Source organism: Pan troglodytes, chromosome 17 (assembly GCF_028858775.2).
Source record: "Pan troglodytes isolate AG18354 chromosome 17, NHGRI_mPanTro3-v2.0_pri, whole genome shotgun sequence".
NCBI lineage: Eukaryota > Metazoa > Chordata > Mammalia > Primates > Hominidae > Pan > Pan troglodytes.
This window is the reverse complement of record NC_072415.2, coordinates 11,627,873-11,772,051: the sequence shown is the minus strand read 5'-3', so window position 1 is coordinate 11,772,051 and position 144,179 is coordinate 11,627,873. Positions and strand designations below refer to the sequence as shown.

The 144,179-nt window shown below is 37.7% G+C and overlaps 3 long non-coding RNA genes and 1 pseudogene across 4 annotated transcripts; 2 read left to right on the top strand and 2 right to left on the bottom strand.

Annotated features, from left to right (window-relative positions):
- Positions 1–37,919: 37,919 nt before the first annotated feature.
- LOC134808709 (uncharacterized) lies at positions 37,920–42,323 on the bottom strand. Its single transcript, XR_010152142.1, has 2 exons — positions 41,830–42,323; positions 37,920–38,209 (listed from the first exon to the last, which is right to left on the bottom strand). It is a non-coding gene; the product is annotated as an uncharacterized LOC134808709 (long non-coding RNA).
- Positions 41,875–92,652, top strand: LOC134808708 (uncharacterized). 2 transcript variants are annotated; one of them, XR_010152141.1, is made up of 4 exons: positions 41,875–41,924; positions 82,265–82,355; positions 83,963–84,123; positions 91,704–92,652. It is a non-coding gene; the product is annotated as an uncharacterized LOC134808708 (long non-coding RNA). The 2 variants fall into 2 exon arrangements; XR_010152140.1 differs by having other exon boundaries at positions 83,960–84,123.
- Positions 53,349–101,273, bottom strand: LOC134808707 (uncharacterized). The gene is made up of 4 exons (XR_010152139.1): positions 101,034–101,273; positions 78,127–78,174; positions 56,912–57,054; positions 53,349–53,646 (listed from the first exon to the last, which is right to left on the bottom strand). It is a non-coding gene; the product is annotated as an uncharacterized LOC134808707 (long non-coding RNA).
- A 5,775-nt stretch (positions 101,274–107,048) lies between these two features.
- LOC129138348 (uncharacterized protein C2orf27A-like) lies at positions 107,049–117,135 on the top strand (annotated as a pseudogene).
- The last annotated feature ends 27,044 nt before the right edge of the window (positions 117,136–144,179 follow it).

The window sequence follows — 144,179 nt, the reverse complement described above, 5'->3', positions numbered from 1 at the left end:
TTCTGGGTTATGCATCCTCAAGTTTTGTTTAAACTCTCTGAATAAGTACCTCATTCCATTTTGCCGGGGCAAAGTGAGTGCATGGGGAAAGCAGGCCAAGGGCATTATGTGAATGGGTCACTTCAAAAGGAAAAACATATCTGAAACATGGTAGAAGCACCCCATAACTAACTACTTTTTCATGACTTTGGCCTATTGGACTTAACCATTATAGCAATGATGACTCAAAAACTACACTAAAGCAGTGTTAAGAGGAAAATTGATGGTGCTAAATGCATTCATCAGGGGGACAAAAAGTTCTCAGGTTAATGACCTAACATAGCAACTAGGGGAATTAGAAAAAAAGCAACAGAAAAGACCCAACCCCAAAGCTAGTAGAAGAAAAAAAAAAACTGAAGTCAGAGAACTGAAAAAAAATTGTTATCTAAAAGTCCACACAAAAGATGAAGCCAAGAGTTTTTTTTAATAAACAATACTGATAGATCATTAGCTAGATTAGCAAAGAAAAAGAGAAGATCCAAATACGTATAATCAGAAATTATAAAGATTATATTAAACTTGATCCCATGAAAATACAAAAGATATGCAGAGACTATTATGAGCACCTCTCTGCACACAAATCTAGAGGAAATCAGTAAATTCCTGGAAACACACAATCTCCCAAGATTGAATCAGGAAGAAAGTGAAAACCTGAACGGACCAATAGGAAGTTTGGAAATGGAATTAGTAATAAAAACCTACAAAAAAAATAAAATAAAAGCCCCGTAACAGATGGATTCACAGCTGAGATCTATCAGAGGTGCAAGAGAGAAATGATACCAATCCTACTGAAATGTCTCCAAAAAATCAAGGAGGAGGGGCTTCTACTTAACTCATACTACAAAGCCAGCATTACCCTGTTACCAAATCTGGCATAGAACACGGAAAAAGAAAAGAGAAAACTTTTTGTTTTCTTTGCCCCGGCAAAATGTATTTTCAATACATTTTGAAAATACATTTCAAAATACAAGCAAAAATTGTCAAACTAAATCCAGCAGCACATCAAAAAGTTCATTCACTATGACCAAGTAGGGTTTATTCCTGGGATATAAAGTTGATTCAACATATGCAAATTGATAAATGTGATTCACCACATAAACAGAATCAAAAACAAAAAACATAGGATCATCTCAATAGATACAGAACAAGACATCAATAAAATTCAACATTCCAGCCAGGCACGGTGGCTCACGCCTGTAATCGCAGCACTTTGGGAGGCCGAGATGGGCGGATCATGAGGTCAGGAGATCGAGACCACGATGAAACCCCGTCTCTACTAAAAATACAAAAAATTAGCCGAGCATGGTAGCGGGCGCCTGTAGTCCCAGCTACTCGGGAGGCTGAGGCAGGAGAATGGCGTGAACCCGGGAGGTGGAGCTTGCAGTGAGCTGAGATCTCGCCACTGCGCTCCAGCCTGGGCAACAGAGTGAGACTCCATCTCAAAAATAAATAAATAAATAAATAAATAAATAAATAAATAAAATTCAACGTTCCTTTTATGATAAAAACCCTCAACAGATTAGGCATTGAAGGAACATACCTCAAAATAATAAAAGTATCTATGACAAACCCACAGTCGCCATCAAACTGAACAGCAAAAGCTGGAACCACACCCCTGGAGAACTGAGACACGACACGGATGCCCACTTTTACCACTTCTATTCAGCATAGCACTGAAAGTCCTAGTGAGAGCAAACAGGCAAGAGAAAGAAACAAAAGCCATCCAAACAGGAAAAGAAATTAAACAATCTCTCTTTGCCAATGCTGTGATTCTACACATAGAAAATCCTAAAGTCTCCATCAGAAGGCTCTTTGAACTGACAAGTGAATTCAGTAAAGTTTCAAGAAATAAAAACATTGTAGGAAAATAAGTAGCATTTTTATGAACCAAAATCTTGCAGCTAATAACCAAATCAAGAACACAATCCAATTTACAATAGCCACAAAGAAAATGAAATACCTAGGAATTCATCCAATCAAGGGGGTCAAAGACCACTACAAGGAGAAGTACAAGACACTGTTGAAAGAAATCAGAGATGACACATAAATGGAAAAATATCCATGCTCATGGATTGGAAGAATCAATATTGTTAAAATGGATATACTGCCTAAAGCAATTTACAGATTCAATGTTATTCCTATCAAAATACCAATGTCATTTTTTAAATAATTAGAATGAAACCTATTATAAAATTCATCTGGAACCACAAAAGAGCTTGAATAGCCAAAGCAATCCTAAGCAAAAAGAAAAGCCAGAGGTATCACATTGCCAGACTTCAAACTGTACTATAAGGCTACAGTGATCAAAACAGTGTGGTACTGATACAAAAACAGACACACAGACCAGTGGAAGAGAATACAGCACCTAGAACTAAATTTGCCCACTTACAACTATGTGACCTTTGAAGAAGCTGACAAAAACAAGCAATGGAAAAAAAATCCCTATTCAATAAATTGTGCTGTGGTAATTGGCTAGCCATATACAGAAGATTGAAATTGGACCCCTGCCTCTCAACATAGATGAAAATTAACTCAAGATAGATTAAAGATTTATGAGTAAGACCTAAAACTATAATAATACTAGAAGAAAATCTAAGAAGTACCCTTTTTGATATAGGCTTTGGCAAATGGATGACTGAGTTCCCAAAAGCACTTGCAACAAAAACAAAAATTGACAGGTGGGATCTAATTAAACTAAAGAGCTTCTGCCTACCAAAGGAAACTATCAACAGAGTAATCAGACAACTTAAAGAATGGGAGAAAATATTTGCAAACTATGCTTCTGATAAAGGTCTAATATCCAGCATCTGTAAGGAATTTAAACAAATCTACAAGCAAAAAATCCAAAAAATCCACCTAAAAAATGGGCAAAGGACATGAACAGACATTTCTCAAAAGGTGACGTAACAAGCAGACAAGAAACATTAAAAATTGCTAAACTTCACTAATCATCACATAAATTCAAATGCAAAAACCACAATGAAATATCGTCTCACACCAGTCAGAATGGCAATTATTAAAACTTACAAAAAACAACAGATGTTGAGAAGTCTGTGGAGAAATGGGAACACTTATACATTGTAGGTGGGAATGCAAACTAGTTCAGCCACTGTGGAGAGCAGTTTGGAGATTCTTCAAACAACTTAAAATAGAACTACCATTTGACCCAGCAATCCCACTATTGAGTATATATACCCAAGGGAAAATAACTTATTTTATCTAAGAGACACATGCACCCGTATGTTCATTGCAGCACTATTCACAATACCAAAGCAATAGAATTAACCTAGGTGTCCATCAATAGAGAAATGGGTAAAGAAAATATGGTATGTATACATCACAAAAAACAATGCAGCCATAAAAATGAACAAAGTCATGTTCTTTGTGGCAACATGAATGGAGCTGGAGACCATTATCCTAAGTGACCTAATAGAAGAACAGAAAGCCACATACCACATCTTCTCACTTATAGATGGTAGCTAAACATTGAATACATGTTAAGATAGGAACAATAGACATTGGGGACCACTAGATTGGTGAGGAAAGGTAGGGGTTGTGGGCTGAAGAACTACCTGTTGGGTACTGTGTTTACTGCCTGGGTGGTAGGATCACTGGGACTCCAAGCCTCAGCATCACACAATTACTCATGTAACAGTCTTTCATTAACCTATAATAAAAGTTGGAATTAATTTAAAAAACAAAACAACTACACTGTTTCATTGCTCTAGATTTCTTTTTGTCTCCATTTAATTATGGAGAGACTTGCAGAGACAGAAATGACTGTCACGTGTTCTTATACACACAAAGCCCTAGAAACAGGAGCCACAGCACATCATGCACTGGGGCCATATGGGGAAGTACCAGAGTCAGTGAAGGCAAAAGGAGCAAGACTAAAGCATGAGCCAGAGCCTTTAATATGGTTTTCCTTGGAAGGAATGAGTGAGACAGTGTAAGCAGCTGAGCAGGTTTAAGACTGCGTAGTGTGAGTACTTTTTGTGTAATTTAGTCCCTAGTGTTCCAGCACCTGATTCTGGGGTGACGAAAGCAGAAGGATAATGTCCCAGACCACAGGAGCCATATAATAAGAGTCAAGTGAGGGTGTGGATTCTGGATTGGTTGGTTTGCATATAAATAACATGCTCATAGGCAAGTTGTTTAGTATTTCTAGAAATTAGCTAACCCTAGGAGGAGCACTCTGTCTTGAAACCCATATGGTCTCACGATGTCAAAGCAAAACAAAAACAATAACCATGATTAATACAGCAAGATGGAATAAGCTATATATTGCCTTAAGGAAGAAGTTACTTGGCTCTCTATGGCTGATCGTCATAACCTGAAAGATTTGTTCTCTTGACTTGAGTTGGACAACTGGGGTTTTATTTCTGAAGCATTTTTTAGGAACTACTCATTGTTCTTGTTTTTGTCATAGTAGTCATGATGCTGGCCAATTGCATTCAACTCAGTCTTAACTTCCTTTTTATAGCAGCCCTCTCACCAGATGATTGCCCTTACTACAAAACTGCAAAAAGTTCAAGAACATCTCATAATATGGTTGACAATAGAGACAACTAAACAGTCTCTAAGTCGTGAAGATTTGAATCTCTAAACTTCCCTGAATTGGCTTGGTCAATGCCTCACAAGCTAGTTAGTGACAAAATGGGAGGAGGGGTAGCCAGACCATATATAAGAATAGAGCTCTGACCCACATCTTTGTAGCAACCAGCCTGGGAAGCCAAACCACAGCCTCTGCCTCAACCAGCCCCAAATGAATAGGATTTAGTTAATGATTGCCAGGTTCCCTATTTTTGCCCCCGCTGCCAACTCAGGACCCATCAGAGAAAGTCAAGTATGCTTTCTGACTGATCACATAAGATGCTCCATTTCCCCTTATTTATTTAGTCCATCTTCAGCTTTCCCATACAACCTTAAAGCAGAACATATCCAAAAGCTTTCCTTTTCCAAGTACAAAACTTTCCTATTCCTCAGCCTTTCTTTGAGTCTCTGCAAAACATATATGATGACAGCTGACTTTCTTGTTATAAAAAGTCTGAATAAATATAGATTCTCTCTGTTATTATTAGGTGTTATTTATTTCCACAATCTACAAAAAATCATCAGGCAGGGTACTATTTAAAGATGCAATATTGAAAAATTCCACATAAAATCGGGAAAAAAGAAATAATGTTCATCTCACTACTATTCTTCTACACATTACTGTAAGCACTAACCATTATAAAAAGAAGAAAAATAAAGGGCATAATGATTGAATAGGAAAAACAAAACTGTCTTTACTTGAAAATGAGATGATTATGGAAAAAAAACTAAGGAATACATTTCAAAAGCTACTAGAACCAAATAATATATATATATGAAATTTATAGCAAACAAGGTTAATATATAAAAGTGCATGTTGAGTGTTCCTTATCCAGATATCTGAAATCTGAAATGCTCTAAAAGCTGAAACTTTTTGAGAGCTGACGTGATGCTCAAGGAAATGTTCACTTAAGCATTACAGATTTTGGATTTCTGGATTAGCACTACTGAATTTGTAAGTATAATGTAGATATTCTGAAATCTGAAAATAATTTGAAATCTGAAATACCTCTGGTCCCAAGCATTTTTTAACTCACTATATGTGCTCATTTTTTTAAACAAATACCTATTAAGCAGACACTATGAACAAAAACTGTGCAAACATTGGAAATACATAAGTAAGCAAGGCAGAAGGGCCTCTTGTATTAAAAATAAATGAAGGAGGACACTAGTTAAAGTGGTAAGGACAGATTTCAATCATTTAATAATAATGATTGCAACATGGAACATGGAAAAGAGTGTAGCATGAGTTGAATTCAACTTCAATTTGTATATTGGCAACTGATTGTTTTATTTTATTTTAGATTCTAGGGGTACATCTGAACGTTTGTCACATGGGTATACTGTGTGATGCTGAATATTGAACTTCTAATGATCTCATCGCCCATGTAGTGAACATAAGACCCAACAGACAGTTTTTCAACAGTTGGCCAGCTCCCTCTCTCTTCCCTTTTGGAATCTCCAGTGTTTATGGTTCCCATCTTTGTGTTTTTGGGTACCAAATGTTTACCTCCTACTTATAAGTGAAAACGTGGTATTTAGTTTGCTGTTTTTGCGTTAATTCAACAAGCATTTTGGATAAGCAGTTCTTAACCGGTAAAATGTGTTGTTGCGTACTAATAATGAATCATTAAAACATAATAATAAATTCTATTCACAATAGAATAATCACAAGCATATAATTCTTAGGAATAAAGGCAACAAAATATGCGTAGGACTTTTATCTAGAAGCTAAAAGTATTATAGAGAAATTTTAAGAAAAAATAGAAAACGTAGATCTATACATGTTCTTATTGATATGTTATTTATATTAAGATATCCATTCACCTTATATTGATCTACAAATGTATTTCAACTCTGATGAAAATCACATCAGATTTTACTGCAAAATAAAAATAAACAATGTGATGTCAAGATGTATATACATATGCAGAAATACAAAGGAACATAGGTAATTTAACCAATCTTGGAAAAGAATATAATCGAAGAAGTAACATTAAATTATGTTAAGATTTTTAAAGCTGCATGTTAAAAAATGGAGCATCCATAAATATGTTCATGTTTAACATAGATGATGAACTGATTTTCTATGAAGACAAAGGACAATAGAAAACACATATTTTTACAACAAATCTGAAACAACTAGATAAATTTATGAAAATCAAATTAATTTTTTTATTTCTAACTTTTTCTGTTGCCCAGGCTGGAGTGGTGCAATCATAGCTCACTGCAGCCTCGAACTCCTGGGCTCAAGAAATCCTCCTTCTTCAGTCTCCTAATGCATTGGGGTTACAAATGTGAGTCATCATGCTTAGCCTAACGTCAATGTTTATCCCATATCATTTACAAATTTGTGATGAATCCAATTTGAGATGCTCATAAACATAAATATGAAACATAAATATAAAAACTAATACTATAAAGCATATAAGAGAACAATCTTGCATCTTAGGGAGGCAAAATATTACATCTTTAGGGAGGCAAAAATATTTCAGACAAAACAAACAGAAAATGTAGCCGTAAAGGAAAAAATTATATAAATAGGGCTTCCTCAAAATAAGATTTTCTACTCATCAAAAGAAAGCATTGAAAAAAATTAAAAGGCAGGACACAGAATCAGAGGAATTATTTTTAATACATACAAATGACTTAGAAGATCTTAATAAGTAATACTATTCAGTAATAAAATGTCTAACAGCCTCTCCCCAAATAGGCATGGGTCTTGAATATCTTACAAAGGAAGATATGCAATGTCACATGAACAGGCATTGGACATCATTATTCATTAGGAATATGCAAATATACATGACAATGACAGCCATTGCACATTCACTAGAAATTATTTAAAGAAATTTTAAAATACTGACAATACCAAAAATTATAGATATGTAGCAACTGGAAGTCTTTTTGTTTCTTAAGAGTGTAAAATGGGGCAAACACTCCAGAGAACAGTTAATTATTTTCTTATAAAGTTTAAAATATATTTTTCTTTGACCCAGTAAGTTTTTTCTCTGTTATGTACACAAAAGAAATAATAACTGATGCCACAATAAAGATTTATTCAAAACTTATTAGAACGGTTTTATTCTTAAAACTAAACCTTGAAACAACCCAAACGACCTTCAATAAAGGAATGGATACACGAATTGTATATATTCATACAGTGGACACTACAGTACTCAGAATTAACAACAACAACAACAAATCAGATATTGACGTGTAACAAAATGTCTGGGCCTCTATAAAATATTATATTGAATAAAATAAAAAAGTTGAATATCTATTCTTACTATGTTGAACAAATTAAAAAAAAAATTACATGGCATAAAGTTCCATTTATATGACATTCCAATAGAGGCAAAACTAATCCATGGTTATGAAAATAAGAATGGATTAAAGATTTGATGTGTGAATGAGATTTAAGTGGAAAGGCATGAAGGAATTTTTGAGGTGAGGAAAATGCCTGTAGCTTGAATCGGTATTGATTATATGGGTCTTTGTATTTGTCCAAAGTTATTGAATTGTAAACTTTAGATCTGTGCATTTCACAGTTAAAAAAAATTTACCTCACCAGTGAAACTCTGTCTACCTAAAGTCTGCAGAAAGCATAACTCAAGAATTTAACATAAGGTCCCCTAATCACATGAAGGTAAGAAACAGCCATCTTTTAAACATTTAAAAAGTCAGGGGAATAAAAATCCAGGAGTTTTTTTTTTTTGCAATAACTATTAAACTTATGCCAGTGAAAGAAAATAAAATTAATTTTCACAAAAGTTGATATACATGACTGAGGATTAAATCTATATTGATATTGTTGAGATTAAAATACAACGCAATTTTAATAAACATTTAAAACATGGACATGGTGTCCCTAACAATTTGTTGATAGGGGAGAGGATAATATAAAAATTAATTTTATGAATCCCACATAAGTACTTGTTAAAAACATATGCCTCGTTCTTTTTATTTAGGAATCACTCACAGAAAGCACACATTCTTTGCTTCTGCACTAACTCTGGAATTCAATATTAGAAGGCTCAACTGCCATGAATATAAATCAAATTCATCTGCATCCCCTATATCAGACTAAATGTGTTTGTTTCTCACTATTCTGCTATATTCCTTGTATTAATTTTAATAGAATCAAAACTGAGATATGGAAGAGGATGTTATATATTGAACACCTTTCCTTCCATCTAGCGTACCCAATATTTGCCGCGTAGGCCAGAAATATAATAATTAGAAATGCGTCTTTATTTGGGGTCCTTACTTCATTCACAATTCTAGATAGTCTTCTAGTTATGACAAAGTCTAAGAATTTTATTTTTAAATAAATTATTATCATATTTTTCTGTTACCATTTTTTGGTTGGTTTTCCATGCAGTTTGTGCCTACTTCCAGGAGGAAGACACCTACACACATTTACTCTTCTCTACTTTCTTTGCAAATTTGAATATGAAAAAGAGAGCCAGGAATTGCCAAAAGCTGGTTACTCCAAGACCCTAGGCATTCTGTCAAAATCTAACTTGGATGATCATGTAAAATACTCATCATTTTATTAATATCAGTATGTTCATTCAAATGGTAACAAGATTTTCACTTGGTTTCTAAATCATTGATCTTAAGTGAAAAATATCAAAATAGAGGACTTCACAAATATTATCATTTAGAACATCCTCACTTTAAACAATCTAAAGTTATTTTTAATGTTGAATCAATCATACTCTGACCTTCTCCATAGGAAAGGAAAATGTAAATATCCCAGACAGCAGAGAGCAAACTGTCATAAAAATAAAACTGTACTTTCAAATGGCTGTAGTCCACAGCACAGCTCTAACCCAAATTGTCATTTCAGCTGCTTCACATTATTAGAAAATACTTACCTTCTAGCTTTGAACATGAAAGAAAAGTACTCTTAGTCTATCAGCTTCCCTAACTAGGAGATTCACGTATTTGTTGGGGTCATATAAAGAAACTGATAGTGCAATTTAATAAGGATAATGCAGAGAAGGTTTGGAGATTCTTTGCAAAGCTGTTGATGGGATGAGAAAGAACACAAGAGACTGCAGTAACCTTTGGTTAGAGTGATTTTTATCACCGCTAGTTTGAAAGGGCCAGTGGCAAAACAAGTTTACTAACTTTAGGATAAAGTAGACTCATCAGGAAAAGAGCAACCACCTAAGCTTAAGGGACAAAGCCAATCACCCGTGGGAAGCCAGTGTTAAAAATACTTGATCTTGCTCTCTGCTTTCCTGAGAATACAAATCATTCACTTTAACTCATTGAATTCACTCAGCAGTCAGAAGAAAAGGAAGCCTCTTGTTGGAATTCATACTAAGAAGATCAGAAAGTGTAGTGGAAAAGAGAGGACTAGAACTGCAGTGCAAGTAGAAGTCAGTGTCCAAAAAGAAGTGTATTTGTATTGTTCATTTGACCTCATTTATTTTAGTATGCAAGCGTGTGCTTAAAAATATTTCAGCCTTCTTTTTACTATATATGCAACTCGTCATTATTTATTGAGAGATTATATATCCATCATTACTTCAATGATCTCATTTTTAGCTTTCCTCTTCTTTATTAATGGATGCAGTAACTTCTGGCATTCCCCTGAGAATATTAATTCTACTTATTTGGAAGTACTCTTTTTATTGCTCTCTGCTGTCTTTCTTTTGTATTTTATACATCTTTCATTTGCTTTATGTTATTTTAAATCTTACCCTATGCACTTACAATGATGGCACTTCTCTGAATGACTGTTGATTTTCTTCCTTTCTTTCTTTTTTTCATGTTGTCTACATTTTTTTTCAAGGTGAGTTTCTGCTAGACTGTTATTACTGAGCAATCCTTTGGTGGAGAAGGAGGTTCATGCTGCTACAGGCCACAATTTGCCTCATTTGCAGTCAGATCAGGCTTTTTGTCAGAGAGAGGACATGCCCATTAGGCAATATGTATTCAGATATTTCCAACTGATTGCTGCCTTTTCTTTCTGATTCAAATTCCCATTCTCAATATATTTACCTAATGTATGCCTCCCTTTTGCCTTTTTAAGCAAAACTAAAAAATCAATACCCTTGAAAAAATTGATTAATTTGGCTAACTTAAATTTAAAGTCTTCACTTCTAGCAAAATAGTTTTACTACATGTTTTTTACTATGAGAAAATATGTAAACTATGTATACCAAAGCGAATCTATAAATAATTTAGAAAAATAAAAATATTTCAATAGAAAAGTGGGAAAATGTAAAAATAGGTACTTACTGGAAGAATCAAGAGATTAGTTCTAAAGACCTTAATTATTTATTTAAACTAATTTAATTAAAATTTTAAAAATAATTAAATTTTTCAATAATCAAGTAAAACAAATTAAACAATAGAACCTTTTATTTTGAGATGCAAAAGCATGAATCAAAGACATCTGTAAAGCTTAAATGTATTCAGATTGTAAAGCTAACCCATGTAAACCAAACTAGGCCAGGAATTAGACTATATTAGTGCCCCAGACTCCCCCAAGTGTCCCTTCCTAAAAGAAGCTCCTCTCACCCTAAGTTTTATGTATAATTTTTTTGCTGTGCTTCAAAAAGGTATAGCATGTATGCATCTCTGAACAACATACCTTAGTTTTTTTTGGCCTGCTTTGATAATTACTATGAAATCCTCTTTCTGTATTATTTTGTGCCGCACTCCTTTTGTTCAACATATGTTTATGAGTGACAGCCCTGTTGTTGCAAGCAGTTGTAATTTATTTATTTTCACTGCTCTATAATATTTGATTGTTTATATAGATGAGAATTTTCTATTTTATTCCTTATATACATTTGTGTTATTTTAAAGTTTGGGTGCTTAGGAGCAAAGTCAATATGAAAATACTTGGACATATGCTCTCAGAATTATATGCATAAGTTTATCTACAACATATAACTATCCAAGGAATTTTAGGAGCAAACATATGTGGATACTTATTTAATCACAGACTAACTTTTTTTCAAATCAGTTGTATCAATTTATACTTCTTCCTGTGGTACCTAAGATTTCATAAAATTATACTTTCAATCCATGGGTTTAGCAAAATAATTCAAAGTTTAATAATATCAAACTGACATCTATAATTTAAGACCACTTTAGATGAAAATTTTTGATATCTATTAAATTTTACAATGTGAATAACTTATAAACACAATTTTCCTTAACTCATCATCTGTCTTACGAAATACTAACATATGTGCAATAAAATGCAATAGGATGTCAATTACAGCTTTTTAAAAATAGTCAAAAGCCCATTAAATAGATTAAATGTCCACCAATAGAGAAATGGCTAAGTAAATATGACATATCTAAGAGTTAAAGAAATGATAAAGATTAACATGTGTTGAATCACTAAGATTTCCAATACATATTAAATTGAAAAATAAAAACACATTATTGTGGTTAAAAATACACCAAGTATTAGATTATCAAATCAGACTCACATGCATCGGAGATCTTATGCAAACTTAACTAATAATTTTATGGATAAAAATTATTGTGAGGTACAGGTGGAGCAAGGTAAGGTCAGATAGCACTGTGAGAATCCCTGGGTCCTTTCCTCCTACATCAGATATGCTTTGAACAAGGATAATAGATGATGATTCTGAGTAAGATGTGCGGTCATCTCACTTACACAGAGGAGATATTTAGATCACAAAATATCTCATTTTGTCTTTAGATGGTCCAGGAAACTATGCCCCATCAGTCAAAGAGATTTAGGTTTTATTATAAACAATCCTAGAAAAGAAATCACAGCACATACATTCTTCTAAAAGCATTCTGTAGGTAAGATATTCCTTCCTGGAAACTTCTTAGTTTGTTTGCCAAGAGGTTAGCCAGTTATATGGTTACCAAAAAACCTGCCTTCTTTGTCTCCAGCATGTTTCTTATTAAAGAGAATGAATGAATTGCAGAACTATTGTTTGCACATTTACTTTTAAATGGTTTATCAGTAAAATATGTGAGAATACATTTTTAAAATGAACTTATGTGATTGCTTTGGAAAACGTCTGGAAATACGCAAACCACACTGATAATAATGGCCTTCTGGGGATGAACCAACACACAATAGATTTACTGGTAATCGTTTGATTTTTTCAAAAGTACTACATTCCTGTATAATTTGCATGATTAAAATGTATTTAATATAATTTCCACCCGTGATAATTTTCTTTTGTATAAATAGGACATTGCTCTTGCTATTAGCAGCTATATACTGTAATATTTCTAGTTGAACCACAGGGTTTAGCAGACTTCAGCCCATACACTGAACCTGTCCTATTGCCTGTTTTTGTACAACCTGCAGCTAAGAATGTTTTTATATTTTTTGAATAATACAAAAATATCAACAGAAGAATAATAGTCCGTAACACAAAATTAACAAAATTTAACATTTGTGTCTATGAATAAATTTGATAATATTGTAGCCACAGCCATTTGTTTGCATATTGTCTACTTTCTTGTTACAACAGGGTTTAGCAGTTGTGACAGAGACTTCTACAATGTTCCCAAAGCCTAAAATATTTACTGTCTTACCCTTTATAGAAATAAATACTTTGCTGACACTGTGACTCATAATAATGTTTGCAACTACTTTTTGAATAAGCTCAGAAGTTTACAGACACACACTCCTAAAATATTTGTTATATTGCTCTTTATAGAAATAATTTGCTTATCCCTCTGAATTATAGTGATGTATACAACTGATTTTTGAATAAGTTAAAAAATTTAGCTGGGGCGGTGCCTCACACCTGTAATCCCAGCACTTTGGGAGGCTGAGGCGGGCAGATCACCTGAGGTCAGGAGTTCAAGACCAGCCTGACCAATGTGGAGAAACCCAGTCTCTACTAAAAATACAAAATTAGCTGGGTGTGGTGGTGCATGCCTGTAATCTCAGCTACTCGGGAGGCTGAGGCAGGAGAATCGCTTGAACCTGGGAGGCGGAGGTTACAGTGAGCCGAGATTGCACCATTGCACTCCAGCCTGGGCAACAAGAGTGAAACTCAGTCTCAAAAAAAACAAAAACAAAAATCTTTACACACACACACAAACATGGATTATGGATTGAGTTGCATGTATTTGAATATTAGTTTTGTTATTCTTGCAACTTATTAGGGGGTTTGACAATTTTTCTAAATTACAATTGGGTGAAATTTTTTGCAATTGACAAATTGCTAGATAACATAATCTAGCTCATATTATATGATAACTTTAGATGTTAAATCAGTAATAAGCCTTATGAAGATCTATGTTTCTAGGAAATAATTACTTCAACAAGAAGGGAAAGTAAAGACAGAAGGTAAAACAAAATATAAGACGAAATAAAATAAAGATGGGAATTGAATGCCATAGAAGTGTGGAAGTTGGAGGGAAAGTTTCTAAAATTATTTGGATAAAAAGGAAGCCATATATTTTACTGAATCTTCTAGATGGGTTTTAATTCTGTATCCTTTCATACTCATGTACTATGCCATTTTTTTCAACTTTTCATTCCACTTGTACTTCCTAACTTATGATGAATTTACCTATATAGAGTCCTTTTATCATTTAGACTAAAATTGTATTTATTTGAAGGTAAGAACGGTCATATAATTCTTAGTTGTTTTCAGAATTGAAAACATGGTTGAGGCCAGGCACGGTGTCTCTCATCTGTAATCCTAGCACTTTGAGAGGCCGAGGCGGGGGGACTACGAGATCAGGAGTTCAATACCAGCCTGACCAACATGGAGAAACGCGGTCTTTACTAAAAATACAAAATTAGCTGGGCATGGTAGTGCACACCTGTAATCCCAGCTATTTGGGAGGCTGAGTAAGGAGAATCGCTTGAACCCTGGAGGCAGAGGTTGCAGTGAGCCGAGATCACGCCATTGCACTCCAGCCTGGGCAACAAGAGCAAAACTCATCTCAAAAGAAAAAAAAAAAAAAGAAAACATGGTTGAAAGTCAATATCCATGTGATAAATTGAGTTAGAATGCCAATGAGAGCTTAGCTAATATAAAGGTGATGGAATTCACTATCAAAACTTTTCAGAGACTTAGAAAAATATGGAAAATTAGAGAAAATGTAACAGAATGAGGCTTGAAATCAAGATAATTAAACTGCAAACTTTAAGAAGGCAGGAAAGATATCCTTTACTTAGTTTGTCTTGTCCAACTAATGGTTAGTTGAATGCCATGCACATAACGCATCCCTCTGAGTACTTATTGAATAAATGTAGAATGTCATTCTGGAATAAATTGAGGCAAGAAACTAGAGGGATAGCAGTGTGAAAAGTGAGATTAATTTATTTGGTATAGAGTCAGTAAATTTAAGTGGGCCACTTGAAACAACAAGCTTAAAAGAAAACCAAATAAGCATTTTCAATGCATAGAAATGCAACCATTTTTCTCCTTCTGTACTTTATCCATTCAAACATTGCTTGAAAAAAATATAACTTTCAGTCTTGCTTTTTTATCTCCACCAAACTCAGATAATTTTGGTCGTTGATGACCTTTCTAAGCTAATTCCTATTTTAGAATGCTATGGACGAATGAATCTCAAAACTTCTTTTGACCAATTTATTTTATTCCATTTCCTAAGGAATAGAAACTTTTTACCTCCAACCCAGGGGAGCTATGAAACAAACTCCTCATTTATTTCCAATCTAAACACATTTGATAAAACAGGCAGAGGAATTTTTTATCAGATCCGTATTTTAAATTTTCATGACTGTTGTTCAATTGTTTCCATTCTTCTTCATAAATATGTAGAGGCTTAAAATTCTTTTCTGAAAAATAAACTGCTACTTTAAATGATTTTAACTCATTTTTATAATACCTTTTTTTATTCTCTGATGATCTCTTGCTGTTTTTCTTTCTCTAGAAATGTTCTAAGAATAAATTAGCTGATATACTAAGAAAGGTTCACAAAATGAGTCCTTCACCTATACAGCACCTCTTCTAAATAACAGAGAGATTACAAATCCAATGTATTTGAACTCTGAGTTGTCTATATGTGTAGTGTTAAAAAATGTAGCTGTCAGTTTTAACAGCTTTTCCCCTGAGATTTCAGTGGCTAGCTAATGATCTCTTTTAAGGATTAGGGCAATTTCTAGATAGTGAAATGGCAGGAAAACTTATCAAATACATATTTTTCTATTATAGTATTCTGAGGACTGTAAAGTCTTACTCAATGTATATCACTTTTAATTTTTAGGATACATAGAAATATTTGCTAGTAGAAATAAATGGCAACTGTTTACTTGAAGATGGTTTAGAAAGATGCTTTTCTCTTTTAATTTGAATTGCTACTTTAAATGTCATCACATGTATTTCAGTATTGTCTATGCCAACTTTGTACCTGAAAAACAGTATTATGAATTGGGCATTATATTCCATCTTCATAAATTAAAAAAGAAACATAATAACTAGTGAAGTGGAATGAGGAAGGTGTGGGGAGACACTGAATTTTTCAAAAGTAGTAATAAATTCAAGCATGTAGCTTAATATATCATAACTTAAATGATTTAAATTAGGTATATGTTTATACCAATAAGTTTTAAATTCTTAATTCTAACCTCATCAAGTACCAACAAAGAATGCCCTTCCATATTAATACACTTTGGGAATTAAGATAAAGTATATGTAATTAAATCATCAAACTCCTTTTGTTGTTTAGCAGGTAGTTTGATATAATAAGAGAAATTGTGTTCTCATTATATATTGGTCACAATGAATGAATGTAAAACCTTAATCAGGCTATCTGACTTCTTTTAGTGACATTACCCTTTTTGCAACCAACACATCAAATTAGTAATATTTATCCTACAAAAATAATGTGAAGATAAATGAGATAACATATATAATAGTCACAAATACTTATTGAATAAAGCTGTTTTTATTTATATATTTCTATGTACTTACTAGATATGTTCTTATTAAATATTTTCTTATGGTATTATGTCAAGTCTTTTACTTCTTTTTTTATATTTAGTATATTATAGAACTCATCATCCAATAAAATTGTAATACAATTTTCTTGATTTACTAATCCTAGGTGAAAAATATATATATATATATATATGTTGTCTTCTCTGTTTGAATTATGCTTAGTGGATGGCATTTTCAATAATCTCTCTGATTCTTCCTTTTCCTGTTTAAACTACTCTCATTCTCATTGTGGCCTAGGTTTCTTTCTCCCTAATATTGACTTCAGAAGGCTAAGTTTCTAATATAATAACAATTTGAGTCTTTACCACTTCTCCCTAGAATCGTGATTTAGACTAGGTTATTAGAGTAAACAATATGATTCCAAATTTTTTCTTTTTTTTAATGGGCTAGCATCCAAAAAGCTTAAGAATTCTTGGGGGAAATGACATAATTAAGCTAGATTATTTTAATTTAAATTCAGAATTAAAAATCATTTTCAATAGCTTCTTTGTCTTAATTTAACAAGCTTTTGTTGAACATTGATTATATTTTGAATTCTATTTTTTCTTTTATTTTTAGTTGGCACATAATTATACATATTTATAGGATACAGAGTGATATTTTGATACATGTATATAATATGAAATAATCTAAGAGTAATTAGCATATCTATCACCTTGTACATTTGTCATTTCCTTGTGATGTGAATATTCAGAATTCTGTCTGGTACGTTTTTTAAAAAATTCACTAAATTATTGTTAACTTAATTCACCCTACAGTGCTACAGAACACTAGAGCTATTCCTCCCTTCTAGCTACAACTTTGTTACAAAGTTAACTTTGCTTACCAACCTCTTTCCATCCTCTTCTTATTCCCATCCTTTCCAGCCTCTGATAACTACAATTCTACTTGTTACTTTTATAAGTTCATTTTTAGCTCCCACATATAAGTGAGAACATGTGGTTTTTCTCTCTCTGTGCCTGTCTTATTTCACTTAACGTAATGTCCTCCAGGCTCATCCACGTTGTAACTAATAACATGATTTCAATTCATTACAAAACTTAAAAGGATACTCAACAGTGCCAAACATTCTATTTTAGTTTCCCAATGCATTCACTCCCACAGCATTCATAACAATAACCTTCCACAAAGTTACCACATGTCTTATGCTAAATTGACAAGATCTCCCAATATTAAGTAAATTCTGTCCTTAGCTCTCCCTCTCATTTTAGTATTATCATTCTCATTAATGAATAATTCCCTTTTTGTTAAAAGTTTACATTGACCTACCGTTGTCCTTCAGTTATCAACTTACTTTGTATTCTTTCTTTGAAAGAAATCAGTCAAACAATAGACAGTCTCCTTCAATATTTCCTGTACTGTCTTCAACCCACTTAGCTGAGTACTTTCTTTTTTCTCTACTTACTCACTTTTTCCCGAGTGTTCTCAAGCATTTTCATGGGTTTAAAGGCCAGTTACATGATAGCATCTCAGAATATTTCCAATTTTGGTATCTTCTCTGAGTTAGAGCTTTGCATAGTCATCTACTTACTTAATATCAAATGTGGATTGTTTTATAGACAACTGAAATTCATAATGTTTTAAGTAGAGTTTTGTTATTTTCTCTGCTTCCCAGTTTGTGTGTGTATGTTTGTTTGTTTACTTCAGCTGGTGTTCCCATTGATTTTATCTTATCTAATACACCAAAACCCTATCAGTAGCTCTTTTCTTCAAACTTGCACATATCTTAAATATGTATTTCATTATTTTGAACAAGGTCTCCACCTTCTTGTCCTTTCACTTTAATAGTTTTCTAATTCATTTCCTTATGTTTATTCTTGTCCCAGTAAAAATTATTCTTGGTTTAAGAGGCAGAGATATATATGTATTATAAACACAGGGAAACAAATTAGATATAAACCAATTATTATAAACCAATGTAATAATAATAATATATATTACATTTTTTTCTTTTTTATATTTCTTCTTTTTCTTTTTTATTTTTTGTAATGTAAGCAAGATTCTTTCCCTCCTCTGCCTTAAATCCTTTAGTTACTTGTGGAGTACAATTACAAATCTCCAGGATGCTAAAGCTCTGCTCTGCTGTCTACAACCAAAGGCACCATTCAAGACCCTCACTCCTAATGAGACAGGGCTCTTTCCACTCTTGAAACACAGTTTTTCCCCATGTCAGGGTTTTGCACAAGGTAACATCTTGTCTTTGAAGCTTCATAGTTTGGCTTGTTAATCAAATGGTTCCTTTTCCATATTTAAGTCATCACTTTACATTTCATTTTCTTGGAGAGGTCTTCGCATGACTCCAAGCTATCACCAGTTATGTGCTATCGTAGAACATGGTTTATCCAGAAATAGTGATAACTTTCATCACTATTGATCATTCTTTGGTTTTCTTTACATTTATTTTATATCTTAAACACTGTAATATAAAAGACCTCAGGGATGGACCATGAATTTCATATTTAGCACAATACTTCAGAAGATCCATAGTATCCTTTTTCTTTTTTATTCATTTTATTTTAAAATTTTCATTTTGAACTATTTTAAAGCTTACAAAAATATATTTTAAAAAATCAAGAGTTCCTATATATTCTTCACCCAGCTTCTTGACTGCTAACACCAATCTAAGAGTACAGTTACTCACATTAGGAAATTGATATGGAATTAGTTACTTACCTACATATTTTGTTCATGGTTCCACTAATGTTTTTTAACTAGGATCAAAATCAGGGTCACATATTGCATTTATCTGCTACATTTCTTTTGTTTTCTTTATTTGGGTGCGGTGGCTCATGCCTGTAAGCCCAGCACTTTGGGAGGCCGAGGCGGGCGGATCATGAGGACAGGAGATAGAGACCATCCTGGCTAAAATGGTGAAACTCCGTCTCTACTAAAAATACAAAAAATTAGCTGGCGTGGTGGCGGGCACCTGTAGTCCCAGCTACTTGGGAGGCTGAGGCAGGAAAATGGTGTGAACCCAGGAGGCGGAGCTTGCAGTGAGCAGAGATCACGCCTCTGCACTCCAGCCTTGGCAACAGTGCAAGACTACATCTCAAAAAAAAAAAAAAATGTTAAAAAAGAATATTCAGCTTTCCCTTTTGTCTTTCATGCCCTTGATACTTGTTTTTTGTAGATTATTCTGAAGTTTGATTTTTTTCTAATATTTCTTCATGGTTAAATTCACATAATATATTTTGGCAAGAATGCCACAATGCCGAGGTTGTCCTTCTCAGTGCATCATATCAGGAGGCACATGATATCATCGTGTCCTAATACTGTTGACGTTAACTCTGATCACTTGAATAAGATATTGTCTGCCACATTTCTCCACTTCAAAGTTACCATTTTTAAAATCAGTATTTTGTTGAGAGATACTTGGAGATTATGTAAATATCTTGTTTCTCATAATTGTATCCACTAATTTTAGCAGACTTGTCTGCAACAATTATATGGTATTTGCCAAGAAATGAGAATCTATTTCCACTATTCTTTCTATATTTATTGATTAGAATTCTACTGTATGGAAAAGCTTTCCTTTGTCCCACTTTTCTTATTTTCTTATTTTCTTATTTATCCAATTATTTATTTATATTAGTGTGGATTCATGTGTATTTGGTTTAATTAATCTGAATAATCTATTGCCATCATTATTTATTCCCTTGCTCGATTTATCTCAGTTTGGGTCACTGAGAGCCACTTCTAGTTAGCTCCTATGTTCTTTGGCATGTCTCCATCATTAGTTGAGACTTCCTTATTTTCTTAACAACAACAGATGTCTCAGACCCATTTTGTTCTTTCTGCCCCATGCACCTAGAATCAGGCATTGATCCAAGCAGCTCTGTATCCTTTTAAAGAAGAAAAAAGTGAATCCAAGATTTGAATGCTAGATGTGCTGATTGCTATTAAAATGTTATTGCTTCTAGTCTTAGTGGTTAAAATTAAGAAATATACACACATTCGGCCGGGCGCTGTGGCTCACACCTGTTATCCCAGCACTTTGGGAGGCCGAGATGGGCGGATTATGAGGTCAGAAGATTGAGACCATCCTGGCTAACACGGTGAAACCCCGTCTCTACTAAAAATACAAAAAAATTAGCTGGGCGTGGTGGCAGGTGCCTGTAGTCCCAGCTACTTGGGAGACTGAGGCAGGAGAATGGCATGAATCCAGGAGGCAGAGCTTGCAGTGAGCCGAGATCGGGCCACTGCACTCCAAGCTGGGCGACAGAGAAAGACTCCATCTCAAAAAAAAAAAAAAAATATATATATATATATATATATATACACATTCACACACAAACATGTGCATCTAGGTCTATTTATATATCTACACATTCTTTTCAATTTCTATCTAACGTAGGAAAAAAGTAAACTTAAGTATATATTGATAGTTTTGATTCTGATTGAACACCATAAGTGTTATTCTAGTCTCCACTCCCCTTCATTTCTAAATTCTTTTTCTAAAACGGAATCACTTAGTTTGTTTTAGTTAATATACTTAATATAATCATTTGCTTTTTATTTTTATTTTTTTAAATTTCAACTTTTAGATTTGAGGATATATGTGAGGGTTTGTTACAGAGTATACTGCATGATGCTGAGGTTTGGGGTATGACTGAACCCGTCTTCCAGGTAGTGAGCATAGAACCCAAGAGGTATTTTCTATGGCACTTTACACATTCTAGAAAACTGGTTGTTAATTAGCACAAGCACCTATAATAGTGCCTGATATATTTAATACTCAAAATATATGTTAAATTAAAAACAAATGTATAAATTAATGGTTGACTATCATAATAATTACTCAAAATGTAACATAATTCCAAAGGAGAAAACTTTTTTCTAAAAAGGCTCTCTCAATTGCTCTTTCTGATTTATTATTTTCCCCAAATCTGTAGTTGCTTCATTATTGTTCGGAATTTTGCCTTAGTTGTCAATAAACAAAAAATATGGATCATACCACAGCTCTTCCATTGCTTTCATTTCTTGAGATATATGAATGTATGTGATATCTTTGATGTCCTGTATTTTATCTTTATTGCTTTTTGTTACTTAAGAACATCTAGAAAAGAAGATAAATATTAATCATGTCAGAAATTATCAAAGGTTGATTACAATAAAAATTTCTCTAATGTGATAACCACTCAAAAACTTCCTTCTTCATCAAAACACAGTATTTTTTAAAAAAAATAGAGTGCTTCATTTTTATTTCACAGAAAATAATCAAATGATAGCCAGAATATTATGAACTAGAGTCACATAGGATATTCTAATAATACTTTTTGTGAAAGAAGTATTGAGGAGGTCTTAGGACCAAAGAATATTTGTTTAATAGTGTCAGAATTCATTTTAACACCATAAAAAGGATATGTATTTGTTCAATTTTCACTCACTGCACAAAGAATTAGATAAAAGAAGATTTTCAGTAATAGCATTCATTTTGAGTCTTGCCAATCCTTTCAGTTTTGGTATAACAAAAAGGCTATTAGCTTTTACTCTGTTGTGTTGAATTTTGATGATTTCTGACAGTCTTCACTGAGATGCTCAAAGAGATGAGACTTGCCAGTCGAATAACTTAAGATCTCATTAAATTTACCAGCAACATAAAAGCTATTTCTGCCTCTTAACTTTTTGATGTGTTGCCTTTTTCTAATCCTCTTCTCAGGACCTATTTAAAAGACAATAAAAATTTTGTTTTTGTGTGTTGAAAGATTTCTCCATTATCAAGAGAGTAGTCAGTTCTTAACTTTAGAATGATTGCATATATAGATATGAAAAATAAGGAAACAATTATTAAGAAAACTAATCAAATTTTTTACTAACATTTAGTAATTTTAACAAAATTATTGTGCATTGTATTTTGCAGCATTTATGCAGAGGATATACTAACCTGTTTAAATTTTTAGACACAAATAGTAAAAAATAGAACATCATCATTTTCAGGAGCAAGGAAGTAACCTGTGAAAAAATGAATGCCTTTCTTCAAATAATATGCTAATGAAAGGCTGAGATATTAATGTCTAAATATTATAAAAATTTCATTTTAATATAATGTTTTACTTTATATTTATATTGTATTGTATAACAAAGAAATGCGAGTCTTCTTACACCTGAGAACTTGAACTGGCAATCTACATATTGTTGTTGAAACAATTTTAAATTAAACATACAATGAGAGGGAAAAATAATTCTGTTGCCTCAATTTTAAAAGGAATATTTTGAAGAAATAATTTTCCATATAATAGCTTGTTATGATCTTGCCTTTTAGCCTCCCTGGATAAAGAAATGCATACTTATAATAATTGAAGGAAGACAATTTTCCTCATTTTCTGCAAATTAGAAATATATTAGGCTATTAAATATATAATTCAAAATATACAGAATAAAGGTATTATAGAACCTAAGAATTATATAAAGAATTATATACATAAAGTAATGAACACATATACAAATAGTATAAAAATACTAAAAATAATATTTGCTTATTGATTAATTACTATGGGTATTATATAACTCTTAGTTTCTACATTGCCTTTCTATTCTTAGTTATTATAATAGGTATATTATAATTACTAATACGTATAAACTACTTATAGTTTATATGAATGTGTTATATGTACATGTATATTATAATAACTAATACCTATAAATTATTTACAATTATACATATTATAATAACTAATAAATATAAACTACTTATTGTCAAAACTGTTTTTAACTATTAAAAGATAAAGCACACAGATATGTTTTCTTTACTAGGTATTCCCAGAAGCACTCATAAAACTCGGGGTTTTCATATAGCAGTGATTACAGACTTGCTATTTTTATTATTCCCATTTTATAGATTAAGAGCACAAGACTCATATTAGTGTTATTTAGCCATGTCACAGAGTCAATTCCCAGATATTTTTTCCACTTGTTTTGTCATGAAGAATGAGAAGTAGAATCAGCATCAAGTTTGTGCTAAACAAGTACAATAATAAGAAAGCACAGCAAATGCTGACTAGACTGTAAGAATATTTTTGCTTTTAGGCTACCCAAAAAAGATAAGATATATGAGGTGATCAAAGTGAATAATTATATAAACAAGAGGAATTAGAATATGAATAAGCCAGGAAAAATAGGAATAGGCCAAAAAAACACACACACCCATTTCTTATTTAAACTTAAATGGAGACAAATTCATTCAATCTATATATATTTATTTTACTACCTCAATAGAGATAAATATCTTCTCTAAGAAAAATCCCACTTTACTTAATATGTATCACATTTACCTAATAAGTAACATATTACTAAAACAGAGAGCAACCAGTGTTTTACTCTTTTTTTTTTTTTTTCAGAGATTTTTTGCTCTTGTTGCCCAAGTTGGAGTGCAATGGCATGATCCTGGCTCACTGCAACCTCCACCTCCCAGGTTCAAGCAATTCTCCTGCCTCAGCCTGCCAAGTAGCTGGGCTTACAGGCATGCACCAACATGCCTGGCTAATTTTTGTGTTTTTTTTTTAATAGACACGGGATTTCACCATGTTGGTCAGGCTAGTCTCGAACACCTGACCTCAAGTGATCCACCCGCCTCGGCCTCCCAAAGTGCTGGGATTATAAGCATGAGCCTTTGTGCCTGGCCTCATTTATTTTCATATAAAATATAGGGTCAAGTATGTTGAGATATTAGTTACGCTATATTTTGCTCAGTATTGCCTGAGAGTTGGATTATTTTATCATTGTAGAGAATATTGGTTATGAGAATATTAAATAAAATAAACTGGAGAGACTCTCAGCAGCAAACTATGGTATGTAAGTACATAGGTAAATATGTATCTATCTATCTATTTATCTATCTAATCTAGCCTATCTATCTATCTATCTATCTATCACCTATCTATCCATCTATCTATCTATCTCCTTTTCTTTCATTTATGTCTGGATCTGTACCAAACACCAGGCAGAGGAGTTAGGAGAAGTAACTGAAAAACCCATGGGTGACATCACCAACTAAAACAGGTGACAAATAATCAGCATAAAACCCAGGATACAAGAGTAATTGTCCTAATCATTGGCAGCATAGGGCCAGTACCAGCTGGAGTTAATGGCAAAGATAAAATGAAGATAAAAGGAAGTATTGTAAGATCTTAATATCAACAAACTACAACAAGAAATCATCAATAATGCTCACTCCCAAAAGAAAAATACTTACCCTGAAGAAAAACAATTGGAACAAAATCAAAATTAATCAGAGAATCAGATAATCTGAGACAAGTAAGATAATTTTTAGAAAATAATTTTTAGAAAAAAAATAATTTGAAGGTACATAAAATCAAATAGAAGTGGTACAAACTATAGTAAGAGATATAGAGTATAAAAATAAGAGAAAAAACAGAAATTGAGAGATTAAAAACATCTAAAAATTTTCTAAACATAGAATTTAGGCAAAGAATAGTAATATCCATGTAACGGTTATTTCTAAGAACAAAAATTAAAATAAAAAATAATATTAATTATTTGAGCATGAAGGTAAAAGGATAAGAAATTTATATTGATAATAGACTTCTTGATAGCAACATTTTATACAGGATGATAATCAAGAAATGGTTTAATGATTATGAAACAGATAACACAGTAGCGAGATGAGATTTTATTCATCCAAACTATGAATCATGTCTAAGGAATGTAGAACATCATGAATATTTATGATTTTAAGAAACATTGTTCCTGTGATGGCTTTTTTAGAAATGTCCTACCTACTGACAAGAAGACAAACATCATGTGAAGCTTCTGGATAAGGACTAAATATGTTTAATTTTATAATTACGAACAAGTAATGGGGATTAAAGTGACAAAACATGATGCTATTAAGTGTGTTAAACATGAAGAAATAATGCAACTCAACAACAAACGGAAAAAAGGAGAAGAAAAAGAAAGTAGACGAATCTTAATGACTATCTCAGGAATATCTAACTGCCATTAAAAAAATATGGAATTAAAGTAAATGTTAAGCAAAAAGAGAGAAGAAAGGAAAGAGAGTTTACTAGAATACAGTATTACTACTCATTGAAGAAATCAATAGACAGTATTCAAACACACTAGAGGACTAGTATATTTTATTATAGTATTATTATAAGATAATAATAAGAATAAACATAGAAACATTTATAAATACCAAATGAGTATATCCTGCCCCTCAAATTAAAGTGTAAATACAGGGCAAGATTTTATATAAATTATTTATATAGCAAAAACTTATATAACAGAACTTAACACCAGCATAACAGGTATATCAAAGACACAAATGGGCTTAACTCACCATTAAATGGCATACTTTTAGATTGGCTAATGGAGCAGAATCCAATCCATTCTGTGTGCAAGAAACATATTGAACAAGGCAATTCAGAATGGTTTAATGTAAAAGGAAGAGCAAAGATAGATCTTGTATGATAGCAAGATCCTGAAATAGTTGTCAGAATTTTGCTATGAGACAAGATAGAACTTAAGACAAAATAAATATAACAGGATAAGGAAGGGAAATTTATTCTACAGAAGGATGCATGCTTCATTCTACATTAAAAATAAAATATATATTAATAACATACACAAAATTACAATTTTCATAAAGCAGAAAGAAGTTGAAAGAAGAAATAGACATTAAAACTGGAGATTTTAACATAGCTTATTAATTGGTAAGTCCTTGAAGAATGCAAATAAGCCTCACTTTTAGTAATTAAAAAAAATTAACACAAAGACTGACAAAGACTCTCTTCTTCATCAAACTTTAGTCAGATTTTTTAGCTCTCCTCTCAACTAGATCTTCACCTAGGCCCCTTGCCTAGTCTCCATAGCTCACTTTTAACAAGAATCCTTAAGTCCATATAGAGAGAATCTTGATATCTGAACACCCTGAGCTGCCTTCAGCAGGAATCCTGTTAATTTGGTTTAGCAAGAGTTCCCCTACTTTTGATGTCTCCTCTTAGTAATTTTCCATCCACTGACCCCCTCACACTGCTCTTTTGCTATAAATTTCCATGTGTGCTTGTATTTGGAATTGAGCTCATTTCTCTACTAAAGTCTCTTTTCCTGTGTTGCAATAATTTCTGAATAAAATCTTTCTTTACTGCTTTAATTACCCTCTGGCTCTGATTCTCTTTGACATTACTCTTTGAAGAATCACTTTAGGGGAAAAGAATAAATGCAAGAAGACAAAGGCAGAGACTATTATCCAAATATAGAATGGAGATAGTGATATCATACTGAATGGGCAAAAACTGGAAGCATTCCCTTTGAAAACTGGCACAAGACAGGGATGCCCTCTTTCACCACTCATATTCAACACAGTGTTGGAAGTTCTGGCCAGAGTAATTAGGCAGGGGAAGGAAATAAAGGGTATTCAATTAGGAAAAGAGGAAGTCAAATTGTCCTTGTTTGCAGACGACATGATTGTATATCTAGAAAACTCCATTGTCTCAGCCCCAAATCTCCTTAAGCTGATAAGCAACTTCAGCAAAGTCTCAGGATACAAAATCAATGTACAAAAATCACAAGCATTCTTATACACCAATAACAGACAGACAGAGAGCCAAATCATGAGTGAACTCCCATTCACAATTCCTTCAAAGAAAATAAAATACCTAGGAATCCAACTTACAAGGGATGTGAAGGACCTCTTCAAGGAGAACTACAAACCACTGCTCAATGAAATAAAAGAGGATACAAACAAATGAAGAACATTCCATGCTCATGGGTAGGAAGAATCAATATTGTGAAAATGGCCATACTGCCCAAGGTAATTTATAGATTCAATGCCATCCCCATCAAGCTACCAATGACTTTCTTCACAGAATTGGAAAAAAACTACTTTAAAGTTCGTATGAAACCAAAAAAGAGCCCGCATCGCCAAGTCAATCCTAAGCCAAAAGAACAAAGCTGGAGGCATCATGCTACCTGACTTCAAACTATACTACAAGGCTACAGTAACCAAAACAGCATGGTACTGGTACCAAAACAGACATATAGATCAATGGAACAGAACAGAGCCTTCCGAAATAACGCCACATGTCTACAACTATCTGATCTTTGACAAACCTGAGAAAAACAAGCAATGGGGAAAGGATTCCCTATTTAATAAATGGTGCTGCAAAAACTGGCTAGCCATATGTAGAAAGCTGAAACTGGATCCCTTCCTTACACCTTATACAAAAATCAATTCAAGATGGATTAAGGACTTAAACGTTAGACCTAAAAACATAAAAACCCTAGAAGAAAACCTGGGCATTACCCTTCAGGACATAGGCATGGGCAACGACTTCATGTCTAAAACACCAAAAACAATGGCAACAAAATCCAAAATTGACAAATGGGATCTAATTAAACTAAGGAGCTTCTGCACAGCAAAAGAAACTACCATCAGAGTGAACAGGCAACCTACAGAATGGGAGAAAATTTTCACAACCTACTCGTCTGTCAAAGGGCTAATAACCAGAATCTACAGTGAACTCAAACAAATTTACAAGAAAAAAACAAACGACCCCATCAAAAAGTGGGCAAAGGATATGAACAGACACTTCTCAAAAGAAGACATTTATGCAGCCAAGAAACACATGAAAAGATGCTCACGATCACTGGCCATCAGAGAAATGCAAATCAAAACCACAATGAGATACCATCTCACACCAGTTAGAATGGCAATCATTAAAAAGTCAGGAAACAACAGGTGCTGGAGAGGATGTGGAGAAATAGGAACACTTTTACACTGCTGGTGGGACTGTAAACTAGTTCAACCATTGTGGAAGTCAGTGTGGCAATTCCTCAGGGATCTAGAACTAGAAATACCATTTGACCCAGCCATCCCATTACTGGGTATATACCCAAAGAACTATAAATCATGCTGCTATGAAGACACATGCACACGTATGTTTATTGCGGCACTATTCACAATAGCAAAGACTTGGAACCAACCCAAATGTCCAACAATGATAGACTGGATTAAGAAAATGTGGCACATATACACCATGGAATACTATGCAGCCATAAAAAATGATGAGCTCATGTCCTTTGCAGGGACATGGATGAAATTGGAAATCATCATTCTCAGTAAACTATCACAAGAACAAGAAACCAAACACCACATATTCTCACTCATAGGTGGGAATTGAACAATGAGAACACATGGGCACAGGAAGGGGAACATCACACTCTGGGGACTGTTGTGGGGTGGGGGGAGGGGGAAGGGATAGCTTCAGGAGATACACCTAATGCTAATTGATGAGTTAATGGGTGCAGCACACCAACATGGCACATGTATACATATGTAACTAACCTGCATATTGTGCACATGTACCCTAAGACTTAAAGTATAATAATAATAATAAAAAATATGGAATGGAGATAATGATGATGGTAATGTCTTGGATACTGATTGCAATGGACTGCATGTCTGTTGCCACCCTGTCTCTGAAACTTATAGGTGGAAATCCTAACCCTTAATATGATGGTATTAGGAGGTGGGACTTTCAGGAGGTGGTTACATCATGAGGTTGGAGCCCTTCTAAATGGAAATAGTTCCCCTATATAATAGACCCAAGAGAGTTCTCTCACTCTCTGGCATGTGAGGATACAAGAAGAAAATGGTAGTCTGCAACTTAGAAGAGAGAGATCACTGAAACCTGGTCACTTTGGTACCATGGTCTCAGACTTCTAGCCTTTAGAACTGTGAAAAAAATTGATTTTTGTTTTTTCTAAGCCACCTAGTCTATAGGTCTTTGTGATAGCAGTCAGAATTGACTAAAGCAGTAATAGTAGCAATGGCAATGGAAAGAGTGAATGCATTTGATATATACTTTGAAGAAAGAAATCACAGAACTATCAGTCATGTGGATGTTTGGCATGAGAGAAATGCAAGATGGTAATTAAACAACTTTGTGTCTAAGTCTGTAGGTTGCAGAATAGGCAAAGGTAAAAGTAAAGCTATGGGAGTTACTGACACTTATGAGCCTTTTAAAGGAATTATTTATTTTTATTGTTAAATCACCAAGGAAGGGTTGAAACAGACCATAGAAATTAATGCCAAATAAGCTGAAAAAAAATGTGTTGCAATTAAGTTGGGAATAAAAAGCTGAGGTGGCAAGAAGAAAAGCAAGGTTGGTATATTTTTAAAGAACTCTATAATGAACAATGTTTTGAAGAGGAAGAAATTTTCAACAATTTGAAATGCTGCTGAGACTTTGGGAAATGTGAATGCTGCCCATGTAGAAGTTATTGACAGTCATTGAAACAACACTCCCTTTAGCATTATGTATAAGAAACTAGATTAGAATGAAACAAATGGATTCTTAATTCCAGAATTGTGGAGAAATAGAAAATCTAAAATATTATTGGAAACACAAGAAATGCAACATGAACTATAATAACCATCCATTTCAATAAAATTAGAGGATTTCAGGTTCAGGCCATGATAAAGTAGCACAAACTCACACCCTGAAGTTGGCTATAAAAGCTGGGCAAAATATGTTAGACAACTGTTGGAAGACACCGGAGAACAATCAATGTATACAGAGCTTGAGTGGGATTATTATTAAAAAGAAATAATTATAGACTATAAATTACATTCACTCAGACGTATTTCCTCTAATAACATTTCCCAAATACTGATGTGAAGAAAGAAAGCATACACAGAAAGTGAAATTTTACTGTGTTGAGGTGACAGAGATTAGAGTTCAGAGTATCTAGTGTGTATGGGGCTCGTGAGACAAATTTCCAAGAAGGAGGTAACCACAGAGAGAGAGCCTGAATATCTGCATACAAATGCCCCTTAAGTGTGGCCAGTATCAAAGATATGTATGCACAAGGTGAGACGTCAAGAAGCCTAACAGAAATCAATAAATGGGAGGTTGGAGTGCTGAGTTTAGATTTCAGCTAGTGGTTTAGAGAAGAAAGAGGTTGTGGTTCAAACACTGGTAATTGTAGAGGATGAGATGGGAGTGAGAAACTATATGGCTAAATGTGGTCATTCTTCAGGTTTTAGCTTTTATGCAGGGTGCTATATGCTGGTTGCTTCCAACACTGAAAAAGTTATTATTTAATTACCTACATATAAAAGATGACCATGAATAGGCATAAGATGAAAGTATGTCATTAATCAAAATGATGATTAATTCAATTCTCTATAATTGAGATTCAATTAAAAAGAATATTATTCATCACATTCACAGAGTAAATGAGAAAAATCACATAATTTCAGTAGATGCAGATACGTTAAGATCTGTATCCTAACAGATATTGATACAAAGAAGTATTTGATAAAATTCATCATTAATTTACTGTATATATATATGCTCTTATTAAACTAGGATTTAAAATGCACTTCATTAAGTTGATAAAGTGTATCTTTTGAAATCCTGTAAACAATATCTTATGACATAATAATGTGGGAATGTTAGAAGACTTGCTTTTAAACCTGGGAACAAGAAGAGATTCTCTGTTATTTTCCTATGCTGCTGTAACAAATTGCCACAAAATGGGTAGCTTAAAGCAACACAGACTTTTTCTCTTATAGTTCTGAAGGCCAAAAATTCATAATCAGTATCAGTGGTCTAAAACCAAGGTGTGATCAGCACCCTATTTTTTCCAGAGAACTCAGGGGAGAGTAATTCTAGAAATTATTCCAGAAACGCAGCTTCTAGAACTACATTTCTTGTCTCAAAGGCCCCTTCTTCTATCTTCAAAGATAGCAGCGTATAATTTTCAAATATTTCTCCACTTCCATGATCACGTAACCTAGATTCTATGTCAAATCTCCCTCTCCCTCACTCTTATAAGGACACTTAAGATTGCATTTAGAGCCCACCAAGATAATTCATGATAATCTTCCATCACAAAATTCTTCACTTACTCACATCTGCAAGTCTCTTTGCCATAAAGGTTACATTTACAGGTACTAAGGATTAAGACCTGACATCTCTTGAGGCCATTATTCACCCTAACACAGATGTCCTCTCTTGCTGCTTGTTTTACACATTGTACTTTTCTGAATACTTTTGAGAAAGTTTGCTCTAAAGAAGAAAAAAAAGTAGTTCTATATTTGTGAGACATGTAGACTGAGGAGAATGACTATTTTTCTAATGTGATAAATAAAAGCACATTTATGTGACAATAGCAATAATAGAGAAGATAAATGAAAGTTATGCAGAAGGGAGAAGATTTGACAATAGCAAGCATGAAAGTCCTGCAGGAGAAAAGTTTGGATGGGATACTGAATAAAATTGTAATATTACTTTTTGATACATACGTTCACACCATTTTTTCACAATGCTTCCTAGATTGCTCTGTATTTCTTTCCCATCTATATATATATACGCATATATATATACACATATATACACATATATATATACACACATATATACACACATATATACACATATATATACACATATATACACATATATATACACATATATATATACACATATATATACACACACACATATACACACACATATATATACACACATATATATACACACATATATATACACATACACACATATATATATACATTTTGACTGAAAATGATTGACTAGGATGAAAGAAAATGAGAAAGAAAAACGGAACAAGGAATTCTCAATTATACAAATAGAATATTATAATTAGTAAACCATGAATAAAAGAAGGCATATGGGCTGGGCGCGGTGGTTCACGCTTCTAATCCCAGCACTTTGGGAGGCCGAGGTGGGCGGTTATGAAGTCAGGAGATCGACACCATTCTGGCTAACAGGGTGAAACCCCGTCTCTACTAAAAATAGGAAAAATTAGTCAGGCATGGTGATGGGCACCTGTAGTGCCAGCTAGTCGGGAGGAGGCTGAGGCAGGAGAATGGCGTGAACCCGGGAGGCAGAGCTTGCAGTGAGCTGAGATCATGCCACTGCACTCCAGCCTGGGTGACAGAGCGAGATTCCATCTCAGAAAAAAGAAAAAAAAAAAGGAATACTTGATAAAAAAGGTATCCATATATCAGATAAGAAGATGTAAAATTTATGTGCTATCTACTTCTGGAATTTCCACCATAAGGGAATAATAATGACGTAGGGGTTCACTTAAAGGACAGAACTTGTACTTGGTTACTTATGTACACAATCTCTGCCTTACTTGCTTTTGGTGGATCGTATTGTGTCATTTCAATGTGGCCATTATTGTCTTTTATGAACATATACAATAAAGTAATATACCTTTACATAATGTCTACATCTCTACTGTAATTTAAACTTTAATGGCTCAAAAATGCTAAATTACAAAATAGAGAAAGATGTGTGTTAAATGCAGATTAATATAATTTAAATAATATTATATATGATAAGGGTTTGTAAAACTTAACCATTAAGATGGATAGATGAGAAAGATAGAAACCTAGAATACAATAGTAGCAAATCTAGAAACATAGTAGAGATGACTTCAATAATTCGATTCTATATAAGAGGTCATCAAACTACAAAGCACAGAGCTAATCAGGCCACTGATGCATTTTGGTAAACAAAGTTTTATTAGAATAAAGTGACATCCTTTTATTTTACATATTGTTTACGGCTACTTATGCACTACGACGGCAAATACTGGTACTTGTGACAGAGATCACATGGCACGTACATTCTAAAATACTTAATAGTTGGCCCTTCACGAAAGGTTTTGAGAGCTACTGCTCTAGGAAATCTCAGGTTCAATGTCAGTTATGAATCAGCTTTGCTTAGCATAGCCATCTTTGAAATCCTTTCCAATGACAATAATTGTTACTGCCTCTAGACAGAAGAGTCCAATTATTTTAAGGTTTCATTATTAGGAATGGTTTATTTAATTAAGCCATAGTTGTTACTTCAAGTATAATTAATTAGTGAAGGTATATTGCTTTTATGGGATATAATTAATAGGAAAATAGGTTACTGCTCTGTGGCATAGTTATAATTTAAATGCTGTGGCTTTATAGAATTTAAAGGTAGGGTCTGTTTATTATGAATTATGCCTCCCATCATCTAGCTCATGTGAGGTAGTTCTGGAATAGCACATTATTTATGTTTGCTGATAATTTATTTTAGATATAATGGTTGGTTAGGAAGGAGTTCATGGTGAAGAAGGTAGATGTCACAAAAACATGCCTGAAATGGTGATGGAGAAGACGAATCCGTGTATTTATTCATTTAATAAGTTATGTTGTCATTCAAGCAAATAAAAATAGTCTTTACTCTGAACATTCATATAAAATATCTGTTGTATAATTAATCATGTGCTTCTGAATAAAATAGATGAAAGCATAGTTTGCATTATAAGCATTAATTCATTAAAATTTACCCTGAACATTGTTATTTGGTTTTATTAGCAAGAAATATAGCACTTGGAATGGTTTACTAAATACATATGAAGAACTCTAGATCATAAAGAACCTAAAATACAGAATTTTCAGCATTATTATAATCTATTTAATTACACATTCAGGTTTATTTGTTACTGAAACTTAGTAACTTGATTTTGGGAGTTTTATATCGCTTCTGTGTCTTGTTTGTTTGCACAAGTTTGTTTATGGTGAAGTGCAAAGTATTTTAGTAAAAGGGATTTGAGCCACAGATGACAAATAATTACAGAAACATATAACATAAACTACACTTGGACTTCAAAGCAGGTTTAGATTATATTACTTTGGTTATTATTCTTTGTTTTCAAAAGGGAATGATGGGTTATAGCTTTATGCCCAAATATTTAGGCAAAACACGACAAAAGAAGGGTGAAGAGACCTTTTATCTAATGGACACAGTAGAAGGTAGCACTCATAAAATATACTGTTTTGTGTAATAAGTGAGTGGAATCTTTACACAATTTTTTGCTAGGGTTAATTGTTTAGGAAACTTTTCTAATTGGCAACTACTTCATAGAAAAACTTGATCCAGACCTATATGTGGAACTTCCCTTTATATTAACTTGCTGAAATTATTAAAGTTAAAAGCTTGTTTTTCCAGGTTGATACTCTCAAGACCTACAAAGACCAGCACATTGAAGCAATCAGTTGATTACCGTCATGATGCCTGCGTATGTTTATTTCATGTCAGACACACCTGAGGTCTGTAATTGAATACATAAAGAGTGCAACCATGGAAGAAACAAGGTTGGCTTGTGGTGCTCCTATGGCAGCATCAACACAACTTCAAGTGCACCATGAGCATGAGCACTGCCAAGAAAATATATTGGCTCTCAACTCTCAGAATACTGCCATGTCTAGAACTTTTGGCCTTGCCAACCACTGGGCAGTAAGAGACAGTAACAAATCACAGCAGATACTGTTTCCTTAGAGCAATTAAATTACATCAGAAAAACTAAGCTGAGTGATAACAAAACAATTTCTAAATGTCAGGAGCCTATATCAATTCATTCATAAGTTGCTCATTTCACATGTCCTTGGTGTTGCTTATGATTCTACTCATGGGTCATTGTCACCTTTATACCAGGATCTAGAGGACAAAGCAGCCACTCCAGAACACTGAAAGTTACTGTAGTCAAGGAAAAAAAGAATGTTGTGAGGCACGCTCTGAATTTTTGCCTATAGAAGGAAACAGACACTTTAGTCTACTAACATTTCAATAAGCAAAAGGAAATCACATTCCATAACTGAATTAAACAGGGCAGTGAGCTATATCCTACCATGTGTGTGAAGAAGCCAAAAAATAAGCAATCCTAATGTTTATCACCTTAAATTTATCCATGCATGCTACTGTGGTCACTTTCACTGTAAAAGCAGTCATTGCAGAATCATCACTAGTATCTCAGTATATTAGTCAGGGCAATTAATATCAGTTTCTGAACCAAACTGCAAATATCTGTGACTTAACACAATTTTTTTTCTTCTCATTCATATAATAATTCAGTAGAGGATTAACTTTCTGAAATTCCTTAAACGTTTTCACAGAATCCTCTGCATTTAATATAAAGAGGAGTATGAGAAGCATTGCATGAGGTATCTTATAGCTCAGTCTAAAAGTGGGAAATATAACTTCTACCTACATTTCATTCACCAATGAAATGGTCTCATCCTACCTGCAATTGAGGCTGAAAAATACAGCATTTTCTTGTGGTCCAAAGAAGGAAATAATGTTACCTCACCAATCTCTGTCAAGGTCAGTCCTTCTGATGCCAAAATACCTGCTTTAATCTTCCTCCCATTATAAAACACACCGACTTCTCTCAAAATGAAAAATGCAGAGTTCTTTCAAGGTCTGGCATCCAGCTCAAAATGTAGTATCTCTGGCCACTCATAATTCTCCCAGTGAAGTCCAGATAAGGTCCTCATTTCTCAGTAAAATCTAAACTTAAAAGAATAAATATGTGTCCCGTGTACAAATATGCAACGGTGAAGTGGGAACAAGGTGGCAGCAATAAATACATCTCTATCACCACAGTCATTTGTTCTTGACTATTTGCAAATCATTTCAGGAAGACATGGTGAAACATCCTACACTGTGAGTGGCAGAACCCCATGTGCACTGCAATCTCATTTCCTACCCTCCGGAGGAGTATATAAACTTTTCCTACATAAATAATGGCCACATTTTTGTATCGATACATTGTAAGTTCTAAGATGTGTGTGTTTTTTTAAGAGGAATTAAAATAGAAAAGCATATACCTAAAAGATGTTCCTCTGGATATATCTGCATACATTCTCTACTCTTGTCATTTTAAATAAAAATACAGTGGTCCCTTGATATCCTCAAGAGATTGGGTCCAGGACCCCAGAGGATACCAAAATCAGCACATATTCAAGTAATCCTGTGGAACCAGAGTATACAAAAAGTCAGTCCTCCATATCTGCGGGTTTTTCATCCTGTGGCTACTGTATTTTGATCCACATTTCAATGCAGATGTTGATTTTTTTTAATTAAAAGAATCTCTATATAAGGGGATGCACACAGCTCAAGCTCATGTTGTTCAAGTGTCAACCGTACTAACTTTTTTATTTCTGTCCAATATAATTTAAATAACATAATTCTGTGAACTGCATGTCATTAATTACATATACTAAGAGGTGGCATAACAATGTGTTTAAATTCCAAGAAATGGTGGCTAGCAAATTCAATTCTCATCTCTGCTCTACCACAGACAAGTTCTGAAGTCTTGAGCAAATCATGAGTATCTATCTCTAGCTTACTCATCTTAAGAAGGAGCCAGTGAGTAGCAATTATCTTTCAGTGTTCTTATGAGGAGTAAATAACCTGTACACATCAATGCTCAGAACAGAGATGGCCATGTGGTATCATGTCTGGAGTTGGTTCCTGCCTGTGGGTTTGGTGGGTTCGTGGTCTCGCTGACTTCAAGAATGGAGTCATGGACCTTTCCCATGTTACAGATCTTAAAGATCACGTGGACCCGATAAGTGAGCGGTAGCAAGGTTTATTGTGAAGAGCAAAAGGAGAAAGCTTCCACAGCATGGAAGGTGACACCAGCAGATTGCCGCTGCTGGCTGGGGGTGGGCAGCTTTTATTCACATATTGGCCCCTCCCATGTTCTATTTTTGTCCTATCAGAGTGCCCTTTTTTTCAATTCTCCCTGCAATTGGCTACTTTTAGGATCCTGCTGATTGGTGCATTTTACAGAGCGCTGATTGGTGCATTTTACAGAGCGCTGATTGGTGCATTTCACAATCCTCTTGCTAGCTACAGAGCACTGATTGGTGCATTTTACAATCCTCTTGCTAGACAAAAAAGTTCTCCAAGTCCCCACTCCACCTAGGAAGTCCAGCTGGCTTCACCTCTCAGTATGTTCTGAATAAATTGGGCTATTAAATATGTGATATGAATTAATCAAGCAGAGAAAAAGTTACTAGTGACAGGGAAAAGGAGAAAATATGTATTCAATATTATTTTGTAAACAATTTATAAATATGCTGCACCTATGAGTTTCTTCTCAGTACCTTAGAAACTATAACACCGTGGAAAATTTTGGATAGTTTAGGGAAGTGCATTATTTGGTAATGTGAAAAATAAGATGGTCGTGATAAAGCAACTTGGGAAAAAAGAAATGGCATGAATCTTGAGAACACGTACTTTCTGAGAATTTTCATGTTTAGAAAAGAGCAAGCTAAAAATCTGGAAGCGTATTTGTTCACAGGCAATTTTCAATTGGTCTCATGCATTTCTGTGCATCTTGCAAATGGAAAGGCACTAGCTTCACATTTATTACAGGTTTTCCTTTTTAAAGATCTTTATATAGTGGATAGCCCTGGAAGATCAAGATATTGTTTATTTATGGATGAGAGAACAGATTTGTTTATTTTCAAGTAAAACGAAGATAGTGTTTCCTCCACAGAAAGCATCAGACAGGTGTGCTTACTGCTCATTTATTAAAGATTTAAGTTTCCTTTACTTGGAGTTCTTCATCTGTGACACAAACTGTGTGTAGCATCAACCAGAGCAAAGATGAAGCTCGTGCAACTCTGTGCTGTGCTGCAAATAATGGAAGTCTTTCTGTCTCTGACCAAACACTTATGTGTCTTCTGCCAGCATCCATAAAACTGAAGCAGGCTAACTTGTAAGCTCAGATCCTTCACAGTTCTTGACAATAGTCCCTTAAAACTGTCTGCAGATGCACATCCCTTGGAAAAATTTTGCATCCTTTTAAGAATAATTAATATCCTAGTTAATGACAACTATATGACACTATATGACAACTATATGATCACTTTAAGCTTCTACCCAGATTACTATAACTTTTAGGTAAATAATGTATATGCCACTTTTTCTAAGGTTATCTAGCCATTTTCGATGTAGAAAACAATATTGTGTAAGATAAGCTGTGCATATTTTTCACTTCGTTTTTGTTTTGCAAAACAATTTTATTGGTTTTGTTAATGCCCCAATCATCAGTACTGCTTGGTATAAGAGCCGAGTTTGAAGAATTATCATGTTGCAAATGTATTTTGTTCAGTTATTTCAAATTAGTAGACAGAATTGAGAGGTGGAAAATTTTAGAAAAATCTTGGTTAATCATACTTGGAATTTGGTTATGTAATATCTCTCTTTTGGGGAATACAAAGGTTCATAAACTAGTGATAATCTTCACTCTTGGAACCATTAGATGCTGTCATGATGTTAGCACAGAAGATAAATTTATAATGTTGCAGTGAGGTAAGGAAATAAAACATGTAAGTCTTTGAAAACAACACTATGACAGCCCTTGCAGGCTAAAACTTAGACACCAAAGCATTTTTTGTTACTTTTGGAGAATAAAAGAAGTGTGCCCCTCAATGTCTTGTGGGAGAAAATATATAGTTTGATACACTTGTCAATATCTCTAACTCAAAAATGATGAGTATAAGGAGTGACCCTTATTGTAGTCTTATATTTCTCTCCAACAATTAAGAGAGTTGGTGGGGATGTTTTTTCCATGAGTTCATCCCGGGCCCCAGGAGATTTTCATCTTGTATTCTCTTTATAATCCTGTCTTAGTGTTTCATCCTCATGGCTAAGTTCAGCAATACTTCTGCATTCCAGACAGTAAAATGTGTAAGAAGAGATGTAAAAACAATCGGCTTTGTCTTTATGGAGATTAATTTAAATTTATGCTCATAATATAATTCATATTATATTTGATCAAAATTAATCACTGATAAGAGACTATAGAAGGTAATCTCCTGCTTGTGGTCATATGTACTTAGGATTCTATTACTAAACAAAATGAAAGAATGCATTATATGCACAATTAGTGGTCTCCAGTACAAAGAAATTACCAGGTCATTTCCAATTCTCAATATTAAAAAAAAGTTTATTTCTTACTGCACTATCAAATTGGAAAGGTCAGTACAGGGGCATTCAATAATAGTAAAAATATGAATAACAATCATATGTATAACAACAGAATCATTTAAAAAGATGTATATTTAAAATGTGATTATTGCATTTTATTTCCCCTGGCAGAAAATAATAAACTGGAGAAAAATCACATTTGATTGATGTCTGTTACGTGGATTTTTAAAATTTGTATCAATGAATGCTTTTTAAAGGTAAACTAATTGAGGCCTACCGAAGGTAAATAAATCTTTAGTTATTTTGGTAAATATATTTTACAGTTTCATTCTTTTTCAACTTAAGTTAGATAATAGGTACTATATTCTCTCCTAATGTAAATGTTTATGAGCATTGAAACTCCATCTGGAGAAAATAGAAACACTTTTAATTTAAATGACATTTGAAGAAGGAAATGTATAAATGTATTCAAAACTGTAAGTGAAAATGGGAAGATCCTATTAAAAAAAAAAAAGGACAAACACTTTCCAATGACCTTTCTATAATATTAGCAAATTTATTATGATCTGTTATGAAAGACTGTTTTGCCTTCCTTGTTTCTACTGTCTCAACTCCCTAAGTACTAATTCAATTGAAAAGTAACTTCAGGTATGGGTCCATTTTAATATCCCTCTACAAGATCTGCAGTGCCATTAATTACAATCATATAATCTTAGAGCCAAGGACCCTTAGAGATTATCTAATTCTATTCTATTAATGCATGATGAAATGGGCTTAGCAATCTGTCTAAGGTTACACAAATTCAAAAACACATAGAAAGTTTTCATAATCAAATTAAATTAAAAGTATAAAACAATTAATGTCACTAATTTATGTATAAGAAAATATTAAATATCATTTTATATGAAGTGATTCTGATAATTTTAATGAGTTCATAACAATGCTTCTAAATATTTCAAATTTTTAGTTTATCATCCAAATATGATAATAATATACACTTTTATAAGTGAGTCTTCTACAGTGAAAATTACTAGTTATAGGAAAGATAAAATCATGGATAAATAGGGTTGTATCAAACTCTTAAAATGTACATGTGGAAATTTAAAAATATCCTCTTGCCAAGGGGATGTTGATGTCATTCCATAACAGGATTGACATGTGTAATTAAAACAAACAATAAAAATTAAGAATATATAAATAATATTTTAAATGCTTGAATTTGTTATTTATAATTAATATTGAAATTTATTTAGTGAGATAAAAGGTTAACAAATTATTGAATATAATTATACTACTTTTATAATAAAATGCATCCAAGCTGAAATCTCACTTCTGTTATCAACTGCTTTGATGGTTCTAGACTCATTTCCCTATTTTTGGTGAGTCATAAGATGGATGACGCACATGCTCAATAGCAAGTTATGTTCATGGCTAAGGTTTATCATAGCAAAAACTACAGAGCAAAACCAGTTCTATTCATATTTTTAATGAATAGTAAACTAATGATATCTTGTTATTCCTATGCTTTGTCTATCATACCTACACATAAATATAAGCACTGGTAAGTTCTGGTTCCAAACATAGCTTATATATGAATGCCGTAATCATTCAATATGCATACATTAGCCTTGAATTTTGAAGATTAAAAATTGTTTGTAAAACTATCTAGAAAAAATTTATTATGATTACAGCCACTATTAGGTTTCAAAAGGGTTCATCAGAAATCTCTGAGGTATATAATGGGGAAAGAATATTTTGACTACCACTTTAACAGGTCTGCTATTTAATAATATTAGTTTCTTTTTAATTGATGTTTCATGGACATCCAGAATACTAGCTATAAAATCATATATGCTGCATAATGCAAGCAAAACAAAAGCACCTGTAAATATTACAGAAGACTATACATGTATGTATATCATTGCCATAAAATACCTATATACATATATGTATATACACACATAATTGTTTTCACAACCATGATACTATTACTTACAAAAGCATGCAAATTTAGGGAGATGGCTAAATAAGTTATGGCTTTTTCATAAATTGTAAGCCTATTCATTATAAAATATTATTGAGGATCAACTTTCATTTGTTCCCCAACAAATTATTGGGTATCTACTATGTATATTCTAGGCCCATTTCTAGGGACTGGGGAAAAAATAGTGAAAAAAACATTCAGAATGTCTTGGCTTCACAGAGCTGTTGTTCCAGTGTTGGGAGAAAAACAGTAATTAATACCACAAAGTATCATGTGTTGTATGCCTGATGGTTTAAGTTCTATTCTAAAGAATGTAGCAAAGAAGGGGAATAGAGAGTTCTGGGCACAAGAGGTGCTGGATACTGAACAAGATGGTTGCTGAAAGCCTCACTGAGTGGTATTATCTGAATACAATGAGTGGTTATGAGAGAATGAGCCAAGAGCATAATTGAGAGAACATTCAGGGAGCAGAAATAGCAAATGAGGCCTTGATGTATGAACGCACCCGTGAGGTTCCACTAAGGATGCCAATGTGATACAGCAGAGGACATGAGGTCACACTCCATGGGGAGATGGTCACATAAAGCTTCTTAGAAAATGGTAAGAACTTTTGTTTATTTAATTGGCAGCCATGAAGGGTTTTAAACAGAAAAGCAATCGCCTCTTTAAATAATTAGCAGTAACAGTTTGACTGATCTGTGAAAATAGACCATAGCATAGCAAAAGAGAAAACAGGGAAATTAGTGAGGAAACTATCGTGTAAACTATTGCTGAAGCTGTTCTAAACTATAAACTATGTAAATTATAAATTGAAATTGTTCTATGCAAACAAGATATATTTGAACCCTGTATATTAGAGGCAAAATCCATGATATTGGCAATGTTTTGGCCTGAACTATGGGAGGAACAGAGTTGGAATTACTCACCTGGGTTTAAATTTGGGAGGAGCAAATTTGGGATTAGAGGATAGGAAAGATCAATAGTTTTATTTTTGACAGGCTTAATTTTAAATAGACAATCATATATTTTAAATAAATTATTAATCATAAAATAATGTCAGGCTATATTTTAATACTCACCTATCAATTATAAATAAATAAAATGATAAGAAAATACATAAAAACCGCAATAGTTTTTGTAATTAGACAGTGGAGTTACTTGTGATTTTAATGATGTAGGAATTATTCAGTTTTTAAATAATAAATCTTTATTAATTTTATAATTATCAAAGATGCTATAAAAAGAAATATTTTTTTAATTACTATGCTACTGATGTATTTCCATTACATTGACTAACAAAATTAATACTAGAATTTTCAAAAGTATCCACAGTGGTTACTTTATTTGCACTGTTAATTCAGCTCTTTTTAAGTATGCCTTCTCGTTCCCTAATTGATATAATTCAGAGACTACACTTGGACACAATTTAATGAATAAGCAAATTAGGTCCAGTTATTCCAATATGAAATTCCTTTTAATTATGGGCTAATTTTGGAGATGTAGAATAATTTGAATGTTTAATTTCATGACTCAGTATGACCTACTTCACATTGTTTTATGAGTGGGTGAAAAATATAAGTGCTAGGAAATGTGTACCAGAAATAATTTGTCATCTAATTACATTTCAGAACATTATACCTCCTCAAAGCCTTGTTTCGGCATATATCTCATTTTAAAAATCTATGTTGTATATATGTTTACTTCTTTAAAATTTTAAAAATGTTTGTGGCATTCACATAAAATACAGAAGAGACTAGCAATAAGTGACATACATATACTTCAGGACCTGAAAATTTATATGACTATATTTTTTTCTTTCCTTAAAAAGAATATATTCAAATACATCATGAGAAAAATGTATAGCTTTATAGTTAGGATAAACCTTTAATTCAAGTGCTGTTACTTGAATTAAGGATGCACAAGCCCCGGACTCTACTCCACAAACCCCACCCGCTCTTCTCACCACATAAATAACTAGGGAGAGGGATCTGTCTGAAGGAATCTTTCCCACAACAGCCTTTATTCAAAATGACACACCTGCCACTTTCCTGATGCCTACTCTTGTACTCCAACTGCAGTGTGATTCATTACACACAGTTTGCTTGTATGTTATATGACAGTGATTACATCAAGGATTTGGGTACTAGCTAACTGAATTGATATATTTGAAAGTACTTTATAAAACAGAAAGTGCTGAACAACCATTAAGTATACAGAATGATTTGGCAACAATCATATGTAGTACCATATTTTCTGAAATATCTATTTCTTAAAAAACAAGTTTCATTAAGTGTATTATTTGCTGAATAATCTCTCAAAGGTCATGTTTTCATATAGCTACTATTATTGCATTTTGAAATCAAATATTATTTTCTTTGCCATTTCAGAGGAGCCCTTGGTAATCCAGCCCGCAAGTGCAATTCATGCGCATGGCTCTAAAGAGAAATGGGCAAACAAAAAGAAGATTAACTACACATTCAATAATCATTTATTTATTTTCTTAGAGATATCTACAGTAGCTCTCTCTTATCCTTATTTTAATAAATGCTGACGTACAGAATTAGTGAGATTTTTGGTAATAATATTTTTTTTGAGGCAGAGTCTTGCTTTGCCAACCAGGTTGAAGTGCAGTGGTGCAATCTCCACTCCCTGCAACCTCCACCTCCTGGGTTTAAGCGATTCTCCTGCCTCAGCCTCCTGAGTAGCTGACAAGTGCGCACCACCACGCCCTGGCTAATTGTTTGCATTTTTAGTAGAGATGGAGTTTCACCACGTTGGCCAGGCTGGTCTCACTCCTGACCTCAAGTGATCTGCCTGCCACGGCCTCCCAGAGTGCTGGGATTACAGGCATGAGCCACCGCGCCCACCCAGGTTATAAATTTGTTATTCCTCTTGTGGTTGTTTGGGATGTGTATTTGTGTGTGTGCACATATACATATTATTGAATTTACCACGTTACTCCAAAGGCTTTTCTTTAACTATTTTGCTTGATGTATATTCAACAATGATAGTCTCAAACAAACAAACAGAAAACAGAAACACATCTGATTTTTCACCAATACTGTTTATAGAATGAATCTGTATAGAGTCTGAGGCTATTCTGATGATAAATTGATTATAGGACTAGAAAAAACTATTTTGCCATTTTACAAACTCTCATTATGCACCTTATGTAATAGTGCCAAGTTAATAAATTTGCTTCTATGTTTATAGTCTTCAACGGAAAAAACTTACGAGGTACTATTTTCCAGATGAAAGTGAAAGTGATGACAGATTTTATTTCTTCACTTAAATTATTAAGTATATCTTTATTATACTTAATAAAGTATAATTAAGGTATATCTTAATAAAGGTATTAAGATATACCTTTATTATGTGAGCATAATCGATTTTATTGCAGGGAAGGCCCTTAATTCAGTAAAAAAGACAGGATTGCTTCTTGAATATTAAAACATTTTCATCTTTTCAGTTTTGCTTTTCTTGATTATTTTTCTTTTTACGGAGTAATGTATATCATTTTTTAATTAAATATAATTTAAATAATATTTTACAATAATCTAAAATGCTTCTGAATACTTCGTCAATAACTTTTGGATGTTCAATAACATTAAGAACGATTACATTTTTCAAATATTATTTTTGCATTATTTATATGTTTGCATTTTTACAAGTGTTCTAATCGCATATTGCAAGGCCAAATCAGAATTTTTAAAGACTTTATTTTATTAACATTTAATTATAGCAATAATTAAGAAATAAAATAAAATGACATAAAATTTTAAATCTTATGAATAAATTAAACCTATATATTTAAATTACTTTACAATTTTAGCATTTTTCATAAATATACAGAAATTTCATTTCGTGTGTTGTTATAATTATTACAATATTAAAATTATATAATGGAAAAATAAATTAAGCATCAATTAAGACAGCATACATCTGTTGGCAAAAGAAAGAGAAGGTATATTTGATTTCCTTGATTTTTTCCTCTCAAAATTGAGAAATAGTTTAATTTTATAAATCTATATCCATTTAAATTACTTAAGTCACCATTTTAGCCTAATTTTTTCATTTTCTAGATAGATTACTCTTCTTTTTTTTAAAAAAAAGGTATCATTTATTCTGGTTATGAGTAAAAGACAATTTTAGATGTGCAAATATTTAGATATATAATCACAATTAGTATTTTTACTTCATGAAATCTTTAGGTGCAAACTTTGCTGTTCTAAACTAAAATTTGGATTCCAATTCAAAAGCTAAAGACTATCATAGTGTGATTATCCCAAATGAACTCTTTTACCTAACACTTACTGAAATTTGAAGATAAGTAGTATTGAGATTCTACAAGTCAGTAAGAGGTCTTCTCTCTGTGAACTTTTAGGTTTTAAGGGCACAAGGAATTTAATGGCTACTGGGCTAAAGAAGGTAATAACCACTACTGTGCATATGATTTTAGTCATATAGGCAAAAAGCCTAGGAGTTACATTGTTTGGACAGATGGCATAAGTACAATTAATTGCAATATAAATTGTCAGATTGTTTCAAAAAGCTCTACAATAAATTATTCTTCACCAGAAATATATGAGAGAACACTAGAAACAATAAGTCCTATAGTTATCTTTAAATGCTACCTATTTGATGGTTTTTCTGGTGACATTCCTGTGTTATTTTAATTTGTATTTTCTTTACCACCCATGAATCTTAACAGATTTTTTCTATGAAAGTTCAGCACTTTGATTCATTCTTCGGTGGACTGACTGCCTGTGCCTATCCACTTCCCTGGCTCTCTTGCTTGGTGTGTGCATGTGGCTTAGTTTTAGCAAATAGAATATTTGCTGTCCCTGAGCCTTAGTCTTAAATCCTTATACAAGCACTTTTTCTTGTTATTTTACCTGTTTGTCTGACTTGGGTGATGATTCTTAGAGTAATTTTGGTTGCCAAATGTTAAAGTTAGTAGAACTACTATAAGCCTCTGAGTGGCTAAATGGTAGTTATTTCTGTGACCTGAATACTCTTATGAGATATTCAGAGAGATTGAGAGGGAAGAATTATTTTTGAAGACATGGAATTTTTATTTTCTATTCCCTAGAACAGTTTAGTTTACCCTAAATAGTAACTACCTATTATTTTCCTCTGCTAATTTTTCTTGAGGCTCCTAACTTTATCAGGTGAATTTTAAGATATCTGTGAGGCTGGGCACGGTGGCTCACACCTGTAATCCCAGCACTTTGAGAGGCTGAGGCAGGCGGATCACGAGGCCAGGAGTTCAAGACCAGCCTGGCCAACATGGTGAAACCTCGTCTCTACTAAAAAGAAAAAAATTAGCTAGGTATGGTGGCGCTCGCCTGCAGTTCCAACTACTCAGGAGGTTGAGGCAGGAGAATTGTCTGAACCCGGGAGGCGGAGGTTGCAGTGAGCCGAGATCGTGCCACTGCATACCAGCCTGGGTGACAGGCAAGACTATATCTCAAAATAAATACATACATACATACATACAAACACATATATGTAATGTATAAATATTACCTTTTTGTCATCTATTTAACAAAATATTTGCTCAAATATATACTTCCATCTGACAACTATTTAACATTACTTTTCTAATATTTTTACCTTATTGCTGCTGACTTGATACATTTTTATTCATTCCACTACATCCTTGTTATTTTGGAAGATCTATCCTTTATTTCTTTATTAAGGGGTATCTTCAATTTTTTGACCTCACAATTAGATGCATAATTTTCAAGTACTATTTGAAATAATGATACCTTCTATTGTCTTAGCAAATTAGTCAATTTCTCTACTTACCCCTCCCAATAAGTTGACAAATTCAAAAAACATAAATTTCCCCATTTCTTTTTCACCACTCCCCTCCAAGAAACCTTGGAACCAGTTTGTTCCAAGGTTTGTTCCCACCAAAGTCTAGATTATACAAAAATATTTTAGAATGTTAATGATATATTGTTAGTAAAATTCTTCTATTGAATAGTTTATGATAATTTGTCAACATGAAATGTTAGGCAGACATTGAATACCAACTAGAGCTATTCATATTCTCTTAACGGGATTTCCATTGAGTTATTGATAAAAGATAAAGTGATATAAAGAAAATGTGTATACACCAAGTGCAAAATATTTTATACCCTTTATGTGGCCATGAATATTAAATCATAGTTATGGGAGGAAATTGCCAAATACATATATTAGGCTGTTAAAAACTGTTTTTCTGAGCTCTGGAAACTAATGGATAGGCATAGCAGAAGAGAGCAGAAGCAAGCCAAGAAATCGAGGAAAAGATACTGCTATATAACAAGAAATAAAATAAAAGTACATAATGTAATTCCCTTAGAAAATGAAGTCGGGTGACTGAGAAGATGTGGAGAACCTTTATACCAATTTCCTTTTTCTAATCAGATTTGATTATAAAACATCGAGATAAAATCAATATATGTGTATTATATTCATTTCAATTTAATTTCAAGACCTAATTTTGCTGTCTTAAAGATCATGGATAACTCCATCTTATCTCAGTGTTCAATCTATAATTCATTAAAACAGTTTTCAAAAGAATTTTCAAAATACTTTATTATGATTACAACCATACTTAATCTTAAATTAGGACATACTATGTGATAAATACTATGGTGAAGTACTTCTCAATAATCCATATTCTTAAACACAACAAGTTCTAGGATCAAACTGCTTAAATTTATATATTTGCTCAATCATTTGCCACATAAATATTTTACAGATGAAGAAACTAAAACACTTTTTTTTTCTCCGAAACTGTTTCAGGGCTAACTAACTTACTCATGAGCTTGGTAAAAATAAAAATTATTAGATACCTTGTGGATCCGTTGCATATATTTCAAATTTAAGTTTTTGAAGCACTTTTTGAAAAGACTTCTTTATGTGACATTTGTTCATTAAAAACACAGTGATTCCTTTTTTGAAATACGATCCAATTATAAAATATCCTGTGTCTAGAAATGAATTTATTTTCCTAACAAAAATGTATTAAATTAATTAATTAAGTTCTCAGAACCATTATTTAAACCAAGTGTGTTGATCCTACAACCAGTGAAAATAATCCCTACAATGCTAAAAATGTGTGTGCTATTATCCATCTATTTCCTAGTTCATTAAAGCCAACTTATCATAATCTGGACTTTTTACCAAAGATTTTCAGGGATGTCAAAGGTTTTTACTCCTAAATTTAATATGCTGAAATATTACTTTATGTTCTATTTATTTTTATTCACTTAAAATGACATTTTTCTCTATGTTGCCATTGCAAAAATTAACTTATTTACATATATACATGATGTCATGATATAATCTAGGCACAATTTTGGATATTTCCTTTTCCCAATCTGTTTAACTTACACAGGTAATCAATTACATAATCACCAAGCAAAAGACCTTCATTGGTTTCTATTTTGTTATTTTTTCCTCTGGAAAAGAGTTTAAGATAGTTTTAACATGAAGAATAGCAACCATATTTTTTGCATACTGTTATTTCTTCAAAGACGCTTAATCTATATAAACAAATTTTAAAAACCCTGGTATCAGTTGGGTAAAATCTCTGAGATTTAAAATATTTACTAACCTACTAAATGTTAAGCAACACAGGATTTTGAGAAATTGGCCAATGGCAAGGATTGTAAGGGAACAAAAACTTGGAAACAATGCTGTTTGTCGACATCTTGAATAATTTGCTGTGCCTCTATTTTATGTCACAGTATTTCCACTTCCAGGCCTATACAAATAAATAAAATCAGTGTTATACACAGAATAGGTACAAACACACACACACACACACACACACACACACACACACAAGCGTTCAGATATAAAGATTTCAACTGTAGCATCATTTGTAATAAACAATATTGGAAACAATGTTGGTATATATTGCTAAGAAAATGTGTTGAGATCAATTTAGTATAATTATATATGAGATATATGATTATTTCATTTCTTTATGGAATGAGTGTAATGGGAAAATCCAGTGGAAAGCTTAAGTTAAAGCTAAGAAAGTTAAATCTTTAAGACTTTTCATATGTATGGGTCTTTCTCGGGGTCATATGAGTTTTGCAAAATTTGCTATGTAAGATGCTTAATTAAAAATAAGAAAAGCCACACCCGTTTTGACTCCCATTTGCCTTTAGTCATTTATCTCCCTGTCAGGTAGTGCGGGTCCAGCCTACAGCACTTTTAGTATTCAGCTAAGGGGAAGTTGAATAGAGACATATTTAATTTCAGTTCATTGAGGTTAATGTGTTTGATTTAAAGCCACTTCCATGTAAAATGAAGTTGTTTCTGGCAGTTCAGAGACTTTCTATTGCTCACTCCATAGATTCATCCAGTGTCGTAGCACAGAGGTGCAGAGGCAGAGAATGTTGTGAGACACATGCCATGCAGTACTTGGTACCAGAGGCTGCAGAGAAGGAAAGAAACAGCTGCCCTTAACCTAGCTCTCCTTTCCACTAATTCTTACTGTGGTGGTGATGTGGTGAGAACCAGATGTCCTACATGTAAGGGGATCTGCTGTAGGCAAAGAACTCTGGAAAAAAGAACCTGAGCATTTTTGTGGAAGAGTGACCCAGTTGCTCTGACCCCCTTCTGAGTGTGTCTCCATAGTCACAAAATGGAAAAAAATCTGAGTTCTTACTCTAACCATTTGGATAAAAATAAATCTCTCTAGGGGAAAGATAACACTAGAGTCTCCAGCTTTGTAACTTCTGGGATGCATCTACTGTGTCTCATCTTCTCTTGAAATGTAAATATATATCCCTAGTGAGGTAAATCCCTCAGGATGGCCCCTAACCATGTTCTTTCTGTGAATTAATTTCCAGAGCTAGTTCTTAGCGTACAGCAGAAGTCTGAGTACAATTTGTTGAGAAAGTTCTTACTATGCATAAATAACTTTATTTACAGCCTAACACTATCCATTAAAATCAACAAGAGAAAGACAAACTAATCCAAAATGACCCTGCAATCGGGGCTCTAAACAATGCAGGTTGACTGTAATTGTTAAAATGAATTTGGAAAGTATTTGACCTTATCTGTTAAAATTAAGTATATGCATACCCTGTGACCAATAATTCTGCTACTATCATCCAACAGGAACACATAAACATATTCAGCAAATGTACAAAATTGTTTATTAAAGAATTATTCACAACAGCTTAAATTGGAAGTTTTGCAGTTATCCATCAAGAGTGAAATAAACACATCATAGCATATATATACATACATGGAGTATTATCAAGCAAGAAGGATAAATGGTATACCCAAGAGAGCTTGGATGACTCTCCCAAATACATTTCTGAGTAAGAGAAGCCATCCAGAAAAGAATATATATTGTTTAATTCTATTATAAAAGTTCAAAAATAGGTTTAAAAAAGTCTATGTTATTAGCAATCAGAATAATAATTACTTGCAGATGGAGCAGATGGTAATTTAAGGGAATTTTATTGTGAAATATGTACAATCACTTTGTTAAAATTAATTAACTATATACTATTTGTGTATTTCAATAAAAATGTTTAATAAACTATCTCGTCATTGTTATTTACATTTCTTAAATAGCATTTAGGCATGGGTGAAAAGGTTTAACTTGACTGGCCTGAATTGCTCAAATACTGTACATTCCAAAGAGGGGTCCCTCTGCAGGACTAGACCTTAGTCTAGAAGTTCATCTCTGAGCCCTTGGAGTATTTTGCTTGATAAAAGTGTTCTTGTTTTCCTGAAGTCTTGGGCCATACTCTCCCAGTTCGACCAGAAAAGGTTATGTTATCAACGTGACTTATGTGAACATCTGTTTTTACTCTGGGTGTAGGAAGAAAGTTGTGCTTAAATGTCATGGAGCTGATGTCAATCATATGGGCATTACATGACTATGTGACTGATCCCAGTAAACACCTTCGACAACTAGGCTCCAGCGAGTGTTCCTGGTTGACAATGCTTTGCACTTTACATATTTTTGCTGGGATAATTAAACATGACCCCATGCAACTGCTCTGGGAGGGGACACCTGAGAGCTTGGACTTGGTTTCTCCTGGAGTTCACTTCATTTGTCTTTTCTCTTAGCTGACTTCTATCTGTACTGTTTTTACTGTAATATACTGTAACAATGAGTACTACAGCTTCTGATTCCCTTAGAGATTTCCAATAAATTACCAGGTCTCAAGTGGTCTTGGGAACCCCTGGCATATTACTGAACTTAAAGTTTTCAGAATATCTGTATTTGATATATTCCATGGCAAGCACTATATCCATCATACTTTTTCATTTATTGACATAACTCCAAATATTTCCACATATCTAAAATTCAGGAAAGTAACCCTATCCTTACCTCTGAGGATAAAGCTTGTTAAGTATAGGTAAACCATGATAATTTAAATTCACCTGTTTGTGACTGACTTTTTTTAATTACTGTTTTTAGTCAAGAAAATGTGAGGGTAGGTCTGCCAAGAGCTACTGAAAAGAGTTACATTTTCTAAAAAAAAAAATATCCTCGTCTTTTCTCTTTGAGAATAATTTGTGGTGTTTCTGAAATCATTGTCTGCCCATAAAGAGAGATTACTTAAACAAAAAGTCTGTATAAAATATTACTACAAAGAAAAATGAGAAAAAAATCATATACTTGATTAATTTATTGACCTATTAAATTAATAGTCTTGGAAGTAGATCCCTCTTTGGACTTCCAGTTAGACACAGGGCCTTACTCTATGGCCCAGGCTGGAGTGTAGTAGTGCCACCATAGCTCATTCATTGTGTAGCTCACCGCAACCTCAAACTCCTGGACTCAAGCAAACCTCCTGACTCAGCCTCCCAAGTGGCTGGAATACAGACAGGTACCACCATGACCACACCTGGCTATTTTTTTTTCAATTGTAGAGCTAAGGTCTCCCTATGTTGCCCAGGCTGGTTTTGAACTCCTGGCCTCCAGTGAGCCTCCCACCTCAGCCTCCCAAAATGCTGGGATTCCAGGCATAAGCCACGAGACCTGGCCTATTTGTAGTTTAAATTTTCTCATCGTCTAAATAAAAGATCTAAAACTAATTGTCTAAGTTGGCGGAGCAGTCAGAACACATTTATTGATTACATTTATTGTCTTATATGGATGTGGTTCATGGTGCCCAAAACAATTACAATAGTAACATCAAAGGTCACTGGTTACAGATTATCATATCAAATATAATTATAATTAAAAAGTTTGAAATATTGTGAGATTTGCCTAGATATGGCACAGAGATACAAATGAACACATGCTATTAAAAAGTGGTGCCAATAAAGTTGCTTGATGCAGGGTGGTCATAAACCTTCAATTTGTGAAAAACACATTATCTGTGAAGCCAAGTGAAGCAAAGCACAGTCAATTGAAGTATGTCTATATTCCACTGCCTTTGTAGAGTGTATATAGTTGTATTACATAACATACATAATATATATACAAATATATATAATATATATTTGGGTATATGTAATATATATTATATATATTTGTATATATATTATACATACATATTATATACATATATAGTATACATATATATTATACATATATATTACATATATATATATATATATTTGATATGGACTGTGTCTTGTTTCCCCAAAATTAATATATTGAAGCCTTAACTCTCAATGTGTTAGCATTTGGAGGTGGGACCTTTGGAAGTAATTAGGTTTAGATGAGCCCATAAGTATGGGGTCTTCATGGTGGAATTAGTGCTCTTACAGGAAGAGACCAGAGAGCTAACGCTTTCTATTCGCTATGTACGTACATAGGAAAAAGGCAGCCCTTTGAAAGCCCAGAAGATGACCCTCCTCAGACTTGCCAGGTTCAAGAACTATAAGAAATAAATGTCTATTGTTCAGACCAGCGCCTATCTTATTTTTATATAGCAGCCTGAGCTTACTAAAACAATTATTAAGAAAAAACAGCAAAGCAAACAAACAAAAGCAACTATGTTTAAAACTCCTGGAAAAATAATTTATCTTCTGTGCAGCTGTTTTTTAAGATCTTCCTTTAATGTATTTCCCCTCATTTTTCTTGCGTCTTATTTGGAGTCTGTAGTAGCATAGTTCTTAATTTGCTTATCAAGTAATTTACATCATATTAAACATGAATTTCAACCAGCAAAGAATATTATTAAAACTTCTGGACTAATGTTATTCACTTGTATTCTTTCCTACTACCCGGAAATGCTTTTGCTGGCAATGATTTCTCCTTTGATGTTGTGAAGTTTCGGGCCATTGTTAGAGAAACAGGTCCACTTGCCGATTAGCAGGCAGTAGGCTTTGTGACCTAAGTTCAGTAACAGAAAATCATTACTTTCTCTGGCAATTTGATACAACATGCTTCATATATTCCAAAATTCATCAATTTTCTGCTCTGTTGATGTCCTCCTTTATTATGTTAAAGAATTGCCATAGTATAGTTTATTCATAATGCTATTTTCAGTTGAATTACTAGAGCTCCACTTTAGCATTTTAAAATCATATTATCGCATGTTTATTTCCAAATTAACAGGGCAATAAAAATCCTCTCTTAAAAATCAGGGATATCAGTATTCATCTCTGTTTATGTAAAAATATTAAAAAATTAGAAGTGAAATATCACAGAAGATATTTTAAATATGAAGACAAATAATGAAATAAGGAGAATTTTAAAAGCCAAATATTTTGGATCAGAGTAAGAAGTTAGTGGTAAAAGATAAAGGTTATCCAACAACCTTTTGCAAATGAAGCCAAAAAAGTAGGTTTGCGCAACAGTGAATAACTAAAATTACAACTCTTTTATATTTCATTTAAAAACATGCCCTTTTTCAAAAAGTCAGATCGGTTTAATCACACCATAAAATTATTTACCCAAAGTTAAGGAAAAATAGCATGCTGTCATATAAGTAGAAAATTTAAATACACAATTGATATTTAACGTTCTCTAAGCAATGTAAAGATTGCTTTTAAGCCATCTAACAGAGTTGTATTTATTATTAGGGATCAAAAAGTGTGTAAATTAGCACAATATATTTTATATAAAATGAATCTGTTTTCTCTTATAATAGTATACAATTATAATTCTGAATTTTGAATTTATTCTTAAACAAATAAAAACAACTGCTATATCTGAATTCTTGTTTTATGTCACTCTATCTATCTATTTTTTTTACTATCTATATTTTTTTTACTATCTATATTTTTTTACTATCTATATTTTAGGCATTTTTACTATCTATATTTTAGGCATTTTATACGTTAAGTATGCGCAGTTGGTGCTTACTAAATATAGCCTAGCAATGCTCCTTGTTTCTTTTTTTTAACCTTTAATTTCAGGGGTACATGTGCAGGTTTGTTATATAAATACATTTGCATCGTGGGGGTTTGTTTTACAGATTAATTCATTACCCAGGCATTAAGCCTATGATTCATTAGTTATTTTTCCAGATCGTCTCCCTCCCCCGACCTTCTGCCCTCTTGTAGGCCCCGGTGTCTGTTGTTCCCTTCTTTGTGTGCATGTGTTCTCATCATTTAGCTTGCACTTACAAGTGAGAGAATGTGACATTTGTTTTTTCGTTCCTACATTCTTTTGCTAAGGATAATGGCCTTCAATTCCATCCATATTCCTTCAAAACACATGATCTCGTTCCTTTTTATGGCTACATCTTATTCCCTGGTGTATATGTTCAACATTTTGTTTATCTAGTCTTTACTATTGATGGCCATTTAGGTCTATTCCATGTCTTTGTTAATGTGAATAGTGCTGCAGTGAACATATGTGTGCGTGTGTCTTTATAATAGAACAATTTATATTCCTTTGGATATATACCCAGTAATGGGATTGCTGGGTCTAATGGTAGTTCTGTTTTTAGGTCTTTGAGGAATCACCACACTGTTTTCCACAATGGCTGAATTAATTTACATTCTCTTTAACAGTGTATAGTGTTCCTTTTTCTCTGCAACCTTACCAGCACCTGCTATTTTTTGACTTTTTAATAATAGCCATTCTGACTGGTGTGCTTACTGGTTCTTAATCTCACCCACATCTTAGAATAATGTGGAACATTCAAACTACCCACACCTCTTTCTAAAAACTGAAGTTTTGTTTTAATTGGACTTTAGTAGAGCCAAGAAATGAGTATTACTTAAAATCTTGCCATGTGATTCTACTAGGAAGCCAGGGTTCAGAGCCATGGATTACATTTTTAATATAAATACACATTATTAGTTGAAGCAGTTTTAAGTTAGGATAGCTGTAATGTTGATTGAAAGGGGAATACTTAAAACAGAACTCTGCCTTGGGTCGTCAAGACTTAAAAAATTCTTCTGTTTTTATTCTATTAAATATAATCATGCATTCATTTACTTTAGCATTTGTAATTCTAAAACACATTGCAAATTTTACAAAACTACCATTTTCTAAATGTCAACACTCTAAATACACCATTTATTTTTTAAAGTAGTATATTCACTTCAAATTCCATTGCTGTGTCAAGAGTTAGTTGAACTTAAAATATAATTAATAGTTACTCAGCAAAAATAGAAAGATGTTAGCTGACTGTGTCAAAAGAAATATTTTAACACTGATTTCATTTTTACTAAATGACTGAATTTTTCTTTATGTTTTATGCCTAAGCTTCTCTGCTTTCTTTCTATTTTTTGTGGTTTAAATAAAGAACCATGATTATCTGTATAAGTGATTGCTCAAAGTAATTAATCATTTTTCTTATGAAATTACCAGGGTAAATTAAGAATCTTATAATTACAGAGTTTTCTCTTGCCTAGAGGAAACATACTGAGAAACTGTGTTAGGAAATTATTATTTCAAAACCCAGTCTAAGTTCTTAGCCACTGGACATTTAAAAAATACATATTACATATACTTTTTCTAACATGATTGAGAATATAGTTTGTTTCAGATTTCCACATTTCTTAAATGAAAACAATAAAGAATTCAAAAGGCAAAAGGTACTGTAAAAAAAGTTATTTGATCACATGTAAATGAAAATTCTACCTTCTTATTGAATTTTACTAATTAGAGGGGTAATTATTCTCACATCAGATTATTTGCACAAGATACTATTTCTGATGTATTTTATTAAAGAATTCAAAAGGCAAAGGTATTGTAAAAAAAGTTATTTGATCACATGTAAATGAAAATTCTACCTTCTTATTGAATTTTACTAATTAGAGGGGTAATTATTCTTGCATCAGATTATTTGCACAAGATACTATTTCTGATCTATTTTATTAAAAGTCACCATTTATTATTGGTTTTCATCTCATGTTATATATGCAAATGAAACTCCTTTGAGTATGCAATGGTTATTTACTGCAGTGAATATTGTACAATCATATTTATCAAAATGTTCTTCTTCGAAATATTTTTCTAACGCTTATTAGCAAGCAGTTTTTATATTTGAGAAAGTGAAACGTGGACTTTAGAATCAGATTTAGGCCATATGGTAAGCCAACTGCCTGAAAAATCTTCATAACAAATGCTAATATTGATGAATTTTGGAGATGTCATTATATATGTATACCTAAAACTACAGGAAAACAAAGAAAATTACCAATGCCAGAAACACAGGCAACACTTAAAACCAGCAAGACCAGTTGCTCTGACTTTTCTGGATGGCAAGAGAGATGGACCCAGCAATTTATAAATTTGGATTTTCTTAAGGCTCATCAGCGAAGGGGTGATGCATAGCTGGACCTAGATTGAAAGAGTAAAGAAAAATACTTATTAACCAACCCAGTACAATTAAGAAGTTTGTCTGTAAATACTAGAACAATTGGTAGAAAAAACAAATACATATTCTCCCCTGAGAATCTGTAACATCAGGATTATCCATCATGTGTTGTTTGACTTCAAACTTATAAATTATACAGCCTTGAGCCATGAACCATCAAATTAACAAATTAACATATAGATTATTTTCTGGCCATTGATACACTGGAAGTTTGGTGGAAGAGATGCAAAATCATTCCAGAGCAAAAGCTGAAAATTTTTTTCTGCAAAGGGCAAGATAATAAACATCTTAGGCATTATTGACCATTTTAAAGAGCAGCTTATAGTCACCAAAAGGAATATCAACAAACTAGAAAGTGAAGATAAAGAATTATCCAGAATGCAGAATATGAACCAAAAGATAGAACATAAGATAAGCTGAAAGACATGGAGTATTGAATAAAACTATCCAAGGAATATCTAAAAGAAATTCTGAAAAGAGAATAGTAGGTATAAAAATAATGGGATTATAATAGTTTGCTTCTACTTCTGGGATGAATATAGTAGTTGTATAAGACACATACTCTTATTAAAATGACAAGAAAAAGCTGGATAAATTATAAAAGCTACATATTTTTTAAAGCATGAGGGAACTGTAGAAGCAATGATGAATAGATGAACTAAGAGTACAGACATACCTGAGTGTTCGAAATGGGCCAAAGAGCATGATGCATTCATAGCATCTACTAGTCAATTCTGGCACAAATTAGGAAGTAGAAGGCATGTTCAATGGAGGCAAAACAGTAATATATATATAAACATGTGGGTAAGTCTAAAGAAGCATTTGCTATATTGAATCAAACAAATACAATAAAGTAAAACAAATACTAGAGAACATTGTTAAGCTGAGTTAAGTTTGGCTCAAAGTGCCCATTGTACTTGCCTAATTAAGTTTGGCCCAAAGTGGCATCCATACATAGTGACTGTACTCTAACTTAATGTGTAAATAAGTTGTAAGCTAATGTAGATATATGGACTTGTAACCAAGCAACTGAGACTCAACCAATCATAGGAGCCAAACCCTTAGTCAATCCCAAGCTGAATGCTGCCAAATTATGCCCAAATAAGGCAAATATTGAACTGCACCAATCACGGAAACTCTGAATATAATTTTCTATGTTCTGGTTATAAATACATCTCACCACTCTGGATGTGGAGTCACTCTGAACAATCTTCGTTCTGAGATGGTGCCTAGTTCTCAAACCTTTTTCTTGGTCAAATAAACTTAGTGAAATTTAACATGTCTTAGTTGTATTTTTTTAAACAACATTCAAAGACCTACAAAATAGGACAGGGAACTTGTATTTAGACTATACTGTCTAAATGCCACTTATTTATGCTAGTTATTTGTGTGTTATAGAGAATATAGTGATATTGATATACTTTAAGTCATTTATGTACATCGGGAAGAGGAAAAAAAAAGTTACCCAATTCAATGGAAGCCAAATGAAGAAGCAGAACAGAGCTACCAGAAAAACATGATAAGAGTTAAAGAAGATGGGAGCTCAAAGAGGAAAACTATCACTGAATTTGGGGAACTTTTCCTTGCAAGCCAAGTTAACTTTTGTTCAGATAGAATTCTCAGATGAAAAAAGACAGAAATTATAGTCTATGGCTGACAAAATATAGAGAGTCTGCCCAGAGACTTTTGCTACTCTAAGCTAGAATCTTAAGGTTAATACACTCCAATGAAGGAGAAAACAAGAACAAACTCTTGAGCATACTTGAAGTCTGGGACCAAATATGAGTTGTTCAGATACTCATATTTTCACCCTGATTTAAGATGATCTGATATGGGTAATGCTTGCATAATCAAAACTTCTGGAGGAACTTATCTCCATAGTAGACAACAAGGTAAACTTAAACTATCCTGACACTAATTGGGTGTATAAACTTGGCCAAGTCATTTTTCCCTTTGAGTCTCAGTTTCGTCAACTGTAACGTGAATATGAAAGTAACTAACTTGTAGGTCTGTATTAAAAATAAAGTCAATTATTTTGGTAAATCATTTGTATGCAATATAGCGTACATGAGAGAGAGAGAGAGAGAGTTTGTGTGCATGTGTTTAGAGAGAGATGGAGAGAGAGACACACATACACAGAGAAGAATCAGTATATTGTTAAGGATAACAACATCCGGAAACAAATCGACAGACAAGAAAAACAATTTAAGTAATAGAATTATCAGACAGAAGTTAAAGAACAAAACATATGCTTAAAGATGCACACAGGAAAATACAAATATGATCATGGTAGATTTAGAAAGGAAATACCTGCTAGAAGTAACAGAGAACTACTGGAAAATTAATGAAGTGCAGTAGGAAGAAAGAAAATAAATTATTGAAGAAAAGTTTCAAGATACAAAGGATAGAGTTAAACATTAATATATGTCTAAACTTTACCAGCAAAAAAGAGACAAAGGCAATAACTAAGGAAATAATAGAGAATGTTTTTAGTACTGATTGAAGACAGATATAAGCAGATTTAAGCAGGTCAACAAATTCTGAGTGGAGTAAGAAAAGTACAATGAAGAAAACAAAAGACAAAGCCAAAATTCTGTAAAGCAGCCTGAAATTAAGGCTTATTACCATAAATAACAACATTTCAGTCTATAGAAACTTACATCCTAGGAGAGGGAATACTTTAAATAAAAAAGTAATGGATGAAAGGAGAAAAATTCCATCAAGTGGGATAACTGTTATCCATAAAGAAGTAGCAGGTGAGATGGGGAGTAAAAAAACAAACATATATAAATCCTCTTATTTTATATATTATAGCTCAATTTTATTCCCATCTTTGATAATCTAAAAATTATACACTGATCAATATATCTGTTCTAAATGTTAAGATTCCAACAGGTAGATCATGTCTCTCAAAATGTGTTGCGCATTGCCTCAACTGGAGGTTCATGATGCATATTAAAATAAGAAAGGCTTAGAGAATTCTTACAGCAAGGAAAACAATGTAAGTTTATTTAATTTAGTGTTTTAGCTATATATTTAATAACTATTTTAGGTAGGCAGTTGTTTAAAGACAATAGAAATTACTTGGAATTTAAAGCAAGCAAAAACGAATGTGTTGGGAAAGCACAACGCAGCTCTTAGAATTGAAAAAAAAGTAGGTGAACCAGGCTCAGGCAGGAATCAGAGAGCAAGTCAGAACCAATATCAGAAAAAGGAAGTTCTGCTTTTCATGTGGCTATTGTCCTGTCAGTCATGACCGCTGGCCACTGCCAGCAAAGCATGCACAGGCATTTTCTGGAATTCTGCTGGGCTCTGCTTTAGTTTGTCACTTCCCACTTTACCATTGGATTCCAAAAATCTATCCATCCGACAGGAATAATTTCAGACTCTCTGCCTACTTCTTACCTTGCAAGGTTAAAAATGCAAGGAATGAGTGGCTATTCTTGGGTCTCTGGTTTACATTTTAGCCTCCAGGTGGTGGGAAGAGAAAAATCTACTCACAAACAGCTTCAAAATGGAAACGTCCTATATTGGCATTCCTACATAAAAGAAAGTACTGGGGGGCTTGACAAATGGACATTTGCCTTCAAAGAACACATATTCTCCTTTAGACAAAGTTTGCACTTATATAGCACAATTAACCTACTTCTTATCAATCAATAAAATGAACAGACAATTACAGAACAGGATAAGGTGTTTGCAAACTATGTATTCCACAAGGTTTAATATCCAGAATATATAAGGAACTCAAAAAACTCAATAGCAAAAGAAAAAGTTGATTTAAAAATGGACAAAAGAAGACATACAAATGGCCAAAAAATATATAAAGAAATGCTCAACATCATTAAGCCTCAGAAAAATGCAAAACAAAACCGCAATGAGCTATTACCTTACCCCAGTTTAAATGATGGATATTATCAAGAAGACAAAATATAACAAATGGAAACGATAATGTGGAGAAAGAGGAATGTTATACACTGTTGGTGGGAATATAAAATAGTATAGCTGTTATGAAAAGCAGTATGGAGTTTCCACAAAAAATAAAAAAGAGAACTATTATATTACCCAGCAATCCCACTACTGCGTACGTAATCAAAAAAAATGAAATTAGTATGTCAAAGAGACATCTGCACCCAGGGATATTGAAGCATCATTCAAAATAGCCGTGATATGGAATCTGCCTAAATGCTCATCTAACAACAAATGGATAAAGAAAATGTGGTGTATAAATGTATATCTATCTATCTATCTATCATCTATTTATCATCTATCTATCCACCCCTCCAGAACAATATTCAGCCATAAAATGCTGTTATTTTTAGCAATGTGGATGAAGTTGGAGGACATTTTGTTAAGTGAAATAAGCCCGGCACAGAAAGACAAGCACTGCATGATCAAATTCATATCTGGAGTTTTAAGGATATGGAGAAAGATGTTAGGTTTTTTCCTTGTGTGGACAATATTTAAAATTATTATATTTGGAGAGATAACTAGAATACTCCTGCCAACTTAACTATGACCCATTAAATTGCTCTGAATTATAAATCAGATACTCTGAATTAGCACTTCACTACCATTTTTAAATCTACAGCATTTATATAAATTAATAACTGCTGTAGAGCATACTACTCATGGCTGAAAAAAGTGACCTGATGATTCGAGCTATCTAAGACTCACCTGATGTCTAACAGCACTAAGGATCAAGCTATCACCTCTCCCTTAACACATCTTTCACACCAGTGTGCTAGAGCAGATAGCTGAAAAGTTTTCCCTAAGCCAGAGATCATTCTGACAAGGCATATGGAACAATAGAGATGTCAACATGCTTTCAAGACAAGTAACAGTAATCCTGGCTCTTAACTTGCTTTAATAATATTGAATTCTTTTATCAAGTCCTGAGGAATGAGGGCTTCCAGGTGCCATATTTCCAGGTGCTTATCAGAATTTTTCTTTGCTGATAAGAACAATTGTTGCAGCATGCTTTGCTATTCATATAGAGAAAGACAAGAAATTTATATTCTAATAATAGAACACAAGTCCATCTCTTGCATCTGATTTAGCCAGATTAAGTCACCTTTCCACCAATATCAATCTGGAAGTGATATCATGAACTAAATGGTGTCAACCCGGGGTTTCTATTATATCTCAACAAAGGAAAAGAAGTTGCCATCATTGGCAAGGTACATACAGGATACATCTCTGTTTCGGGAGATGGGATGAGATTTCCCTGATTCTCCTACACTGCAGAGGGTAGAGGGAGGTATTTATATAATACACGGGATTTTAATTGAAGAAGCAAAGAGGAATGGATTAATGGGATTAATAGTGTTTATCCAATACAAGATGAAAAACAACATATTATTGTTTGTATTGTGATGGTTCTAGAATAAAACACATCATTTCTCTAATTTTGGTTAGATCTTTGCTGAAAGAAAAAGATAAATAAAATATCCTACAGTTTATCAATATCCATGTTCCTCTACACTAAATATTCATTTTTGATTAGTTATTTTTAACTATATTTGATTTCTTTATAAATTACCTTTTGAAACTTTAAACACATAAAGACATTGTTTCCTCTTAAAGGATTTTTCTTTTGTTTTCTTTTGTTTTTTTTAATCTAAAACTTTCTTTCAAAAACAATGACTTTCATAAATTTGCAACTTGTTAAATATAGTATTTTTATTAACATTCTAGTTTGTAACACAAGGTAAAACCTAAACACTTACCATTTATAAATAATGGGTAATACTGTTTCAACTTAACCTTGAGAATGTAGAAAAAAAATTGAGTCCAGTCTGATAGCAGCCAAAAGATCTCAGAAACAGTAATCTTAGTGCTAGCCTGGCAGACACAATCTGCACAGAACTTAATCAAAATAAGATTAAAAGTCCATAGCAATTTCCTTGAGTGGCCAGTCAGATATCCCCCATTACAGTCACCAACCAGCCTGCCCCTGGGGCCTGTTTCAGAAATAAATTGTTTGTAGATGAGCTGATGCAGAAGAAGGAAAAAAAAATGTTTTCTTGAGACTGTACCTAAATCTTATCAAGTAATACAGGGAAGCTTCAAAGTCTTTTTATTCTGAAATGTTATTTTATTCTGCTTTATATCATCTTAAATTTATTAGTATTATATTAAATATTAGTTTATGTAAGCTTATTATTTGACTCTGTATAGGATATAATAGATGGCATTGAATATTTAATAAGATAGCAACAGCAATAACACCTGGGAAATTGTTCAGGGAAGGATTCTATTCAGTTATTAAAAGATTTGCATACTTATTTCACTAATATTACTCAGCAATCACAAACATTGGGTAATGCTAGACAAATCTGCAAGAGGTACCATTATTCCAGCACCTTAAAAACATTTTTCAATCTGAAAGATACTTCTAGATGTTTTTTTCCATAACAGAGCAGACGATTTCTAAGTGTTTATATCACTGAAACTTCACAGTATTAGTGGAATATGTTATCCTTTATACCAAAAGTAATCAGATTATTTTATAGAGCAATTATCAATTAAAAATAGATTACTAAGAACATACTGTATAAAATGCCTTATGGGCTATTAATTCTGCATGCATTGCCACATTTGATTGTCTCAAAAAACCTCCTGAAATATGTATTCTTAACACACTTTTATTGAGATTATGAGTAATAAAAGTTAAAAGATTTTCCCAAAGATGTACAAGTAAAACAGGTCCTCAAATAAAGTTGTTTTGTTCAATGTTGTTTCGCTATAATGTAGATGAGAATAAATATTGATTCCTGGACAGGGCTACCATCTGTGTAGGGTCTGCATGTTCTCCCCATGCCTGCATGGGTTTTCTCCAGGAACTCCTGCTTCCTCTCACATCCCCAAGATGTGCATGTCTGGTTAATTGGCATTTCCCCACTGTGTGTCCCCATGTGAGTGAATGTGGTTGTGCCCTGCCATGGAATAGCATCCTGTGCAGGGTTTATTCCTGCATTGCATGCTGAGTAAGAATAGGCTCTTGCCACCCGAGACTCTGAACTGGAATAATTGGGTAAATAATCACTTGTTTTTATTAATCTTTTTAAAAATGTATGTATACCTCACACTTATTTCAGTGTTGAATGTTATAAGTGTTTTAGTCTTCATTTAGAAGTACAGTGATAATATTCTGACCAGAAATATGCAGTAGGAACTTATATATTGTTGTATCAATTGGCCTATGGTAAAATTTGTTTCATTGTTCACCATTTTGCTGATAGTTGCAGTTTCCAATAATCTACTGATATTAAATGTGGACTTACTATGTAAACAATAGCAAGGATCCTAAATCCTAGGTTACATCTAAGTTTAAATGGCTTGACACCATGTCAGAATTGCCTTATGACCATGCTCTTATAAGTGTTTCATTTTTTAAAACAGTGCAAACTGAATTTTGCATGAGAATTATCATTAAAAAATTTTTTGTTACAGATAGGATCTTGCTATGTTGCCCAGGTTGACCTTGAAGTTCTGAGTTCAAATGATCCCTTTGCCTCAGCATCCAGTGTACCTGGGACTACAACTGTGTGCCACTATACCCAGGGCTGCAGGAAAAGTTGTTACGTAAAGCAGTGATTTATGAAAATAAGACTTTATTTGGGCAACATAGAAAATGTAAACATGCCGCAATAAACATACGTGTGCATGTGTCTTTATAGCAGCATGATTTATAGTCATTTGGGTATATACCCAGTAATGGGATGGCTGGGTCAAATGGTATTTCTAGTTCTAGATCCCTGAGGAATCGCCACACTGACTTCCACAATGGTTGAACTAGTTTACAGTCCCACCAACAGTGTAAAAGTGTTCCTATTTCTCCACATCCTCTCCAGCACCTGTTGTTTCCTGACTTTTTAATGATTGCCATTCTAACTGGTGTGAGATGATATCTCATAGTGGTTTTGATTTGCATTTCTCTGATGGCCAGTGATGATGAGCATTTTTTCATGTGTTTTTTGGCTGCATAAATGTCTTCTTTTGAGAAGTGCCTGTTCATGTCCTTCGCCCACTTTTTGATGGGGTTGTTTGTTTTTTTCTTGTAAATTTGTTTGAGTTCACTGTAGATTCTGGATATTAGCCCTTTGTCAGATGAGTAGGTTGCGAAAATTTTCTCCCATGTTGTAGGTTGCCTATTCACTCTGATGGTAGTTTCTTTTGCTGTGCAGAAGCTCTTTAGTTTAATTAGATCCCATTTGTCAATTTTGGCTTTTGTTGCCATTGCTTTTGGTGTTTTGGACATGAAGTCCTTGCCCACGCCTATGTCCTGAATGGTAATGCCTAGGTTTTCTTCTAGGGTTTTTATGGTTTTAGGTCTAACGTTTAAATCTTTAATCCATCTTGAATTGATTTTTGTATAAGGTGTAAGGAAGGGATCCAGTTTCAGCTTTCTACATATGGCTAGCCAGTTTTTGCAGCACCATTTATTAAATAGGGAATCCTTTCCCCATTGCTTGTTTTTCTCAGGTTTGTCAAAGATCAGATAGTTGTAGGTAAGCGGCGTTATTTCTGAGGGCTCTGTTCCGTTCCATTGATCTATATTTCTGTTTTGGTACCAGTACCATGCTGTTTTGGTTAATGTAGCCTTGTAGTATAGTTTGAAGTCAGGTAGTGTGATGCCTCCAGCTTTGTTCTTTTGGCTTAGGATTGACTTGGCGATGCGGGCTCTCTTTTGGTTCCATATGAACTTTAAAGTAGTTTTTTCCAATTCTGTGAAGAAAGTCATTGGTAGCTTGATGGGGATGGCATTGAATCTGTAAATTACCTTGGGCAGTATGGCCATTTTCACGATATTGATTCTTCCTACCCATGAGCAAGGAATGTTCTTCCATTTGTTTGTATCCTCTTTTATTTCCTTGAGCAGTGGTTTGTAGTTCTCCTTGAAGAGGTGCTTCACATCCCAAATGTCCAACAATGATAGACTGGATTAAGAAAATGTGGCACATATACACCATGGAATACTATGCAGCCATAAAAAATGATGAGTTCATATCCTTTGTAGGGACATGGATGAAATTGGAAACCATCATTCTCAGTAAACTATCGCAAGAACAAAAAACCAAACACCGCATATTCTCACTCATAGGTGGGAATTGAACAATGAGATCACATGGTCACAGGAAGGGGAATACCATACTCTGGGGACTGTGGTGGGGAGGGGGGAGGGGGGAGGGATAGCATTGGGAGATATACCTAATGCTAGATGACAAGTTAGTGGGTGCAGCGCACCAGCATGGCACATGTATACATATGTAACTAACCTGCACAATGTGCACATGTACCCTAAAACTTAAAGTATAATAAAAAATAAATAAATAAATAGATAAATAAAAAGAAAAAAAAAGAAGAAAAAAAAAGAAAATGTAAACAAAAAGAGTTGCTCAACATAAAACTTACTCAAGTCACAATTTACCTCTGACATGACATATTTCCATCCACTTCAGAAAAAAAAATGTGTATACATTTTTATTTCTTTTTTTCTTTTCTTTCCGTTTTTTTTTTTTTTTTTTTTTTTTTAGACGGGCTGGAGTGCAGTCACAGCTCACTGCACCTTTGAGCTCCTGGGCTAAAGTAATCTTCCTTTCTCAGCCTCCTGAGTAGTTAGAACTAAGACATGCACCACCATGTCTGGCTAATTTTTAACATTTTTTTTGTGGAGATGGAGTCTCGCTATGTTGCCCAGGCTGGTCTTGAACTTCTGGCCACATGCTATCCTCTCACCTCGACCCCCCAAAGCACTTGGATTATTGGCTCAAGTACTTAGAGGTATTAACCAGGATCACAGAGAGCTTGATTTTGTAAGTTTGAGTTAGCATGTAATAACTGCAGTTGATTTTGATGCATGTATTTAATGAGAATCATTGCTTTAGACTATATGATATTTGAAACAAAAGAGCAATAGGACCGCATGGCACAATATAAAGTCTGTTATGACATAGTGACTTTAATATATTCTAATTAAAATTATAATAGTAAAAGCTAAAAATGACAAGACAATTGTTAGAAATCATATCACGACAGCATAATCATGTATCCAGAAGTGATTGATACAATAACATGAACTGATATTTTGCTACAATATTAATCAGTTAATACAGGTTTTGAGGTTTCAGTTAACTGGTTAATCATAAAATATTATATAAAATATTATCAAATTGTTGTGTAAGTCATCTCACTGTATTCTAAAATTTATGTTATTTTATATTTCTAATCTGTGTTTTGCAGAGATCATGAAAATTTTAACGGGTAACTGAAGAAGAATTGTCCCAAGGACTTGAATAAATGTTAATGTTCATAACAGTATGTTCTAAAAAGAAATTTAAGTAAAAAAGGAAAAAACATATTTCGTTTTAAAAATATCTACGCATGCACATCATTCATCTAAAAAACCCATTTAACATAATCATCTAGTTATGTAAAGATATACCCAATAGCTACTTAAAATAGAAATATTCTATTTCATTATTAGAAATTATTATTTTAAAAGGTTGTTAAAACATCAAAAATATGCTTATTTCTAGTAACCAGAGAACACAGCAGGGTTATGAAACTTTGGATTCCTGTTTGGTTTGGCAGGTAACTAGATTAACAAATATATGAGGTTTTGAGTTTCAAAACACAATAGCATATTTAAAAAATACTTGGTGGGGGTCTGGCAATTGAGAGACCTTAGTAGCATAATCATTGGTCTTCACAATCACTGCCAGGTACTCTTTCAAACTAGCTTGAATAACTGCAAAACACATCATCAACCCAGCTTTTTTTTGCTGGACCTGGGCATATATAAACTGATTAGATTTAAAAATAAAAAAATTAGAGTTTTTTCTCTTGTGTTTGAAGAGGTGAACCCTTGGACTCAAAATCTCTCAAAAGTCCTGTCTTTCACTTCAGAATCTGGGCTAATTTGCACGGGAATATACTTCTGTGTTTTAATAAACACATGTAATTTTTCTGTTTTCATCTTGCAAGTAATGACAGCTTTGTTCTCAAACCAATTTTGTTTTTTATAGATTTTACCCTGATATATAATGAAGAGACAATTACATGATCTGTGTAGAAATTCTTCCTCTAAACTAAATTATACTACCTTAGAAATCTGACATGAAAGTACCAAAACTATGTAAATTGACCTCACCAAGAAAATTATTACATAAAACAGTGATTCATGGAAATAAGACTTGATTTGGGCAACATAGAAAGTATTAAAACTAAAAAGGAGTTGCTTGAGATAAAATTTACCCAAGTGACAGTTTTACCTGTGACAAACATATTTCCATCCACTGCAGAAACAAATGTGTTTAGTTTATTAAAGTATATGTTTAACAGCAAAAAATAAATAGAATAAATTTATTATCCCTATCCAGTGATAAACACAATTTTAAAATAAAAATAAAAACATCCTGCTTATATTTGCTATACTATTTCATGCATTAGGCTAAGATATATGGTTATTTCCATGCTTTCAGGATGTGTTTAACAAATCTCTTATACATTTTCCTATTGTTGTCATTTTAATATCTTGAATATAATATTAAATAAACATTTCTACAAATAATTTGAACCTCAAAGTTTCATAAACATCTATCCTTCAATATTTAGGCCTAAAAAGTAATCTCCATTATCTATCAAATTCTAAATTTGAACTTATTATGGTTTACTCCTACTTTTTAATTATTACTTTGGTTAAAGATACTTCATGATATTATTAAGTTCCTTACTAATAATGTATATGGTTGTATTACATTCATTTATCCATCAAGACTAACTTTGAGCTACTATGAAATATAATTCAAATCATTCATATAATATCTAATGAATGATTATTATAATACAAAGCACTATACTAGGTTTCATAAGTGATACAAAAACAAGGGCAACCGCCTCAGTAACCAACACATTTGCAGTCTAATAGAGGAAAACAAGCCCTGTTATAAGAATAATTATAGTAAAAGGCTATATAAAATACAATCCATTTTGACACACACCTTCAACTCTATTTGCTAATTCTCATTTTCACTTTTCAGTTTATTTTTAGATTAAATAGTTATTTTCACAAATCAGTCTGAGGACAGAGTTTTTTGTTTTGTTTTGTTTTTGTGAGTCATCAGCACTATGCAATTGCATATACCTGTTGTGTTTGGTCTACAGAGGCTAAACATCATGTAATAGTTTTTAGGCATTTTGTTCATAGGTTACTGGGTGCTTTAAGGCAAAACTGAATGAGTTTCCAATAGTCAGTACAAAACTACAAGAAATACAGACACAAAGTGCCTGGGGTTATCCTCAAATGAAGTTAGATTTGAATTGCATTCAATAACCTTTTTTACAATGTGTAGATGCTCAAAGCAAATACAATAGTTTCTCTTTGCCTCTGTGACTTGAGTTCATAGTGTTGTGTTTAAATATAACTTTTGTAGTGTCTACTTCACTGAAGAAACTTTTAAAAAATGTGACTTATAATGGTTTTCTGTAACAACCTATGGTGCTTGGTTTGTAAAGTAAAACAGGAACTCAATTTAGTACCTACTGAATAATAACATTTTTAAACTGAGATTCCACTCATAAAGCACCTAAATGTTTAAAGTTAAAGCATATTATATTGACATTAAATTTAAAAAGAATAAACAAGTTAGAGAAGAAATAAAGAAAAAAAAACTTCAGAGAATAAACTGCTTCCAAGTATACAAGTACTAAAGAGGCTACACACTGGTATGCTCATTATAAATAAAAACATTCATTCATGTCATTTTATCACATTACTACATGTTTAAAATAATCTCTTATCATTATAGTAGGCCATCATTTCCCAAATAGCATCAAGAATCCTTATTTTGAAATAGTAATCAGATCATGTAGTTCTCCTGATCAGATCTCTTCACACTCTAGAATAAGATGCATATCTACATTTTAGCTTTTGGACTTTTTTCTGATCTAGCTCTAGATTATTGTTTGATCTCATTTTTACTATTCTTCTCATTGCTCATTCAATTCAATTTCAAGCATAATTTTTTTTGCTCTTTTTGGAATACGCTAGCTTTTTGATTTCATTAGAGCCTGTACACTTCCCTCTTCCTGAAATATTCTTCCCCAAATTTATGTATAGCTTATTTTCTCTCTTTGTTCAGGGCTCAATGTAATTGTAGATTGTTCTCTACCTTGAATATGTCTTACCCCTCATTTGACTGGTTTTTCTTCATACCAATTATTTGTATTCTAAAATATTTTATATTTTTCTTTTGACTTGTTCATTGAGTTCCTTCCTCTAAAATGTAGCTTCATGAGGGCAGATATTTTGTTAAAATTGTATGCTACTGTATCACTAGAACTGAGAACAATGCCTGAACAGAGTAGCTACTCATGACTCATTGGCTAAAACAAGTTAATGAATGAGAAGAGGAGGTAGAAAGCCAGGAAGGAAAGGAGGATATTATATTAAGTTGAATGAGGGATTAAATGAATATAAATCAGCTGAAAGTAGCATAGGTTATGCAATATGCTTAATAAAGTATGTTTGTCTATTTTCATTATGTAATCCAAAACCTGGCCAACCACAAAACTTGCTTTTTACTCACTTTCTCTTTCTTCCCTGTTTAGTGCAGCATAAAATTAGTTATTGATTTTATCTCTTAACGCTCCACCTCTATTAGTGAAAGGATCTTCTCTTATCATATTTCCAGTCCAAAGTTCAGTGGAAAATTTTTACACTCTTACAGTCTATTTGAAATCCTTATATCATAAACATACCAGAACTTATCACAGCACTATTCACAGTAGCAAAGATACTGAATCAACCTAAGTGTCCACCAATAGATGATTTGATAAAGAAAATGTGAGATGGTACCATCTCACTCCAGTTAGAATGGAGATCACTAAAAAGTCAGAAAACAACAGATACTGGAGAGAATGTGGAGCAATAGGCATGCTTTTACACTGTTGGTGGGAGTGTAAATTAGTTTAACCATTGTGGAAGACAGTGTGGTGATTCTTCAGGGATCTAGAACTAGAAATACATTTTGACCCAGCAATCCCATTACTGGGTATATACCCAAAGGATTATAAATCATCCTACTCTGAAGACACATGCACACATATGTTTATTGCAGCACTGTTCACAATAGCAAAGACTTGGAACCAACCCAAATGCCCACCAATGATAGACTGGATAAAGAAAATGTGGCACATATACATCATGGAATACTATGCAGCCACAAAAAATGATGAGTTCATGTCCTTTGCAGGGACATGAATGAAATTGGCAAACATCATTCTCAGCAAGCTAACACAAGAACAGAAAACCAAACACTGCATGCTCTCACTCATAAGTGGGAGTTGAACAATGAGAATACATGGACACAAGGAGGGGAACATCACACTCCACAGCCTATCAGAGGGTGAGGGGCTAGGGGAGGGATAGCATTTAGAGAAAGACCTAATGTAGATGACAGGTTGATGAGTGCAGCTAACCACTATGGCACGTGTATACCTACATAACAAACCTGCAAGTTCTGCACATGTACCCCAGAACTTAAAGTATAATGAAAAAGATTTCCACCTAAAGATACGAAAATATGATGATATACACAATGGAATACAATTAAGCCTTTAAAAATAATATACTCATGAAACATGTATTTTGGAGCAGTTTGGATGGAACTGGAGGACATTATCTTAGATGAAAGTCAGACACAGAAAGACAGATACTGCGTGTTCTCATTTATAAATGGGAGGTAATCAATGAGTTCACATGGACATAGAGTGTGCAATGATAGAGACTTGGACATGAAGACTTGGAAGAGTTGGGGGAGAGTGAGAGGGGAGTAAATGATAAGAAATTACTTAATGAGTACAAGGTATGCTTTTCAGGTGATGAATATGCTGAACATCCTGACTTCACTATGCAACCTATGGATGTAACAAAATTACAGTTGCACTCCATAAATTTATAGAAATAAAATAAAATAAATTACGTTTTAATAGAGACACTATCAGAGAAATACACCAAAATGACTGGACTGAATTGGAAATGGAAAAGGTAGAAATCTCATTTTCTCTTCAGAGACTATTGCAAATTTGTATGTATGTAATACACTAATCACATCAGATGCCAGTTTTAAGTACATATTTTCTTCCACTGTGTAGGTTTGTTTCAATACGGAAAAATTTCTGAACATACGCAATCAATACAAAGCCATTCTCAGTAATTTATTTTCATTCCATGCCATGTTACTTAGGTTTACATTTACTACCTTAGAAAACATTATGTACAAAAACTTTTCTTTCTTATAGTGAATTAAATCTCCAACTGCTTTTGTTTCTATTTTAAGAAAGTAAATATTATGACATAAATGTTTGCAATGTTTTTGCTTAAATAAAATATTTCTAGATTTCTCTTAATTCATAGTTACGTTGATTTCTTTATTGATGTTCAAACACAGACTTTTAAAAATTCATATTTTTTTCAAAATGTGTGACTATTTACTTTCTAGTTCAATTTAAAAAGCATTTACCATAAAAATGGCAGTATCTTTTTGTACAGATGCCACTTCTGAATCAAAGCCTTTCAGCAACTGGCAACAGGAAGCTCTAATGCACTTTATCCCTAATAGTTATAAAATACGCAATCATCTGAAATCACATACTGATTTCCACTTCTTTTCTAACTACGGTTATACGTAAATATTTCACTTTCAAAAATACATCTTTGCCTTTTTATTTAGTTTTTTTTCCTTGGCTTAGAAATAGTTTTTATGAAATATTCAAATATAAAAATAGTCTCTAAAAGCAAAGTATGGTTGTCAGCCAAAACACTTTCCCCTAAGCATTTCATTAGTTATATAAGTGATAAATGTTTTTCTGAATGGGAATTTACCTAAAGTGTTTCAAAATTAGGTGACCATTTGTGCTTTCCAAACCATACAGAACTTTACATTTATTCCTGGGTAAATCACCCATTTCCTTGTTCATCAAGATCAGGTGAAATGATATCCATATGAGATAATTAATTCCTCTGCTATCTATTTTATTATACTTAGTTATCCATCGAAAATAAATATCTACTATAACAAGTAAAATATATAATAGTGTAGAAGACAACAAGAGTATGTGTTTGCAGTATGTGTAATAGAGTTAAATATATCTAAATATAGTATGTCTGTATTAAGGCAATGAACATCAATTTTAGCTAATCACCCTCATTAAAGCAAAGGGTCCTACCATATGAGACATAGTTATCATTGACAGTCTGATAAATCTTGTAGCTGAGGTAACGGACAGGGAAGAGTTTGTGATAGTGAAATTTGTAGAACTAAGATCAAATTACCAAATACGTAGGCATTATTAAACAAATTCTCACCAATTACTTCAAAAATATTGTAACTTCTATTTAATATTTCTTGTTTTTAATCTTAAAAATTCTAAATTGAGTAGAATTTGAAATAGCAGTAAATTTCAGGTTAATGGAAACAAAATCACACTTGTTATTACTGTTCAATTTTTTTATTAAGTCTGAAGAAATATTTAATTGAATATGACATCTAAGAATGATGGACAAAAGCTTTTTAAATTTTCTTTCCACTCCTTTTTCTGAAAGCTTTGATACAAAAATCATTTGACACAAATGATATTTTTTTTTGTGACAGGATCTTACTATGTTGCCCAGGCTGAAGTGCCGTGTGCTCATGCAATCCTCCCATCTCAGCCTCCTGTGTAGCTGGGACTACAGGCACATGCCGCCATGCCCAGCTAATTTTTGTATCTTTAGTAGAAACAAGGTTTTGCCACATTGCCCAGGCTGGTCTCCAACTCGTGGGCTGAAGCGATCTGCCCACCTTGGCCTCCCAGTGTTCTGGGATTACAGGAGTGAGCCACTGTACCCGGCTGATGCAAATGATTTCTGTTATTAATATCTTGCAGTTATTCTTCCATCAGATAACCATCAATGTCAAAATAAAGATTATTAGTTACTGAAGGACTGAAAAATCAAAAATCAACTTCATGAGATGCTTTACAAACAAGTGTTCTCTTTTAATATTTGACTCAGTAAAAGTTTTTAAGAAAAGTAAGTTTGTGTTTTTATTTGTGTATACTCTCTAGTGCTTAAATGTATCAGGATAGAACTTTTCTAAACTAGGTCAGTCTTTTTTCCATATCTATGGTTGAATACTTCAGTTAAATAAAGCAATGGTAGATAGCAAACTATGTTATAATTGGCATTTTGGGCACTCGTTGCAATTAATTGCCAAAAAAAGCATATCTCACCGCAATTGATCTCTCATTTTTCCACTCTCATTTATTTCCCTTCACTTTCTTCTTGGCTTCTGCAAAAGCATTTGTTTTTCCTTTTTCTTTCTTCTTTAAAAAAATATATTTGAAGAGATTTATTCTAAGCCAAATATGAGTCACCATGGCCAGTGACACAGCACTCAGGAGGTCCTGAGAACATGTGCCCAAGGTGGTTGGGATGCAGCTTGCTTTTATACATTTTAGAGAGGCATGAGACATCAATTAACTACACTTGAGAAATACATCAGTTTGATCCAGAAAGGTGGGACAACTCAAAGCAGAGGGAGTGGGGGTGGGAGGGGTTGGGGGTGGCAGGGGCTTGGGGGATGGGAGGGTATTGGGGTTTGGGGGTTGGTTCCAGGCTATAGGTGAATTTAAACTTTTTCTGGTTGATAATTGGTTGAGTTTGTTTCAAGACCTGGGATTGATAGAAAGGGAATGTTCATGTTAAGATAAAAGATTGTGGAGACCAAGGTTCTTTTGAAGTCTTACAGTGGCTGCCCTTAGAGACCATAAATGACAAGTGTTTCCTATTCAGATCTTTAAAAGGTACTAGACTTTTAGTTAATCTCTTTAGAACTGGGAGGGCCATTTTTTCAAATTATAATTTATCTCCTTCATGTCTGTAACAAAGATAGGAATCGCTATAAAGTGTCTTCCCAGTTTCTGCCTAACCACATCCCTGGATTTCCTGGCCCCTGGCTTGGCATATGTTTGGGGTTAGCCTTCTCCCACTGCTAATTTGTATGCCATAAGATGGTTGTTTTGTTCCTCAGTACATTTATGTCAGATATAATTGTTACTGTAGTAAACAACTATTGTGTAAAACAATGATCAGTGAGTGTGAAAGTAAAAAAACAAATCAGAAAATGAAGCAGAATGTAAATAATTGATAAAGACAAGTTCTGAAAAAAGTCAAACTGGATTTAGGAGTCAGACACCTGTAAGAGGTTTATTTGAGGGGCTAAGCGTGCTGGTATTTACACACATATTACTTCTTGTGTCTCTTCAATTTATTGGTTCATTTCAAAAAACCAAAGCTAAAAATCATAAAATATTCATTATGTAAAAAGAAACAATGTTCAATGAATCCATACATACATACTGAAGACCTTTGTCGGATAGTTGACAAGTATATTTGCATATATGTTTTCCAAGGTAAAAGAAAATTTGTGGCTGGGCACGGCAACTCATGCCTGCAATCCCAGCATTTCGGGAGGCCAAGGCCGGTGGATCAGCTGAAGTCAGCCATCCAAGACCAGCCTGGCCAACACGGTGAAACCCCATCTCTACTAAAAATACAAAAAAATAGCTGGGCATGGTGGCTGGCACCTGTAATCCCAGCTACTTGGGAGGCCTTGGCAGGAGAATTGCTTGAACCCGGGAGGCAGAGTTTGCAGTAAGCTGAGATCAAGCCACTGCACTACAGCCTGGGCAACAAGAGTGAAACTCTGTCTCAAAAAAAAAAAAAAAAGAAAAAGAAAAAGAAAAAAGAAAATTTGTAGGATATGGTTAAGTAATTTATTTTAGAAGAATTTTTTTTTTGTAGAATGATTTGTACTAAAGCAATACATCTCTTTCTATCATATACTGATATCTTGAAAACTTTTATAACGTTTCTTGTCACATTCAGTATTTTAGAAGCAGGATTGATTCTAAGTTTTGAGTTTATGGTGCATTTGAATATTAGAGATATTATATCTTATACATTTCAAAGCTTTGCTGCATTCTAAACTCAGTCCTGCCTTAGCCTTAGTAATGGCAATGAAGTGCGGGGATAGAATGTTCACTATTTTTTATGTGCTGTTAAAATTTCATACCTCCTGTTCTATCTTGAAGTCTTACAGTTTTGGAATGGTGAGTGGGGGAAACAAGCATAAAACTATTACATAATTCATGTAGTTTTCACTTGGCAACAGTATCTATCCTCTGAATGGTGAAATGGCTACTTTTCATTTATTTATTTTTTTCTTTCCTGGGGTAAAACGCTTGAAAACTGCACCACTGGGAAATTGCAGCTATAGTCCATGTTTCAACATAGTCCATGCTTCTTTGAGTTGGCCACTTACTGTTTACTCTCATCTCCTTAGCTTTAGCAGTAAAGACCTGTAAGATTTCTTCTGTTAGGATCATCTAGCCATTCCAAACATTTCTCTTAGATTTGATTCTTTCAAGACAAATCAACCCAATAAAAATCTCATAAATAACGGTGATCTAGCTACCACATTTGGTGTTCTCATCTGACCAAACCAAATTTTATGTATACATTCAATTCTCAATCCAACCCAGTCTGTTTGCCTAAGCCATTCCAGACAAACTTCCACTTCGAAGGTTTTAAATGCATAAGTCAGATAGCAATCCTTCAGTTGCCCCAGAGGCACATCACGTTCTTTGAATGCTTCAGTATAGTCCTCTTCATTTAGCAATCAGTGAGGCAATACACTGGCATCATGATCCCTTTTTTTAGGAACTCTGTACAAAATTCCCTTTGAAAATATAAATTTTGGAAATGAGTGATGAGCAAAGGGGTTTCATTAACATTATCACAATCTCTTGATATATCTGCTTGATAATGTAGCACCTATTATTTGGGGCCATTAGGACCTTGGCAGAAATTCTGGTAAATGTAAAGAAACCACATTTAACATCCAGTTAATTTAATTTTTGTTTGTTTGTTTGTTTTGTTTTTGTTTTTGTTTTTGAGACGTTGTCTTACTCTGTCACGTAGGCTAGAGTGCAGTGGTGTGATCTCGACTCACTGCAACCTCCACCTCCACCTTCTGGGTTCAAGCAATTATCTTCCTCAGCCTGGGATTACAGGAACCCACCACCATGCCCACCTAATTTTGTATTTTTAGTAAAGACGGGGTTTCACCATCTTGGTCAGGCTAGTCTTGAATGCCTGACCTTGTGATCCACCTGCCTCGACCTCCCAAAGTGCTGGAATTACAGGCATGAGCCACCTTGCCTGGCCTCAATATTGTTTTTAATAATTTCTGCTTTACTTGCAGTTAATCCTATCAGGCCGTCTACCATACCCAGTTGTGTCAGCAAGAAGATCTGTACAATGATAAGTAACACATGGCTCCCAGGGCTAACATATTCCTAACACTTATATAAACACTTTTTCAGAAATTTGACAATATTTTATAATTAAACAATATCTTATTTTACAAGAAAAGATATGGTATCACAATACTCTGAGCAAAGAGTTAATTTGCTTCTCAAATTTCCTAGATAATGAAGTAGTCCTAAAATATTTAACTCAGTATTGGTAGTAGTTTCAATTTGAGGAAGTGTTCTGAATAGCCTTTTTAATGCTGATGTCATAAGATTGTGTTACAAACACAGACTTTCATTTAAAGACACTTTATTTTTAATTTTGTTCTAAAAATAAAATTATATATAAATACACATGTATCCTAAACTATATATGTATAATATACATATATGTATATATATACACACAGAGAGAGAGAGAGAAGGAGAGAGAAACAGAGACAAAGAGAGCCATAAATCCTGCATTTGTTGTTGTCAGTGGTGTTTGATAGCATCACTTTGTAACTTAATAGGATGTATCTGCACAAAGCTAAAATTAATTTATTTTTGCCATACAAGGCAAGTGTATCTTGTTGACGTCTATAGAGAAAATAAATCACCCTCTAAAGAACTGTTTATAATTAAATAATTGATATCTGAAAATTCAGAAAAACTACCACTATCATTTTACTTACCATATTGCATTGAAATTATATGTTTATGCTTCTCTTGCTTCTACCTCTCTGTGAATTCAAGGTTAGAAAAGGAGAAATTTTTATCTTAGCATTCCCAGGACCAATCACAATATCTAATACTTAGAGCATGCAATAAATGTTGGTTGAACTGAAATAAATCTGATATAAAAACAAATAATGCTTTAGGGAAGTGATTTTTCATTTGAGATTATTTTCTCAGAAAAATTAATATGACCAGGTTGTCATCCTATGCAAACATTAGTATGCCTTATTGATTTTTCACTAAGTTATATAGCTTATAAGACTTTTTTATGGGTGTCTCTACCTATAGATTCCAGGCACTAACAAACCTGTAGAAATTCATAAATTTAATGCATTTTATCAAGTTGATTAATATAGCATGAACATTTTTCAACTGGCTTCGCAAATCATTTATTGTAAAATGTTATTCTTATACCTGTATTAGAAAGAAAAAAGCCAGAGGTGGCAAGGTGATATACAGATCAACTGGAAATCCACAAGTTTTGGTTTGGAACTCTTTGGAAAATTGAATAAAGAGTCACACCTTGCTCAAAACTGAATTAGTAAAAGCGATGTACATATCAATAAACAAACTTCTCTAATTAAAAAAAGCATTAAAAACATAGTCAGCATATATTTTTCTGGAATATAAAATTGAGGAACTAGAATAATTCAACTTGAATAAGTGTAACTAATTCATTTTCTGCAAAATATTACCCAGAGTTTGAGTATTTTTCTATTTATTCTATCAGAAAAAAATGATATACCACTGTACTGGAAATATTCAGAAAAGTTTGTCTATTTTTTAAAATTGTACTTATTATACCTTTATAACCATGAGATAATATATTTATTATTTGGATGAGAATTAAATGTTTATGATTTATACAAAAATGCCTGACACAGACTACTATGCCCACAAAAGTTGAATGGTTGTTTTTAGCTTATATATACCTATACAGGTTAATAGATATATCTTTACTTCTTTTTTCTTTTTTTTTGAGACAGAGTCTCACTCTGCAGCCCAGGTTGGAGTGCAGTGACATGATCTCCGCTCACTGCAACTCCGCCTCCCAAGTTCACGCTGTCCTCCTACCTCAGCCTCCTGAATAGCTGGGACTACAGTTGCCCGCCACCACGCCCGTCTTATTTTTTGTATTTTTAGTAGCGATAGGGTTTCACCGTGTTAGCCAGGATGGTCTCAATCTCCTGACATTGTGATCCGCCTGCCTCAGCCTCCCAAAGTGCTGGGATTATAGGCGCGAGCCACCGCACCCGGCCAATATATCTTTACTTCTTATAAGAAATGAGTAACTTTATTAATTCTACCAACAGATAACATTCTTCCTCTCAGAGAGTAATATGCAATCATTTCCTAACCTTATTTTATTGCGCTATATTTTAAATATAATAAACGTGTCAAAAATGTGGTTTCGTACTTTTTATAAATTGATATATTTACCTAATTACACTAAATCTAGAAAATACTATTGTGCTTATTCAAACTTCTCTTCTCTTCTTCAGAGGCAAACCTGTATAATTTCTTTGGTTTGTTTGTTTTAAGACGTAGTCTTACTCTGTTACCCAGGCTAGAGTGCAGTGGTACAATGTGAGGTCACTGCAACCTCCGCCTCCCGGGTTCAAGCGATTCTCCGGCTTCAGCATCCCAAATAACTCGGATTAAACCCTTATAATTTCTATCATGATTGAATAATTTTGTTCATCTTCAAATTCCAATAATTAGAATTCCTACAGGATGTGTGTGTGAGTGCGTATCTGGTTTATTTTCTTTAGCATAAATAAATATTTGAGATTTAGCCAAATATTTGTGTGTATCATTTGTTTATTTTTCCTCATATTTCTGTGTTGCCTATGTATTTGTCAGAGTTTGCTTATTCATTAGTCTGTTAGTGAATATTCAGATTGCTTTCAGAATTAGCTTTTACAAATAAAGGACTTAGGTGCATTCTCAAACAGGTTTTTGTGTAAATATATGCTTTTATTTGTGTTGGATAAATTTCTAGAATTGAAATTGCTGTGCTATAGGGTAGATATATGTTGGCCTTATTGAGAAGCGAATTATTTTTCAAAGCGGTTGTTCCGCTTTTTTTTTTTTTTTTTTTTTTTGAGACACAGTCTCGCGCTGTCGCCCGGGCTGGAGTGCACTGGCGTGATCTGGGCTCACCGCAAGCTCCACTTCTCAGGTTCACGCCATTCTCCTGCCTCAGCTTCCTGATTAGTTGGGACTACAGGCGCCCGCCACCACACCCGGCTAATTTTTTTTTTTTTTTTTTTTGTATTTTTATTAGAGACGGGGTTTCACCATGTTAGCCAGGATAGTCTCGATCTCATGACCCCGTGATCCGCCCGCCTCGGCCCCCCAAAGTGCTGTGATTACAGGCATGAGCCACCGAGCCCAGCCGGTTGTTCTATTTTACACTCTCACAAGAAATAGACATGACTTCTAGTTTCCCCACATATTTGCCAATATTAGTATTATCATTTTAAATGGTAGTCTTCCCAGTTTCAATGCCTTTTGGTTGCATTTCCCCTTATCTAATAATATGGAGCATCTTTTCACATTCCTATAAGCCACTTGTATCTCTTGTTTTGTGAAATACCTGTTCAAGATTCTTATAACTATTTAGTGGATCTCAGGAGTACTCTGTGCGTTTTGAACACGCAATTTTTTTCTCATACATATATGGAATAATTTATCACAGTCTATGGCTTAAAATTATATTTTCTTACATTTTGCAGTTTTATTAGGATACATTTTTAATTAATATCTACAATTTATCAATTTTTACTCTTATGATAGTGCTTTCTCTGTTCAGAAATATTTTTCCTATTATAATAGCTCACAGATATTGTTTAATTTTTTTCTTTTAAAAGCTTTCTGAATTTTGCTTTTTCATTTTTATGCCTACATTAAAAATATTGGATTAGTTTTGTGTATACAAAGGACTGATGCATGTATTTTTTTAATATGAGAATGCATTTATTTCAAAAGCCTTTGTTAAAGACTTACTTTCCCCACTGAATTATCTACGTGCCCTTATAAACATTTAATTTACTGCATAGGTGGAGGTCTAATTTTGAACCCTTCTTTATCTTTATTATTTTTGTGTTACGATGCTTTGATACTGCAGCTTTCTTAGATGTCTGAAAATTGGCTCTATTTTTTTCTCAAAATTCTAGGTCCTATGAATTTTCCAAACAAATTTTGGAAACAGCTTGTGAATTTCTCTCAAAATGTTTGCCACAATTTACTACAGAGTTGTAGTAAATAGATATAGAATTCATTGTAGTCAATAAATTACAAACTATAGATTGCATTGATGCTTTTTTTTTTTTTTTTTTGAGACAGAATCTCACCTTGTCACCCAGGTTCGAGTGCAGTGGCACAATCTCGGCTCACTGCAACCTCAGCCTCCCAGATTCAAGCAATTATCCTGCCTCAGCTTCCTGAGTAGCTGGGACTACAGGCCCGTGCCACCATGCCTGGCTAATTTTTTTGTATTTTTTTTTAGTAGAGACAGGGTTTTATCATGTTAGCCAGTATAGTCTTGATCTTCTGATCTTGTGATCTGCCCACCTTGGCCTCCCAAAGTGCTGGGATTACAGGCATGAGCAACCACACCCAGCCCCTACTGCATTGATTCTAAAGAATAACTTCCAGAGAATTCACATCAAACAATGTTGCATCTTCAAATCTATGAATATGGTAGTTCTTTACATTTATTTAGGTCTTCTGTAATGTTTCTCTACAAGAAATTTTAAAAAGTTTTAGTGTGAAAGATTTTTAAAGGTTTCACTTAAATTATTCTTAACTATTTTTATACCATTAAAATTTTACTTTTAAATGTGTTCTCAATTGTTTATTTCTAGTATTTAGAAATTCCATTAATTTTACATATTGTATTTTGTGTATTGACCTTGCATTCTACACATTCTGCACCATTATTGAATTTGATTCTTATTATTCACAACTTTTTAAATAAATGTATTAGGATTTTCTTCATATACAATATACATATATATGTTCTGTGAATAAAAATATTTTTTCTTTTCACTTTTCAATTTTTATGCTTTTCATTTCTTGACCCCATGCAAGTCCGAAATCCAGAGGGGCAGCCAAATCTTAAAGCTCCAAAATGATCTCCTTTGACTCCATGTCTCACATCCTGATCCTGCAGATGCAAGAGGTGGGTTCCCATGGTATTGGGCAGCTCTGCCCCTGTGGCTTTGCGGGATACAGCCTGCCTTCTGGCTGCTTTTGTGGGCTGGTGTTGAGTGTCTGTGGCTTTCCCAGGCACATGGTGTTGTTGGTGGATCTAACATTCTGAGGTCTGGAGGATGGTGGCCCTCTTCCCACAGGTCCACCAGGCGGTGCCCCAGTAGGGACTCTGTGTGGGGGCTCCCACCCAACATTTCCCTTCCTCACTGCCCTAGCAGAGGTTGTCAATGAGGGCCCCATCTCTGCAGCAAACTTTTGCATGGGCATCCAGGTGTTTCCATATATCTTCTGAAATCTAAGCAGAAGTTCCCAAACCTCAATTCTTGATTTCTGTGCATCCACAGGCTCAACACCACGAGAAGCTGCCAAGGCTTGGGGCTTCCACCCTATGAAGCAACAGCTCAAGCTGTACTTTGGTCCCTTTTAGTCACAGCTGGAGTGGCTGGGATGCAGGGCACCAACACCCTACACTGCACACAGCATGGGGACCCTGGGCCCAGCAAAACCATTTTATTCTAGGCCTCTGAGACTGTGATGGGAAGGGCTGCTGTGAAGACTTCTAACATGCCCAGGAGACATTTTCACCATTGTCTTGGGGATTGACATTCAGTTCCTTGTTACTTATGCAAATTTCTGCAGCCAGCTTAAATTTCTCCTCAGAAAATGGGTTTTTCTCTTCTATCACATTGTCAGGCTGCAAATTTTCTGAACTTTTATGCTCTGCTTGCCTTGTAAACTGAATGCCTTTAAAAGCACCCAAGTCACTTCTTCAATGCTTTGCTGTTTAGAAATTTCTTCTGTCAGATACCCTAATTCATCTGCCAAGTTCTAAGTTTCACTAATCTTTAGGGCATGGGCAAAATGCTGCCAGTCTCTTTGCTAAAACATAACAAGAGTCAACTTTGCTCTAGTTTCTAACAAGTTCCTCAACTCCATCTGAGACCACATCAGCCTGGATCTCATTGTTCACATCATTATCAGCGTTTTGGTCAAAGCCATTCAAAACGTCTCTAGGAAGTTCCAAACTTTCCTGCATTTTCCTGTCTTCTGCTGAGCCCTTCAAACTGTTCCAACCCCTGCCTGTTACGCAGTTCCAAAATTGCTTCCGCATTTTCAGGTATCTTTTCAGCAGCATCCCACTCTACTGATACCAGTTTACTGTATTAGTCTGTTTTAATGCTGCTGATAGAGACATACCCAAGACTGGGCAATTGACAAAAGAAAAAAGGTTTAATTGGACTTACAGTTTCATGTAGCTGGGGAAGCCTCACAATCATGGTGGAAGGCAAAGAGGAGCAAGTCATATCTTACATGAATGGCAGCAGGCAAAGAGAGCTTGTGCAGGAAAACTCCCCCTTATAATAACCATCAGACCTCATGAGACTTACTCACTATCAGGAAAACAGCACAGGAAAAGCCTACCTCCATGATTCAATTACCTCCCACCAGGTTCCTCCCACAAGGTATGGGAATTCAAGATGAGATTTGGGTGGGGACACAGCCAAACCACATCAATGAAGCTCTCTGTTGTATATGTTAATGCTGATAATGTTTTTTTGTTTTGTTTTTGAGGAGATCTTAGAGACGAAAAAGGGGAAGCTCCATTAAAATTGGTAAAGGAAGAAACATAATATGAAAGGAGGGAAATAATGAGGTAAAAGATGTGGAGACTGCTTTCCAGACAAAGTAAGAATGAACTTCACTTTGGAATAACAAAGCAGTGCTTGCTTGGCAAGGTGAGTCTTAGAATCTGACTAACATCAACAGGGCAGAGTCTCAGGTAATTAACAAAACCAGGAAGGAACAGGGAGCAGCAATGCTGAAACACGAGAAACCAGGTTACTTTGTCCTACTTCATAGTTGTTATTTTCCTAATCATTGGAGATAAGCTATGATTAACAGAAAAACTACCCATGTAAAATATTGTCACCCAACTTCTAAGAAAAACAAGAAAGAAGATACAAAACTTATCAAACAGAATAAGTAATTTCAGAGAATCAGAATTAAGACAAGAAACAAATGTAATTACAGTAAGTGTAATTCATATCTTCAGAGACATGCAAGAAGAGGTTGCATTTTAGAAAATACTGATAATAGCTCTTGGATTAAAAACTCAACAGATGTTCTGAAGAGAACAATAGACATAGTTAAATATAGATCTAGCAAGTTTGAAGTTTAAAAGTTGAATAATTTTCTCTGAATCCAATGGCTAGGATAAAATGAAGAAAGGTAAAGGGAGGTAAAGTGAAGATAAAGAATTGTTGACGTAAAGTTGTTTAAAATGCTAGAAAAAAAAGGAAAGTAAACATAAAGATGGAAATAATTAAAGAACTAATTTAAATATTTTTTAGAACTAGAAATACTGTAGACTTGAGATTTAAAGTTTTTATAGAAGTATGAACTTATATTAATGGAGAAATTCTACTGATAGACATCTCTTGAAGAAGCAATGGGATACTAATGATTAGGACACAATCATAAAGACTTCCAGAGTAGGAGGATAGAAAGGTAATTTTCAATGGAATAAGAAGTAGATAGAAAAGAAAATTTATTCTTAAACATGTAGATGTTGTTAATAACTGGGACAAGACCATCAATGTCTGAAGAAATTCCAAAAATAAAATAATAAAATTAACAAACAGATTTTTAGAATTATATCTGGCAGGAGTTTGGATCAGTCATAGAGTGCAATAGCATACTTGAAAATAAGGACAATATGGCCATTTTAATGATATTGATTCTTCCTATCCATGAGCATAGAATGTTTTTTCATTTGTTTCATCCTCTCTGATATCTTTGGTGTTTTTAGTTCTTACAGAGATCTTTCACCTCACTAGTTAGCTGTATTCCTAGGTATTTGATTCTTTTTGCAGCAATTGTGAATCAGATTGCATTCCTGATTTGGCTCTCCGCTTGACTCTTGTTGGTGTATGGGAATGCGAGTAATTTTTGTATGTTCTTTTTGTATCCTGAGACTCTGCCAAAGGTGTTTTTCATCTTAAGGAGCTTTCGGGCCTTAAGCTTTTGGGCCTATAAAGTTTTCTACATATAGGATCATGTAATCTACAGACAGGGATAGTTTGACGTCCTTTCTTCCTATTTGGGTACCTTTATTTCTTTCTCTTGCCTAACTGTTTTGGCAAGGACTTCCAATACTATGTTGAACAGGAGTGGTGAGAGAGGGCATCCTTGTCTTGTGCACAAAATACACTAAAATAAAATTGCTTAAAACTAGTGATAAAGAAAAATTCTCAAAGCAGCCAATGACAAAAACACGGTTTGCACAGAGGAACAAAAAATGCCAGCAAACAATTTATTGGAAACAAAGAAAATTAGAAGATAATGAAGCAACATCTTTAAAGTACTGGAAGATAAACATTGTCAGCTGGAAATTGTAGACTCAGAGAAACCATCTTTCAAGATGTAGGTGAAATAAAGATTTTGTTCTGGCACTTAGAACCTGAAAGAAATCATCACCATTAAAACAACACTATAAAAAATGTTAAAGAAAATGTTTCAGGCAGAAGTAAAATAATATCAAAAGGAAATTTGGATCTACATAGAAGAATGAAAAGTACTGGAAATGGTATCAACATGGTTAAATATATAAGATCCTTTTATTTCTGTTTGAATTCAATTGATTGTTTAAACAAGGGGTCAGCAAGCTATAGCTTCATGGGTGGACTGCCTGTTTATGTGAACAAATTTTTAGTGAGACACATTCATGCTCATTTGTTTGTGTATTATCAATGGGTGCTATAGAATTACAAAAGCAGAATTAAGTAGTTGTAACAGAGCCTAATGGCACACAAGCCTAAAATATTTAGCTTTTAAGGAAAGCATGTCCAGTTCTGGTGGCTCATGCCTGTAATCCCAGCATTTTGGGAGGCCGAGATGTGCGGATCACGAGGTCAGGAAATTGAGACCATCCTGGGCAACATGATGAAACCCCGTGTCTACTAAAAATACAAACATTAGCTGGGTGTGGTGGCATGTGCCTGTAATCCCAGCTACTCGGGAGGCTGAGGCAGGACAATCGCTTGAACCCGGGAGGCAGAGGTTGCAGTGAGCTGAGATGGCACTACTGCACTGCAGCCTGGTACAAAGCTAGACTCTGTCTCAAAAAAAAAAAAAAAAGAGAGAGAGACAAGAAAACATTATTAACCTCTAATTTAAACAAGAATAATAACAATTTATAATGAGTTTACAACATATATAAAAATAAATTACATGACAATAACAGAACAACAGTTAGGATAAAATAAAGAAAATGTTGTTATTCATGATACTGTATGTAAAGTAGTATATTATAATTTGAAGGTAGAATGTGATGAGTTAAACATGTATACTACAAACTCAAAAGCAACCATTAAAATTAACAATACAGAGAGTTTTAATTCTCAAGTAAAAAAGGAGATAAGATGAAACCGTAAAATATATTTAATTCATAGAAAAGAAGGCAAACAAGAGGGAAAATAAGCAAAAAACAGATGGGATGGTAGGGGAAGCAAAATTTTATTACCATCTTCTTAGTTTTTTTTTCCTCTGCTAAGCCTGAGAATTAAATTGATATAAGACAGATCAACAGGAAAATGCATACAAGTTTATTTAATACATGTATTATGTGGCATGAGAGATTCTTTAAGGAAGGAAGACTCCATGACATAATCACTTATGTTCTGAAGTAGACACAGAGTAGTAAATTGTGAAATATGACAAGACAAAGGAGCTGGAACTAGTGTAGTTAATTGGGTGAAGAGGTGATTAACAGGATAAGGGTTGGTTTAACAAGGTCTGTTTGTACAGGTTTCCCTTGCCTCAACTTCTCATCCTGGGTGATGAGACTGTTACTTTCCTTCTTGTATAAAGAGGGCAACTTTCATGTAGAAATTTTACCTCCTACTTTTAAGAAAAAGGAAAATCAGAGTGCTTTAAAGGAAAATCAGAGTGCTTTTCTTGCATCTGCTATTTTTCAAGTGTCTTTAACTCAAAAAAATCAATATGCCAAAGTGGCACGTTTTGGGGTATCTGGTTCTGAATTCCTTCAGGAAAGATAGAAAGCAAAAGCAAAATAATAGGTTTAAAGCTAAAAATATCCAGGTGCGGTGGCTCACGACTATAATCCCAGCACTTTGGGAGACTGAGGTGGGCAGATCATGAAGTCAGGAGTTCGAGACCAGCCTGGCCAACATAGTGAAACCTGTCTCTACTAAAAATACAAAAAATTAGCCAGGCATGGTGGTGGGCACCTGTAATGCCAGCTACTCAGAAGGCTGAGGCAGGAGAATGGCTTGAACCCAGGAGGCAGAAGTTGCAGTGAGCCAAGATCATCGCATTGCACTCCAGCCTGGGCAACAGAGCCAGACTCTGTCTCAAAAAAAAAAAAAAAGAAAAAAGAAAAAAATATATATTTGCACACATAACCACATTACATATAAATGGTCTAAATATACCAATTTAAAAGCAGATTGGATCAATAAAACAAGATCTAAGTTATTACCGTCTAGAAGAAATTCAAGAATATCCTAATAAAAGATATCTATGTAAAAACAATAGCTGGCATCATACTTAATGAAGAAAAATCAGTTTATTTCCCCCTATTTCAGGAACAAGATGAGTCCATTAACTCTTAGCACTTTGTTTTAACATTCCACTAGACGTTCTACCAAGTAAAATACACAAAAAACATAAGCAAAAGAATTACAGATGGGAAAGGAAAATGTAGATTGGTTTTATTTATAGATGGCATGTCTATGTAGAAAGTCCACTGAAATCTACAAAAACACTGCTGGCTATAATAAGTGAGTTAGCAACATAAAAAAGAAAAAAAGCAACATATTAAACTAATATTTCCATATACCAGCAATGAACAATAAAAAATTAAAATAAAAGTACTATTAATAATATCATGAAAAATGTAGAAGAATTAGGAATTAATCTATCAAATGATGTGAGTCTGGTACACTAAAACTCAAAACACTGCAGAAAGTTAAAGAAGACTTAAATAAATGGAAAGATGTAATATGAATATGGGTTAGAAAATTCACATGGTAAAATGTGATTATCCCTAAATATAGATTCAATACAATCCCAATTAAAATATTATTAGGCATTGTTTATAGGAATTTACACACTAATTTTAAAACTTCAGTAGAAATGCAAAGAGTCTAAAATAGCCAAAATAATTCTTAAAAATAAGAATATTTTTGAAGGATTAGCACAATCTAATACCAAAGCTTATAAGGCTACAGTAATGAAAATAGTGTGATATTGGCATAAAGATAGACAGAAATGTCATTGGAAGATAATAGAAAATTCAGAAATATATGTACAGAATTTTGGTAAATTGGTGTTCTCCAAAGATACAAAGGTAATTCAGTAAATAAAAGATAGCCCTTCAACAAATTCTGCTGGAACAATTAGATACTCATATGCAAAAAGTAGAACTTTAACACGTAACTCATGATACAAAAATTAATTTAGTACAGATCATATGCCTAAATGTAAAATGTAAAAACAAAGTGAAACAAAAGGAAGAAAAATTACGTATAGGAGAAAATATAGAAAAGTCTTTGACCTCAATACTACTTAGACATGACACAAACACCATGTTTCATCAAAGTAGAAATTGACAACTCCAGTTCATCAAAATGTAAAACATATGTTCCTCAGGAAACACTGTAAAACAAATAGAAATATAAGACACTACTGAGAACAATATTTGCAAAATATATGTCTGGCAAAAAAGTTGTGTCCAGAAAATATAAGAACTCTCAAAACTTGATAATAAATCTAGCAACTCTAATAAAAGTAGGCAAATGACTTAAATGAATACTTCTTCTCTAAAGAACATATGTAGATAGAAAGTAAACACATGGAAAGATCCTCAATATCATTAGTCATTAGGGAATTGATCTGTGTCTGTCAAAAATGGGTTGGGTACAGTTGCTCAAGCCTGTAATCCCAGCACTTTGGAAGGTCAAGGCAGCAGGGTTTCTTGACCCCAGGAGTTAGAGAGCAGCCTGGGCAACATAGTGAGATCCTGTCTCTACAAAAAAGAAAAAGACGTGGCATGGTGTCTCTATGTAGCTAGGCATGGTGGCACATGCCTGTAGTACCAGCTACTCGGAAGCTGAGGTGGGAGAATCACTTGAGCCCAGGAGGTGGAGCCTGCAGTGAACTATGGTTGTGCCAATGCACTCCAGCCTGCGTGACAGAGCAAGAACCTATCTCAAAAAAGAAAAAAAGAGGCCAGGCGCAGTGGCTCACACCTGTAATCGCAGCACTCTGGGAGGTCAAGGTGGGTGGATCACCTGAGGTCAAGAGATCGAGACCAGCCTGACCAACATGGTGAAACCCCAGCTCTACTAAAAATACAAAAATTAGCTGGGCATGGTGATGCGCGCCTATATCCCAGCTACTTGGGAGGCTGAGGCAGGAGAACTGTTTGAACCCGGGAGGTGTAGATTGCAGTGAGCCGAGATTGTGCCATTGCACTCCAGCCTGAGCAACAAGAGTGAAACTTCATCTCAAAAAAAAAAAAGAAAGAAAGAAAAAAGAATGGCCAAAGTTAAAAAGGCTGGCCATGCCAAGTGTTGGCAAAACTATAGAGGAAAACCAACATACATGCACTGCTAATGGTAATGGAAATTAGTACAATGACTCTGGAAAAAGGCTTGTCAGTTTTTAAAATATTTTGACGTATGCACCTATCATATGACTGCCAATCAATTTGTAGGGAAATGAAAGTATATGTACATAAAAAACTTGTACCAAAACATTCACAGCACTTTTTTATGGGAGAGAGGGGCTAATAGTGAAGAGCATGTAACAATCAAATATTCATTAACAGATAAATGAATAAGCAAGCTTTGATATATCCATATTTTGAAATACTACAAGCAATAAAAGAAATGAAACTTTCATCCATACTATAAAATAGATTAATCTCAATAAATATGCTAATTAATAGAAGCCAGATCAAAAGAGAACAATATGATATCATTTATATAAAAAAAGGCATTAGAGCCTAGTAGTTAAGAGTGCAGCTTCTGGAAGCAAAATCTTTAGTATGATGTTTTGGCTCATTGTCTGCAGCATTTATTTTATGTGCGCTCTGGAGGTTTTTACAGAAACAATATGCCTCAGTTTACTCATCTATATAATGACTATATTGATAGTCATCTACTTTATAAAATATGGTATTTTATAATGTAATACTTTATTATATATTTGATATATATTTTAAAATGTCTTTATTATATTTTATAAAGTATAAATAATATAAAATAATGTCTATAGTTGTTGACTTATAAAAATAAAGATTAAATGAACAAAAATATGTGAAGCACTAGTTTACTACCTAGAAAATGGTACATTCTAAATATTTTCATGATTGTAATAAATAAATGTATCCTTATAATGTTATTTTATTAATAATAAACAAAAATTTATTTTTAGAATAATGAATATTATAATTATTTTTATTTTTAGAATAATAATAATAATATTATTATTCATTCTTATATACCTTTGAAAAATCATAGGGTAAGATGATTGAAATTCTGTGTATAGCATCTCAGCAGATGAGATCTATAAGAAAGAACCATTGCACCCCCATTTACTTAAATCAGTTATAGTTTAAGTTGTTTGAAAAAAGTCATTTATTGGAATCACCACATGACATCAATCAAGAGCAAAGTGTGTAGAATACTGTCAAGTTTTTCTCCAAGAATTTATTTGTTTTCAATTTGCAACTCACTGAAGCATTGAACATTTTATGAGCTCTACAACTAACAATGCCTGGGAATTTAAATATTTTCCATGGAATATGATTACTTCAAATGAAAAAAAAGGAGCAGATATGATAATGAATAATTTACCATGTGTATATGGTACAAAGTAGAATCTTTAAAAATAAAGACACAAACAGCAACAACCACAAAAACCTCAATTGTTTCTGCTTTTGTTCTATTTTTAATGAACTTAAAATTTTAAGAGAAACTCTTTCTCCTTGTTTTTAACACGTGTAGAGAGAGGTGTGGAATATTATAAAGCTTTTTATCTGACTTGGCCTGAGTCTTAGTAGATGAAGACTCATCGAGTTTAGTAGGCCGAATAGTTTTTTCTAAAAGATATGTGACGCGTTAATCCTTGGAATCTTTGAATATAATGACACATTAAACAGTGAATATTACCTTATATGGCAATGCTTGTGATTAAGTTAAGGACTTTAAGGGAAGGGGCTTATTCTGAAATATACTCACGGGTCTTTAATTCAATGACAAATGTTCTTCTTCTTTTTTTTTTTTTTGAGATGGAGTCTTGTTCTTTCGCCCAGGCTGGAGGAGTGCAGTGGTGCGATCTCTGCTCACTGCAACCTCTGCCTCCCGGGTTCAAGCAATTCTCCTGCTTCAGCCTCCTGAGGAGTGGGATTACAAGCGCCTGCCATCATGCCCAGATAATTTTTGTACTTTTATTAGAGGAAGGGTTTCACCATGTTAGCCAGGCTGGTCTCAAACTCCTGACCTCAAGTTATTCGCCCTCCTCGGCCTCCCAAATTGCTGGGATTACAGGCATGAGCCACTGTGCCTGGCCTGACAAATGTTTTTTTAAGAGTGAGTCAGAGGGAGACTTGACACACAGAAGAGGAGGCAATGTGACCAGGGAGCAGAGATTGGAGTGGTGCAGCCCCCAGAAGCTGGGGAAAAGGAATGCTGGCATGAGTAAAGGAATGCTGACAGCCCCCAGAAGCTGGAAGATCTACAGAATGGATTCTCTCTAGGGACCTCAGAGCGAGTGTGGCCCCACTGTATTTAGGACTTCTAGCCTCTAGAACTGTTTTAGAATACATTGCTGTTGTTGAAGTCATTTAGTTTGTGTCAATTTGTTGTGATAGCCTAGGGAACTAATATAATGAAGCATGGAGAGAGAGAGAGAGAGAGGATAAAAGGTGAAAATCATGTGCCAAAACTAAAGAAAAGAGATGCTGACATTTGTGATTAAATAGAATAATTGCACTATTTAAGATTAATCACTTGAGCCTGGGAGGTGGAGGCTGTAGTGAGTCATCATGGTGCCACTGCATTCCAGCCTGCATGACAGAGAGAGACTCTGTCTTAGGAAAAAAAAAAAAGATTAAGGTGGTCCAGAATGCACCCAAGGATAAAATGCAAAGATGATCTTGCCCCATGTATATTTTAGCATACTACTTAGGTACTATTTATTTTTTAATTATCTCCTTTTTACATTTTGACAATTTTACCCCAGTGGTCAAGCCTTGTATTAGAAAAGACAGAAAGAAAGAAAAGAAAGAAGGCAGGAAGGAAGGCAAGGGGAAAGAAGGGGAAGGAAAGGAAGTGGAAGGGAAGGGGAAGGGAAGGGGAAGGGAAGGGGAAGAGAAGGGGAAGGGAAGGAAGTGGAAGGGAAGGGGAAGGGAAGGGGAAGGGAAGGAAGTGGAAGGGAAGGGGAAGGGAAGGGGAGGAGAAGGGGAGGAGAAGGGGAAGAGAAGGGGAAGAGAAGGGGAAGGGAAGGGGAAGGGAAGGGGAAGAGAAGGGGAAGGGAAGGGGAAGGGAAGGGGAAGGGAAGGGGAAGGGAAGGGGAAGGGAAGGGGAAGAGAAGGGGAAGAGAAGGGGAAGAGAAGGGGAAGAGAACGGGAAGGGAAGGGGAAGGGAAGGGGAGGGGAAGGGGAGGGGAGAGGAAACGTTGCTTTGGACAGAATAAATGGGTAAGGGTTTCTATTTTAATTAGATGAAGATTAATTAGATTAAACCTCTGAGGAAGTCTTACTTGAGCTGAGAAATTAAATATGAGAGGGAGGAGTACCACTGCATTGGTTATAGATGGGTTAGAAGTCTACAAAAGAGTTCATTGAGGAATAGAGTAATAAATAAGTGACTTAATGAGTTTGTGGCCGGGCGCAGTGGCTCAAACGTGTAATCCCAGCACTTTGGGAGGCCGAGGCGGGCGGATCACGAGGTCAGAGGATCAAGACCATCCTGGCTAACACGGTGAAACCCCGTCTCTACTAAACAAAATACAAGAAATTAGCCGGGCATGGTGGCGGGAGCCTGCAGTCCCAGCTGCTCGGGAGACTGAGGCAGGAGAATGGCGTGAACCCGGGAGGCGGAGGTTGCAGTGAGCCAAGATCGCGCCACTACACTCCAGCCTGGGCGATAGAGCGAGACTCTGTCTCCAAAATAAAATAAAATAAAATAAAATAAATAAAAATAAAAATAAAAAAAATAATAATGAGTTTGTATTGTTCTTATTTTGCAAAAGAATGCAAGATCTGGGTAGAGAAAGGGCAAGAGGGAGGACTTCCCAGATTGAATCAATAATATTAACAGTATCAATCTGGCACTAATAATTATTTAAGAAAAGTATTTTTCTGCTTTCAGTTTTATTTATTAAATAGTTTATTAAATTTATTAATATTTATTAAATATTTATTAAAACTAGCCTAATGTTAAAGTCTGCCAACTAGTTCCTTTATTTATTAAATAGTTTATTTATTAGTTTATTAAATTTATTAATATTTATTAAATATTTATTAAAACTAGCCTAATGTTAAAGTCTGCCAATTAGTTCCTTCAAGTTAATCACATTCACTTTTGATTCCCTCTTAACACATTAAGATATTTTATAACTCTGTGAGTTTAAAATCTGATGCAAATTCATTGTGGTCAGGCAAGATGCAAGACCAGTCAGGCAAATACACTTCCCTTATTTTTTATGGGTCTGAACTATCTTTTGTCTTGGGAGATGTATTATTATACAAAAGATCTATTTGGCAATTTATAGTTTGCTTTTTATCTATTCAATTGTTCCCTGGTATTCTTAGAACAGAAAAGCGAACCTTTTAAGAATATTAACATGCAAATTACCTTTAATTACTCTCTAGCTCTTTCAGTTAAACAAAAGAAACCTCTCATTTTAGGTTTAGTTTGTAACTGAATAGAACATTTTATATCTAAACCCGTAATGGAAAGGCTTTCCTATTTCCCACGATTTTCTTTTCTATTTAATGTATTCTCTAAATTTAACACATTATTTAAAATGCCATCCATATACCTGATCAACTTGAAAAGATGGAGAAACACACAAGTAAAGCTTATTATCTGTCCACATTTTATTCTATGTTTCCATTTTCATAATTAAATAAATGTAGACTGTAAAATACTTATTTACAAATCTGTCTGATTTATATAATAAACTCTGAGGAAACTGGAATGAAGTAGTGCTACAAGCAAGGGACAGAATAAAGTTTTGTGTATTAATTACCTGATTTATACTTTAGTCCCTTTAAGTAAAAGAATGTAACAAATAGAAGGATAGTTATTAATATATTTGGAGGAGAAAGAAGGATAAAATGAAAGATACAATGTTCTTAAAAACCGAGAATTTTATCTTTTTTGAGAAGTTTAAAAAATATTTAAACATTTCCCTTTATGTTAGTGCATATTTATGTTATACATTTCATTTACAAGTAATTGTATGGTAAATAGTTACAAAAACAACAAGGAAAAGCTTTGAGTTAAGGAGCTCATGATTTTCAGTGTAAAATACATGTTATTTGAGTAATTTGGGAAACTGACAGAAGCTTTCTTGCAGTCAAGAATGCTGCTCAAAAATTAATTTTAAAATAAAAATAAAAGAAAAAAAATCCTGAAAGCTTATGTAGCAAAACAAGTATTGTAGTCCATTACAAAAATTAGCCTTTTCTGAAATCATGTTAAAAAGCAAAAAGATCTTAGAGCAGAATTTCATGTACAGTTCATTTTGGGATTGATCTTATTTCCTTGATAGGTGGTCTTACTTCATCCTGTTGGAGCCCATCATGGAGAGCTGTTTTACAAATATTCTTAGCTCTACTACTCACATAAAAATTCAACCTATGACTCCTGTTTCTGATAAAGTAGCTATTTAAATTCATTAAGAATGTTTCATCATTTTAGTATGCAAAATGCATTGTTAGATTATGTAAGTGACACATGCTATCTTAAAAGTTAATAAATCTCCCAGAATAAATTAGACTCAGATGCTATATTTATTATGGAGAATTAAGAAATACCTAAGGTTACTGTGATCATCACTTAGGAGTTTTGAATCAATTATATGAGAAACTAAAGAAGAAACTTTGACTGGAAAAAAAAATGAACCAACAAGAAAAAAATTATATAAAGTCATTTTATTGGACACACATGCTAAAAATTAGAAAAACCATACATTTTACTCTATCAATCTGTTAGGAAAAACTATAGAATATGATAGTGATTGCATTGATTCTACTTAGCAAATTAAATGCAAAACTAAGATATTCACCAAATATAAAATATAGTTATTTTCTAAGAAATAAAACTCACACATACTGGTGGCAACTGCCATTTTTAGCAGAAACCAAAACTATTTCCTGTTAACATGAAGGAAAAACCATCATTGAACACTGAAGTAATAATCAGGGGACTAGGATGGACTCTCAGTAAGAAACCACTGGAATATACCTGGACTAAATCTATTCTGACAAAATTAAGTATACCAACCGAATAGTTTTGTGTGTGCATTTGTTTTTACTATATACTTTTATAATCTCAAAAGTACCTAAAAGGAGGCAAAACAAGAAAGGATTTGTCTACAGAAAGTAAAAATAAGAATGATTATAAAATATTGTTAAAGAAAAGACACTGCACAGAATAGTCATGGAGATTTCTGTACTAATCACCTTGATCATAATGAATAATCACTGAATTTCACTGGCCTATTTTCCTCCACAAGATTCTATGTTAGGTAAGCAACTTTGGGTAATTCAATAATAGGAAAGATGTTTCTTTTATAACATATCTGATTTGTACAACTATTTGAAATACATTTTATGCTATAAAATAAAAATGGTAACTCTTATTTACACAGCTATTTATTGTGAATTTGTATAAAGGCAGCTCATCCTTAGAACATAATAGACTAGGATTCTTGGTAAAGTATATATTGTATATCTGAAAAATGTAATAGTGACAATATTAAAGTATTGCCACTTAGTGCTGTGTTACCTAAAGAAATTGTCACTTTCTGTCAGTCTTATCACTGACATTTAAATTTCAGATATAGGTGAATTCAATATTGAAGTGAATGGAGCTACCGACATTTGCTTTCCTAATATTCATGGAAGTTTTTGTTGACCTCTCATAGATAAATAAGCAAATAATATCTTCAAAAATATATCTAACTTGACTCAAATACTTCTAAGTATTTTGTCATTTGAAGGGATATGAGCAAGTTGAGAAGAAGAAATGTGGAGAGAGAAATATTCATGAAAACTAAATTTATAACATTAAACTATTGCTCAATTCTTAGAAATTTAATCACTACTTATATTTTAAAGCAAAATATTTTTGAAGTTATTTAGAAAAATATGACTTCATCTCTCATATGTCCATTCAAAGTTTTAAACAAAGTATAAAAGGAAATTAAACAGTGGAGGAAATGAGAAAGGTCATAGGCATTCAAGAGGTTTCAACAAATTTCTGGAGGAATGAAAGGTAATTGAAGGATGTGTTAAAATAATTTCTATTATTATCTTTATAGATTTAGTGTCCAGTAAACCTTTTACAAACAATCCAACCTGCTGTTTTGTGTCCTTGAACTTTATTTAAACTGAATTATATTGTACATATCCTTTTGTGACTTAATCATACCACTGCATATTACGTTTGTGAGAGTAAGCCACATTAACATATCTAAATAAAGTTATCTATTTTTTTCTAAAGTGTAGTATTCCACTGTATGACTCTACCACATTCTACTGTTGTTTAACTTTTGCATTGCTTATAGTACTTAACTGAGCCTGTAAATATTTTGGATCACATTTCTTAATGGCCAACCACGTACATACAAAATAAGGAGTGAAAGCCAATTGCTGATTAGAATATATGGTCATCTTCAATATTACTGGATAATACAAGCCTCTTTTTAAAACGGATATAATTTCCATTTCCAGGAAAGCATATGAAATTATTATTGCTCTATATCTTTGCCAGAAGTCTTTCTTGTCAGACTTTTTTTGGTCAATCTGTTGTATAAGTAATAATGTACATATAAAACATTTTCATTTGCATTTTTGTGTTAAAAACAAGTTAAAGTGATTCTAAATATGTATGGTGGACACTTACATTGTACATTTTATAAAGCACATGTACAAGCCATTTTCTTTGTTTTACTGCTGGGTTTTCTGTAATTTTTGCCTGGCTTTACATTTAAATATTGATCGCCAAGGAGTTGATTGTTACATATTATATAAGGTAAAGAATCACTTTAATTATTTTCCATATGTATAACCAGTTTTCTCACTCTCATTTATTGGCAAATTTATTTTTCACCACTGATCTATAATACTAGCTTTCTTACATATCATGAGTTCTTATATTTTCCTTACTGTAGTCTACCTATTCCATTTCATTGATTATTTATTACTTTGTTAATACCACATTGCATTAATTAAGTCTTATAATATTTCCTGTAATATATTCTTCCTTCCTCAATAAATTATTAACTGAATTTTAATATTTTTAGAGTTTACATAAATTCTAGAATTAGCTTGTCAATATCTAAATCAAACCTTACTGGGTTTTACTTTGGATGCACTAGTTACAAAGATTAATTTTGGGGAGAAGTGATTTCATTAAAGTCTTTCAATTCAAGAATATATTTATGTCAATGTTATGTCTATGTTTATTTGAACTTTATTTAAACTCAGTTATACTGTACATATTCTTTTGTGACTTAATCATACCACTAAATATTATGTTTGTGAGAGTAAGCCACATTGACACATCTAAATAAAGTTCTCTACTTATTTGAAATGCATTTCAATATTGCATAATACGTTTGTGTCAAAGCATCTTGCTAAAAGCTCATATTCATTAGGATAACATATCTTACGATCATTTTGAATTTTCTGTGTACTTAGTGTCATCGGTAACATAATAATCTGTTGTCTTTCATAATTCTTATTTTTTTAATATTTACAATCCTATCCCAGTGTCTAAGACCTGCAAAAGGATAAATAAAATTGCTTGTACCATCTATGTTTATTTTGTTCCCAATCACAAAGGAAATATTTTAACATTCCTTTGTTAAGTGTTATAATTTCAATAGAACTTTTGAAAACAAATGTTATCAGTTAAACTAGATTCTCTTTTAATTTCGGGTTGTTAAAATGTATGACTTTTTAAGAAAATAAAATTAAATATGCTTATAATATTGTTAAGTTATTTGTTGTGGTGTATCATAGTAATTGATACCTTTACATGAGGCCATTATTGCTTCCCAGGGTTTCTTAGAATAAACATTGGCTGTGATGTCTTACATTTTAATGCATTGCTTATTTCTGCATGGTACTTTTTTAAGTTTTCCTTCATTATTTTCATAAATTACATTGCTGTTTAATTTACTTTCCCTTTACTATCCTTGTCAGGTTATACTATCAGAGTCATAATAGCATAATAAAATGAAATAGAGTATGTTCTTTCCTGTTTCATGCTCAGAAAGAATTGTATGTAAGATTGGAATTATTGTTTTGTTTCATGTTTGAAACAACTTGCCAGTAAAGTCATCATGGCTTGAAATTATCTTTATGAGATGATTTCTGACTACTGATTAAATGCATTTGTTGTAGCACAATTCAGATTTTTCTTTTCACTTTAGGTTACTTTTGGAAAAATGCATGTTTCAAGTAATTGTACACATTTTACATATATTTCCAAATTTATTGAATTAAATGTTTTCATACTACATTAATTTACCTTCTTGATATTTGTATTATTTAAAACAAAACTCAATAAATTGTGGCAAATAAGCCAGACAGTATTTATAAATAAAGTACTACTGGAACACTGTCATGCTTATTCATTGATATACTGTCAATTTATGCCACAACAATAGAATTGATTAGTTGCAACAAACCATATAGCCCAAAAACCTAAAATATTTACCATCAGATCCTTTCCAAAAAACAAAAAAAATTCTTGACACCTGATGTATAATTATTTCCTATTTTGATTCCTGAGATTGCATACTTGTTTCTTCTCTTAATTTTATCAAGCCATTTCTCCAGAGTTTTGTTATTGTATGGCTCCTACAACAACTAACAAACTTTTGGCCATATTTCTTGACTTTTCTTTCCCTGTATTCTTAATCACTATGCATGTATTTTTTATTTCCTTTTATTTCTGTTGATATTTCTAACTTCTACCAATAAATTCAAAACATTTTAAATATTAATTTGTTGTCCTCCTAAAATAAGAATTTAAGGTTCTACATTTTCCTCTAGAATGACACATTTTATAATGTAGTATACATTTTTTAATTAAAAATATTTTATAATTTCCATTATGATTTGCTCTTGGGTGTTGAGTTACTAAGAAGTATATTTCTGAGGTTTTTCTTCGATATGACTGACTATAGATATTTGACTCTAGTTATTCTCAGAAAGAGAAAGCAAAGTTATGGATAATCATTAATTCCAATATCTATATTGACGGAAGTGTGCTAGAGCACCACAAGAAGAAACTTGAACACAGAAAAATAAGGAAGCAAGAACCCAGCAGAGATTATACTCTGAGGGACTTGATGTTCCATGGAAAAGCATAGGTGGGGGTGTCTTTTGCTCCTCTCACCCCTGGGGCAGACTGCTTGTTTCTGAACTGTTGGAGAGCCCTCCATTCTCACAAGCCCAAGCACTGGTGTGGGCCGCAATCTTGGAACAAATTGAAGACAGAGAACAAGGCTAATATTTCCTGCAGTGCAACTTGCCCTTCACCCAGCCCCAAGATGAGGTGGTGGGCACCATACTGGATATGCCTCTGTGGTGGACCTCTATACTGCCTTCGAGTGACAGAGATGCTTGCCCCATCACGTTGACGGCTTCCTTCCTCGTCCCTGCGTCAAGCTGTGGCTAGATTTCTCCATGAGGGCAGAGGACGAGAGGCGTGAGAAGCATCTTCTGGAAGGTCTGCGGGCACCCTCCTGCGGGTGGACAATGAGCGCCTGGGAGGCCGTTGTCCTTGGTTGGGGAGCGGTCGTCTGGATCTAGCCTAGCAAAGAGGCTGCTCCGGATGGGGAGGGAATGAAAACCCCTGCGGCTCCGACACAGATGCCCACGTTGCCCAGGCCTTCACAGACCCCCAAACCGGAACCGCCGGGAAAACGACTGCCAACCGGCCACAACACCCAGGCAGAGACGCGGGGAGAGGCTGACCAGAAGAAAGGCCGACGTGCAAGAAACCCAGCCTCCGGCGCACAGGGAACATGTGTCCCAAGGCGCACGCACACACAGACGGACAGAGACAGAAAGAGAGGGCGACAGAAAGAGTGAGCAGGGAGAGAGAGAGAGAGACTTAAGAGAGAGACGGTAGTGGGCACACAGACACGCACGAGCGCGCGCGCTCACACACACACAGACACACAGACACACACACACACACACCCATAACGGACACAGACATACAGCAGGTAACACCCACCCCCAGGCAGCCCCTGAAGCTGCCGGGTTCTGCTCTCCGCGACTACGAGCCACCGGTGAGACAGCAGCCTACGGGCACACAGGGAGACCTGTCCGCGACATCACAAGGGCGCCACTTTTGGGGAGACTCACCCGCACACCGTCCGCGCACGCCTGAGGCTGGGATCCCGCGCTGCCTCCCCGGCGATCTGTCTGAGGTTTCTTCCTCCTGGGGTTTCTTCCTGCTGGTGGACCCTCCGCGAATCCCGGCCTCCGGAGACCGTCCTGGCAACTGCCCTGGCCAGGACTGGTCTCAGCCCCGACTCTGACGCACGATCACACAGGGCTCCTACTTCGCCAAGTCTCAGGGACCCATCCCCGGGCAACGGTGGCGATCACTGTGACCGAAGCGGCGGCTCAGGCCTCGCCCATGCGCACTGGCGAGGCCGACTCACCCGCCCCACCCCCCCCTTACTCGGCAGAGTCAGGCTGCGGACCCTTTAAAAAATGGCGGCGACGCGGCGGCTGTGGGGACTGGGGCGGCGGTGCTGGAGGTTGCGGCGGTGCTGGAGGTTGCGGCGGCGGCTGCGGCGCAGCCCCGGGCGGCGGGAGGGAAGAGGACTACCAGAGGGGCCTGCGGGAGACCCAGGGTCGGACCCATAGGAGTCCTGTCGTCAGGACCTCCTTGATCGGTCTTTTGCTTGGGTTCCCGGTGAAGGAGGAGCTTCGGGGTGTCGGCTGGGCTGCGCGGACTCCTCTTGGGATCCGATGATGGATCCCACCCGGTGATCGGGAATGGGGTTACAATGCAGTGAGGCGGAAAGGCTCTCGCCGGGGCGCAGAAAGATCCCCAGGGCCGCAAGGCGTGCTGTCGGCTGCAAAGGCACTGACCCACGAGCGCACTGCCTCCCTCCTTCCTGGGTGGAGCAGGGGCCTGCCTTCATCGCCAAGGCCCGGGGGCTCCGGCATCTCGACTTCGCGGCTTCTGGCGACACGGGCAAAGAGAGACAGAGGCTAGTCCTAGCCGGAGCCAGTGTGACCACACGTGGCACTGACATCCCCCAAGAGCACATGCAGTGAGCCTGTGTCTCTGAGGCCGTAGTGGGTCACGACGAGACGGACAGTGATGTCCAGGCCTGCGCCCGGGGGCCACTGGAGACCTGCCCCTCAAAGCGGAGGAAACGCCAAGCGCACCTGAAAACCTGCGAGACAGGGCCTGTGCGCGAGTCCAGTACTCCTACTTCGCCAAGTCTCAGGGACCCATCCCCCAGCAATGGTGGCGGCGCAGAGAAGCGCATGGCGCCGGCGCAGGCGCAGAGAGACAGGAGGCTGATGGGGGGAAGTTGAGGCAGCTGGGGCAGAGAAAAAAATGCATTGCCAAGCGGTTTCTGGGTCATCCACTGACGAAAATGTCTTCCCATCAGCCCTTGCGCTGGTCCCCAGGGACCCTGGCATCCGTCGTTGGCGCCCAGGGTGCGCGTCGGGCCACTAGGGGTACCCCAACTCGGACAGAAGGCCCATGAGTTGAATTTGAAGTTTGTGAGAATAGAGGTGAGGCACCAGGGGCAGAAAAAAAACAGGAGACCTCGCCTCAGACAAACGGGGCCTGGGTCCCCCATGGATGAAAGTGCCTTCCCATTATGCCGTACACTGGGCAGAGTGGACAGTGACGACCCTGGTTCGAGCCCAGGGTGTGCTTCGGGACCGCTTGCGGTACCAGAAAGCGAACAAATGGTCCATGAGCGGAAGTTGAGGCACCTGAGGCAGAGAAAGTAAAGAAACGCGCTGCCGACAAGCAGTGCCTGGGTCCCTCACGGAGGAAATTGTCTTCTCCTCAGCCCGTTCGCTTGGCACTGAGGTCCCTGGCGTCCCTGGTTTGATCCCAGGGTATGCCTCGGGCCACTAGTGTTACCCCAAGGTGGGCAGAAAGCCCATAAGGGGAAAGTGAGGCACCTGGGGCAGAGAAAAAAAAAAAAACTTCGCCGCAGAGAAGCGCGGCCTGATTCCCCACGGACGAAAGTGTCTTCCCATCAGTCCCTGCACTGGGACCCGGGGACCCTGGTGTCCCTGGTTCGAGCTCAGGGTGTGCCTCAGCCGCTAAGTGCACCCCAAGGGGAGCTTTGGGAGCACAAAGCCCATGAGGGAAGGTGAATTTTGAGGGAGGAGTGGTGAGGCACCTGTCACAGAAAAAGAAAAAAAAACAACCCGCGCCACGGAGAAGCAGGGCCTGGATCCCCCACGATGAAAATGCCTTCCCATCAGCTCCTGCTCTGGGCCCTGTGGACCCTGGAGACCCTGGTTCGAGCCACGGGTGGGCGTCGGGCCCGCTAGGGGTACCCCCGTGCGCCTCTCTGCGCCTGCGCCTGCGCCCTGTGCCTTTGCGAGGGCGGAGCTGCCTTCTCCTCAGCACAGACCCCCGGAGAGCATTGCCAGGGCAGAGCTGAGTTCTCCTCTGCACAGACTTCGGAGATACAGCGAAGCTGAGCATGTTCTCCTCAGCACAGACCCGGGCGGGCGGGCTGGGGGCACCGCGAGGGCGGAGCTGCGTTCTGCTCAGCACACACCCGGGGGACACCGCGAAGGCAGAGCAACGTTCTCAGCACAGACCTTGGGGGCAATGCCTCGCTTTGGGACTACTCGGAGCCGCATCAATGGTGAATAAAATCCTTCCTGTTTGCAGCCCTGAATAATCAGGGTCAGAGACCAGTTAGAAGGGTTCAGTGTGGAAAACGGGAAACCAAAAGCCCCTCTGAATCCTACCCACCGAGGTTCTCCCCAGCCAAGGCGAGGCGGCCGCAGTGCGAGATCCACACCGCAGCCTCGGAAGACAAGCGGGCAGAAATCCCATGAGGGGCAGTTGAGGTTTGAGGAAGGCGAGGTGAGGCACCTGTGGCAGAAAAAAAAAAAAAACCGCACCACGGAGAAGCAGAGCCTGGGTCCCCAACGGACAAAAGTATCTTCCCATCAGCCCTTGCGCTGGGCCCAGGTGACCCTGGCATTCCTGGTTCGAGACCAGGGTGCGCTTCAGGCCGCTAGGGGTGCCCAAAAGCGGGCAGAAGGCCCATGAGGGGAAGGTGATGCACCTGGGGCAGAGAAAAAAAAAAAAAACAACAACCGCGCCGCCTATAAGCGGGGCCTGGCTCACCCACAGAAGAAACTGTCCTCACATCAGCGCTTGCGCTGTGCCCCAGGGACCCTGGTATCCCTGGCTCGAGCCCAGCGTGCGCCTCGGCCTGCTAGGGGTACCCCAAGGCAGACAGAAGGCCCATGAGGGAAAGGTGAGACACCTGGGGCAGAGAAAAAAATAAAAAAACTGCGCCGCCCAGAAGTGGGGCCTGGGTCCCCCACAGACGAACGTCCCTACCCATCAGCCCTGAACTGGGCCCCGGAGACCCTAGCGTCCCTGGCTCGAAACCAGGGTGCGCTTCGGGCCCGCTAGTGGTACCTCAAGGCGGGCAGAAAGCCCATGAGGGGAAGGTGAGGCACCTGGGGAAAAGCGAAAAAAACAAAAACAAAAACAAAAACGTCGCAGAGAAGCAGAGCCTGGGTCCCCGAGGAAGAAAGTGTCTTCGCATCAGCCCTTGCGCTGGGCCCCGGGGACCCTGGTGTCCCAGTTTCGAACCCAGGGTGTGCGTCTGGCCACTAGGGGTACCCCAAGTCGGACAGAAGGCCCATGAGGGGAAGGTGAGGTTTGAGGGAGGAGACGTGAGGCAACTGTGGCAGAAAAAAAAAAAAAAAAAAAAAAAAACACGCCGCGGAGAAGCGGGGCCTGGGTCCCCAACGGACGAAAGTGCCTTCCCATCAGCCCCTGCGCTGGGCCCCATGGACACTGGCGACCCTGGTTAGAGCCCAGGGTGCGTCTCGTGCCCAATAGGGGTATCCCAAAGCAGGCAGAATGCTCATTAGGGGAAGGTGAGACACCTGGGGCAGAGAAAAAAAAAAAAAAAAACCGCGCCGCAAAGAAGCGGGACCTGGGTCCCCCACGGATGGAAGTGTCTTCCCATCAGCCCCTGCCCTGGGCCCCATGGACCCTGGCAACTCTGGTTCGAGCTCCAGGTGCGCCTCGCGCCCGCTAGGGTTACCCAGAAGCTGGCAGAAGGCCCATGAGAGGAAGATAAGACACCTGGGGCAAAGGAAAAAAAAAACCGCGCTGCAGAGAAGCGGGGCCTGGCTCCTCCACGGACGAAGGTGCCTTCCCATCAGCCCCTGCGCTGGGACCTGGGGAACCTGGTGTCCCTGGCTGGAAACCAGGGTGCACCTTGGACCCGCTAGGGGTACCCCAAGGAGAGCAGAAAGCCCATGAGGGGAAGGTGAGGCACCTGCGGCAGAGAAAGAAGAAAAACCGCGCCGCGGAGAAGCGGGGCCTGGGTCCCCCACGGAAGAAAGTGTCTTCCCATCAACCCTTGCGCTGGGCCCCGGGGACCCTGGCGACCCTTATTTGAGCCCAGCGTGTGCCTGGGGCCACTAGGGGTACCCCAAAGCGGGCAGAAGACCCATGAGGGGAAGGTGACCCACCTGGGGCAGAGGAAAAAAAAAACGCGCCACGGAGAAGCGGGGCCTGGGACCCCCACGGAAGAAAGTGTCTCCCCATAAGCCCTTGCGCTGTGCCCTGGGGACCCTGGCATCCCTGGTTCAAGCCCAGGGTGCGCCTCGGGCCGCCAGGGGTACCACAAGGTGGACAGAAGGCCCATGAGGGGAAGGTGAGGCACCTGGGGCAGAGAAAAAAAAAAAAAACGGTGCCACGGAGAAGCGGGGACTGGGTCCCCCACGGACGAAAGTGTATTCCCATGAACCCTTGCGCTGAGCCCCAGGGAGCCTGGCGTCCCTGGTTCGAGTCCAGTGTGTGCCTAGGGCGGCTGGGGTACCCCAAGTCGGACAGAAGGCCCATGAAGGGAAGTGAGGTTTCAGGGAGTAGAGGTGAGGCACCTGTGGCAGGTGTCCATCTGTAAACTGTTTATCCATGTGAGCCCTGATGTCCACCAGGGGCTGCATGTCCCCCTGGGGCTAGATGTTCGCCTGGACCCTTCTGCCCACCTGGGGCCTGATATCCAGGAGAGGCTTAGTTATCCACCTATGGCCATCTGGAGCCAGATGCCCACCTGAGGTCTGGTGTACACCTAAGGCCTGATCTCTACCTGGGGCTTGGGTGTTCATGTGGGGCCTGATGTCCACCTAAGACCATGTGTTCACCTGGAGCCTGGGTGACCATCTGGGTTATGATGTTCAGCTGGGGCCCAGAGTTCAGCTGGGGACTGGGTCAACCTTCTGCCTGATGCACACCTGGAAACTAGGTACCCACCTGGGCTCCAGTGTTCACTGGGGCCTGCTGTCTACCTGGGGCCTTGTATTTACGTAGGACCAGTGCATCCATCTGGGGTCTGAGTGCCCTCATGGAGCCTGGAGTTTTCCTGGGGACTGGGGTCTGCCTTAGGCTTAAGTGTACATCTGTGGCCTCGTGTCCACCTTGGGACAGATGTCCACCTGGGGACGGATATTCAGTAGGGGCCTGAGTGTCCACCTGGTTTTTGATGTCTACCTGGGGCCTGGTGTTCATCTGAGGTGTGATATCCACCTGGGGCCTGGACATTTGCCTGGAACCTGATGTACAGCTGGTGTCTGAAGTTCATCTATGCCTGGTGTCTCCCTGGGGCCAGGTAGTCAACACAGGGCCTGAAGACCTTCTAGAGTTCAGTGTTCACCTGGGGTCCAAAGTCCACCTAGGGCTTGGGTGTCCAAATAAGGCCTGGTGTCAGCTTGAGATTTGTGTATTTACCTAGGGCCAGGTTGTCCACTTGGGGCTTGATTTTTTACTTGGTTTTTGTGTTAATCTGGGGTCTAGTGTCCACCTGGGGCCTGGGTATCCACCTAGGGACTATTGTCCAGCTGGAGACTAATGACTACCTATGGCCTGGTAATCACCTAAGGCTTTGTTTCACTTAGGTACTTGGTGCCAAACTGTTGCCTGCTGTTCACCTGGGGTATGGTGTCCACCTGGGGTCTGGATGTCAGCCTGGGGCTTGTTGTATACATGTATCTTAGATATCCAGATAAGGGTCTGTTTTCTGCTTAGGTGCAGCAGTCCATCTGGTGCTTGAGTGTCAACCTACGGCCTGATGTCTATGTTGGACCTAGGGTTCACCTGAGGCCTGATATCCTCCTGGGGCCTCAATGTCCAAATGGGGCCTGATGCCCATCTGGGCCCTGGATGTCCACCTGCAGCATGGATGTCCACTGGTACTTTATGTACACCAGGGGCCTAATGTCCACCTAAGACCTGGTGTTCACCTGGGGTCTGATGTTCAGCTGAAGACTGGATGTCCACCTGGAGCCGAGGAATCCACTCAGGGACTGGTGTTGAACTGGGGCCTGATGACCACCCGGGGACAAGGTACACACCAGGCTTGTTGTCCACCTGTCACCAGATGTCCACCTGAGTCCTGATGTCCATCTTGATCCTGTTTGTCCACATTAGTCCTGATGTCCAGCTGGGGCCTAGGTACCCACTGGGGGCTTCCTGTTAACCTGGGGATTGGTGTCATTCTGGGGCCTAACGACCACCTGGGTTGTATTATTCACCTAGGGCCTGGTGTCCACTTGGGGCTTGAGTGTAACCTTGGACCTGGCACCCACATAGGATTGGGTATCAAACTGGCCCCTTGGTGTCCAGTTAAGACATCATGTGAACCTGGCGCCTGAGTGTCCAGTTGGGGCCAAAGACTACTGGGGGCCTGAATGTCAACCTAGAATCTGAGGTTTACTAGGGGCCTAGGTATCCACCTGGGGCCTAATGTCCACCTGAGCCTGGGTGTCAACCTGGGGCCTGATGTAAACCTCTAGTTCAGTGTCCACCTTGGGCTTGATGTCAACCTGGAGCCGGATGTCCACCTGAGTACTGATGTTCACCTTTGACCTGATGTCCACCTGTGGACTGTTTATCCACCCATGGCCTGATGTTCACCTGGGGCTGAATGTCCAACTGTGACTTGTTGTGCACCTGGAACCTAGGCATCCACCTGCAGCCTGATGTTCAGCTGGGCTGGGACCCGGAGTTCACCTGATGCATGATGTCCACCTGAAGCTTGAGGTTCACCTGGGGGCTGGGTGTCCACTTGGGGCCCAATATCCACCTGGACTAGGTACCCACCTGGGATCTGGTGTTCACTCAAGATTGGTGTTCAGCTGTGGCCTAATGACCACCTGGGTCACGGTGTCTACCTTGGACTGGGTGCTCACCTGGAGCCAGTGTTCACTGGGGGCCTAGTGTGCACCTGAGACTGGGGGATGCACCTGGGGCCTGGTGTCTACCTGGTGCCTAGGTATCCACTTGGGGCCTAATGTTCATCTGGAATCTGATATCCACCTGGGGCCTTGTAATTACCTGGGGTCTGGACATCCACCTAGGGCTTGAGTATCCTCCTGGGGCCTTGAGTTTTACTAGGGACTCGTATCTGCCTTGGACCTGGGTGTATATCTGTTGCCTAATGTACACCTTGAGAGTGATGTCCACCTGGGGACAGATGTCCTCTTGGGGTCTGAGTGTGCACCTGGTGCCTGATGTCTGCCTAGGGACTTGTGTTCACCTGACACCTGATATCCACCTGGGGCCTGGGTGTCCACGAGGGGCTGATGTTCAGCTGGAGACTGGATATCCACCTGGGGCTTGGGGATCCATCCAGAAACTGATGTCAAACTGGGGCCTGATGTCTACCTGCGGACTAGGTATCCATGTGAGGCTTGATGTTCATCCACGGCCAGATGTCCATCTGATGCTTGATGTCCACCTTACTCCTGGGTGTCTACTGGAGACCTCATGTCCAACTAGAGCTTAGGAACCTACTGGGGGCCTCGTGTAAACCTGGGGACTGGTATGAAGCTGGGTCCTAATGATCCCCTGGGTCATATTATTCACCTAGGGCCTCATGTCCACTTGGGGCTTCAGTGTCAACCTTAGGTCTTGTGTTCATCTTTGACCTGGTGTACACCTGGGACACCTACGGACTTGGTGTCCAATTGAGGTGTCATGACCACCTGGGGACTGAATGTCAATCTGGGGTCTGATGTAAACCTCTAGTTCAGTATCCACCTGAGCCTGGTCTTCGCTTGGGGCCTTCGGTCTACCTGGGCCTTGCTGTCAACCTAGGGCCTGATGTAAACCTCTAGTTCGGTATCCACCTGGGGCCAGATGTCTTCCTAGAGACTTATATTCACTTTTGACCTGATGTCCACCTGGGGACTTGCTATCCATCCATGGTCTGATATTCACCTGGAGACAGATGTTCAACTGTGGCCAGAAGTGCTCCTGGGGTCTGGGCTTCCACCTGGAGCCTGATGTTTAGCTGGGGCTAGAGTTCACATGGAGAATGATGTCCACCTGAAGTTTGATGTTTACCTGGGGCCTGATACCTACCTGGTGCCCAAGTATTCTCATGTGCCTAATGTCCACTAGTTGGCCTGGTGTTCCTCTGAGGGCTTGGTGTCAACCAGTGGCTTTATGTACACCTGGATTCTAGTGTCCTCCTGGGGCCTTATGCCTACCAGGAGTCTGGTGTACCCCTGGGGTCTAGTATCCACCTGGAGTCTGGGCGTCCACCTGGAGCCTAATGTTGAGGTTAGACTGAGTGTCAGCCTGAGGCCTGATGTCTACTAGGGCATAGGTATTCACCTGGGGCTTGTTGTTTACCTGGGGACTAATGTCAACCTTGAGCCTAGGTATCCACCTGGGGAATAGTGTCCAGTTGCAGCCAGATGTCCACCTATGGCCTGAAGCATGGTTATTATCCTAAGGCCTTGTATTAGTCCATTTTCACAGTTATAAAAAACTACCTGATATTGGGCAACTTATGAGGAAAAGAGGTTTAACTGACCCACAGTTCTTCAGGCTTAATAGGGAGCATGACTGGGCGGGCTCAGGACACTTACAATCATGATGTAAAGCCCTTTTTACCATGTGGGAGGGGGAGGGAGACCAGAATGGGGATGTGCTACATACTTTCAAATAACCAGGTCTCGTAAGAACTCTATCACAAGAACACCAAGTGGGAAGTCTGCCCCCATGATTCAATCACCATTCACCAGGCCCATTCTTCAACCCGTGGGGATTACAATTCAACATGAGATTTGGGTGGAGACATAGAGCCAATATCAGGCCTGATGCCTGCCTGGAGTCATGTCTACCTGAGGCCTTATGTAGACATGAGGCCTGGGCATTCACCTAGGACCTCATGTTAAGATAGGGGCTGGAGTTCTTTTGGTGCCTAGTGTATACCTGGGGCCCAGATGTATAACTAGAACCTGATGTTTCAGATGGAAACCTGGGCCCCAGGTGCTCATTAGATCCCAGGTGAAAACTCAGGCTTCAGGTGCACATCAGACTCCAAGTGGACACATAGGCCCTAAGTTGATACCAAGATTTCAGGTAGACTCTGGGTCCCAGAAAAACACCCTGCCCTAGGTGGACAGCTGAACCTGAGTAGACATCAGGCCCCAGATCGACATCTGGCCCCAGGTAGATTCCTTGGCCCAAGGTGAATACTCAGTCTCCAGCCCTAGGGGAATTCAGTCTTAGGTGATTAAGGACTGGCGTTCCTCTGGGGCCTCATGTCTACCTGGGTCCTGGGAGTGCACATGGAGCCAGATGTCTATAAAGGGCCTGAGTGTCCACTAGGGCCTGAGGTTCACCAGGAGCATAGACATCCACCTAGGACCTCGTGTCCACCTAAAACCTGGTGTTCACCTGGGGCCTGGGTGACAACCTGGGATCTGATATTCACCTGAGGCCCAGAGTTCAGCTGGTGCCTATGTCAGCCTGGCACCTGATGCACACGAGACGACTAGGTGCCCACCTGAGGACTGGTGTTCATGGGGAACTGGTGTTCAGTTGTGGCTTGATGAGCAACTGGGTCCTGGTGTCCTCCTGGCAACTGATGTCCACCTGGGACTTCATGCTTACCTAGGGCCTGGTGTTCCCCTGGGGCCTGGTGTGCCCCTGAGATCTGGGGTCCACCTGGGCCTAGTATCCACTTGGAGCCTCATATCCATCTGGAACATCATGTCCACTTGGGGCCTTGTAGTTACCTAGGGACTGGGTGTCCTTCTGGCACTTGAGTGTCCTCCTGGGGCCTGGGGTTCTCCTGGGGCCTGGGTGTACATCTCTGGCCTGATGTCCACCTTGGGTGGATGTCCACCTGGGGACAGATGTTCACTTGTGGCTTGAGTGTCCATCTCGTGTCTAATGTCTACCTGGGGCCTGGTGTTTGCCTGAGGCCTTATATCCACCTGGGGACTGGGCATCCATTTGAGGCCTGATGTCTACCTAAGACCCGGTGTTTAACTGGGGCACAGACTTCTTCCTGGAGCCCAACGTTCATCTGGAGTCTGAAGTTCACCTGTGCCTGTTGTCTACCTGAGGGCTATGTGTCAACCTAGGGCCTGATGACCACCCTGAGTTCAGTGTTCACCTGGGGCCTGACATCTGCCTGGAGTCTGGGTGTCCACATAGGGCCTGATGTTGGCTTGGGACCAAAGTATTTACCTAGGGCCTGGGTGTCTACTTACAGCCTGACTTCTACATGGTTCATTGTGTCAACCTGGGGCCTGATGTCCACTTAGGGCCTAGGTAAGCTCCTTATGACTAAAGTCCACATGGGGGCTGAAACCATCTCAGACCTTGAACCTAGGGCTTAGTGTTGACCTGAGACCTGGTGACCCCCTGGGGTCAAGGTATCCACCTTGGGCCTGATGACTAACTGGGGTTTAAGGATCTACCTAGAGACTGGTGTCAACCTGGAACCTGATGTCCACTTGGGGTCTGGTGTACACCTTGGGCCTGATGCCCACCTTGGCACAGGTGTACACTTTGGGCCTAGTGTGCACCTGAAGCCTGGCTGTCAACCTGGGTCTTGATGCACACCTTTAGTCAAGTGTTAAACTGGGGCCTGATGAAATTCTGGAGCCTGATTTACACCTGTGTACTGGGTCTCCACCTGGGGCCTGATGTCCACCTGCAGCCACATATCCACCTGGCACCAGATGTCTATGAGGAATCTGGGTGTCCACCTTGAAAATGATGTATTCCAAGAGACTAGGCATGCACATTGGGCCTGGGATCCACCTGGGTCCTGATGTCCACCTGAGGCTGGTATTGAACTGGGGCCTGTGTGTTCACTTGGAGCCTGATGTTCATTTGGAACCTGTTGTTCACCTAGGACATGGGTATCCACCTGGATCCTGATTTTCAAGTGGGGAGTGGATATAGACCTGGGAACTGATGGCCACCTATGCTATAAGTAACCCAACCACCTGGGGCCTGGTGTTCACCTGCAGCCTGATATCCACCTGGTACCTGTGTGTCAATCTAGTGCCTGGTGTCCACTTGAGGACTAGGCAGACACCTGGGGCTTGGTGTTCACCAGGGGCCTGGTGTTCATCTTGCACCCAGTGTCCACCTGGACCCAATGTATCAACCTGTGGCCTAGGTGGCCACTTGGAGCTTTATGTGCACCTGGGGCCTGAGAGTTTCCTAGGATCTGATGACCACTGGGGCCCAGGTATCCACCTGGGATATCAGGCTTCAAGTGTACACCCAGGCTCCATGTGGACACCAGGCCAGGAGAACGCCAGCCCTTATCTGAACATCAGGTCCTAGATGGACGCCCAGGCTCCATGTGTACATCAGGCCCCAGGTATACACTGGACTCCAGGTGGACACCAGCACTCAATTGGATACACACACTTAAGGTGGATACCAGGCCCCACGTGAATTCCTACACTCCGGGTGAACATCAGGTCCCAAGTGGATACCTGGACCCCAGGTGGATACCAGTCTCTAAATTAATACCAGGCCTCAGATGGTCCTTAGGAGCCATGTGGGCATTAGTCATCAGAAAGTCACCTAGGCCCAAAGTGGACATCAGGCCCCATGTTGACACAACATCTAGTTGGAAGTCAGGCCCCAGGTGGACACCCAGGCCCTAGGTAAATACTTAGGTCCCAAGTTGACAGCAGGCCCTATGTGAACACTCAGAACTCAGGTGGACATCAGGCCTCAGGTGGACATCTGAGTTCATCTGGAACCTCGTGTTATAGGCGCCATGTAAACACCAGGCCTTAGATGGATACCCAATCTCTAGGTAGACATCAGAGCTCAGATTGACACAAAGACTCCAGTAGACATAATGTACCAATGAATATCCAGGCCCCTGGTAAATACCCAGGCTCCAGATTGACACCACGGTCTATGTGGACACACAGGCCCCGGGTAGTAAACAGGCCCAAGGTGGACACTGGACTGGACATCAGGTCTTAGGTTGACAACCATGCTCCAAGTTGACACCAGGCCCCAAGTGAACATCTGGCCCCAGCTGGACACTAGTCCCCTGGTGAATACCTAGGCTCAAGGTTGACATCAGACCCTATGTGAACACTAGACCCCAGATAAACACTTATGCCCTAAGTGGACATCAGGCCTCAGGTGGTTACCCAGTCCCAAGGTGAACATCAGGACCCTGCTGGGCACCAGTTATCAAGTGGATTCCTAGGGCCCAGGTGAATATCAAGCCCTAGGTGGATACCGAGCCCCAGGTGGATACCTGGATCCTGGTAGACATCAGGTCCCAAGAGGACACTAGAACCCAGGAGTACGTTAGGCCACAGGTTAACACTAAGGCCCCAGATGAATACCAGACCAACTTGTGGACATCAGGCCTGAGAAGGGTCCTGTGGACATCAGGCCTGAGAAGGGTCCAGGTGGATATCAGGCCCCAGGTGAACATCCAGCACTCAAATGAACATTAGGCTTCAGGTAGGCATCATGCCTCAGGTGAACTCCAGGCCCCAGCTGAACATTAGGCCCCAGGTGGATGCCCAGAATCCGGGTGCACATCTGGCCACAGTTGGACATTCAACCCCAGGTGACCATCAGGCCATGGGTGAATACACGGTTTCCAGGTAGACATCAGATCAAAGGGGAACATCAGTCCCCCAGTGGACATCAGGCCCAAGGTGGACACTCAACTAGAGGTTTACATCAGGCCACATGTTGACACCTAGTCCCAGGTGGACATCAGGCCCCTGCTAGATACCTAGGCTTCCAGTGAATTTCAGACACCAGGTTGACATTCAGGCCCCCAGTGGTCATCTGGCCTCATGCGAACACTCAGACCCCAGGTGCAAATGATGTCTCAACTGGATACCAAACCCCTTGTTTGATAACCAAGGCCCAGGTGGACACCATGTCCAAGGCTGACACTCAAGCCCTAAGTGAATACCAAACTCTAGGTGAATAATTCAACCCAGGTGGTCATTAGGACCCAGCTGGATACCAGTCACCAGGTTAACACAAGGCCCCCAGTGGGCACCTAGGCACCAGCTGGACATCAGGCCCTATGTAAATACCCGGATCTCAGGTGAACACCATGCCCCAGGTGGACATCAGGCCCTAGGTGAACACGGGGCCACAGGTGGACATCTAGCCCCTGGGTAACATCCAGCCCCAGGCGGACATAACCATTTCCATGGATAAACCATTCCCAGGCGGATATCAGGCCTCAAGAGGATGGCAGTCACCAGGTAGACATCAGGCCTCAGATAGACACCAAGGTCCCAGATGTACAGCAGGCCCCAACTGAACCCCAGACTCATGTGGATATCAGGCCACAGGTAGACACCAAGCCTTAGGTAGATACCTAACTTCAGGTAGTCATCAGACCCAAGGTGGACACCCAGTCCCCAGGTGGACAGTCAGGCCCCAAGCACACATCAGGCCTTAAGTGGACACCCAGGCCCCAGGTTGATATCCAGTTCCCAGGTGATCACCAAGCCCCAGGTAGACACCAGGCCGTAGGTGAGCAACAGGATGCAGTAGGTCATCAGGCCACAACTGGATACCAGTCCCCGGTGATCACAAGGCCCCAGTGGGACATAGATCTAAGGCAGACATCAGGCCCCAGGTGGACATACAGGTCTGAGGTGGAATTCACCCTGAGGGGGACATTCGGCCCCAGGTACGCATCAGGCCTCAGCTGAATAACCAGTCCCCAGGTGGACATTAACCCACAGGTCAACCACAGTCCCCAGGTTGATATCTGGTCCCCAGGTGGCTACTCAATCTGCAGGATAACATTAGGCCCCTGTAGGATCCCAGGCCCCAAGTGGATTCCTAGGCCCCTGGTGAACATCAGATGCAGGTGTCCAAGTAGGCCCTGGGTGGACATAACTGTGTACAGGTAAGGAGTTGTCCTGTGGGGAGGATGAGCAGTCAGCAGCCCACTGGGGTCCTGAGTAGGTCTTCTGGAAGGAGGAGGCTGAGGGGATGGAACCTTAAAGAAGCAACCTCACTTCCTTGGCAACAGACCGTAACAGAACTTAGAATTCTGGTAACCAGGCCAGGCACGGTGGCTCACACCTGTAATCTCAGCACTTTGGGAGGCTGAGGCAGGAGGATCATGAAACCAGGAGATAGAGACCAGCCTGAACAACATGGTAAAACCATATTTCTACTAAAAATACAAAAAGCAAACAAGGTCAGGAGATCAAGACCATCCTGGCTAACACAGTGAAATCCCGTCTCTACTAAAAATACAAAAATTAGCCGGGCGTAGTGGTGGGCGCCTATAGTCCCAGCTACTCGGGAGGCTGAGGCAGGAGAAAGGCATGAACCAAGGACACGGAGCTTGCAGTGAGCCCAGATCATGCCACTGCACTCCATCCTGCCTGGGTGACAGAGCGAGACTCTGTCTTAAAACAGACAAACAAACAAAAAACAAACACAAAACAACTAGCCAGGTGTTGTGGTGCGTGTCTCGTGCCTGTAATCCCAGCTACTCAGGAGACTGAGGCAGGATAATTGATTGAATCCAATAGGCGAAAGTTGCAGTGAGCCGAGATCATGCCACTGCACTCCACCCTGGCCAACAGAATGAGACAATGTCTCAAAAAAAAAAAAAAAAAAAAAAAAAAAAGAATCCCGATAACCAGGCACCCACATCCTAGAGTTAGCCCCATAGCCAGCTCACTTGGTGGGAGATGCTCAAGAGAGCAAGATGTTCTTGTGCTGCATTCCCACATCTCAAGGCTCCTGCTTCAGGAATGGCAGGAGTGAGAGCCTTTCTTTTCCAACGATGCCCTTGTAGGCTCATCCCTCACCCCAGATGCCTCTGGCCATTTGACAGAAGGCCCCCTCAGGTACCACAGGACAGGAGTCACCAGGTAGACATCAGGCCCCAGATGGAGCTACCAGGCCAGGCCACACCAGTGATCCCACCAGGGCCACATCTGCACATTGTCCTTGTCCAGCTGGAGCCTCTGGAGCTCACTGAGACACAGGCACATGGTGAGGTCACCTGCAGTCTGGAAGTCTTTCCAGGGACAATGTTTTCAGGCTGAAATTCCTTTAAATTCAGTGAGGTTGTTTTCATGTTTGGAAATTTCAGTGGAAAGTGAGTGATATTGGTGACCTCTCTCCTTTTTCAGCTCCTGCCTCAGGTGCAGAAACACAGCTATTTCCAGTGCCAGCTGTTGAGCCAGTGCCAGCACCAGGGGCAGAGCCCCTTCCAGGGACAGCGCTGGAGCTAAAGGAAGCTCCAGAGCCCTCCTGCCGCTGCCCTGGGACTGCACAGGACCAGCCCAGTGAGAAGCTGCCTGACTTCATGGCACCTCCTGTAGAGCCACCAGCCTCAGCCCTGGAGCTGAAAGTGTGGCTGAAGCTAGAGGTGGCAGAGAGGGGGTGACCAGCACAGCTCCAGCCAGCAGCTCCCACACTGCTCCCAGTCCTGGGCACAGTGGAAGCTATGGAGGCAGAGACCAGGGTGTGCAACCTGGGCTCCTCTGCCTCACTGGAGAGGGACTTCTCTCATTCAGCAGAGCAGCAGCCCTGCTGCTGAAGGCCCTGCTGCTACTGCTGCTGGGGGTGTTTGTTTGCCTGCCTGCAGGAGGTGCTGGAGAGCAAGAAAAGGAGCCTGTGAGCAGGGGTTCCAGCAGGTCCTCCTGCTCCCAGAGGTGACCTCCTCCTCCAGGAATGGAGGTTTGCCCTCAGCTGGGCATCTGGGCCATTTGCCTCTAATGTGCTGCCCAGGATGGCCTCTTCTTGACAGGTGGACAGGGGTTGAGGGGGCCAGGGGCATCTCCAAAGGAAGCTCTTAAACTCAGCAGCAGCACTCCAGAATCTCCATGCCTGCACCTGCCCAAGGATTTATTCATAGCTTAACTAAGAATTTCAAATTTCTACCATAACACTGAAATAAAGTTTGACTTTTTGAAACTTCCATGACTTCTTTCACTCCCTAATATTGTAGATGGTGTTTTTGAGGTGACGTTGAAAAACTCTGATAGTTGTGTGTTTTGTTGTGGTTCTTTGGGTGATTAAATTACCATCTGATCAAGTGATATTGAAAACCCTTCACGTATGGCTTTTAGAAGACTTTGACCTATTTTTGCTTGTGTTGACTCTCCCTCCAGCTTTGTGGAAAGAGGGATCATGTAGGTTCATTTCTCAGGCAGATCAGTCACCTTTTGCCATCAAAGTTTTAGCATCCATTTTGAAAATTTGGTGTACAAGTTGATATTTTGGTGTTTTTAGCTAATCTGGGGTCAAAACAGAAAGCCATAGATGAGGAAGCTTATAAATAAATTTGTTTCTCTCAGTTCTGGAGATGGCAAAATTCAAGGTCAAGTGGTTAGCAGATTCTATGTCTGGTGTGGGCTTGCTTTGTGGTTCATAGCCATGTTTCTACCATGTCCTCACATGACAGAAGAGATGAGGGAGCTCTCTATGGTGCCTTCAATAGGGGCTACTAATCCCACTCATGTGGTCCCTGCCTTCATGATCTAATCATTCCCCAAGGCCCTACCTCCAAATATCATCACATAGGGAATTAGATTTCAACACTTGAATTTGAGGGGGACAATAACATTTGGTCTATAGCATCAGGTTACCAAGAGCCTTATGCATTCGGAGGAAATCCAAAATCTTCTATAAGTATTTGCTGGTCCCCTCTGGGCTTAGGGAAATCTTTAATTGCAGCTCTTGATTCAGCTTGGTCCAAGCCGAAATTCTACGTTTGCCTGAGTAACTTGTTCATGGGACAGAGGGAAGTATAGAGGCAACTGACCATTTGGAGTTTTAGGACAATTGATGGAAGAGGGCTTGGCATCTGGATGAGAAGTGGAGGGAGAATAGAACAAAGGCACAGAAGGAGAGAGCACAGTGAGAAAGGGGAAGAGGGACATCTGGACATAAGGGCCAACTGGAGGGCAGGGAAGGTAATTTTCCTTGCATTTTAAACTCAGACCACATATCACATCAGAATCACCTGAGGGAGACGTTTTCAATGCATATTCCTGGGTTTCTTCTCTTAGAAATTTTTATTAAATCTTGAGTTGTGCTGAATTATCCATATTTATCATAAGAATTTTGGATAATTCTTACTTTGAGAGGCCCAGGCAGTGGATCACTTGAGGTCAGGAATTCAAAACCAGCCTGGCCAACATGGTGAAACCTCATCTCTACTAAAAATACAAAAATTAGCCAGGCATGGTGGTACATGCCTGTAGTCCCAGCTACTTGGGAGGCTGAGGCAGGAGAATCACTTGAATCAGGGAGGCAGAGATGACAGTGAGCTGAGATCACACCACTGCACTCCAGCCTGGGCAACAGTAAGACTCCAGCTCAAAAAAAAAAAAAAAAAAAAAAAGAATTGTGGATAATTCTGATGCAATTAGAAAACAAAGCAGAGCTTGACAACCACTGGGTTGGGACGTATATCAGGAAGACATTTGATTATGTAAAATAACAGCAAAACAAACTGAAGGGGAATTATTTTAAAATGCTTGAATATAATTATATAATTCAACTCTTCCTATGTATGTAGTTTGACCACATATTTGATGTCTGCTATACTAAGATTGGAAATGTGTAGAAGTTTTTTTTAAAAATCAGGTAGAAGCACAGAAAAAAGGAGTTGGAGAGAAAAGAAAACTAGCTATTGTCTGGTAACAAGAGAAGAGAAGGGAAACGAAGTAGCATATTTTTGTTCATTGTTTGATGGCATCTAAATTATGATCCCAAATATTTTTTTCCTAAGAAATCCAATAATACAAGTATTCAGAGTGGAGTACCAACACTGATTTACTGGAAAGAGAAGTGTACTCTATTTTGCTGCATAATGTTGAGGGAGAGGGAAAGGAAAATTAGTTGAGTAAACAAGTAAGAGACTGGTCCTCAGGGAAGCTGTCTGCCTGAAAAATCACAACTACTGCACCTACAGATAAGCCCTGAACAGATAAGCATGCAGGGTCCAGCACAGATGCCTTCTGTTCTTTGTGTAATTGGCAAGCTCCCAGGAAAAATTTTCCTCTCTTTTTCAGGCATATACATGGTGGCCTCTGTGGGAACTTGCACAGGGAGGAGGGGGGCTTACCTAAAACAAACCCACAGTTATACAAACAAGAGAAGCTCATTTTGTGCTTGACTAGAGACATACCCACAGCTGGATATATAAAGGGAATTGTGCCGACAGTTTTATATATAGCTGAGAGGAGTTTCTTATAAAAGTTTTTGATTCAACTGTAAAAACGGCAATCCACTTGGACGCCCTTGTCTGCTGCAGAGAGCTTCCTCCTTTTGCTTATTAAACTTTCACTCCCACCTCACCCGTGTGCCCCGTTCCTTAATCATCTTGGTGGTGAGATGAAGAACGCCAGGTGATACCTCACAAGAGAGACTGCTACATTGTGGTGCATTGGCGAGACTGCAACTTTAAGAAGTGTGACTTTTATTGTTGCTGAATTATTTTATCTCCTACCCAATTGAAAATAAAGGATATAAAGTGCTTAGGTTGAACACAAGTCCTCTGCTCTAGGTAACATCTTCAGCAGCCACATTAGCAGAGGCATGGGTGGTAATGGTGGAGTAGATGTCTCTTTGTTTCTGACAGGGTGTCTGCTTATGTGTTAAACAAAATAGTATGCTATATATTTCATTAAGAAATCTGCTAAAAAATGAAGTAAAACAGGTTCATGTTCTTAAGAGGCACAGGATTTGCTACGGCAGCAAGACCAAAAGGCTTAAGTAACAAAAATGTGCATAGTAGTTACAAACATTTTCATCTAAACAAAACAATGTGAGCATCTGCATATGACAATAACTCATGCAAAAAATATTTTTAACTGAGATTGAAATCATTTTATACATAAGAAATATTATCACTGTATTCTCAGGTAATATATTGTTTTTATATAGATGTTATAAATAATAACTTATTTAAGTTATTCATCATTTATGCAACAAATAATTCTTTGGAATCTACAAAATGCTGGTTTTGTTCTAGGCACTGAATGTACAAATTGATTTAAAATATGTGTTCTTAGAGTGTGGTAGATTAAAAAATACAAAATAGGCCGGGCACAGTGGCTCACACCTGTAATCCCAGCACTTTGGGAGTCCAAGGTAGGTGGATCACCTGAGGTCAGGAGTTCGAGACCAGCCTGACCAACATGGTGAAACCCCATCTCTACTAAATATACAAAATTAGCCGAGGGTGGTGGCACAAGCCTGTAGTCCCAGCTACTCGGGAGGCAGAGGCAGGACAATCGCTTGGACCCGGGAGGTGGAGGTGGCAGTGAGCTGAGATTGCACCATTGCACTCCAGCCTGGGCAACAAGAGCAAAACTCTGCCTAATATATATACATATATTATGTATAGATACATATATACATATGTGTATATAGATAACATATATACTTATGTGTATATATATAACATATATACATATGTGTATATATATAACATATATACATATGTGTATATATATAAAACATATATACATAATATATAATATATGCATATGTATTATATACATATATACATAATATATAATATATGCATATGTATAATATACATATATATCTGTCTAATATATATACATATATACATATATTAAATATATATACACATATATATTAGAAGTTGTACTGCTGAAAACAAGAGCTACCAATAAAAAAATTTCAGGAAATGTAGTGTGATTATTTTTAATAGAAATGGATATTTTAATACAGGTCTCTTGTTTTCTCTTGTGGAAATAAATGACAAGATGGAATTTCTGGGTGTTTGGTATCTGAATATTTAAGTATAGCAGGTATGGTCAGTTTCTCAAAGGCATTTTACCATCTTACTTGTCCGTAGGTAACTCATAAGATATGTGGAACAACGTCCTCTCCAACAACCTCTAGTATCAGTCTTTGTAAAGTTTGTCAATTAAATGGGTGTTTTTTTGTTTTTGTTTTTCTTTTTGAGACCGTCTCACCCTGTCACCCAGGCTGTAGTGCTGCTGCGTGATCTTAGCTCACTGCAGTCTTTGCCTTCCAGCTTCAAGTGATTCTCCTGCCTTGGCCTCTCAAGTAGCTGGGACTACAGGTGCCCCCCACCACACCCAGCTAATTTTTATATGTTTAGTAAAGACAGGGTTTCACCATATTGGCCAAGCTGTTCTCAATCCTGACCTCAGATGGTCCACCTGTCTCAGCCTTCTAAAGCGCTGGGATTACAGTCATGAGCCACCGCACTTGGCTGGGTATTCTTTCTCTCTCTCTCTCTCTCTCTCTACTTTAAGTTCTGGGATAAATGTGCAGAACATGCAGTTTTGTTACACAGGTATACATGTGTCATGGTGGTTTGCTGCAACATGGGTATAGGTTTTGCAGGTAATTATTATATTATTAAAAGATAACAGAATACCTAGCTAAAAAAAAATGCGAGGAGGCATTGATGGGCACATGTTTACTGAGCACATCCTGACTCCAGAATTAAAAATCCAATTTATGCCTCTGCAGTCCAATAAAATTTTTCCTTAAGAATCCAGGGATCAGACTTTCATCTCAGCAACCACTCCAATATGGTTTCTCACCTCCTCATTCCAACGAGCTGCTCATATCAAAATATAAGTGCTATCCATATTGTTAAATTATAAATTGAACCATAACTTCTCCACCTTCATCTTAATTTATATATCAGCAGCATTTCACACAGTCGATCTCCACCTTCTCTTTGTAAAACTTTTTTATAGAATTCCAGAACACTTAACTTACTTTCCCCCCACCACGTTTTTGAAAGTTATCCCTAGTCCTTTTTTGCAGGTTTTATCTTTACTACTTTTTAAATGTTAGAGGATCATTAGGCTCAGGACTTTGACTTCTTATCTTTCTTATCTTTGCTTTCTTACTAATTTTTGTGTCATTAATTTCCTGATATTTCATATTACACCTAAACACTGGACACTACACCCAGCACTCCCTGACTTATCCACGTGGATGTCAGTTAGGAATCTCAAAATTAATATGTCTGTATGGAGCCACTGAAACTCCCCAAATTTGCTCTTCCACATTCTGTTTAATGGCAACTCCCATTTTATAGTTTCTCAGCTCAATATTCTTGGTGTCCCCTTTTAATTCTGTCTCTGTAGCTCTGTCACTCTCTTCCTGTATCTGTCTGATTCTCTCCCTCTCTCTCCTCTCTCTCTTGCTCACTCTCACTCTTGCTCTCTCTCCCTGCTTCACACACACACAAACACACACAGACAGACACACACACACACACACACATTTTCAGATCTGATGTGTATGGAATTCCTGCCAGCTTTACCTTTAAAGTGTAATAATTCCAAATGTTGTTTCCAAATTAACATTCCCACCCCCACCACTGGGTAACTATAGCCCTTCCCTCACAAGGCCAAATGCAGAGATTTCTTGGGGAAATAATGAGAACTATTATACATTCTTATTTCAAGGACCCTTAAAATTATAGGATTACCATATTTGATACTAATTTAAGCTTCTGTCATTGCCCTTTTATCAATCCAGTCTCCACACAGCTACCACAGTGTGCAAGTAGAAGTCTCAGCCATATCACCACACTCCTGCTTTAATGTCCCTACTCCATTGCTTCTTTTCTCCTTCAGAAGAGTTTAAGCTTAATGAAGCTGGGCAACTTTACATATTTTTCCACGAGCTGGAGATCACTTGGTGTAAGGTACAAATGATCAGTAAATATTTTCAAATAACAGAATCCACGAATAATAGTTTTGTTTCTTTGAGAGTACATTGACTTTTAAAAATCAAGAAAATAGATTGGTCAAGAGAATTCTGCTTGTTTTGATTTTGTTATCCTTCGATTAGATTAACTGTGTTAGTATAAATGTCAGTGTGGAAAGCTATAAGCATTTCCTGAACTTTAAAATGAAAGGCATGGAATTTAAATATCTGCTCCTTTTATTCAAGCAACCAAGAAACACAACTTTTAAAATATATTTTATGTATTATGAAATCTAAATTTATTTTTCTCTCTTTATCCCTGAATACTTTTTAAAGTTATTCATGTCCTCATTATTTTTTAATCCACTTCAGTCACATTTTAAAATATATTTTCGACTTCATTAAGAATATCTTTGTGTTCCACTGAATAGCTTGCCAAATAATAAAACATTAGCAGTATAATTTCCTCATAAACTTTATTTAATTTGCTTGGTTAAACATAGATTTCCTACTCTCAACTCATAATTTCATTCAAGTATAATATATTCTACTTGACATTTGCGGGGTTTTCATACCATGCATTTGTCATTGAAATTGGTTTTTGATATTTGAACCACTAGTTTATAATTGTATTGTTGGTTAGACTGGTCTGTAGAATCTTTCTTCGTTTTGATTCTGTGGTTTATTCATTATGGAGTAGCTGTGCTATTGTAAATTTTGAGGTCAAACGCTTAAAACATTTTATGTATTTTAAAACAAAGTGGATGGCATTTAAATATCTATTCCTTAAAATTTGGAAGAAAGGTTAACACCATATAAACCCAGAGCCTATATTTTTAGATTAGTAGCACGTAGACATTTTCAATTTCTTCTAAAGTTGAAAAAAATAAACATTTTATTTTCATAGAATGCTTGATGAAGGTAAATATTTAATTTTCACTTAAAATAAATTTGGTTACATTGAAAGGAAATTTGGCTAATGTAAGTTAGATACATTTCTAATTAAAACAATAATTTAAGATAAATAATGCTCAAAGAACAGTGGTCACTGCATTTATTCCAGAGAGAGGACATTGATCCTGATCTGGCTGTAATAACATAGTAGGTAGAACTGCTGGCGTGGACACCCAAGCCAGGAAGGGAAGCTGGTGTCTCAAGGGGTCTCGCTGAGATGGAAAGGGTTCAGGGCCCAGACTGTTGATGTCGCCTGGATGCAACCACCACGTCTCAGAAGAAGAAATGACCCTCCCCTCCTGGTGCCGCCCCAAACAAGGAGCTTAGCAGTGTTGCATACAGGATAGTCCTTGCAGGAGACATGTTTGACAAGTTGCTGAGGTGCCTGATGGGGCCAGGCTTTTTTTCATGAAATGAGTTTGCATCCTGAGGAAGCCTTTTTATTGGAAACCTGGCAGGGGTCCAATTTCCCCTTTGCCGTAACCCCGTAGGAGCACAGTGGACAGGGAGGAGGTCACCCAGGTGGCTGTTCCTGCTTGGCCCCCACTTCCCAGACCATTCCAGGCAGGGAGAGCCGCTGAGATCACTCCATGGGCTGCTCACATGTGGTCTGGACCCAGCCGCCCTCCTGTGCCTGGCAGGCAGCCTCTGGGCCATCAGAGGACCCACTGTGTGGTGATCAGTGGCCCACCACCTGCCCTTGTGGTGCGTGCAGTTCACAGGTGCTGCCCCAGTCCTGGCACACTGGCCTTCCCAGCCTGGCCCAGGATAGGGGATGTGAATGATCCTTGCCTGTGCCCCTTCAGACCATGTGAGGTTGGACACTCACTGCAGAAGTCCCTCCAGGTCCCTTTTCAACTGAGTTGTGGGGGACTTGCTTAGTCCTCATGCCCAGGGTCAGGGGAGGGGTGCAGAGTCTGCACCCTAAATCCCCTAGGGCCTGAGGGAGGTCTCCCAGGTGACCTCTGTCCTCTCCAGTGACATGAGTCCTCCCAGATGGCCTCAGCCCTCTCAGGTGACATGCTTCCATGGTGACTCTGGCTATTGCAGGAGGTGGGCTACTACAGGGACATGAGCTGCCTAACTGCCATCCTCCTCCTGTATCTGCCAGAGGAAGACAACTTCTGGGCACTGGATCAGCGGATGGCTGAGGAGAGGCACTCCCTGCAGGGTAGGTGGACAGCTACCCCCAGGGCCTCACACAGCCAGGCCATGGGACGGCCACCCTGGCTGGGCGATCCTGACTTCCAGGCAAGGCACCTTCCTTGCTTTCCAGCTTGTTAGGAGCCTTCAGGACATCCCTGCTGAGGGTCCCAGAGGGGCCCATAGCTGAGCAGGGACCCTTTCACTTCAAGGCGGACACCTTTCATTCCCAACAGCAGAGGGTGCTGCAGCCTCCCCCTGGCCACCCTGTGTGTCCCAGAGCCACAGCCCTCTAGCCCTGAGTTCATGCAGGTGACTCTCACTTCCCCAAGAGTCCTCCTACCTCCCAGCTGGCCACACTCCCACCTGCCCCCCCCCCAGCCCACAGATGGGCCAATGAAGTCAAGATGGCAGTGTCTGCCCATCCCATGTCCCCTAGCCAGACCCCATGTCCAGGAGATGGCCATGTAGTCCTTCAGCACCCACCCAGTTCCCTCCACTGGCCACTGCCTGCCTCAGTCCTGCCTCACAGCCTCAAAGGCAGGCCTGCCCTCCTGGCACCTTTACCCAGGATGCTGCTGTGCAGTGCCTCCAGCTAGGGCCCATCTCCCTAGAGCTGAGGCCACATGGTAGGGTCACCTGATGGAAGGGAGGAAGGCCTCAGGGTCTGGCGTCCCCTGCCACTGCCCAGCTCTTCCAGCTGATGGCTCCACATCTTGGGAGTGGGCTCTGATGCATGATGGGTCAGGGGCTTCTCAGTTTTCTACAGCCCAAATACTGCCCAGCTCCAGAGGCTCCTATCCCACCAGGAGCAGGTATAACACAAATCTTTCCCAAAGATCATGCGGTACCTGCTGAGTGGATGACACTCTCAACTCTTTCCCAGAGGCCCAGGGTCCCATGGGGCAGGGAAACAGGGGAAGATGGAGCTCCTCGAGGGGCTGACAAGGGGCTGAGTCCCAGCCTCAACCCAAGATGAGGATTCTCCATTGGTTTGGAGTTGGGTTTCCTTTTCCTGCCCTGGAGGAGGAGGCAGAGGTACTAGGATGGGGGCTGAGCTCCAGCTGAGCAGGGTTAAGGGAAGTCTGTCCACCAGGCATCTGTGCATGGGGGAGTTGTTGGGGAAGCACTGGCCACTGCCCAGTGTTCTGCCCCAGGGCAGCTCAGGGGGCCCTGAGCACCTAGGGTCCAGGAAGTGCCGTGCATTGAGGTTTGTTGAGTTGGCTCCTCTGGTGTTTTGTTGATGGGATAAGGAGGCAAATGGAGACCCCAGGCCAGGGACTTTCCTGTCCCACAAGTGCCCAGCTCCCCCAGGAGGACCTGGCTCACCCCAAGCCAGCAGGAAGCACAGGAAAGTTTCTGCATGGCACAGAAGCCAGGCCCTCCTCAAGAGGGGGCATCACACTGCAGGGGTCAGGACTCAGGCCCGCTGCTATTTCCACATTATTCATTTTATAAGGTGATATGGTTTGGCTGTGTTGCCACCCAAATCTCATCTTGAACTGTAATTTCCATAATCCTCATGTGTCATGGGAGTGGCCCAGTGAGAGGTAACTGAATCATGGCGGCAGTTTCCCCCATGCTGTTCTCATGATAGTAAGTGAGTTCTCATGTGATCTGATGGTTTTATAAGTATCTGGCATTTCCCTTGCTTGAGGTGATGAATGCCCCATTTACCCTGATGTGATTATCACACATTGTATGCCTGTGTCAAACTATCTCATGTACCCCATAAATATATACACCTACCATGTACTCATATAAATTAAAAATAAAAATAAATTTTTTAAAAAACTGTGAGTTTTAAAGGTGAGGTTTGCCCTCCAGCGCTGGTGCCTGCCAGGTGTGACCTTCACGTCATCTTTCCACATGGTCCAGGCCCCCATCTGCAGAGGCCAACAGTCCCCAGAGTGACCTTCCTCAGAAAACAAGGTCTTGGAGGAGACAGTCAGAGGAGGGGGCCTCATCCTCCCCACTGTCCAGCCCCTTGTGGGGATTGGAAGTGAGGGTCTCTGCCCACAAGTTGGCAGTCACCCTAAGCTGTTTTGTGGGAGGAAGCATAGGGAATATAGGTCAGTGCTGGGACAGCATTTCCTGACCCTGACTTGGAGAAGGTGTTAAAATCTTGACATTCCCGACTCCTCCTTTGTGAGAGCCCCTGCCCTGCAGGTCTCACAGGGTTGTTGTGAGGGTCACCTGTGGTGATGGGTTTGGAAGTGCTTTGTGAATGACACAATGGGCCTTCCTATTCCTGTCATTGGCCTTTCGACCTTCAATACTAATTGCCTGGGGATCTCCAGGCCTCAAGGTCTAATCCTGGAAAGGTATGAGGTGTCCCTAGTGGAATATTCTACACCTCCTGGGAGGTCTCTCACTTCAACCTTCACCTGACATAACCCCTGCTCCTGTTCCCTCAGCCTGGAGAGCTTGCCCAGGAGCACAGGGTAGTACTGGGCTGACCTCTTTGGAAAAGGGTGATTACATCCTCATTTCAGCTCTCCCTCTTCCTAGCTTTCCACGTAGAAATCCAGGGCTCCATGCAGCATTTGCTGGACATGAGGGGGAAAACTTTTAGGGCAGGGATCTGCCCTGGGTGGGGACAGAGGAGTATCCTGGAGTCTGATTGTCAGGAGTGTGAGACCTGCCCAGCTGGCCAGCCCCTGTCCCCATGCTGCTTGATGCATGATGTTTCCTGCACAAGCTTCCTTTAGAGGGAAGCTTCCGGAGTGACTGCAGTGAGGTCCATGCTGTTGGGGGTGACAGAGCAGCCCTGGAGGCCCTCTTACCCTGGCAGGAGGTGGCCAAAAAGAAGCAGGCAGAGGAAGCTTCTCCAACAAGCTTGGAAAGAAATTTCCGCATATCACTCACGTCACTCTTGCCACTAGAAGGACAATTTCTACAGTGGAGTGGAAGAAAATAACTATGCTGTGGGAGAGAATGGATGCATCCAGAAGAGCAAGGAGGGAGGGAAATGAGCCCATTGCCAGAATTTTGTGTCTTTTGAAGACATTTGCCAGAATTCTACTTTTGAAGGCTGCCCCTTTTGACAGTTACTGAGGAAGTTGTGGGACATTTTCAAAGCCTTTTATATAAAAAAAACACACAATATACTGCTGTGGGTCTGTGTTCAGGGACTACGAAGAGCACAGCTGCCACCATTCTGTGTCACAGATGCTGTGGGAAGTGCCTTAACACACAGAGGTTTGCTTCATGCAACCGGGTGAGGAACATCTCTAAAACATTTTACAGTCAAGAAAATTCAGTGTTCAGGAGGTTGAATGCGTTATCCAAGATCACACATATGTCCTGACAGATTCGGGGTTCAATGAAGAATTATGTATTTTAATTAAGAATTATGTATTTTATTCCCCTTCCTGTGTCCATGTGATCTCATTGTTCAATTCCCACCTATGAGTGAGAATATGCGGTGTTTGGTTTTTTGTTCTTGCGATAGTTTACTGAGAATGATGATTTCCAATTTCATCCATGTCCCTACAAAGGACATGAACTCATCATTTTTTATGGCTGCATAGTATTCCATTGTGTATATGTGCCACATTTTCTTAATCCAGTCTATCATTGTTGGACATTTGGGTTGGTTCCAAGTCTTTGCTATTGTGAATAATGCCGCAATAAACATACGTGTGCATGTGTCTTTATAGCAGCATGATGTATAGTCCTTTGGCTATATACCCAGCAATGGGATGGCTGGGGGACTGTTGTGGGGTGGGGGGAGGGGGGAGGGATAGCATCGGGAGATATACCTAATGCTAGATGACGAGTTAGTGGGTTCAGCGCACCAGCATGGCACATGTATACATATGTAACTAACCTGCACAATGTGCACATGTACCCTAAAATTTAAAGTATAATAATAAAAAAAAAGAATAGGAACCAATGGAAATAAATTCTAAATTTAGGCTTAAGTGACCATTTTGAAGCTCTCTTTAGAATTGAGGAGTTAATATCCCAGAAATATTTTAGTATGTGTTCAAATCAAAATGTGTCCCCTGGATGAATTTTAGTTGCAGAAATTTGGACTAATGCCTCCTTCTGTTGAATGGGGAAGGTGAGGAATAATTCCCAGAAGCAGCCTCAAAAGATTACTCTATTTTGACCTTGAAATTTACAATGAATTGTTTTGCATTTTATCTTAATAAGAAAGAAAAGTACCCCGAAGTTTATATTTCTTCCATATCCACCCACAGCAGGGACTCATAAATGCCTGCTAATGAAATTAAGGAGAACTATGTGTTCAGGCTCTATTAGCCCTAAGCACTGAAAAATAATTAAATTAAATACTTAATGAGAGAATTTTTTTAACTTGGTTCTAAAATGTTTAGGTTATGGGAACATTTTTGACCTTACTGTATCTCCTTCATTTGGACTGAAACTTTTGCATTATATTTGCACAATGAGTGTTTGATGATGATGAAAGCCAAACAGTCTTGAGTATTTCAACAACAGCAGGAACAGCAAAACACTCATGATGCATGTTCCATTTTTTATTGTCAATGCCTGTGAACTATTATCCTGCAAAATCAGCAATGTGAACTGAGAAAACAATCTTTGTCTTTGTCTTATAGGCAGGAAACAATGACTGCTTGGGAACTTTTGAATCCAGGATTTATTTTAGAACCATTAAAATATAACTTTGTGTAAGTTTTCAAGTTGCATTGAATTTTATTGACCTTTCTGTAAAATTCAGATGAAAATGTTGAAGATTTTTCACAAAATAAAGTCCTCTGCCACCAGAAAAAAAAAAGAATTATGTATTTTAATTAATAATTATATATTTTAATTTCACATTTTAAATTTCTGCAGTTTTCTTCCATCACTTTTCACCATGCTTTCTACACTTGGAATTACTTTTTTTGGCTTCTTGAACTTCTTTACTTGTATGTTATCGATTTTCTACAAGTTTTAACATATATGATTAAAGAGTATTTCTTAATGTTTTAAGAATTATCCTAGAATAAAATATATTTACTTTGATGTATGCATTGGATATTACAGTGTATTGTGTACATTTTCAAACACTTTGTGTTATACCAGAAGCATTATTCAACAGTGGTCATTTTTTTACCTGAACTATGTTCAGAAAATCTTTCCACCGCAGTACAAAAAGATCGACTTCATGTTGTTAACAGATGGATGTGCCATAGTGCAATTAACTGTTTAATTATCCTGTTATCCTGTTGTGGATATTTAAGTTCAAACAATGCAGTAATAAATATGCAAGAGTGCTTTTAGACATTAAACAATGTGGCTCTAAATTAGGGACCTAGTGCCTGTAATCCCAGCACTTTGGGAGGTCGAGGTGGGTGGATCACCTGAGGTCAGAAGTTTTGAGACCAGCCTGGCCAACATGGCAAAACCCCGTTTCTACAAAAAATACAAAAATTAGCTGGGTATGGTGATGCGCACTTGTAGCCCCAGCTACTCGGGAGGCTGAGGTAGGACAATTGCCTGAACCCACGAGGCGGAGGTTGCAGTGAGCTGAGATCCTGTCACTGCACTCCAGTCTAGGGGACAGAGTGAGACTCTGTCCCAATAATAAATAAATAAATAAATAATCTAGAAGTACAATTGCTTAGCCAAATTTCTTATGCATTTTGAATGATAAGAGTTGCTGCCTAATTTCTGTTACAAAGGCTATGGTAATTTTCACTCAAAACACAGAATAGGTTGGTTGTTGTCACATATGGAGTCTTACTGTTGCCGAGACTGGAGTGCAGTGGTGTAATCCTAGCTCGTTGTAGCCTCCAACGCCTAGGCTCAAGCAATCCTCCCACCTCAGCCTCCCTCCCAAGTAACTAGGATTACAGGTGCATGCCACCATACCTGGCTAATTTTATTCTTAAATATGGGATCTTGCTATGTTGCCCAGGCTGGTCTTGAAATCCTGGCCTCAAGGTGACCTCAGCCTCCAGTGTAGCTGACATTACAGGCATGAGACACTGTACCTGGCTGAATGAGTGCCTCTATCCTGACACTTGTGTCCCCACGGGATCCTGCAGAATTCAGGACCCTGTCCACATGGGGGAAAACTCTCTGTTGGGGTCCTGAAGACTGAGGAGGGAGCTTACCCATGGCTCTCCTGGTCATTTTAATTTAATAGTGAGCACAGAACCTCACATTTTCTGGAATGTTCCCATATGATTTTGTGAGAGAAAAGAGAATAGAGACCCCAACCCCAAGCTCACTGTGTCAAAGGGAAAATTAAGCTTGGGAACTGGGTTACGCAATACTGCCTTCCTTGTTCTCAAACACATAGCTATAACGTCACAACCCTGTGTCATAGCCTCATCCATAAGCCAGGTTCCCACAGTGACAGAAGGCCGCATGTCTCCTCAGATGTCTTCCCTCACAATTTGCTGTGAACCCTAAATCTTTCAGAATGCACATCCCACCTGTAAACTATTCCTAAAAGTGAGTCGGCTCAATTTCACCCTGACAATCTCAACTACCAGCTTATTTTCATAGTTCTGGGACAAGGTCAGGACCAGAAATCATCCCTCTGCCTATCCTGAGATGAATGAAACATTGAGTTTTCCTCTACTCCACTCCCTCTATTCACATGCTTACTTTATCTTATGTAAAATGGAGATTTACTGAATGTGAGATGAACGCGTAACTATTTCCTCTGCTCCCTCCTTTCCTATGTAAAATGTAGATATCCTGATGCTAATCAGAGCCACACAGGAATGCAAGCATTTGCTTCACTGCCTACCTTCAGTCTCACGGGAGTTCTCTGGATTTCTTGTATCAGCATGTGGACCTCTTTAGCAAGATTAAGGACAGTTTCCTGAATTATATCCTCAAAAACGTTTTCCAAGCGGCTCACTTTCTCTTCTTCTCTGTTAGAAATGCCAATAAGTCAACCGGGCACAGTGGCTCATGCCAGTAATCCCAGCACTTTGGGAGGCCAAGGTGGGAGGATCACCCGAGGCCAGAAGTTTGAGACCTAACTGGCCAGCATGGCCAAACCCCACCTCTACTAAAAATACAAAAATTAGCGAGGCATGCTGGCACACGCCTGTAATCTCAGATACATGGGAGGCTGAGGCACGAGAATTGCTTGAACCCAGGAGGTGGAGGTTTCAGTGAGCCAAGATCATGCCACTGCACTACAGACTGGGTAACAGAGTGAGATTCTGTCTCAAAAAAAAAAAAATGCCAATAAGTCATAGATTTTGTTCCTTTATATAATCCTACATTTCTCAAAAGTTTGGTTCATTATTTTTAATTTTTTTTTTATTTTTGTCTGACTGGGTTGATTCAAAGATCTGGTCTTTGAGCTCTTAAATTATTTCTTCAATTTGGTCTAGTCTGTTGCTAAGGCTATGAACTGTTTTTTGAAATTCCTATAGTAAATTTTTCAATGCAAGAAGCTCTGCTTGGTTCTTTCTCAATATGGCTATGTTGTCATTCAAATCCAGGATCGTTGTTATGGGGTTGTTGTTGGATTTCAACTTTCTGTTGGATTTTGGTGATTTTTTTTGCCACTTATATCTTGAATACTATACCTGTCATTTCAGACGTTCCATTCTGGTTAGGACTCATTGCTAGATTGCTGGTGTAATCCTTTGGAGGTGATGGAACATTCTGGCTTTTTGTATTGCCAGAGTTCTTGTGATGGTTTCTTCTCATCTGAGAGACTTGATGCTTCCTTTGTTGAATTTGCTATCATTTGGAAGGAGTTTTTTTTTTTTTTTAATTTTTCATTCTTTCTTTCTCTTAAGGGTATGACTGTGGTGTATGTTGTATAGGATCATTTTGCTTCATTTCTGGGTACTTTCAGAGGACCAAGGCTCTGTACAAGTTCCTTGGTTCCAGATAGGCTCCTGTGGTGGCTTGGTGTGGTGATGTATTTTTGTTTGGTGGTGTAATTCAGGCTTCAGTCCAGTAGACAGTGCTTAAGAGTAACAGCTGGCTGCAGGGTCTTCTCCTCTGTGTACTTGTCCTCGACAGGTGCAGAAGTGACAAAGTGCCAAAAGCGCCCTGTCCCAGTGTGTACTAGTCTTCAGCAGGGGCAGAGCTGCTGGAGAAACCTAAGAAGCAGCCTCTTTCAGCCCATGTTCCTTGGGCCCCAACAGGATGACCACTGCTGGATCTGCAGCAGTGCACTAGGAAGGGGACAGAGGGCAAGAGATGACCACCTCTCTAAATCTGTTCCCAGGCTTTGGTGTGCCCCTTTCCGCAGCTGATATCGTGATCGTGTTTCCTTTGACCCAAGGGGTGGCTTTGGCAAGCTGTATTCCTCCTTCCCTTAGGGCTGGTCCTCACCAAAGTTTAGGTCTCCTGGGGAATGGGGTTCACCTCCGTCTTGTTTCTTGGAGCTGATGGAGTACTCTCTCAACTGACCAAGGGAGCAGGCTGAGACACCAAGCAATGACACACACAGACCAGTTCCAGGTTGCAAAGCTGTTCTTGGCTGCAAGTCTCACCATCCTTGACAAACCTCTGCTTTAGCAACTCTCTTCCCACTACAGTGCTGCAAGAGGAGAGAGCCTAATTCCAACACTTACTGCTGGGGCACTTTCCACACTCAACACTCAATTCTGGCTGTTGAGGCTGCTCCCCTGCTCCAGAGCAAGCACTCCAATTCCTAGCCCAAGATTAAAGTGTCTGCAGTGGCCACCATTGCCAGGCACCAAAAAATGATTGACTTTGTATGAGCCCAGATTAAAAAGGGCATCCTTCTCTCAGTCCCAGGTCTGGGGAAATGCCTGCAGCTTTTCTGAGTGTCTTTCCTCTTTCCCCATCTCTCAGCCACTTTTGTGCTAGCTCCAAGGCTTGGGAGAAACAGAGTGCTCTCCCTTAATCTGGATTGCACAGATCCCCAGTGAAAAGGTGAGTTGCAGAGGGAGACTGGCTGCTCTTCTCTCGTACTGGAGTTTCACTCCCTTTTATGAACCAAATGCTATCACAGAGTCTGCTTTCCCACCTCCCCCTCCACAGGGTCTGGAGTGTTCTTCTCTATTCCTGTGAATTCCTATTTTTCTTCTTGAATTGAAGCTCACAAAGTTTATCTTTATGCTTATTTTTCTACTTCCAAGTGGCTGAGGCACACTGAAAGCCCCTAATCCATCATTCTAGGAAAAAAGGATGGTTTAAATAAAGGAATGTTCATATAAAATATATATTAATCAGTGCAAACATATTTTATTTGACATGAGTTAGGTGAATCTTTGATACATTAATTAATTTTAAAATTGTTAAATAAAATTAGAAATATCTTCGAATTTGCCAAGGTATGTTTCTCTCCTGGGATTACTGGTCAGTTTTATTTTTTCCTTGGATAGACATTTTAAGCCATAAATCTTGACATAGACCTGATGTAGACCTCCATACCTTTCCCAGATGTGGGACGGAGCAACTGGGACAGGTCCATCCTAGCACTAAGGGATGATTAAACCTAACTTGTAGTCGTTGTACAACTATAAACATGGTTGATGCTTTAAGAGAAAGATCTTGATGGAAAGGGTTAAATGTAAAAATTGATCATATGAATTGGGTCATTCTTATCACACCAAATAAAACCATCAACAAGCCAGGGGGAGGAGGCATTCAGGGCAAAAACGCCACTCCAAAAGCGTAATTCTCTGCATGCCTGGCTGCTGAAATTACCTGCTTTAAGCTGAAACCAGTTTTATCAAATGGTTACTGAAACAACCTCTTGAACACTAAGACTAGCTTTACCCACCACTGTCCCTCACCTATCAGAGCCTGCCAGCTCTCAAAAACCTTACTGGTGCCAGTGAACTTTCTCAAAGAGAAATACATACCGTTTTTCTCTCTGTCTCCCTTTTTTATAAAACCTCTAACTTTCTCTTTATGTTTTGGACATACTAAAGACACCCATTCTGCGTGTATGTGTCAAATTGTAATACTTGTATCTCAAATAAAACATTTTAATTTCAGATGTTTGTCTCTATATTTATTTGACTTTGACAATCTGATATTATTTAGCATTATTTCCAGTCTCCCAAATAATGTCAAAATTTTGTTATGTTAGATAGGAATATCTTGTTATTCAACTTGAAGGTAAACTGCTTGATCAATGCATGTAATTCCTTGACAGATTGTCAGCACCTCTAAGACAACATGTAGATATTGCTCATTATTAACTCATTTCATCTTTTCATGGTAAATTACAAAAATTTAATTTTCATTTTTAAAATGCAAACCATTATGCCTTGTATTATGGCATTCTTGCATTACTATAAAGGAATACCTAAGCACTACATAATTTATACTGAAAAAAAGATTGACTTGGCTCACAGTTCTGCAGGCTGTACAGGAAGCTTTGCATTGGCAGTTGCTTGGCTTCAAGAAGGGTCCTCAGGGAGCTTTTACACATGGCAGAAGGTGAAGCAAAAGAAGGTATGTCACATGGCCAGAGCAGGAGCAAGCAGGGAGAGGTGCCACACACTTTTAAACAGCCAGATGTAATGAGAACTCACTCACTCTTGCAAGGACAGTGCCAAGAGGATGGTGTTAAACATGAGAAATCAGCCCTCATGACCCCATCACCTCCCACCAGACCCCGACTCCAACACCGGGAATTACAATTCGACATGAGACTTAAAGGGTACAACATCCAAACTATTTCATTCCATCCCTGGCCCTTCAAATCTCATGTTCTTCTCACATTGCAAAATACAATCATCCCTTCTCAATAGTCCCGCAAAAGTTTCAACCTGTTTTGGCATCACTTGAAAGTGCAGTTTCTTCTGAGACAAGGCAAGTCCCTTCCACTGATGCGCCTGTAAAATCAAAACAAGTTATTTACTTCTAAGATAAAATTGGGGTACAGGCATTGGGTAAACATTCCCATTACAAAAGAGAGAAATTGGCCAAAAGAAAGGGGCTACAGGCCCCACACAAGTTCAAATCCCAGCAGGGCAGTCATTAAAACTCAATGTTCCAAAATAATCTCCTTTGAAACCATGTCCCACATCCTGGGAACATAGAGCATTCCCACGATGCATAGGGTGGGCTCCCAAGGCCTTGGGCTGCTCTGCTCCCACAGCTCTTCTACACTGAAGGCATGAGCTGCTGGTGGCTCTATCATTCTGGGATCTGGAGGGCAGCAGCCCCCCTCCCACAGCTCCACTAGGCAGCCACCCCAGTCAGGACCCCGAGTGGGGCCTCCAACCCCACATTTCCACTTGGCACTGTCCTAGAACAGGTCCTCTTTGAGGGCTCCAGCCATGCATAGTCTTCTCCCTGGGCATCCAGCCTTTCTCATACATCCTCTGAAATTTAGGCAGAGAATGCCAAGCCTCCTTCACTCTTACACTTTGCTCACCTGCAGGCTTAACACCACATGGAAGCCACCAAGGCTTATAGTTTGCACCCTCTGAAGCCATGACCTGAGCTCTATCTGCAGCCCTTTGAACCAAGGCTGGAGCTAGAAGGGCCAGGATGCAAGGAACACCCTCTTGGGGGTGGTACAGGACAGTGATGCCCTGGCCCTGGTCCAAGTGGAACAGGAATTAAAAGAAATTAAAGAATGTGTAAGCAGAAACTCAGTTGTATGTGAGAAAACCCAATTCCCCCTGAGAAAGAGAAAGAGCTGGAGCCCTTTAAAAATTAACTGCCTGTTTTTCTGTGGCTAGTGAGCTTCATCTCTCCTCCTTTCCCAGGCATTGTGAAGACCCTGTTTCCCTAGCTGTGCAGCTGCAAGGTCACTAGACAGATAAACTCAAGTCATAAAACATGTTTTTCCTTGAAAAGTAAGAAATGATATAATGCATGTCTCAATTAATTGAATAACTGTCTTTGTTTCTCGCTTCTGTAATATGCTTCCCCCTGCACAGATCTCCGCACTCCCCACCACCCCACAAAATGCTTAAAAGTTAACTTAATTCTTTGTTCAGGACTCAGTCCTTTGGATGTTAATCTGACTGGGCCGGTGCACCTAAATAATAAATATCCTCCTCAACCCCATCAGTCTCTCTGATTCCTTAAAAAATCCCGCTACAGCCTGGGCACGGTGGCTCATGCCTGTAATCCCAGCACTTTGGGTGGCTGAGGCGGGCAGATCACGAGGTCAGGAGATTGAGACTATCATGGCTAAGACAGTGAAAACCCGTCTCTACTAAAAATACAAAAAATTAGCCAGGCATGGTGGCAGTCACCTGTAGTCCCAACTACTTGGGAGGCTGAGACAGGAGAATGGCATGTCCCAGAAGGCAGAGCTTGCAGTGACCTGAGATTGTGCCACTGCACTCCAGCCTGGGTGACAGAGTGAGACTCCATCTCAAAATAAATAAATAAATAAATTAATTAATTAATTAATTTTTAAAATCCCACTACACAAGAAACCATTCTTTCATCCTAGACCTCTAGGTCTGTGCTGGGATGAGCTGCTGCAAAGATTTCTGAAATGCCTTCAAGGCCTTTTTTTAATTGTCTTGGCTATCAGCACCTAGCTCTTTTTCAGTTATGCAAATGTCTCTAATAAGTGGTTGCTCCACAGCCTGTTTAGATTCTTCTCCTGAAAATGCTTTATCTTCCTTTGCCAAATGGGCAGGCTGCAAATTTTCTATACTTGTATGGTCTGCTTCCCATTTAATTGTAAATTCCAACTTTAAGTCATTTTTTTGCTCCTGCGTCTGAGTGTTCAAACTTCCTCAGATCCCTAGTACATGAACAGACTGCAGCCAAGTTCTTTGCAAAGGCATAACAGGCATGACCTTTATTCCAAGTCCCAGTAAGTTCCTCATTTTCATCTGAGACCACATCAGCCTATCCTTCACTGTCCATATCACTATCAGCATTTTGGTCACACCCATTTAACTAGTCTCTAAGAAATTCAGAACTTTCCTTCATCTTCCTGTATTAGGAGCCCTCCAAACTCTTCCAACTCCTGCCCATTACCTAGTTCCAAAGTCACTTCCACATTTTCAAGTATCTTTATAGCAATGCCCCATGTCTCAGTACCAATTTTCTGTATTAGGCCATTCTTACATTGCTATAAAGAAATACCTGAGACTGGGTAATTTATAAAGAAAAGAGGTTTGAAAAGAGGTTTGTACAGCTGCAGGCTGTACAAACATGATTCTGGCATCTGCCTAGCTTCTGGTGAGGCCTCAGGAGGCTTTATTCACGGCAGAAAATGAAGAAGGAGCAGGCAGGCACACCACCTGGCAAGGCAGGGGAAGCACCACACACTTTTAAACAAATAGATCTTGCAAGAATTCACTCACTATCACAAGGACAGCACGAGGGACAGGATGCTAGACCATTTCTGAGAAATCCACCCCCATGATCCAATCACCTCCCTCCAGACCTACCACCAACATTGGGGATATCACAATTCAACATGAGATTTAGAGGGAACAACATCTGAGGTATCTCATGCCTCATGTTTTGACTTGGTATAATGTCCATAAGATTACACTGACTTTACACATCATATTGCAGTTTTTGCTAGCTCTTCTGTAGTAAGAAAATGGAATTCATCAGCAATGCCTTCTAAGTCTGGCTCTGTTTTCCCATGCAGACTTTTCCCTGAGCTCTGCTTGTCAGTCTTGCTAGAACCTCACCCTAGGCAGCAACCTCCAGTCTGAGATTGCCCTTGACAGTGGCTGAGGTTTGCATTGTTGGAATGGATTAGAAAAAACAAAGGGAAGACAGACCAAAACAGATTTAAATACAGATCCCATTTGTTGAAGTTTTAAGTAATTTTAAATGTTTATTTGCACCAGCCGCCCACTCCCATTGTACTCTCCTCACCCAAAAATGTGACTTGATATTCTAGTAAAAAGCCAAACTGTGCTTTAGAGAAACCCACTTGTTACTTCTTTAAATCCATATAATTTTGCCAAAGTGAATTTTTCTTAGTATGCTCTGGCAGAATCAGTAAACTAATTATTTACACCAGAGTCACTTAACCTTTCCTCTTGGTCATTTGCATGTAAATTATTTTTATATGTATAAAATTTGCTTACTCAAGAAAGCTCTTGCTATATATATATATATATATATATATTTTGTGTGTGTGTGTGGTATCTTAACATACTCTAGTCTTGTCTTGAATTCCTTAAGACTTTGAGGTAAAGAACTCTATTGTAACAAGTTTCCAAATCAAAGTGGGAAAGAGGAAGATTAGGTTAAGCATTAGGTCATCACGTATGTAGGACAGCTAATTCCATTATCAGAATGATAGTGATAGCCAGTTTGCATTTTGCATACTAGTTGTAACAAAAATATTCAGCATATTAGTGACAAAACCAAAGTTATTGTGAATCAGTTTACAATTTATTTTTTGAGATAGGGTCTTACTCTGTCACCCAAGCTCAAGTGCAGAGGCGTGATCTTGGCTCACTGAAGCCTCAACCACCTGGGCTCAAGAGATCCTCCCAGCCCAGCCTCCTTAGTACAGGTGAGTGCCACCACACCCAGCTATTTTTTCTCTAGCTTTTGTAGAGATTGGGTCTCACTTTGTTGCCAAGACTGTTCTCAAACTCCTGGGCTCAAGCAATCTTTCTGCCTCAACCTCCCAAGTGGTGCTGGGATTACAGGTTTGAGCCACCGCACCTGGCCAGTTTATAATGTTAATGGCTTTTGGAGAAGGAACCAGTGGGTGATGCTTCTTGTCTGCAAGATGAGGAGTCTCCTCTCCCCAGAAGTGAGGCATCTTCTACCACAAGGGAGGCTTTGCCCAAACAGTCACTGAAAGGCTGAGATTGGGGAGAGAACAAAACAGGAGTGAATATGTTCCTGGAACCTAACTGCTCCCCAATTCAATTCTACTGCAGACATTCAGAATGAAGGGGACATTCAGCTGAAGAACAGGAGTTCACTGGCTGTTAAAATCTCAGATTGTAAAAACAATTTGCTTCATTTTCCCTAAATAATTTTCAAACAATTGCTCTTAGGTGATTTTCTAAACTTCGGGTAATATCTGTGACTTAGTAAATGTTCTTTAAAAGATGGGATGATATTTTTATTTTGTTTAATTATGTGTTTTTAAACTAATTTTATAAGAAAAATAATTTCTTTCCTTCTCTGTTATACCAAATACAGCCTTTAGCTCAAGACACAAGTAATTCCAGGAAAACTGGAATGTAAGTTCAATATGTTGCACTAAGTACGTTTGAAAGTGCATGGGTTTTTATTTTAATTCATCATTCTCAGTCAACTATCGCAAGGACAAAAAACCAAACACCGCATGTTCTCACTCATAGGTGGGAATTGAACAATGAGAACACATGGACACAGGAAGGGGAACATCACACTCTGGGGGCTGTTGTGGGGTGGGGAGAGTGGGGAGGGATAGCATTAGGAGATATGCCTAAGGCTAAATGTCGAGTTAATGGGTTCAGCACACCAGCATGGCACATGTATACACATGTAATGTATACATATGTTAATGCACCAATTCTGCATCAAGTCAGTGCAATCAGAGACACTGCAAGAATGACTTTTGGTTTTCTTTTCCTAGTGTTTGAAAGTTTCTCAAGTCTGTCATACTGGACTCTGTATTACATCTTGAATTTTTTTCACTTACTATAGATCTCCTATGCTCTCAATTGTTTAGCTATTACCTTAACATTTACCCTGTGAACCCATGACATTTGAGGCTGCCAAAGTGATTATTACATGATAAAACATACACTTGGTTAAAGGCAATATTTAACAATTGTAAAACCAATAAATCAATAATTAAATCTTTCTGACTTAGACTTAAAACTGCTTAATTTAGTCATATCTCTACCCACAACATAGGGATTCCAACAAGGGTTGAAAGTAGAGTTGGCAAGCATTTCCATTGTCTTCTGGGACAATAATTCTTATTACCAACACTGGTTCTGACCAGTGAAATTCAAAATCAGTGAAACACTACCCAGAGTCTGAGTGAGCCAAAAATAGTTTCACTTTAGGAAAAAGTCTATATCCTTAGATGTGAGTGATTCTCTGTGAACATTTTATTCACTTTAATATATTTAAAGAAAATCTTTCTGAATTGATGTGTTTTCTTTAGTTTGTATTCTGACACTTTGATGCTAAAAGCTCTTGATTTTAAGTTTTCATGGAGGGGCTATCTACATAATAATTTTTATACATCATAATATGCATCAATGATTAAAAAGGAGTAGAAATTTTTACACTAATTGAGAAATATTATAGACCTAACTAAATGAGGGCAAACTATAAGCAATTTGGGGAAACTATAAGGATGTAATTAAATAGTCACTGTTTTTAGAAACCATTAACTGCATATTGAAATATTGACACTTGTTGGGAAAATGAGGTGGTAAATCAACTTGTCAGCGTGAGTACTAAATAAAACAAAATATGGTTAAGAGTGTCCCTTTAAAGTTCAGATAGTAGTTCTGCAATTTCTGATTTTAAATGTTTCTGCAAAATAGTTTATCTGAATGATTAAACTATTATTCCATGTTCACCAACCATTAAGAAAATCTGCTGTATGGCCAGCTTAAACCTGAAAGTGGTATAATTCAAAACTTGATGTAGGCAATAGGTATGTATAATGTGTTTATTCTAATATGAGAGGGCATATCAAAGTAATTTTCTTGGAGCACACTGTCAAAACAAAGCAATGGGATTTGGCCATGGACATTTCTTTATTATCAAAGAGACGTAGACACTACCTTAGAGTAATAACTTCATTATTTAGCAAAGATGTTTTATAAAAAGAACAACAAAGTGAGAGGAATAGAAATCACAAAGGTAAAACAGATAATCTGACTTTGTGGGTCTCAGAGCAGAGATTAGTGTCTTTCAGTTTCAGAGTAAATGACCTCACTGCATTTCTCTGAACTGTCATGGTTGTCACAAATATACTGTGTTCTAACACACTCCATGATTTAAGGTCTACAAAGTAACAAAGGCAAAATAACCTATATGCTCTACCATATTTTCCTCAATTCTAGTGTTCTTCAAAGAGAGAATATTTTCTCTAAATCTAATTGAGAGTAATTCTGTATGGATTGCTAAACATTTCTTCAGGCAGTTGGAGTAATATGTGTCTAGGGCTAACTCAGAGGGGTCTTTTATGTCTTTTAAAAGAAGCTAACTATACTCTTGTGATATGATAATCACCATCATTGACTTACAGTTTCTAAGGTTTGAAGGGATATTGAACACTAAAGGGGCTCACATTCTTACTGATTCATGAATCTCTTCAGGTCCAGGGAACTTAGTATTTTTCAAGAGTGCAAAATGCCTAGAGACAGCTGGGAACAAATGAATGTCATTCCTGATACTGTGCTCATAGTTACCTGAGCTTCATCTCAGAAAACAAATTGTCTGGTGTAATATTTCTTACAACTTAGTTCCTAAATGAACTCAACAAACTATTTCTTTTGTTTTATTTTATTTATTACTATTATACTTTAAGTTTTAGGGTACATGTGCACAACGTGCAGGTTTGTTACATATGTATACATGTGCCATGTTGGTGTGCTGCACCCATTAACTCGTCATTTAACATTAGGTATATCTCCTAATGCTATCCCTCCCCACTCCCCCCACCCCACAGCCGTCCCTGGTGTGTGATGTTCTCCTTCCTGTGTCCATGTGTTATTGTTCAATTCCCACCTATGAGTGAGAACATGCAGTGTTTGGTTTTTTGTCCTTGTGATAGTTTGCTGAGAATGATGGTTTCCAGCTTCATCCATGTCCCTACAAAGGACATGAACTCATCATTTTTTATGGCTGCATAGTATTCCATGGTGTATATGTGCCGCATTTTCTTAATCCACTCTATCATTGTTGGACATTTGGGTTGGTTCCAAGTCTTTGCTATTGTGAATAGTGCCACAATAAACATACATGTGTATGTGTCTTTATAGCAGCATGATTTATAATCCTTTGGGTATATACCCAGTAATGGGATGGCTGGGTCAAATGGTATTTCTAGTTCTAGATCCCTGAGGAATTGCCACACTGACTTCCACAATGGTTGAGCTAGATTACAGTCCCACCATCAGTGTAAAAGTGTTCCTATTTCTCCACATCCTCTCCAGCACCTGTTGTTTCCTGACTTTTTAACGATCATCATTCTAACTGGTGTGAGATGGTATCTCATTGTGGTTTTGATTTGCATTTCTCTGATGGCCAGTGATGATGAGCATTTTTTCATGTGTTTCTTGGCTGCATAAATGTCTTCTTTTCAGAAGTGTCTGTTCCTATCCTTCACCCACTTTTTGATGGGGTTGTTTGATTTTTTCTTGTCAATTTGTTTGAGTTCTTTGTAGATTCTGGATATTATTAGCCCTTTGTCAGATGAGTAGGTTGTGAAAATTTTCTCCCATTCTATAGGTTGCCTGTTCATTCTGATGGTAGTTTCTTTTGCTGTTCAGAAGCTCTTTAGTTTAATTAGATCCCATTTCTCAATTTTGGCTTTTGTTGCCATTGCTTTCAGTGTTTTAGACATGAAGTCCTTGCACATGCTTATGTCCTGAATGGTATTGCCTAGGTTTTCTTCTAGGGTTTTTATGGTTTTAGGTCTAACATGTAAGTCTTTAATCCATTTTGAATTAATTTTTGTATAAGGTGTAAGGAAGGGATCCAGTTTCAGCTTTCTACATATGGCTAGCCAGTTTTCCCAGCACCATTTATTAAATAGGGAATCCTTTCCCCATTTCTTGTTTTTGTCAGCTTTGTCAAAGATCAGATGGTTGTAGATATGCGGCATTTTTTCTGAGGGCTCTGTTCTGTTCCATTGATCAATATATCTGTTTTGGTACCAGTACCATGCTGTTTTGGTTACTGTAGCCTTGTAGTATAGTTTGAAGTCAGGTAGCATGATGCCTCCGGCTTTGTTCTTTTGGCTTAGGATTGACTTGGTGATGCGGGCTCTTTTTTGGTCCCATATGAACTTTAAAGTAGTTTTTTCCATTTCTGTGAGGAAAGTCATTGGTATCTTGATGGGGATGGCATTGAATCTATAAATTACCTTGGGCAGTATGGCCATTTTCACGATATTGATTCTTCCTACCCATGAGCATGGAATGTTCTTCCATTTGTTTGTATCCTCTTTTATTTCATTGAGCAATGGTTTGTAGTTCTCCTTGAAGAGGTCCTACACCTCCCTTGTATGTTGGATTCCTATGTATTTTATTCTCTTTGAAGCAATTTTGAATGGGAGTTCCCTCATGATTTGGTTCTCTGTTTGTCTGTTATTGGTGTATAAGAAT